This window comes from Rhizophagus irregularis, chromosome 4, assembly GCF_026210795.1.
Source record: "Rhizophagus irregularis chromosome 4, complete sequence".
NCBI classification, from domain to species: domain Eukaryota; kingdom Fungi; phylum Glomeromycota; class Glomeromycetes; order Glomerales; family Glomeraceae; genus Rhizophagus; species Rhizophagus irregularis.
Window position 1 is genome coordinate 2088183 of NC_089432.1, and position 110392 is coordinate 2198574.

Sequence of the window (110392 nt, forward strand, 5' to 3'; positions counted from 1 at the left end):
TAGTAATTGTAAAAGGATGAAAATTGGTCGAGTTATACTATGATTATTTAATGTCATTAGCATTGATAGATTCCGATTAAAATCTTAATGTCCATTAGTTCGTCATTAATCAATCACCATTCAACACATCCTGATAGGAGAATCCAGTGTATTATGTTTTATCCTTCTGCCACTAGATAGGTTATAGTTTGGGACGTTCCTTAAGAGTAATAATGATTTCTATCAAAAATTTGTGCTTTCCAAAAGAATTATAAGAATATTTCATTTAATGATAAATATGTTACAAGGTTTTTATATTTTACATTCTTATTTTCAATTTATATACAGAAATATGGCAAAACATAAATTTGTAATGTTCGATTTAAAATTTGAATAATATTCGTTGTTATTTTGGGTATATACCGGAATCAAGCGCTAATTTACTAGCATAACTAAATATTAATACTCGGGTCTTACTCAACGGTTTCGATTATCATTGATACTATATGTTAGTAGTAATGATAGTAACTTTTTTAAGAAGCGAGGTATTGAAATTTCATCATGAGAATAAAATATTAACAGCGCGAGACTTCTACGCGGAGTTTAAAGGCGCACAATATATATCACTTGCAAAAGTATACGGTTTTCCATCCAAGTTATCGGACGTTATATATAAAATTTGAATCATGTTTCGATAATTGTGCAAGTCCTAAATTCGCCAATCATTCGTTATTGATATACTGTCGTTCAAACTTCTCTTCCATTTATTTTCATATAACCATGAATATTTTGAAGCCCAAAGTGGATTCCATTTAAGGCTGTCTTTTTTAAACGTGAATATTTATTTTTTTTTTCGTCAAAGTAGTATCATTTAATTCTTCTTCTTTACTATCAATTTCGTTATCTTTAATATCACTAATTTGAATAATTTTTGTATTCTTAACATTTTGACTCCTTTTTTTTGTGGTCTTTTTTTCTTGAGGAGTAATAATCATTTAGGTATTTTGTGATGTCTCACAAAAAAAGAAAAATTAGACTATCATTTTATTATACCTTGTATAACGATAAATTTTCTGCACAGAATGTACTTTGTTCAACATTATCTGTTGTGTGCACATGTGCACATCCAATTTAGAAAATTGTGCACACGTGCACATTGTACACAATGGATTTATACACTATTGTTCTAGAACATGATTGACCAAAAAATCGATAAAGTATACATTTCAATTAAGAACTATGTTCAATTTAAATTTAGAAACAGAAACAGATTTAATAATTCCTTGGAAATAATAATAATTTTTTGTATTTACGTAAGAAATCTTGTGTTTAAAGATACTGTTAAATGACTAAAGTTACTAAATCTTTGTCTTTAAAACGAGGAAATAATAATTTACAGATAGTAGAAAAACACAAATTCCTAAACTTTTATTTAGTTAACACATCTAACGGGCGATTATCCAACTGATACCATCAAAATCTCACATCCATATATAAAAGAAAATCATTTTAAATAATACGTTACAAAAGATGTTCTTTCCAATTTACCAAATTTATCCAGGAATTTCAAATTTCGTGCGATCTTTTGTGCAATCTATCCTACATAACTGTGACGTAGAAATGTCTGGTGATACTATCCTATCTATAAATAGTTAAAAATATTTGTATATTCTTCTTTAAATTCTACCTTTATAAAACCATAAAATTAACTTCCGCAGTAAAAATTTTCCTGCACTTAACAATGTCTAATAACACTGAACTTATTAATAATTCAAATGAGTGTAATTGGATAGAAGAAGCAATCTCTAAAAAACTTATCAAATTTTATGAATTTGGCCAATTTTATAATATTGAAGAAATTGGTTCTGGAGGCTTCGGAAAAGTTTATCGTGCAGATTGGAAGGATTCTCATAAACGTTGTGCACTTAAATCTTTTTATAATTTAAATGATGCTACAATTAAAGCAATTGTTCGTGAGGTAATAATAATATCAAAAAAAAATGATTCAATTATTATAATATTTACATTTCTAGTATAATTTATTATTATTATTATTTAGATTCAACATCATCGTGAAGTTGATTTTTATGATAATGTTATCCGTTTTTATGGCGTCACAACTTTCAGTAGGGATATGATAAGTTTTCAATAATCATTGTTTAACATATAATCATTAATTAACTTGTGGATTTTTCTTTTTAAAAGGAAATCAAATCAAAGAATATTCGTTGGTAATAGAATATGCTGACGGTGGTACACTTCGAACTTATTTGAAAGAAAATTTTGAAAATCTTACTTGGAACGATAAATTTAGTCTTGCATTTCAACTGGTTTATGCAGTATCATGCTTACATGGTGAAGGAATCGTGCACCGTGATTTGGTAATTAATCAATTTATGATTTATTATAATTGTTTTTATTTAATGCTCATTTTATCTTAGTTTAATCTTTTTATACTTAATAATAGCACTCCAAAAATATATTAGTCCATCAGAATACTGTTAAGTTAGCCGATTTTGGACTTTCTAAAAGGATTGAGGAATCATCCAATCTTCAATCAAAAGTATTTGGAATGATTACTTATGTTGATCCAAAAATATTCAATAGAAGAAGAAATATTAACAATAACCAGCCAGAAGTATACTCGTTAAACGAGAAGAGTGATGTTTACAGTATTGGCATACTCTTATGGGAAATTTCTAGTGGACGACAACCTTTTTGTAATGAATTGAAAGATCTCGGTTTGGCCATGGAAATTTTACAAGGTCTTAGAGAGGACCCCATTCCTGATACACCTGAAGAATATATGAAAATTTATACTGGTAAATACTATTTAAACCTATGATTTAAAAATAATACCATTTCAATTAATATATATTTTTTATAGATTGTTGGAATATTGAACCTGATAACCGTCCAACTATCAACCAAGTGTTTGATAAATTAAAAGAAATTATAAAAAAAGAAAATATAATTATCAAAGACTTTCACTTATTTAATGATAATAAAATTAATGAAATTACACAATCATCTAATAATCAGCAGCCAATTTTGGATGGTGAGATTTCTGAAAATATTGATTCATTACATGGAGATTTGTCTCAAATTATTCAAAATTTCAATGTGATGAATACAGAAGAAATAGAAAAATCTTCGATGTCATCAAGTAACCAATTTGAGAACAATAACTTCGATGTAATAGTTAATGATATATTAATTATTATTTTTAATGATAATAATGAAGTAACAAAGCGAAAAGTCCTAAACTATCTTAATAACCGTAATATAACTTTGCAAGAAATTAATAATTTATTATTAAATAATCAAAATGACTCAAATTCTCTTGCCTTACTTGGAGATTTTAATTATTTTGGACTTGGAATTTGTATTAATAAGCAAAAAGCATTTAAATTATATCAAAAGGCAGCAGACTTAGGGAATTTATTTGGAATAATCAGTTTAGGATATTGTTATTCTAATGGAACTGATATTTATAAGAAAAAAGCATTTGAATTATTTCAAAAGACAGCAGATTTAGGAAATTCGTCTGGAATAAATAGATTAGGATTTTGTTATCAAAATGGAATTGGAACTGATATTGATAAGAAAAAAGCATTTGAATCATATCAAAAAGCAGCAGATTTAGGAAATTCGCCTGGAATTAATAGTTTAGGATATTGTTATCTAAATGGAATTGGAACTGATATTGATAAGAAAAAAGCATTTGAATTATTTCAAAAGGCAGCAGATTTAGGAAATTCGCCTGGAATAAATCATTTAGGATATTGTTATCAACATGGAATTGGTACTGACATTGATAGAAAAAAGGCATTTGAATTATTTCAAAAAGCAGCAGATTTAGGCAATTCATCTGGAATAAATCATTTAGGATATTGTTATAAACATGGAATTGGAACTGATATTGATAGAAAAAAGGCATTTGAATTATTTCAAAAAGCAGCAGATTTAGGAAATTCATCTGGAATAAATCATTTAGGATATTGTTATCAACATGGAATTGGTACTTACATTGATAAGAAAAAAGCATTTGAATTATTTCAAAAGGTAGCAAATTTAGAAAATTCATCTGGAATAAATAATTTAGGATATTGTTATCAATATGGAATTGGAACTGATATTGATAAGAAAAAAGCATTTGAATTATATCAAAAGGCAGCAGATTTGGAAAATGTAGATGGAATAAATAATATAGGATATTGTTATAAAAATGGAATTGGAACTGACGTTGATAAGAAAAAAGCCTTTGAATTATATCAAAAGACAGCAGATTTAGGAAGCAGTTTAGCTCAATATAATCTTGCTATGATGTATGAAAATGAAGGAACTGTTAAAATATAGATAAAGCAATTTATTGGTACAAAAAATCAGCTGAACAAGGAGATCAAGAAGCTCAAAATAGATTAGAAAGACTTAAAAATAGGAAATAAAGAACAATTCATTTAAAATATTTGTTGAACATTTAAATAAAATCACCGCTACTACAGTTATTTACTATTTTCCGTTTTTTATTTTAAATATTTAAAAGAATAGTTTTAAACCAAAAATTTTTTTGCCAGTACTTTATAATTCTTATTAATATTTCTTTAAGAAACAAAGTGCTATTTAAAATTAATTTCATTCATTCAAAAAATTAATATATATTTAATACAGTATCGAATTAATTGGCATAAATTTTATTTATGATTATTAAATTAAACTAATAAATCAGTCAAAGGACTATTTTAATATTGTTGTTAATTAAGTAATTAAAAATAATAGTAGTTAGTCACATTTTATATAAGTTTAGGTCATTTTCTACAGTGTGTATAATTGAGACTTAAATCGTAATATTAATTAACCATCAGCATTGATTTTTTAATTGTTCACTTGTGATACTAAATATAGATATTTTATTTTTCTGGAAAATATCGATATTACATAAGGTCTGATTTGAAAATAATTACTATTTACGAATGATATGAATAAATAATTAAATAAAAAGATTACTCAATATTTAATATATAAACAGAGATATAATCTTTAGAATATCTCGCGTAAAAGTGTCTTAATTAACAATATAAATACTCTTTCTTTTTTATTAAATACTTTATAAAAGTATTCTTAGTATTTGGATTAGAACAATTGTGTGATTCTATATAGAGCTTACTTGAAATTAATGGTATTATTTATAATATTAAATACTATATTTTATTTTTATATGGTTACAACACTTGATCAAAGTGAAGTTCCTTATAAAGTATAGGCAAAATTATTTTGACATGGATGGAATTGAAAATATTCATCATCATGCTAGCTTTATATTTTACAGAGATCATAGTTATGTAACTGATATTTTAGTATTGCCTGTATTTGTATAATTTAGAAACACTTAGTATAATTAAAACAACTTTTAATAACTTCTAAAATGTACTGTAATGTGAGATAGATATTTTTCCCAAAATTCAAAATAAATAAAACAAAAATTATTATTAATTACAAATAATCACATAATTTCACAATTTCAAATTTGGAAGCTTTGTATTTGATAAAAATATTATAACATTATTGTTTTCATTAGTATAAATAAAATTTGCATTTGAAATTGATGAAAAATTCATCTAAGGAACAATTTTGCCAAAATTGTTACAAATTTACAACGTAATAAAATCATTATTATCTTACTTCTTTCGTATGTTTATTACATTAATTTTAAACTCCAACAAGAATCATGAAATATATAAAAGGTCACGACATCCAAAAAATTTTACTATTAGCCGCATTTTGTCAGGACTGAAATGGTGATAATTTTGGTTAATGTTCAAAAAAGATGATAACTAAATTTTCACCCGGAATTACCTAAAAGAGGAAAGATTTTCATGATTTTTTTTTTTGGCTGGTTGGACGCAAACTTCAAACCATATATATTAAGGGTTAGAGGCCTGCAAACGGAACCCCTCTTCACTTTATTTAAAAATTATTTAATAATATAGCTCGTAAGTCGTAAGTTATAAGATATTTATTTAATATAATATTTACATAAAATAATTAAATTCCTTATTTAATAAAATTATTTACGATATAGCTTGTAAGTCATTTGTTTTTTCTATTTTTATATATTTTATATAATATTTATTTGTTAACTGGATTCTTGTATTTAAAAATACCTGAATTGTAAGTTATTACACAGTGAAATTCGATATAACGGAACCATCCGTTCCAGTAAAAATATCCGGTAAAAAATTTCGATATACCGGATTATATATAAATCACATGAAATTCCGTTATATCAAGTTTTTATTTGTGCAAGATGTGTTACGAATATTGAAAATTTAGATTATTTTCATTTAAAACATTATTTGAGAAATTTTATACACTGAAATTAACTAAAACTTAAAAAAATCATTTATTCAACCCTGTTTTTGCTTTTTCTTACTTCACTATTAGACATTTTCAATAAAAAAGTTCGCTTTTCAAATAAAACAACTTATTTAGGAAATTTTATTTATATTATATCCTTATGAAGTGATGAAAAGTTTCTGAATATATGGACTAGGAATGTTAAATATTTATAATTCAAAACTTAACAAAGTTCAAACGTCTTTTAAACTCAACCTGTCTCGGCCCGTATTCCAATTGCCACCCTACTTGGATTTGCGGTATTTGGCTGTAGTTTTTTAACCTAAACTATCAGGTGACCCGTGATCATGACGTTAATTATCTAGCGAGCGAATGTAAGCTCCTTGTCTTCTCTCCACGGTATAACTTCGGAAAATTAGCAAGTCATTACTCGGACCAATGCGGGCTACCGTTGGTTTTGATTCACCGTAATCTTATTACGTAATCGCCTGATTGCAAGCACGCGCTACCAAAGTACTTGCTTTCGGTGAATTTATTCATTACATTCATACTAGGTATAATTTGGTCTTACGAAGATTACGAAATAAATGCCTTGGAAATACAAAACTATTACAACCACAGACAATAACAATATATAATAAAATTTCTTGTATTTTTTTTTCTAAAAAAAAAAGATACGATTCGATATAGAAATAACATCTACTAATTTTTGATTTTATATATATAAAAATACTCTTTCTCAGTATTTAAATGAAGCAATGAACAATTATTATATAAAGCCAATTTGCAATGTATAGGTAGATCACTTCTAATTTTTTTCCGCAACATGTAGGAGATCCATTTAATCATTAAAAACAAATCAATATATTCACAAAAAGTTTTGTATATAAAAATAACCTCCCGATACCATGAAGAATCGCTTACGAAGAACAAATACTTTACGGCAACATGTCAGGAAAAGAGTTAATCACGTGTCCGATTTGGTGTCATCTATACAACATATACAAAATATTATTTTTTCATAAATTCTAAATTTTTACTGCTGTTTCGATTGAGGGACGATAAAAAAAAGTCTTGGCAAGCAACGAGGAATATACTATCGTCACTTTAATAGAATAAATAGTGCAAAACCTTCTTGAGACAGGTAACAAGAAATTAACTCAAAGTACGGTTACAGCATTTCACAACTATTTATTTCAGTAGCTCTATTTTACGGTACAAGCGAGAAGTAGTGGTAAATGTTATTCTTGAAAAAAATGAGTTAATTCATAAAATTCTATTTCAAAGAATAACTCCCTAACGTCAAGTATATGATATTAATGGCGTTTATACTATAGCTTTAGCCATTTACAATTTTGGTACAAAATATTATGGAAAATGCAGTCGTAAGTCGTAACGATCTTGCACTTTATTATTGGAACTAAGTGAGTTAAAAGAAATTTTTTGCTTTTGAATCCACATTCGATATTAAAAAATTTTAAATCCTTTAAAGCTTATATTGGCTTGATGGTGAACATTATCAACCGCCTTGGAGATTTGTTTTATATTGAACATCTATAAGAACATATCTGGATCAATTTTTCTTCAAGTTCTCTTGAAGAATTTGATTTATGAAAGATTCAGAATTATTCTAATGAAAAACAGATGTTCTATCCTGATCATACATAACTCAAAAATTTTTTGTACCAAAGAACTTGATACTGCAGGTATTGATTTAGACGTTTATCTAGATAATTTGTATGTTCATATTTGCTAACACCTCCATAGTTTTTATAAATGAAAAAGATCAATATGAAGGTGAAATGGAGGAGAATGTTAGTTGCTTCATTTATCGTTATTTTAATGATTATATGTTCAACGTAACTCTTTTTACTAAAAGAGAATCTATTATTAGATGGATGAACAGTAATGTAATAAATGATCTCTACAACAATTGATCTCACTTCCAGTCCAACTCAACAGCTTTAATACTATTGCGATAAAAATATAATATGATGCACTTTCAAACGATAATTCTAATTAAGAAGTTATCAGAAGGCCATATCAACTATGTAGTACTAAGCAATTTCGTTTAACTGCCGCTCAAGCGACTTGTTACAGGAATTAGCAGTAACGAGCAATGAAGGAATTTATTATGTTTGGAAAGTACAAATAATGCTCTATCAATATCAATATGACTTGTTGCAAAAGTCAATACTGAAGTAGGTTGTTTTTCTTCTGGTATGTGCGTTTGAACAACTAGGGAGCGCAACTTCAATATTTTGTTGTGGGTTATTACATTAAAGGATTACATTAAAGGAGAGTTACGATAGTTAATAAGTATGGATGAAAAGTGGTGGCTTGTTTATCTCATTTATACCATCTAACTGTAATACATTTTGTATGGTCATTATCGATTTGACATAGCACTAAATCAGATTGTATATATTATAAAATAATTATGAAGGTTGACATTACGGCACGGTGTAGTTTTTCAGTACTTAAAAGTATAAATCAATAGAATTTTTAATTATTTGTATAATTTATTATTTATCTTCAAAATATTATTTCAAGATTCTTGTAATTTTGTTAATTAGATCAAATGGTTTTTATTGAGTTATTTTGATTTTATATTATTCCATTAATTTCACTTGTTAGCTATGATCTAAGTGGTACTATTATAAATCTTCTCTTGGGCAATTAACTCTGTATGATGTTATATAATGAATGCGAATAGACTAAACTCAAACTTAAACTCATATAAATATCTCAGAATTTTTAAATACTTTGTATTGTATATCATCATTGACACCAATATGAATTAAAGTTGAGAGTTTTGGCTAATATAAAACATGTTAAAATGAATAATTAGACAATTTGATTTCATTTATATATTACTTATTCAAACTTTCAGAGATACTTACGATATTCATATTCACATTATTCGCCTGATCGTCATCATTCAATAGATTCAGCTCTTTGCAATTGGCGGCTATTTTTCATTTGTTAAATATAATCCATTTTATCAATAAATTATACTACCTCCAGAATAAAAAATAAGTAACCAAATGTTTTTTACCTTATCCAATAATTTTGTCCAGCGATATGTTTAAATAAATTAATAATCAAACAATCCACATACCAAATATTTATTCATTCATCCAGCAATAAAAATCATGTTAATAGAATATTACAATAATGACAAACAAAGAAATAAAAATCAAACCACATTCTAGGATATTTTTGAACTCTATATAAATTATCTAATTCGATAAAATTCACTCGTTCATTTCTTTGAAGTCCAAAATAACTCGGTCACAATTGATCTTTATATTTATCCAAGCCAAATCCAATTTTATAATATTAATTATCCATTGTTCTTCCATACATTTATCACTTGAAATCTTTTAATCCATTAATTCTTTCAACACATCACTATCTTCACACTTTCCACATTTATCCAAACAATCAACAATAATATTTTATATTTATCCAGTAATAAAACAACAAATTAGTGAAATACCTTATTAATAAAGAAAATGAATAAATAAAATAAATAATCAAACCATATCCTAGAATACCAAAATTTTTAATTTATCCATTGCTTATCCAGATCAATGTTATAACAATTCTAAAGATTCATTCATTCATCTCTTTAACAATTAAAAAAATATAAAAATCAAAATCAATATTATCCATCCATTATTTCCATATCTTTGTTTATCCAGTATTCGGTAAAAAATATGTTATAACGATATTCTATAGTTTTCGATCACGTTACTTTAATTATTTTCTTAACTGCTAGGCGGTAAATATTCATACACTTATATTAAAATTAACGGCAAATAAAATCAAACCATATCCACATAGAATATTATATCTCCAAATAAATCAACAATTAACATATTTCTATTTACTGAGCATATCGTGGTTGAAAATTATATAGTTATCATTTATCCAGATTTATAATAACTTTCATTTGTTATCCATTTATTACTAACTTCCACACAATTATTTTATCCGGCAATAAAATAAATATATCAGAAAAATATTTCACATCCAGATAATTAATCTTTACTTTATATAAAGCTCCAATTCAGCAATAACTAAATAGATCACATGAAATTCAATTGCTTTGCCATATCCATATTATTGCATTTCTCTTTTCAAACAATTGTATATTCGTCCAGTAATAAAAAAAACTCAAATTAGTAAAGTATTATTTTAATAAAAAAAAAATAAGTAAATAAAAAAAACAACCCATATTCTAGAATATTAAAATTTTTAATTTATCCAACAAAATTATTCAAATTATCTTTATAAACCAGCCAGTAATTAATATATCATATTTATAAATTTCATTGCCTTCCATTTTAGTATAATTCATCCATTGTTTCCAAATAATTTTCATTTTGTTCAACAATAAAAAAAATTAATGTGAGTAAAATATTATAAAATAACAGAAAAATATAAAATAAATACAAATCAAACCATATCCAAAGCATTTAAGATTTATATTTTCAAATCAATTTAATATCAATTAATTCCAAAATAATAATAATATTATATTTTCTTCCATTGTATTTGTATTATCATCTATTATTCTCCACTACCAATATCAGTATCATAATCTTAATATTTCCAGAACCATCTATTTTTCTCCACTATCAATAATTAATTTTTCAGTTTAACATCCAAATTGTTCAAAATTTTGATATTATTTATTTGTATATTTCCATTTCACATTTTTTATTCAGTATCCAGATAAAAAAAATATGTTAGTAAAATGTTATATAAATAATAAGAAAGATCACAATTTTAAAAATCAAACCATATCCGAGATTATTTCATCAAATAATTTGTCTAGTAACATTTTATGAATCAAAAAATCCATTATTTTCCACTACCAATAATTAATCTTTTCCAGTATCATATAATTAATCTTTTTCAGTATCAAATAATTAATCTTTCCAGTAACATATAATTAATTTTTTCCAGTAAAATATACTAATTAATCTTTTCCAGTATCATGTAATTGATTTTTTTTAGTTAATCCTTTCCAGTATAATATAATTAATCTTAATATTTCAAGTATTGTCTACTATTCTCCACTATTGATAATGAATTTTTCAGTTTAGCATCCAAATTGTTCAAATTTTAATATTATTTATTTATCTATTGTCTTTCACATTTTCTATTCAGTTTCCAGATAAAGAAAATATGTTAGTAAAATGTTATATAATAAGAAAGATCTCAAAATTTTAAAATCAAACCGTATCCGAGATTTTTTATCATATGATTTTGTTTAGTAACTCAAAAATCCATTAATCTTTTCCAATAAATCTTTTTCAGTATCAAATAATTAATCTTAATCTTTCCAGTATTTTCTTTTATTTTCCACTACCAATAATTGATCTTTTCCAATATCAATATAATTAATCTTTTCCAGTATAATATAATTAATTTTTTCATGTATCTTATAATTAATTTTTTCAATATCATATAATTAAACTTAATCTTTCCAGTACCATTTATTATTCTCCACTATCAATAATTAATTTTTCAGTTTAGCATCCAGCATCCAAATTGTTCAAAATTTTAATATTATTTATTTATCTATTGTCTTTTCACATTTTTTATTCAGTATCCAGATAAAGAAAATATGTTAGTAAAATGTGATATAAATAATAAGAAAGATCACAATTTTAAAAATCAAACCATATCCGAGATTATTTCATAAATAATTTTGTCTAGAAACATTAAGAATCAAAAAATCTATTATTCTCCACTACCAATAATTGATCTTTTCCAATATAATGTAATTAATCTTTTCCAATATTCATATAATTAATTTTTTTCAGTATAAATAATTAATTTTTTCCAGTGTCAAATAATTAATTTTAATATTTCCAGTATTATCTATTATTCTCTACTACCAATGATTAATCTTTTCCAATATCATATATTAACTTTTTCCAGTATCAAATATAAATTAATCTTTTCCAGTAACACATAATTAATTTTTTCCAGTATCATATAATTAATCTTTAAACTTTCCAGTATCATATAATTAATCTTAATCATCTATTATTCTCCATTATCAACAATTAATTTTTTCAGTTTAGCGTCCAAATTGTTCAAAATTTTAATATTATTTATTTATCTATTGTCTTTTCACATTTTTTATTCAGTATCCAGATAAAGAAAATATGTTAGTAAAATGTTATATATAAGAAAGATCGCAAAAATTTTAAAAATCAAACCATATCCGAGATTTTTTCATTAAATGATTTTGTCTAGTAACATTTTAAGAATCAAAAACCTATTATTCTCAACTATCAATAATTAATCTTTTCCAATATCATGTAATTAATCTTTTTCAGTATCAAATAATTAATCTTTTCCAGTGACAAATAATTAATCTTAATCTTTCCAGTATTATCTATTATTCTCCACTACCAATAATTAATCTTTTCCAATATCATATAATTAATCTTTTTCAGTATCAAATAATTCATCTTTTCCAGTAACATATAATTAATCTTTTCCATTATCATATAATTAATCTTTTTCAGTGACATGTAATTAATTTTTTTTAGTATCATGTAATTAATTTTTTTCAGTATCAAATAATTAATCCTTTCCAGTATCATATAATTATTCTTAATCTTTCCAGTACCATCTATTATTCTCCACTAACAATAATTAATTTTTCAGTTTAGCATCCAAATTGTTCAAAACTTTAATATTGTTTATTTATCTATTGTCTTTTCACATCAGTATCCAAATAAAGAAAATATGTTAGTAAAATGTCATAATAAGAAAGATCCCAATTTTAAAAATCAAACCATATCCGAAATCTTAAGCAATCCAAATAAATATGAACTCTAACTACATCCAATATAAATATATTCATTCTATGTTTATATTAGCTCTAGGAAAAAAAAGAAAAACATGTTAGTAAAATGTTGTACTAATAAAAAATCATGTAAATAAAGTCAAACCATATCCAAAGATTTATCTTATCTCAATTATTAACTCTAGAAAAAAAAAATAAATAAAAACATGTTAGTAAAATATCATACTATTAAAAAAATATACAACAAAGTCAAACCATATCCGAAGATTTATCTTATTTCATTCATCAACTCTAGAAAAAAGAATGAAAAATATATTAGTAAAATGTTGTACTAATAAAAAAAGTCATGATCCAAACCATATCCAAGGATTTATCTTATCTCAGTTATTAACCTTAAAAAATAAATAAATAAATAAATAAAAATATCAGTAAAATGTTGTATTATTGAAAAAAAAGTCATAATCCAAACATATTCAAGGATTTATCTTATTCAATTTATCAACTCTAGAAAAAAAAATGAAAAACATATTATTAAAATGTTGTACTATTAAAAAAAACATGTAATAAAGTCATCATATCCAAAGGTTTATCTCAATTATCAGCTCTAGAGAAAAGCATCTCATTTATCAGCTCTAGAAAAAAAAATGAATAAAAAACATGTTAGTAAAATGTTGTATTATTAAAAAAAGGTCATAATTCAAACCATATCCAAGGATTTATCTTTCATTTATCAACTCTAGAAAGAAAAAAATGAAAAAACATGTTAGTTAAATGGCGTACTATTAAAAAAAATGTGCAAATAAAGTCAAACCATATCCAAGGATTTATCTTAATCTTAATTATCAACTTTAGAAAAAAAAAAGAAAAACATGTTATTAAAATGTTATACTATTAAAAAAAATCATGCAATAAAGCCAAACCATATCCAAAGATTATATCTCAATTATCAGCTCTAGAGAAAAGCATCTCATTTATCAGATCTAGAAAAAAAAATGAAAAGCATGTTAAAATGGTATACTATTGAAAAAACATGCAATAAAGTCAAACCATATCCAAGGATTTATCTTATCTTATTTATCAACTCTAGGAAAAAAAAATGAAAACCATGTTAGTAAAATGGTGTACTGATAAAAAAAGTCATGATCCAAACCATGTCCAAGGATTTATAATTATCAACTCTAGGAAAAAAAAATGAAAAATATGTTAGTAAAATGTCATACTATTAAAAAAACATGCAATAAAGTCAATAAAGTCAAACCATATCCAAAGATTTATTTTATCTCAATTATCAATTCTAAAAAAAAAAAAAGAAAATAAACAAATAATAAAATCAAATGAACTTTTTGAAGTTTCTAAAGTCCAATCACTAAAAATAGAAAAAGTAGAAGAGAGAGAGAAGTTAATGGATTGATAATTTAATAAAATAAAACATTAATCTCTTATTCTATTATTCTTTCACACTCTTCCATGCATTTTCATTTGTCAGTAAATAAGAAACTTAAATTAGTAAGTGTCATAAATAAAAACCAAACTGATATTGGCATATATATTAACCTGATTAATCTTAGGAGATAAAAAATCGAATAGCAGATGACTATTTGAATGATACAGCAAGAAGGAGAGTTGAAGGTAAACCAAAAGTAAAGGTAGTTGTATAAAGATAAAACAACTGAGAGAAGAAAGGTTACATTTGCTGATTTTTGTGGATAGTTTCATGTGAGTAAATGGTTATATTTTGTACATACAGAATATTGAAAAATATGTATAATTATTATTATGTTTTTGGTGAAATAAGGAAATTTCGGAACTCTTTCCGCTTCCCTTTTTTTACTATAAATCCGCAGTAAAATTACATTTGGTTTTCCCGGAAGTTTTTATTCTTGTTTCCCATAATAAATACACTATAATTTCAGAATTATTGTTAGCAGTAGTTTTATAAGATGGTATGATGGTAAGTCGACAGTAAAAGATAGAAGAGAGAGAGATAGATGGCAATTATGGAGGGAGGTATCAAACCAAGAGATGAAAGAGGTAGAAGAGGACAAACCGAAATATCTTAAAGCTTTAACAGCGTCATATCCTAGGATTGCATTTTCGAAGTCCGGCCTTGGAAAATTCTGACTTATTACAAGCCAAAAAAGGACCTGGAGGAAACATTGTTGAAGGCGGCCGAAAAACGAGATGGCACAAAATGGGCATTTCGGACTTTCAGGGAAGTGAGGGACCAAGTGTGAGCGGAAGGAAAGGAGAGACAATAGACAACGGAAGTGACAAGCGCTGTTCGAGCGACAAAAAAGAAATCTTTCGTTCAGGTCAGTAGATTCGGATAAACTTCAAAGTCGCCATGGATGGAGCTTGGACAAGCTTAGCAAAGAGGTGATATATCCCTCGGTCAAGCCGGAAGAACTAGTAGAAATAGTAGATAACCTTAGGAGAGATAATCAGCCACGCGATCCAAAAAAAGAAGGACAAGGATAAAAAAGAACAGTGTATCGAATGCCTCGCCCTAAAGTATGTAGTAACTGAGAAAGACGTGGTTGATTTTATTAACGAGAATAGTGACATTTAGTACAAGGGTGAGATGGAAGTGGACGAAGATGACGACCGCCACTTTTGGAAACAGATTACGCATCATCTGGTGATCAATGAACTCGCGGCCAAAAATGTGATCCTGCGGTTCATACCATACAATTCTAATCGGGTTCCAAGTAAAGACGAAGTCAAGGATTTTGACACTAACAATGAAAAGATGAAGGCTCGTCTTGCGAAAGAAGATAAGACGAAAATAGTGGAAGTACTGTAGATGAACCGGTGGACAGGCCTAAGAAAATAAGAATCGATGGAGGGTGAGTTTTTTTAGGATAGTCTTCTAGAATGTGGGTTTTTTGCTGGATATCGTAGATAGTGAATTTTTTACAAAAAATGTTCGTGTGTGTGCCACGATGTTAAATCTAACCAGCAAAATGACCATTTCACTTTGGTGTTAATTCAATTATATGGTTCAACAGTGTAAAGGGGTAACTGTTAGTAAATTTAATAGCCGAACTAAAGGAGTGGGTCGGTAACTTCGTAGTTAGCGCTAGGAAGAATAACAAAGGCGTGGACTGGCATCAACAATAGAGTAAAAAAACAAGACTATACCATGTACGTTGAATAGCTAAACTAGTTTCTAACATATCACAGTTCTTCAGTTAAAAGACGAGGTTGGAGTAAAGATGGTTAAGGCAAGAGAGAAAAGAAGACCTAAAAAAGAGAAACCTGAAAAAAAAGAGGTGAGAGAAAAAAAGACTAAATTTTTAATCCATAATATCCTACGCGTCAGAATGATATACGTGTTATAATATAAACGACGCGACTAAGAGTGAGTCATAGTACTCACATTGCTTTAATTGATTTAATTGATTAATTAACTAATATATAACATACCACAAGCACATATTCAATTTCCTATTTAATAAATATTACTCATGATATTTTGGGCTGCCAATATAATAATATTATGTAATAAATAGTTAGGATATTGTTATTGATTATCAATCGTTTGAGCCAAAAAGAATCAATAAATCTCCATTTAGCCAATAACATATCGGCTGATTGGAAAAATCAATTAATATTTAAGCTCAGTTGATGGGTTCATTATATAACTTATTGATGAACTGATATGATCAAGTTTAAATATTTTTTACTATACCTGATATATAATTAAATACATATTAAATTTTAGATGTTTAAGAATATATATATTCCCAATAAAATTTATCCGTTATTTCTGTAAAAACTAAAAACTCCGTAAAAATTTGCATTTCACGGATCCATTTATGGAAAATGTAATAATTCGATAATTTCCGTAATATAAAGGTTACTAATTCCGTTACGGAAAAAAAGATGGATATAAAAAGCGGATCAACTTTTTTACGGAATTGTGTATACAGAAGTTGTAAAAATATTTCTAAATACATTGTGGGTTACCGAAATTTACAGTATATACATAATAAATACTCGGAATTTATCAAAATGGGTGTGATTTATACTTCCAACAACATTTCTAACATTACAGTTGATATTTTATGGGTGTTGTATATATTTATATTATCGTACGGCTAAATCGGCTAATGCAGATCGATAAACTACCGATATTCAATATTGTACGCAAATAAACTATTGATATCAATATTGTACGATAATGAAAATATCGGTAATTATAAAGAAAAATAGCAAAAGATAGATTTTTACAAATAATACATAAGTCAAGTCCCAAAATGACCTACATATTAAAAGTACTTGCTCGGCATCAATTCTTTTTTTTTGAATCTTTCCATAAACTTTATCCAAGAAATAATGATTTTAATTTTTCATGCCTACATTTAAAAATATACAAGAACACGTATTCTAAATTTTGCCAGATTCATATTCTTTAGATAATATTTAAAATAATGTTAATAATGTTACAATATTTTTATTCTTTATTTCTTTATAAAAATTTTATTTTATAAGTGATTATAACTACTTTATTATCTAATATTAGATATAAATTAAAATATATTATCCGAAATAATAAAAAAACTGTATTCAAAATGACGGAATTTTATTAAGCGTAATTATCATTTAAAAGACCCAAGAAAAAATAACCATTAAAACTAGATTAATAAAAAAAAATTTAAATCCATTACTTTGAATCTTTCAACTCATTAGCAAGATCTCTAATTTTTTTTCTCATATCAGAAGGAAGTAAAAGATTCTGTTCATTAACTTCTAAAATCTTCTCAAAATCTATTTGATCTGAATTTGATTGTAATTCAATAATTCTTTGATAAAATTGATCAATAATAGAAAGTACAAATACTCCGCAATCTGACAAAAATTTAAAAAATTTACATTAATTATCAAAATATTGTTATATAATAAAAAATAAATATGTAAGTTACCTGAACCTAAAATAAATTAAAAATATCCAATTAATTGAAATTATTTAAATTAATATTAAATATTTGAGTTAAATACATCAATTTTAACATACCATTTTTTTGTTGAGGTGTTTTTACAACGACAATATTATTTCCTAAAAATGGAATTTTTTTTTTAAAAAAAATATCATAATCTAATCATAATATAATTTTTCATTTCTTTAATACCTACTTTTGACTTCTAGAACACCGGAAATTTTATCTGCAAATTTATAAGCAATATAAGAATTCATATTATTAGCACTATCATAATATAAAAATTTATTATTCTGTTTTACGTAAATTAGCAAAGACCAATGACTTCCTCCAATAAAACTTTCTAAGGACTGTTTATTATTTACTGGAATGAATATTATATCAGCAGAAAATATTTGTTTTGGAAGTGCGCTAGCAAGATATTTCGCATCTTTATAAAAATAAATGAAATATATGTAAATAGAATAAAATAGGTAAATGATATTAGAACAAAAAAAAAGTGGATGAAAAAAACCTTCAATATTTGTTATGAGAAAACTCATCGATGCTCGCAAAAGATTTGGTTTAACCTTGGATTCTTCTTTTATAGAATAATTGTATTCAAGATATCTTTTAAAGGAAAAAAAAATGTTTTATTTTTAGAAATATTTATGAAAATCAAGTAATGATTTCTTACATACTCCAAATAAAAATCTACGCATCGGTCATTCAACCATCTATCATCGTATAAGAGTCCATAATCCTGTATTGGGTGAAAAAAAAAAATAATTTAAAGAACATACTTTCGATACAAAAATTTATAAGAAATATTATAATTATACCTCTGGAGCAAGCATAGCGTCTTTATAGTATAAAGTAGAGGTTAACATATTTGAGAAAGTTAAGTTCACATTTCACCAATAGTAGGCTCAAGTAATTAATTGCGTTAGAGTTTCACAATGTTTAACAAATTATTACTCTGCAAATATTTCGTCATTGCGCATTTTTTGTAATACATGTAACGTGATTTCTTTGTGTCATTGTAGAGTTGCACATGATTTATAGTATAATTTCTAACGTTAACTCCATTTTAACTTCGTTATTAACCCGTTTTGAGTTTTGATATGTAAGCAAAAACATTATTACGTATTTACGTTCACAAGTTCATTACATAATTTAATTAGTAAATCAAACAGCTTTAAAAGTTTAAGCCTTTAATATTATTTATAATGCTTGAGGTAACAAATTTGCCATAATAGTTAAATTTGGATTAATTATAATGGATTTGTTTCCGATATACGTTAAATATCTAACTTTTTTTCTTTAGAGTGCAGAAAATAAAATAACTTATCAATTGATGATTTGAATAATTCATTTATCTAAGTGGTAATAATATTTTGTCTTTGAGTGAAATATAATATTTCCTATTTGTGTCATTTTATTTCTACCCAACCTTAGAAAACATTATTATGACATTGAACATGATTTTAATAAAACAGCAAGAGATTAACAAAATACTTTAATATAAACGTTTCATGCTTTTTGCGTTCTACAGTATATCTGTCAATATCAGATAAAGTAGTAGTGTACATCCTTCATCCGCATAAAATATAGCTTTTTTATTCTTAGCGTTAAAACCAAATCAGCCATGTATCTTATTACTGTGTGCGCCTCATGAAATTTTGCATTATCGTCTGTAAATGGATAAACTAAAAAAAAAAATTACAATTTCATTATCAACATGAAAGATTGAAAAGTACTTATACCCTATCAAATTCAGATGACGAACAGCCACAATTATCATAAAATATTACGGTACAGGAATATTAGACATATAATATAACATTGACAAAAACATCCATCCCTTTAAGAACTTGGACTAGATTGACTTTTTGAGCGTAATCTACGCATAAGTTTCTGCACCTTTTTAACTTTTTCATTTTCAATATCGTCCTATTCTGTAAACACGATAATATGAGAAATTCTTGATATTTTTTTATAATAAATCTATTGCTTAAGCTTTAAGTTTTACCTAATTTAGCGTCAAGTTTATGCGTGACCTGTCCTTTTGTAGTATGTCGTAAAGTATCACAGCCAGTTTGCTGAATAATATGGATATCAAATTCAGGCTAGATAAGTCGAAATAAAATTTTACGTAGATAAAAAATTTCAGAATTACCTTGCGAAATAAGAGTTTACGGCTGGTTATATTATATTTATAAAATATAAATGTTTAATGCAAAATAATAGCATTATTATTTAAGATATAAAATTTGATATATGTTTGGCATATTACTTTAATTAGTTGTAACTTTCTCTTTTTTTTCTAACAAAGAATAAATATATTTTATTTATAATTTTCAAAAAATAAGTACACATAATTTTATTTACATCTATATTATATAAACCAAATTTTTTATTTCTCAAATTTTTTTAATTGATTTTGAGCAATTTTTAACCCTTGTTTAGCAGATTGTTCATACCAATAAATTGCATTATCAATATTTTTCATAATACCTTTTCCATTTTCATACATGAAAGCTAAATTATATTGAGCTGTACAACTTCCTAAATTTGCAGCCTTTTGATATAATTCAAATGCTTTATTCTTATCAATAATAGTACCAATTCCATATGAATAACAATATCCTAAATTATTTATTCCAGAAATATTTTCTAAATTTGCAGCTTTTTGATATAATTCAAATGCTTTCTGTTTATTAACATTAGTTCCAATTCCTGAATAATTAAATTCTCCAAGTAAAACAATAGATTTTGAATTATTTTGACTAATTAATAACCAATCATAAATTTCTTTTGATGTTATATTACGATCATTAAGATAATTAAAAATTTCTTTTTTTTCTTTTTTTTCGTCCGATTTATTAATAAGATCAACTAATTCATCAACTATGACGTTAAAATCATTCTTAATTTGATTACTTGATGATTTTAATTCATCGACTACCTGGTTGATAGTTGGACGATTAATTGGTTCACCATTCCAACAATCTAAAAAAAGGGGTAATAAATTTTTTAATTAATCAATTAAATTAATTTTACTTGTGAAACATAATTAATATTATATTTACCAGTATAAATTTTTATATAATTCTCGGGTGTATTAGGAATAGGTTTCTCTCTTAAACCTTGTAAAATTTCTACAGCCAAACCGATATCATATGGTTTTCCCTCAGCATAAAAAGGACGTTGACCACTAGATATTTCCCATAATAATACTCCAACGCTGTAAACATCACTCTTTTTATTTAAGGAATATACTTTATTATTGTTTCTTTGTCTGCTAAAACTTTTTGGATCGACGTAAGGAATTACTCCAAATAATTTTGATTGAAGGTTGGAAGATTCTTCAATCCTTTTCGATAATCCAAAATCGGCCAACTTTATAGAATTTTGGTGAACCAACACATTATTAGAGTGCTATTAATAAAAAAGAAAGTTTTATAAGTCTATATAAGTCATAACAATTTATAAAACCATGACATATAAAATAGAATACCAAATCACGGTGCATGATTCCTTCATCATGTAAGCATGATACAGCGGAAGCTAACTGTAATGCCATGTTAAATTTATCATTCCAAGTAAGAATTTCAAAATTTTCTTTTAGATATTTTCGAAGAGTACCACCGTCAGCATACTCCATTACTAACATGTATCTCTTTGAATTATCACTTTGAACCTCTTATTATATTAAAAAAAAAGAAAGTTAATAAAGATTGTTTTTAATAAATTCTATCAACATTTTATAAATATATTATTATACCTGTTGCAACTCCATAGAAACGAATAATATTGTCATGAAAATCAACTTCGCGTTGAAGTTTAAGCTAAATCAATAAAATTATAAATAAAAATATTAATTATTATATAAATGCATATATTGTATGTATTGAATAAAAATAACTACCTCATTAACAATTTCTTTAACTGTGGCATGATTGAAATTAAAAAAAGATTTTAATGCTAAATATTTATCAGAATTTTTCCAATTTGCACGATAAACTTTTCCAAAACTTCCATAACCAATTTCTTCAACATTATAAAAATATTCACATTCATAATTTTTAATATGTTTTTTATAAATGGCCTCTTCGATCCAATCATTCCATTCATTTGAATTTTTATTAAATCTAAATTCGGTGTTACTAAACATTGTTATAAAAATATAAGAAAAAAGGTTTTTTTTTTAAAAAAAATTAAATAAATTAAATGAGAAAGAAAAAAATTATGTATGAAATTATACGTTGATCCATTTTCATTTCATTATATAGGCTGATTTGTGTTACCTAATATATGTTTTGTCAGAAAAAAATTTTGTGTTACTCGATCGTTCGATCGTCATGATTGTTTATCACGAGATTTTCCAAGTGTGTTTTCTTTCGTAAAAAAAAAAATGATGAAAAAAAAAATGATAAATTATTCGACTTACATTTTTAATTATCCTTGTAATGTGTGAAACTGATAAGTATTTATACTTGTAATAGTAGTGATTTGAGATGTTTTATTAGGAAGTTGTACCGGTCAAAGGAAAAAATATTTGTAAAAGTTCATATGTTACACACACCAATTACAACAAGTCGGAAAATTACGGAAATTACTCACGATTTTATCGACATACGGTTACAACCTTACAACCTTACAACCATTACGGCGACCAACACTAATTGAAATTGTTTATTTCTCATATTATTTAACTCTTAATTATAGACACGAAAAATGATTAATCTATCATTATTACTTTAACCTGACTGAATTTGTTGTTATAATGAATTTATTGGTAAAATCGTACCATTATAATCACGTATAAACTAGAATTTTCCATTTCTCTAGTAATTTACTCATTCATTCCTTGCAATGTTAATAATGTACGATTATATTTTTTAATATTTATATGTATAAACGTCGGATTTACTACTCTCGCTAAAATATTTTTTTTTTTATTTTTAAGAATTCTTTTCGATTGTATGTCTGTAAACATTTAAATACTGTAATGTACGCTTTTAGCGACGAACAAAATGGTCATTGCATTATCTTTTGTATATTGCGTATACGATAAATATAAACTAATTATTCATAATGTATTATTTTCTATACCAAAAAATAATGTTTGTATGAAATACGAGTATTTAGCTATCATTTGGCGCAAGAGGACAAATTGCACGCGCGCATTTTCGAAACTTAAATACAGTATCTAAAATCATTTATTATGAAATAATAAAGAATTTAGTTTTTTTGAACGAATTTACTCATAATAGCAATACTTGAGCGACTTAAGCGGTATCATTGCACGCACAGTACATATTCTAGCTAAACGAAATATGGCCATATTAGATAAAGTAGAAGTAAAACCATGATAAACCATTGTTACTATTAAAATCTATGCTTACAACATGCTGTACGTATTTCGTAAAATTTTACTCTGGAGATTCAATATGACGTATAGTAAACGATCACTAAGATAACGTCAATGTTCAGTTCATTATCATTCTTATTGAAATTTATTAAATTACACTAAAATTAACTGATATAATTCATTTTAGCTATTATTCTGGGTAGCTTGGAGTCCCTGTTCGGCGGATTTTTTATACCAATAAATTGCTTCATCTATATTTCTGGTGATTCCTTTTCCAGTTTCATACATCAAGCAAGATTATATTGAGCTGCACTATTTCCTAAATCAGCTGCCATTTTATATAATTTCAATGCCTTTTTCTCGTCAATATCAGTTCCAATTCCCCTTTCATAACAATATCCTAAATTATACATTCCAGATGTATCTTCTAAATTTGCTGCTTTTTGATATAATTCAAATGCCTTTTGTTTATTAATTTCAGTTCCAAATCCATTTTTATAACAATTTCCCAAACTAATCATTCCGAATGTATCACCTAAGTCTACAAAACTTTGATATAATTCAAAAATCTTTTGATTAATGTTGGTACTGACTCCATCCTTATAACAATTTTTTAATATATTCATTCCAGTCACAATTTTCAAATCAGCAGACTTCTGATATAATTCAAATGCTTCCTTTTCATCAATACCGGTTCTAATTCCTAAATAACCAAATCTTTCAAGTACTATAAGAGAATTTGAGTTGTTGTGATTATATAATAATAAATTATTAATCTCTTGTAAAGTTATATAACGGTTATTAAGATAAGTTAATATTTCCCGTTTTTCTATTTTACAATCCTCATATTTATAAAAAAAATTAATTATATCATTTACTAATATATTGAAACTATCCTCAGATTGGTTACTTAATGCCATTGAAGAATCAATTTCTTTCATACTCATCATAACAAAATTTTGCATAATTTGAGATAATTCACCATGTAATGAACTATTATGAGAATTCTCAATAGGTTCAACAGCATTTGAAATAAATTGCTGCTTATCATCTGCTGTTAATTGGGAATTTTCATTAACATTATCTAGGTGAATGTCTTTTATAGTTGTATCATATTTTGCAATGATTGCTTTTAGTTCATCAGCTACTTGATTAATAGTTGGTCGTTCCTTTGGCTCACTACTCCAACAATCTACAAAACAAAAAAAAAAAATAAGAACGTTAATATTATTTAATTAATTAAGAAACATATTTATATTAATTACCAGTATAAAGTTTTACGTAATCTTTGGGTGTATCCGGAACAGGTGATTCTCTAAGACCTTCTAAAATTGATACAACCAAATCAATTTCATGTGGAACATCATTAAAAGGTGGCTGCCCACTAGATATTTCCCATAAGAGTACGCAAATACTGTAAACATCACTCTTCCTATCCAATGAATATATTTCTGTTTGTTTTTATCCCTAAATAGGGAACCTGCTTTTGACTGAGGGTTGGATGATTCGTCAATTATTTTTGACAGCCCAAAATCGGCTAATTTAACAGTATTTTGGTGGATTAGTACATTTTTGGAGTGCTATTGTAAATAAAATTAGTATTATAAATAAAGATACATTAATTATTTAAGTAGTCATAGTATATATAGTAGAACCTTACTAAATCACAATGCACAACTTCTTCATCATTTCAACAAAATTTCAAAAATTGGACAAGTGGAAATCATAACGTTGATGAATTTATTCAAAAAGCACAATTAAAAGCTGAAAATGCGCGACGTATTGTAGAGTGGATTGAATATGATAAATTTGAAGATGTTGAATATTTAGCAAAAGGGGATTTGGAACTACTTTTAAAGCAGTTTGGAAAGATGGTCCTTGGATAAGAAATAATTCTTAATTGGAAAGAGTAGGTGAAACAAAAGTTGCTTTAAAGTGTTTACATAACTCACAAGGTATTACGACAGAATTCTTAAAAGAAGTAAGTTATTTTCATTAAATTTAAATTAGCCTTTATAAATGTTAAACTAACTATAATTTTCTTTTAAGGTTGAATCAAATATTTTAGTATATTCTACTATGTGGATAGTTCGTTGTTTTGGTATTACCAAAGATCCAAAAACAAATAATTTTATGATGGTAATGGAATTAAAAGATGGTGGTTTAAGACAACATTTGAATAGCAACTTCATTTCACTGAATTGGATGCAAAAGTTGAGTAGTATATTACTATTGCAATTGGTCTTAGTAGTATTCATAAAGAAGGATTAATTCATCATGATTTTCATTGTGGAAATATATTAAGCGATTTTGATAGCAATGCTTTTATTACTGATTTGGGATTGAGTCAGCCGGCAAATGTCAAATCCTCTCAAAATAATAATAAAAAAATATATGGAGTATTACCTTATGTAGCTCCAGAAGTTTTAAGAGGGAAAGAATATACTCAACAAAGCGATATTTATGGATTTGGAATCATTGCATATAAAATTTGTACAGGACTCCCTCCTTATTATTATATAGCTCATGATGAATTCTTAGCAATGAAAATTTGTAAAGGGTTGAGGCCAAAGTCTAATTATAAGATTCCTCAATTAATTTTTGACATTATTAATCAATGTTGGGATGCAGACCCTTTAAAACGACCTAATGCGGGTGAATTAAATAATTTATTTTATAATTTATAGAATTCTATTAATACTAGTAGCGTAGATTCTGTAATTTATGGTCAAGTTAAAGAAGGAGATGATATTAATAAAAAGTTATCTTTTTCATCACCTTTAATATCTACCGGTACTATATCATATATGACACATCCTCAAGCAGTTTACACATCCCTATAAGAAATATGTATACGGAAAGGATACGTTTTGTATACATTTTATGTACGTTTCTATAGATTCCGTATACAAATTCCGTATATTTAATAAGCAATTCATTTTTGAACATTTTTTTAAAAAACTAATGTATACGAAATGTATACGGAAAAAATTAATTATACGGAATGTATACGGAATTTTTAAACTTAATATTTTTAGAAAATAATTTTACAAAAATCTCGTATCATAACACGAGATCACGTGATTGTTTATTGTTTTGTTATGATACGTTTTTTGTTTTTTATATAAACCCTTACTATGATGAGTTTGATCTTCCGATCTTCCTTTCTGTCTTTCCCTTCCTTCTCTTTTCTCTTGTCTTATTTTTGTTATTTTTTCTAAATTTTTCTTCTTTTTTCGTCACCCCCCTTTTAAAAAAAAATTTTTTTTTTCGTACCTCACTTTAAAAATTTTTTTTCATCACTCTCCTTTAAAAAAAAATTTTTTTTGATTTTATTCTTTTATTCCCACCCTTCTTTTTTTTTAAAAAAAAATTTCTTCTTTCTATTTCTATTTCCTCTTTATAAAAAATTTTTTATTTTTCTAACTTTGACGTCCTCCCTTTAAAAAAAATTTTTTTTTAACTTTCCTAACTTTGTTACTCTCTTTTTAAAAAGATATTTTTTTTTCTTTTTTTATTTATATTTATCCCTTTTTTTATTCATAGGCCAGCAGATTTTTTTTTGTGAGAAGATTCAGTTTCTTTTTTCTTTTTTGTAGATCAGTTTGGGAGTCCTTTCCTTTCTTTTTTGTAGGATTGTTCAGGATTTTTTTCTTTTTTTAGGTCAGTTCAAATTTCTTTTTTTTTTTTGTAAGTTGGGTTCAGATTCTTTTCTTTTTGTAGGTTGTTTCAGTTTTGTTGCTTCAGAGTCTTCTTTTTTTGTAGGTCAGTTTTGGATTTATTTTGTTGTTTTGGTTTCTTTTTAATCAGATGCTTCATAATTCTTTTCATTTATGTAGGTCAGACATTCTGGAGTTCTCTTTCTTTTTTTGTAGGAATGCTGACCTTTGGTGACTTGGACGATTGCAGATACTATATGAAGGGGGGTTTTTTTAGGTTGTTTGACTCCAAATGAACCTGAACTTATAGATAATTTTGGTTGCAATAGGTGGTTTTAATAAGGAGGGGATTTTCATAATGTATTTGTATTTTGTTTATTTTTTTTTTTATTTAATTTAATAAAGTAAAATTGGATTTAGGCCACACAAATTCAATTTTTCGGTTCACGTAACATTGAAATTTAAAATCGACCCGGGGACCCGGGGTTTATTGTTTATTAATAAAAAAAGTTTATATATAAATCGTGACATCTGATTGGTTGACTTTTAAAGGGGAGGGTAATTAAAGAATTTATTTTTGCTCCAGAAGTTCTCAGCCACGTGATAAACTTTCCCGCTAATAAAATTACGTCCCTATCACATGATAAACTTTTATATATAAACTTTTTTTTATTGAAATTTGAAAAAGTGACCCGGCCGGGTGAAGTGAACCGAAAAATCGAATTTGTGTGGCCTTATGTAAATATAATTTTAGTAAACTGTAATACAAATAGTAAATTCAGTGACCAAATTAAGGTTGCTTGCCGAAACCTAGGGGTTTAGGCAAGATGGCGTTTTGCCGAAAAGTGAAATTCTGCCGAAACTATATTAAAGTTATATTAAAAAACTGGCGAAACTTTGGAGAAAGGCGAAACTGCTGAAACTTATTATAAATGCTGAAACTGCCGAAACTCTGCCGAAACTATAATAAATCTATAGTAAAATTTTGATGAAACTAATCGTAGGATTTTGAAGAGGTTTAGACAAGCAACCTTAGACCAAATCGTATAAATTTCGTGATAAAATCAGTGATCAAATCATGTAAATTCCATATGAATTCCGTGCAAATTCCGTATCCAAACCATATTTTTAGTGATACGGAATTGTGCATTTTTCCGTATCCTATTATGATACGTTATTTCTAAGGAAAAAAATCATATAAAAACTTTATAAAAAATGTATCCAATTTTTTTATAGGGACAAGTAGACTTTTAGATTTTAAAAATCTTCCAGAACCAAAAAATGCTGATAATAACGATGATTTAATAGAATATTCAGGTAAATATATATAACATGATATAATAATTTAAATTTATTTTACAATGCTAACAACTAATATTTATAGATTCCTTGAATATAGATTTTACTAAACTTGATATTAATTATAAAGGTAATCACTTTTGCATGTGATTTTTGATCTATTGAATGTCAATTAAACTATTTTTTTATTATAGATGAAAGTAATTAAGCTCAAATTAACAGTTAAAATATAAAAGATATCATATTTATGCTTATGTAATTATTTATTTTATTTGCATTTGTATTTTACAATTGGAGATAGAAGAAATTATTTATGATTTAAATTTAACAAATCTATATAAATTTTTTAAATTTAATGGTCTTCTTCTGCACAAAAATCCATATTTGTAACCCAGCCCAGTCCGCAACCAGAATTACTTTTTGTTAAAAAAGAATCTTCACATTTATTTGTTAAAAAAAAATCATTATATTTATTGTTAAAAAAAACCTTTATATTTATTTATTTAAAATTTCGTATTTACTTATTAAAAAAATCTTTTGTACTGTATTTACTTGTTAATAAAATTTCGTAATAATATTACTATTTTCATTTGTTAAAAAAAATAATCTAAATTTATTTACTAAAAAACTATCTACAGAAAGGTATTTATATGATTTATTATCTACAAAATAAACATTGAAAAACAAATAAAATAAAGGTTAATTTCTTTATTTATCGCGATAGTATTTGCGGATAAGAAAATGATATCCGGATATCCGAGAAAAAATAATTATCCGGATACCGCAGTTTCTATCCTCCGAATAGAGAATATTCAAAAAAAAAAAATCAATTTAGATTTTCTACACACGACTAATATATGGATCCTATATTAGTGATGATTCTGATATAGAATTACATAATGTTTTCCTAAAGACCTACTTGACAATATTCCAGATGATAGTGATAGTGACTATAGTGGCGAAGATAATCTTTAAGAATTTAAATCAATATTAAATTTATTTTTGGAATTGAAAGTTGGTTTAACATTTCCTACCTGAAAGTCTGCACAATGGTCACTTCTACAAGGTTTTTTTATTCGATAAGGAAGATCAGAAAACTACTGTATTAAATAAACGTAGAAAGCAATCGCTATTGTGTCATTGTCAATAAACAAAGGAAACCATTGCATTACTTAATCATGTGGCTAGTATTTCTTTTTAGCCACTGCATCGAGAAATTAAGTTTATAAAGTTATTTGATAAAATAAAATTTGTTCTCTGTTTATTCATATAAAAATTTAAGAGAATAACACAAAGTTCAAAAAACTTAACTTTCAATATAAATTTTTCAAAAAAATAAAAAAAAAATCATTAACAGTACGTTAATACTGTTGATTCTATGTTTAAGAAATGCAAATAAGCAATAATTATTTATGAATTTAGTAAAAAAAAAATAATTATTACGAATAAATAAATTAATTCATATGACGACATGCGAAATTAAAATTAAGCTAAACTTTTACGCGATATAATATTTTCTCAAACCTAATGATGATTTATTCAAATATGATTTTAACCATCAAAATCTTAAAAACAAAAATTGTTAGTAAAATTAAAATGTTATATCAGATTAACACTATTTATGTTTTTATACTGTATAGTAACAGTTAAACATTTTTAACTAGTAATTTTTTCAAATCTAGTTATCATATTCAATCCATTCTAGAGGTTAAATTCTAATCAAGAGAGAATTTTAATTTTAGAAATTTGGAATTGTTTAATTTGAAATAATAAATGCAATTTTCTTGTTGCTAAATTTGGAGCGTATCAGCCGTATCACTCATTAAATATAACATGTGATTAACTTTTTTAGCTATTTTAAACTAAAATTAGGGATTTCACGGCTATCTATCAGGATTTTAAATATAAAAAAAAAGAGAGTTTTGCTAGGGGTAAATAACCTGGGTTAAATCACCCCCTAAAATTTATATTTATATCAATATTTTTTTTTAAAAAAAAAAATTTATTTGTGTTATTATTCATTTCACTTTGTAAAGATTTTATTTATTTGGATATTATAGAGTATAATTGACCAATTTTTTCTTATATTTTTGACATTTTTATTGTAATCATAATTTGCATTTTTTTTTGTAAAATTATATAATTATGTAAAATTCACTAATAGGTTAAATCACCCAGGTTAAATCACCTTGGGTTAAAATTAGTCTTATACAAAATAAATAATAAGTAAATTAAAATAAATTTCACGAACATTTTGTGGTTTAAAAAAAAAGTGATCAATATCGGCATCAATTGAAAAATTAAAAGTGCTAAAAGAACCCTAAAGATAAGATACAAGAATGAAAAACAAAAAATCATCGAGATGATAATAATCCAAAAAAAAACAAAAATCAATTATTTTTACATCAAAATTGAAATTCATTGATAATTTCACGTGATTACCAATGTGATTTGTATTACGTTCAAAACAGTTTAACTATAAAATATTTGTATAAATACATTTTCTAAGTAAACTGAATTTATAATTTATATTATTAAATACTTTAATATTTAAACTATATGAAATATGTTTGAATTTTAATTAAAAAATCTACATAGACATATTTTACACATTTACATAAAACCCATGTTGGATCCATGTAAATTTTATATAGAACTTTTTCATATAAATAAAAAAAATCTCCTTTCACTGCTTGCATAAAAAATAACAATTCTGAAGGTATGATAAAATTAAGATACTAAAAAATTTGCATAATTATAGTTAGAAGTATTTATTATAAATTCGAATTTCATGATTTTATTAGAAATTAACAAGTTAAAAATAAATCACATTTTGTATATTTTACCTAATTCCCCTTTAAACATGAACTCTTGTTTACGTTTACAGTATTTGTTATGGCGAATTTTTATCGGTTGATTTTTATTCTTCTTCGGGCTATATTTCATTGATCTGCATTATGGTTGTTTACGTTAATGATGGATAATAAAACATGCCTATAATCTTATTTGCCATTAAATTTTTTTTTTTTTCTCAAATTTAATTAATATATAAAAATTAGAATGACGTAATAGCACATAGGCCAATTTAAATTCAGGATTCATTTATTGTAATTTTGACATCTATTTTTAACAAAAATAGTAGATTTAATTTAGGGAATTGCTAAACGTCGCCTGGGATCATCGCCTGTCTTCGATCACGTGACAGATTCAATATTTTTGATTGGCCAGATTGGCCACATGATCGCGTTATGTTTATTTGTTTATCGGTTCTTTCGGTCTCAAGGTATTGTTCTTTTCTTTTATTTTTATTTCTAACCTACATTCTGCTTACACTTCGTTTCTTACTAACTCTATTTTATTATTTTTAGGTCCTTTAGTCCTTCCGGTTCTGCAATTAAGGTTCAGTTGATTTTCTCATTTTTTTATTTTTTTTTATTTCGTTTCTATCTTATATTTCGTTTCTTACTAACTTCATTTTTTTTACTTTATGGTTTTATTTTTACTTGGTTTCCTATCATTACCCAATCTCCTATCATGATCATTTTTTTATTTTTTTATATTACTTCTCATTATTCCATCGTTTCGTCTCCCATTATTTTCTATTATATCTTTTTCTCTCTGTTTACTTCCCATCATTTCTTTTTGTCTCTTATCACTCCTCTTCGTCTCCCATTACTTCTTCTCATCTCTCATCACTTCTTTTCGTCTCCCATCATGTACTATTTCTCCTTTTTGTTTCCTATCACTTCTCATTACTCTTTTCACTCCCTTTCATCTTCTATTACTTTCCATTACTCCATTGTTATTTAATTTTTTTATTAGCATCTTTCTCCTTGATCATTGTAATTTACTTATCTTTTTATTTATTGTTATTGTTTTTTATTTGTATCACTTCATTAAAAATAAATATGGTGATTTTTTTCTTTAAAATCGTAAATGTGTGACTTAAATGTTAATATTTGCAAATAAAATTTCATTAAATTAGATTATTTTGAATAAATATGTTTGCAAAAAAATTTTTTAAAAAATCTTCGCAAATAAAATTTTAAGTTTAACTGATCAAAAATTAGCTAAGTTAAAAAAATCAGCCATCAGCTGGCTGATCAATAAATTTACTTATATATTGTACATCATGTGACATATTTGGAAAAAACCCAGGCCGGGCGACAATCACCCATGCGACAATCGCCCAGGCAACGGTTAGTAATTCCCAATTCTTTTTTTAATACTACATATTTGTGTATTTGTAAGTATATTTGTGAGTATAACAGGATTCTTAATTTATAATAATCATTTATTATACTATGTATCATCAAATTTCTGAGAACATAAAAAAATTACTATTGAATGTAATTATTACAATTATAACAATTTTTGTACACCTATATAATAAATTTTATTAGTTTTATTTGTAAAAATATTCAATTATTACCCATTTGTCTACCAATTTCATTGAAGAACATGCAGATAAATGTTTCTAATAATCTTAAAAATTTTTCAAAAACTAAGTTTATTTATTTTTAAAATTAACATTTTTTTTATTTAGATTCTACTTAGTAAATAGAGCTTTTAATTAAGTTTATTTAAATAATAGGATATTAAAATACATCGTATGTCTACTGAATCAAGGTCATATCCCCTATGTTAAGAATTTTTAAAAATTTATTATTGTCATCTTGAATTTATTTTAAAAGATATAAATGTAAAATTTTAATAAAATAGTTGTCTTCCTACTATTTATAACTTTGTAATTTAAAAAGTAATATTTAATAATGTAGTTTTTATTTTTTGAATATTTCTAAATAGGCAATTTCTATTTGTACATGGTGTTTAAACACGGGTTTCCAAAAAAGTAAATTTTATATGCTGATCATTTAATGTTGGGCAGAATTAAATCTAACAAAAACGGAAAAAAAAAGAATTTGTTAAATAAATCAAAATTAACATTCAAAATCAACTTTGACGCTTTAAGTAAACTTGCAGACTAGATAAAAACACAGAGATTGCATATTCTTTAAAATTATATTAATTAAAAAATTTTTTTTACATTAACTTTTTATAAAGTCACGTGATACGTTTATGAACACCCCATGTAAATTAAAAAATTTTCTTCTAAATATACCAATAGTGAAAAAGTGTATATTTTTTTGACGAATTTTGCCTTATTACACAACTTTATCTCTAATTTTAATCAGTAAATTTGCATAATTTTGGCATCAAAAGTTTCTTTTCTTTAAAAGAACCATTTTTTTCTATATTATTTTATAATATTAACTTAATAAAATTATAAGATAAATAATGTATAAAGTTTAAAATATAGTTGACCAATCTGATTCAATAGAAAACTTTTTTTAGAATTTGGTATGATGCAGATCAGTGCATCGGAAAAAATATGACCCGAAAAAAAATTCATTTTTATTGTAACTTCTACTTTCGGTTAAATGTTCCCTTTTTAGTAACTCATTCATGGCATATTGAATAAAAATTTTTTTTTTTTTTTTTCAAAAAAAAATTTTTTCAATAAAATAAATTTCTAAAATAACCAAATGGGAACTAACCTTAGTGATTTAAATACTAAAAATTGGTGTAAACCATTTACTAAAGAATTATGGTGTAAAAAATGTTTAGAAAGATCAGCAGAAAATGGTGATAAAGTAGCAATGCATAATTTAGCCAATAGATATAGAGATGGAGAAGGAACAGAAAAGGATTTAGAAAAAGCCTTTTATTGGTATCAAAAAGCAGTAGAAAATGATCATGCTGGTGCAATGAATAATTTAGCTGTATACTATAAAAATGGAAAAGAAACAGAAAAGAATTTAGAAAAAGCCTTTTATTGGTATCAAAAAGCAGCAGAAAATGGTGATGAAAAAGCAATGTTTAATTTAGCTATATGTTTTGAAAATGGAGAAGGAACAGATAAGAATTTGGACAAAGCCTTTTATTGGTATCAAAAAGCAGTAGAAAATGGTCATACTAGTGCAATGAATAATTTAGCTGTACACTATAAAAATGGAGAAGGAACAGAAAAGAATTTGGAAAAAGCTTTTCATTGGTGTCAAAAATCAGCAGAAAATGGTCACACTGTTGCAATGTTTAATTTAGCCAATATTTATTATAATGGAAAAGGAACAGAAAAGAATTTAGAAAAGTCCTTTCATTGGTGTCAAAAAGCAGCAGAAAATGGTGTTAAAGAAGCAATGTATTATTTAGCTTTATTTTATGAAAATGGAGAAGGAACAGAAAAGAATTTAGAAAAAGCCTTTCATTGGTGTCAAGAATCAGCAGAAAATGGTCATACTATTGCAATGTTTAATTTAGCCAATGGCTATTATAATGGAAAAGAAACAGAAAAGAATATAGAAAAAGCCTTTTATTGGTATAAAAAATCAGCAAAAAATGGTGATGAAAATGCAATGAATAATTTAGCTATATGTTATATGAATGGAGAAGGAACAGAAAGGGTTTTAGAAAAAGCCTTTTATTGGTATCAAAAAGCAGCAGAAAATGGCAATGAAGTAGCAATGTTCAATTTAGCTATATGTTATGAAAATGGAAAAGGAACTGAAAAGAATTTAGAAAAAGCCTTTTATTGGTATCAAATAGCTGCAGAAAATGGTGATGAAATAGCAATGTTTAATTTAGCCAATAGTTATTATAATGGAAAAGAAACAGAAAAGAATTACAAAAAAGCCTTTTATTGGTATCAAAAAGCAGTAGAAAATGATCATGCTGGTGCAATGAATAATTTAGCTGTATACTATAAAAATGGAAAAGGAACAGAAAAGAATTTAGAAAAAGCCTTTTATTGGTATCAAAAAGCAGCAGAAAATGGTGATGAAAAAGCAATGTTTAATTTAGCTATATGTTTTGAAAATGGAGAAGGAACAGATAAGAATTTGGACAAAGCCTTTTATTGGTATCAAAAAGCAGTAGAAAATGGTCATACTGGTGCAATGAATAATTTAGCTGTACACTATAAAAATGGAGAAGGAACAGAAAAGAATTTGGAAAAAGCTTTTCATTGGTGTCAAAAATCAGCAGAAAATGGTCACACTGTTGCAATGTTAAATTTAGCCAATATTTATTATAATGGAAAAGGAACAGAAAAGAATTTAGAAAAGTCCTTTCATTGGTGTCAAAAAGCAGCAGAAAATGGTTGTACTTATGCAATGTTTAATTTAGCCAATAAATATTATAATGGAAAAGGAACAGAAAATAATTTAGAAGAAGCCTTTTATTGGTATCAAAAAGCAGCAGAAAATGGTGAAGAAATTGCACTGCTTAATCTAGCTGTATGTTATTATAATGGAGAAGGAACAGAAAAGAATTTAGAAGAAGCCTTTCATTGGTATCAAAAAGCAGCAGAAAATGGTGATGAAAAAGCAATGTTTAATTTAGCTATATGTTTTGAAAATGGAGAAGGAACAGATAAGAATTTAGAAAAATCCTTTTATTGGTATCAAAAAGCAGCAGAAAATGGTGAAGAAATTGCAATGCTTAATCTAGCCATATGTTATTATAATGGAGAAGGAACTGAAAAGAATTTAGGGAAAGCTATTCATTGGTATCAAAAAGCAGCAGAAAATGGTTATACTGTTGCAATGTTTAGTTTAGCCAATATTTATTATAATGGAGAAGGAACAGAAAAGAATTTAGAAAAAGCCTTTCATTGGTATCAAAAAGCAGCAGAAAATAGAGATAAAAAAGCAATGAATAGTTTAGCCATATGTTATGAAAATGGAGAAGGAACAGAAAAGAATTTAGAAAGAGCTTTTTGTTGGTATCAAAAATCAGCAGAAAATGGTGAAGAAAGTGCAATGTTTTATCTAGCTATATGTCACTATAATGGAAAAGGAACAGAAAAGAATTTAGAAAAAGCCTTTCATTGGTATCAAAAATCAGCAGTAAATGGTTATACAATTGCAATGTTTAATTTAGCTGATATTTATTATGATGGAAAAGGAACAGAAAAAAATTTAGAAAAATCCTTTTATTGGTATCAAAAAGCAGCAGAAAATGGTGAAGAAATTGCAATGTTTAATCTAGCCATATGTTATTATAATGGAGAAGGAACAGAAAAAAATTTAGAAAGAGCCATTCATTGGTATCAAAAAGCAGCAGAAAATGGTAATGAAAATGCAATGATTAATTTAGCTATATATTATGGAAATGGAGAAAAAACAGAAAATAATTTAGAAAAAGCCTTTTATTGGTATCAAAAAGCAGCAGAAAATGGTCATGCTGGTGCAATGAATAATTTAGCTGGATACTATAAAAATGGAAAAGGAACAAAAAAGAATTTAGAAAAAGCCTTGCATTGGTATCAAAAAGCAGCAGAAAATGGTGTTGAAACAGCAATGTTTAAATTAGTAAAACGTTATAATAATGGAGAAGGGACAAAAAAGAATTTAGAAAAAGCTTTTTATTGGTATCAAAAAGTAGTAGAAAATGGTAAAGTAAATTCTAAAAATGAAGTTAAATCATGTAATGAATGCAAGCAACCATATACTGATTATCAGTGGTGCCAACAATGTAATACTAGACAATTTCAACGAGATTTTTCAAAGTGGACCAGTAAAAATGAATTTATTGATAAATTTATTCAAGAAGCGCAACTAAATGCTAAAAATAGTTATGAAATTTTAGAATGGATACCCTATAATAAATTGTCAAGTATTGATTTTTATGATAAAGGAGGATTTGGTGAAATTCATAAAGCTATCTGGTTAGATGGACCTATTTATAGTTGGGACTTTGACAAACAACAATGGTATAGACACACAGAGTATGAGGTTATTCTCAAAACACTTAATAATTCATCAAATTTAAATAGTATATTTTTGGATGAGGTATAGTATTTATTTTAATAGCAAATTTTATTTTCTTTTGCAAAAAATTTAATAATTTTTTTATCATCTATATAGTGGAAATATCATTATAATTGTCAAAAAAAATCATTTTCAAAATTTATTCAATTCTTTGGAATTACTCAAGATCCAAATAATTTAAATTATATAATAGTAATGAGTTATGCAAAAAAAGGAAGTTTGAGAAAATGTTTGTCTGATATAACTAAATTTAAGTGGCAAGACAAGTTACAATTATTGAAAACAATTATATTGGGACTTAAAGTAATTCATGAATCAAATTTAACTCATGGTGATTTTCATGATGGTAATATTTTAATGTCAGATAATCACAATGAGTTATTTATTATTGATTTAGGACTATGTAAACCTATAAGTGATTCTGATAATAAGGTTAATGAAATTTATGGCGTTTTACCTTATATGGCTCCTGAAATATTAAGAAACAAACCCTATACTCCAGCAAGTGATATTTATAGTTTTTCAATGATAATGTGGGAATTTACATCAGGTGTTCCTCCATTTAATAATGAACCACATGATCTTGAACTTGTCTTGGATATTTGTAATCAAGAAAAACGTCCTGAAATTATAAAAAATACTCCAAAATGTTATATAAATTTAATGAAACAATGTTGGGATTCAAATCCCTCCAATAGACCAACCATAGAAATACTTGAAAAAATTGTATCTGATTGGATTAGATGTATTAATGAATATTATAAAATAAACAGGGATGGAAATTATAAATATCAAGTGTCTAATATTATTAATAATCAATTAAAAGATAATATGTTTGAATTTGTAGAAGCAAACAAAACTTTAGTACATGAACAAGTAAATACTTCTATTATGCAATCTCATCCACAAGCATATTATACAAGTCGCAAATTCACTAAATTTACTGAAATTTTAGCTCAAGAAAAGTCTGAGTGTCTTGAATGTATAGTTGCTGAAGATTAATGATCTCGTTATGTATTGAATTATTTATCAATTATTAAAGAGAAAACAATTATATCATGTAATTTACAATTTTTATTTACTTCCTGACCAGGTTCATAATTGTTTTCTCTTTATATTCCATATACTCATATTCTTTTTCTAAATATTCCGTCCACATAAATTATTTTTTCATCTGTATCTTCTGATTCAGTAGTTGAACTAATGGTAACATGAAGCTTTCAATTTAAAAAAATATTATTATCATTAAAAAATTAAATAATTTTAATTATACAACATATTATGTAATAAGATATAAATTTTTTACGTGATATTTTCTTTTATCAATACGCATCTATAAATTCCTTGGTTGTTCTTCAGATTTCTTTTTTGATAATTCCATAATAAATTTTGTATTTTTTTTTATTTTTTTATTATATTACAATAATGTAAAATAACCTTATTTACCTCAAATAATAAAAATGAGAAACAAAAAGTTTATTTATTAATTAGTACATCCTGTACAACCTGATCGCTAAATAATTTTTACGCCTTACGACCTTATATATCGCAATCAAAATATTTCTTGTCATTGCACAAAAACAGTAAAAAACGTATATTCTTTTTTTTGTCAATTTAATTTTTTTTTTAAAAAAAAAATCAATCAAGAAACTTGGGAATAAAGTCCTAGTAATTAATAATTTTTAATTATTATTTATTTCCTATTTTAGTTAAAATCTGGACAAGTGGTCAGCCACTAAAATGTACTAACCATTATTCATGTTTAGTTCGTGTCCATTTTTTTAATTACAAATGAATAAATATTATGATCAATAATCTAATAATTAAAACATACATTTATTATCTACGTTCTTAATATTTTTAGATAGAATTTGATCTCTTAAGTAATGAATGTCGTCAGGGAATGGCTGTATATATTTTATGATAATTAAACAAAATTTCTATATTATAATTAGTAAAAAAGAGGCCACTCGTTGTGAATTTATTTTTCACATTATTTAGGCCGGACAAAGTTAATTTTTAGATTCTCGTGACATAAAATTTTAAAATTGACACGGTTCACTCAGTTTTTTTTTTTTCTTTTTCATATGTAAATTTTTTTATATGTATTTTGTATTATATTTGTATTACACAAATATATCTTGTATTACACAAACAAAGATAAAATTGTTAAATCTATGTAAATCTATCTTCCGCCACTTTTTTTTAAATAAAATCTGATATGCCGATAATAATTGTACAGTACATGTTTTGCTTCGTTCTAAAACAGTATTTGAGTGGGAGGGGCTTCCAGTTGATGAGGATATGAATATAAAAGATTTTTTCAATGATGTAGAAGTTAATGAATTAAAGATAGAATTATGGGGAAAAATTGTATTGCATATTTTAGTCCTACAAAAACAGGTGAAATGGAAAAAATAGGACTGAAATGTAACTAATGCATGGAAACTGTTAAACAGTACGGAAAATATGTAATTACTTGATGACTCTAATAATGAGCCAGCTATGAATACAATCAATGCATTTGAATTAATGAAATCTGCTTCAATGCTTAACTATCTTCCAGAATTTAAATTGCCAGCAAGAAATTCTTTGGATCAACTATGCATAGATGGAGGTGGCTGGATAGGAAAAGATAATGCAAATAATATTGGAAAAAGATTTGTTTCTGATTTAACAAAATCTACGTATATGTTGATATTTGTTCTTATAAAACATTAGATGATAGATACAAAATTCCGGCTTTATTTACTAGGTTTTCTGATCGAGCCCATCCTGAAAGATACAAAAAATCTAATTCAGAAAAATTACAAAATTATTATAAAATTCCGATAAATTACAGTACATTGAATTACCATGGATGGAAACCCCAAATTTGCTTGGCTTAAAGAACCTATGCTGCTTTATGCAACAAATCTTCTGAATACTTAATTAATCAAAGAGCTATAACTGCAGAAAATCAAAATTCGTTAACTCATATAGTTAAAAGCAAGATATATAGGAAATATATGGAGGAAAACTGAAATTATTAAAGAGTTTCGCATTCTTATAAAAGCTTTAGAGAAATTGGAATATTGGAAACTTGTTGATATAAACCAATTCTGCCCAGAATCACGAAAATAAGATTTTATTTACGAAAATAAAATGTAACACGTTTATTGAATTTTATATAATAAAGTATATGCAATTTTATTATGTTAAGTCACGTGGTCAAAAATTTTACTATAAAAAAAAAATCCCTGAATTTTTGTAAAACTGACACGGCCGGGTCACGAGAATCTAAAAATTAATTTTGCCCGGCCTTATCACTATTTATGTTACCGTATCAATCTTTGGTGGTGAGGTGAAAGTTTATTTTCAATATGAAATTTCTGGAAGCTATGGCAAAGGACCTATTGATTGAGCTATAAAAGCCCTATAAAAAAATTGAATACATTTTTTATAGTTTTTATACGATTTTTTTTCCTTAGAAATAACGTATTATGAAAGGATACGGAAAAATGCGCAATTCCATATTACTAAAAATATGGTTTGGATACAGAATTTACACGGGATTCGTATTGAGTTTACATGAATTGATCATCATGAAATTGGTTACTGAATTATCATTTATATTACAGTTTATTATATTTGTATATATTTACATAAATTTAATTCTACTTTATTTAATAAAAAATTAAAATACTCAGTTCTTTCAGTCTTAAGGTATTTTTCTTTTTTTCTTTTATTTTTATTTCTAACTTATATTCTTACACTTTGTTTTTTATTCATTATTTTTAGGTTCTTTAGTCCTTCCAGTTTTGCAATTAAGGTTCATCAGTTATTTTTCACTTTACGTTTTTGTTTCTTACTCCTTTATTTATTTTTTTTTATTTCGTTTCTGTTTCATATTTTATTTTCACTAATTTTATTTCATTTTTTTAGACCTTTTAGTTCTTTTTTGGTTCTACAATTAGTTTTTATTTTTTATTTATTTTTTTTATATTTCATTTCTATCTTATATTTCATTTCTTACTAACTTCATTTTTTTTTACTTCATGGTTTTATTTTTTACTTGGTTTCCTATCATTATTTTTTGCTACCCAACCTCCTATCATGATCATTTTTTTATTCTTTGTCTCTCATCATTTTTCACCTATTACTTCTTATTCCATACTTTTCGTCTGCCATTATTTTCTATTACATCTTTTCATTTTCCATTATTTCTTTTTCTCTCCTGTTTACTTCCCATCATTTCTTTTTGTCTTTCATCGCTCCTTTTCGTCTCCCATCACTCCTCTTCATCTTCCCATCAATCCTTTTCGTCTCCCATCACTTCTCTTCATCTCCCATCATGTCCTATTTCTCCTTTTTATTTCCCACCATTACTCCCTTTCATCTCCTATTACTTTCCATTACTCTATTGTTATTTCATTTTTTTTTATTAGCATCTTTCTCCTTGATCATTGTAATTTACTTATCTTTTTATTTATTGTTATTGTTTCTTTTATTTGTATCATTTCATTAAAAATACACTGATGTTTTTCTCTAAAATCGTAAATATGTGACTTAAATTTTAATATTTACAAATAAAATTCCATTAGATAAGATTATTTATAATAAATATGTTTGCAAAAAAATTTTTTTTTAAAAAATATCTTTTGCGATAAAATTTTAAGTTTAGCCGATCAAAAATTAAAAAATCAGCTGTCAGTATATTACAATCTAACCAAAAAGAACATAATATTTTATAATAGATTAGTAATCAACTTTGGACATGATCAGCATTCACTAATTAATTATTTTTAACAATAATATAGAGAGCTAAAAGAAATAAAAAACCCATATTATTACGGAATAGATCAGGAGCAGACAAGGACCCAGAAATATATATAAAAGGGTCAGGTTTGAGTTTGCGTATTTTAAACTAAAAACATCATGAAATCTTTCCTTTTTGAGATAATTTTGATAATGCCAGTCAGAATTTTATTTCCTATTATAGTAACCGACTGACATTATCATAATTCCGGCCCTGAAAAAATGCGTACAGCTCATAGTAAAAAAATTTTTTCATCACCTGACCCCTATATATATATTTCTGGGTCCTAGCAGACAGACCGCACATTACACAATTCACAATTATTATTTATACAGGATAGATAATAAATATTAGTAATCAACGAACGATTAAATTTCGTTGACAATAGACGCGTTCATGCTATGAACTTACCGATCAAAATTCCTTTAGCCATAATAATATAGAGACGCTATGCTAACACGGAATAAATCATCTGCTGACGTACCACATTGCACTTCAGAATTATTTATACAGAGGGTAGTCTAAACATGACATTGAATTTTTTTAGTTATATAGATTTGACTTAATTCACGTAAAATTATATCAAAATAACGTATTTTTGGACAATGTTTTCATTAACTTGATTAATTTTCTTTTGATTCATTATCTGATAATTCTCCATATACCTTTAATAATGAAGTACTATATATGTTGATAAACCTCATATCGCTTATACATGTTAATAAAAATCATACCTGAGTATTTCTATAACGTGATGAAACAATTCTTAAATTACGCTAGAAAGTATAGTTATACTCTTGTAAACCAATAGACCGACGCACCCGATTCTTTACATAAATCTCACATAACTTGTAAGTCGGAAAAAAAAGAATTAAGTCTTTATTATCGAACAAATTTCAAATTGATGAATTTAGTATAAATATATAACGAGAAGAAAATTTGATCAAAATAATTGAAAAAAAAGAGAAAGGTATTTCTGACCTGTTACAATGGGTTACAGTACGATTTACAGGCAGTCATTCTTATTAACACGTTAACTGACACCATTTTGCTGACTTCTATTTTACAAACATGAAAAATTACCCAAACTTCATTTCACTGAAATGGCATTTTACGACATGAAAATTACCGACTTGTCATTTCACCGAAAATTGTTTAGATCAATTATCCAGCTGCACCTCGCTCCTTTGCTGCGTCTTAATTCTAAGTTTACTGCTTTCAAAAAAAAACTATAGTCTTATGTACTTACAAATTGCAATAATAAATTTATCAACTTCAAATTTTTAATAGTTCCAAATTTTGTAAAAAAATTTAGTAATCTGGTTTCACATGATATGTTGATCATGTTAACCATATCGGCAAGCAAAATGGTGAAATTGTAAATCGAATCGGCAAAGCAGTATAACAGGTTTCGGTAATGTCAATCATCCGGATCCGACTTATAAACCATGTGTTACGGTATACAAAAGTAATGTACGACCATATGGATTCTAAAATTGTGCTTATAAAAACTAGTTTATTCCGACACTCCGTGAAAACGTTTTTTTCCTTCCTATTAAAATTTCTAAGATGACTTTAGTTTATTTAACAGATGATTGTATTTATTACATTTTATACTATCTTCAAAATAATCATTCAACTTTATTTAACTGTTTATTGGTTAATCGATTTTGGTGCAAATCGACAATTCCTTTGCTTTATGCAAATCCTTTTGCAAATATATCCAAAAAAAGATACCTGATAATCTCAACCTTAATTTTTTGCTTTGATAAAACAGAAATTTCACAATTGAAGAATCAATTAGGATTAAGCCAGGTTAATAATATTATTATTGATGAAGGACACAAACCGTTATTCGAATATCTAAAATACTTGGAAGATTATAAATATAGTATAATAAATTCCGTTATTTATGGATGGTTTGCTAAATATCATTCAGGTTTATCAAGTTTTCAAAAATTATATAATGATATTATTCCGATATTTCATCAATCAATTTTACGTCAAAGTAGAAACATTAAACAATTAGATATTTTATCAAGTTTATTTTACAGAGAAGGTTTTAAAAACTTTAATATTCAAAATCTCATTTCAAATTTAACAGAATTAAATTCATTATCATTAAATTTTTGTTTAAAAGGTACCGCAGATAATGAACTTGAACAAAAATTTTTAAGAAATATAGCGAATACTTGTTTAAATTTGAGAATATTAAAAGTTACACTTCCTCAAACTCGAAGATCACGACTTCAACGTGTCAATTTCAATAATTTGATCGATACTACTACTTTAAAAAAGCTTTGTGCAATTATTAAAGAGCAAAACAAACTTGAAATATTTGAGATATGGAATTGTAATTCTTTATTAAATAATATTCTTTTGTCTTTAGAATTTCAAAAGCATTCTTTAGTTCATATTGAAATTATGAGTACTGATTTTAGTAATGTTGATTTTTTAAAAAGATTTAATAATTTACATAATTTAGAATGTTTAAAATTTGGATATTGTAAAGGTATATTATTAAATCAATGTGAGAGTTTAAATTTTGTTTCATTTAAGCTCAAGGAATTAGAATTTATACGCAATTATTGGAATATTGATGTCACGTTTTTAATGATCAAATATCTAGGCGCACCATTACAAAGATTGTTTGTTGAAAATCCTACTATTCTTCTCATTGATAATATATCAATATATTGTCCAAATCTTATTTCATTAAAAATAAGAATTAATAATGTCAATATTGATTTATCATTTTTATCATCTTTAAAAAAATTAAGAATCAGAATATTAAATATTATTATTAATAATAATATTAATGATTTTTTTATAAATTTAGCAAATAATATACCTATTAATATTAATAAAATTTCTATTAATGGCGTGAATATTAATGAGTTTTTACAATATAAGGAATTTTTAGAAAATTGTCATAATAGTTTTGAAATGATTAATTTAAATTATAGTATTGATTATGAAATTCTCAAGATTGTTTTAAATTATATTGAAAGAAGTAACAATAATTTAAAGATTATTGGTATTATGGGATTGGATAAAAAAATGAATGATGAGGAATTAAAATTATTAGATCAAATTAAAGCTAAAGGAGTTAAAATAGTTGAATATTATACTGATCCACTGTGTGTCAGGGAAAGAGTTATCGTATGTAATAATCAATTTCTTTATTAAATAAAAAAATTAATATGGTATCTTATCCCCATTATTTTCTCATATCTGTTTTTCATTAAAAAAACTAAATTATTGATCATTTTCTGTGGGATTGCTTCCCATTTCTTCAACCAAAACCTTGTTAATTCATCGACATTTTATGGCATCTGTTTCATAACGTTATTCTAAATGATTTGCCACATATTTTCAAAGATGGCTAATTGATTAAACAAATTTTATTTTCAGCAATGAATTCCTTAGCTACACGTGATGTGTGTTTGGATTATTATCCTACCGCAGTAGAGTTTGGAACTAACCAATTGATTAGCCGATTATTAAGATGGTCAACCAGTCAAGACATCTATTAACCGGTTGAAAATGATTGTTATAGCTGATTGTAAAAAGAATGGACCATTCTTCTTCTCAAATTTAAGAGTCTTTAAGGTTTTAGGGGTCTGACTTTTTATATACAGTGAATTTTGGGGTCTAAGATCCCAGTATGAAAAATTAAAATGGAAAATAGTAAGAGCCAACTGATGAGAGTTCAGAACCGATCAGAGTCACTTGACCCTAACCGAATATGTGACGCGTCTTCTGTACAGGCAATAAGCAGCGGTTTGCTTGTATTATGTATATATTCAGGAGCCCTTCCATGCCGTTACCTTTTGCCAGGATTTGGTAATTTTCGAATGGGCCTATTACCATCTGTATGCCACTGGCGGACCTTATTTCTAAAAAGGTCAAATGCAGTTTCATCAGTAAAGATTGTATAGTTCCAGTTATCGTTTATCATATCCACCGATCGGTGGAATTAAGGATTTGGTCACGTGACGTTTAATCAGCTGAGTGTGACGTTCCCAAATAAAAAAAGATCAAATATCATATCAAAAATAATAATTCATTCAAAATTTCTATTACAATATTTGCTTTTTCAACCTGAAAATAATAAATACATCCTAAAAAAATGAAGGAAAAATATTATAGTTAGTTTATTAAAAAAAAAAAGAAAGTTCATAATATTTAACAAAAAAAAAACTGAAAAATAATAAATTATTTAAAAATAAATACAAATAAATTTTAACTAAATATTTTATTAATTCAAAATTTAATCTGTTACAATTTAATAAATTACACTTAAAACTATTAATTATGATTTTTTAAATATTTCTATTGAGTAATGTATTTTTTTTCCCACAGAATGTTAAAAAAACTTTCAAATAATAAAAAAAATAGCTACTGCTTGTATATAAAGTAGAAAAACTACTCTATATGCTTTCAAAACTATTCAGCTTACCTAACTTAAAAAACTGATGGGAAACTGATGGGGAAACTAACAGAGAGTTTGAAAAATATTTTATCGCTATAAATAAATTATATTTATATCACACGACCTTGTAATACATTGTGATTTGATTTGTGAAACGTAATTTTATATTTTGAGTTGTAGTAACCCGTAAATTTTGTAAAATATCCTAATTTTGTTAATTCCGAAAATCAGCCTATATGTATGCAGTTACGCCCATATTTTTCGCCTTTCAATGTGCCTGTTAGTAAGCATTGGTGTTCCTAAAGGTACAGATGATTTGTAACTTTTTTCATATAGTTCCACACAGTACCATGTGAAATAATAATTTTTTTCAATGTAATTAGCAAATTGGCGAGTTGAGATGGCATTATTTCGCTTAATAGCTCAGGATATGTTTTGTGTAACTTTAGATTGATGACCATTTTCCCTCTTGTGCTCAATAGAACCCATTTCTACGAGCTTTTAAATGTTATAGTTGTTATATTGGACAGTACAGTACGAAGTGGTATTCTTGTTAATTTATGTATTCCCCCTGCAGTACGAGTGCTATTAAGCCAGTGGTAGATAATTGTTTGTCTTTGGGCTTCAAATTTAGCCTTAACCATTTTTTGAACATTGTGGAGAAAAAAATCACATTATAAACGAAAAATTTACTCATGAAATTTATTTATTTTTCATAAAATTAACTAGAAGAATGTAGTAATTACGGTTTATTTTCAATGAACTTTTGTTTTTATTTTTGCATAACTTTTTTTTCTTAACAGCTGTAAAATTATATGATAAGATTCTTGAGATGTATTTTTTTTATTTAAATTTTTATTTACAATTTTATTTACAATTTCTATTTTATATTACTTTACTTGTTGAATAAAATTGAATGACATTTCTTTTTTTAAGCACATAAAATTAGATCATAATGATTCATTTTTAAAAAATATTTCTATATTGATATATTCACTGGTCGAAGTGGGATGATTTGCATGAAGTTTATAGCCCATAAATAGCTTATAAATTTGGTGATCTCAATTACGATTAGGAAATCTCCATCAAATTTAATTTATAGATTGAAACGGTAAAATTTATTGTAAATTTTATGATTTTAAAATTAATTCGCTAATTTATAATGTATAAATTCTGAATAAATTTTAATTAAATTTAATATCAATGTATATTACATATATTATAGCTTGAAATTTACTTGAAATATGATATTTAATTTGTGACAAGCCATCTACTTAAATTTTGCTATACTTAAACAAAGTTTTATATCATTGCAAAATAACAAAAATAGCGGAGATAAATCATAAACTTCGTAGCCATGCTCAATTAAGGCAATGTATTACTGGACCTGCACTAAAGATGACTTTAGCAAGGCTTTCTTTATGAATTAAAAGAAATTTCATACACTTTGCCAGCTGGTGAGAAAGCTTATGACCTCTAATAATTTCAAGTCAATTATACTAAAAAACCCAGAATATAAATTTTTCTAGGATTTTTTTTATATTATATTGGTATAGTATAATGAATAGATATAAAAAATTTTTTGGAATTTTTTTAATAATAGATTGGTATAAATATATTTTGAGATTTTTTTTAACAATAGAGTCAATAGAATAATGGATAGATATAAAAGGTTTGCTGGAATTTTATAATACAATAAGTTGTTTTGCAAGAAATAATAACTAATGTTATAGGATTTGTCTGTTTATTATTTTGAAGAGTATAAAAGAAAAAATGCAAAGAAATTAAAAAAAAAAATAGTTTATTCGTGATTAAAAATAGTTAAAATAGTTTAACGGCTTTAACGCGTCCATCGCGTCCTACATAAAATTAATGTCACGTGTATCACGTGATATAATAAGATAACTGATAGGCGCAATTCAATGATGAATAATCTTTAAAAAAAAGTTTATGTTCTTGTCCTTCTTTCCCATAATTCCTTTCCCTCTTTCTCCAATTTCTTTTTCACAACAGTAACATCAACAAGCTATTAATATGAACAACTGACAAAAAATTAAAGGAATGAACAATGTTCCCAATGGCTTGAAGTTGAGGTTCAATTGAGAACGAACTGAACATTTCCACAAGTTAGTGCTCTCTTAGGTGATTTCTGATTTTTTTTTATTTTTATCGATTATTAGATTTGTTTTTTGTTTTATTAACTACTAAATTTTCTTTTTTTTCTTTTTATTTTTCATAAAAATTTTTCCAAGCCTATGATAGCTGGACTTTGGAAATTAGTTTATAAACCATTGATTAGGCTACTAAAGAAAACAAAAGTAAAAATTATACTTTACAAAAAACAAGAATCGGAAAACTAAAATAAACAGTAAATTATTAATTTTGTTTTAATAGTTTATCATTATTCATTAGTGTTAGGAATGAATTTTCTTTTTTATTTCCTTCTTTTTTTGGTAGGTAATGTTCTCTGGAGGAACTTTTGGATGGTAAGTAAATTTTTGGGAGAAGAGTTTTGCTATTATCTATGAGGAACGTATTAAATTTTCCTTTTTTTATTTTTTGTAGGTAATGGCTTTCTCTGTGGAAGACTTTTGGATGGTGAGTTATTTCTTTTGAGAGGAGTTTGTCATTTATCTATAAGTAACTTTGCAGAAACCCTATCAATATAAAAAATATGTTAGAGATATTTTTAAAATATATCAGACATATGATATTCATATTTATGTTATCTCTGTTTTAACTATATGTTGATAATATGTCGAACATACAGTATAATATAGAAATCTAATTTTTATATAGTAACAATATGTTATATATATGGTAAAAATATTATTTTGAATGTAGCTATTATATGATGTCGAATATGTATCAAAGATATGATAAAAACATTATTTCGAAATGCTAAAAATATCATCCCAAGTGAAATTAGTTATTGAAGATTCAAGTTGAATAATATAAAGGTGTATGTAAATATTTTTTTTAATAAGATTGTAGAAGTAGTCAATAAGTAGTATAATCTAAATTTTTACATTTAACTAAATTTAGGCCGGTATTATGAATCTGGCCAGAATTAACATAATTTTGGCCGGAATTATGTATTATTGATTTGCAAATTTATTCCGATTTGGCCAACTTTAATTATATACATCTATTGTATACTTAAAGAGGATATTGTACCACAAAGATTTTTTTACCAACCTTAGTGGAAAAAATTCGCCTTTTTTTGTGACATTTCCAGTGACTGGTGCGGTTAACAAATTCAATTCATTTAGCACAATTATTCATCTGAAAATATTTCTTTACACATAATATTAGGGATCATGTGAGATGTTTTTAAAGTACACAGTATTATTTTTGGAAATATTATGTATGCTATGAATTTTCTCTTTTAATTCATGATCTGTGTGACAATTGGAGAAATTTGGCAATTTTAATTAATATCGATCAGGGTTAATTATATATCGTTTTATATATGAAATAAAAAAACGAAAGAATGCAATTTTGCGCCCTACATCTAACGAAATCATATGATCTTTGTACCATTGGATAGTAGCCCGAGTTAGGAGCTTTTAAAAAGCACAAAACTTGTAAAGTAATTGAAATCTTTTAAAAGCAAATAACTTGACTTTTAGTAATTAGATTTGTGCGGTTTTGGGCTTGTTTAAAAGCTCTTGTCTTGGGCTATCTAATGATATAAAATTCATGTGATTTGGATGGGTAGATGGCTCAAAATTTCATTATAAAGTTTGTGTTACATATTTTAAATCCCCCGAAAATTATTAGTAATTTTTTCTGTTTCTTATATTGATTACGAATTAATAACTGAGGGTTGGAACCGGTTAATGTTAATTGATAATTTAATCGTTAAGGCGATTTGCATACTTTTGGCCCGCATTATATAACTCTGACCAGAATTATGATCCAAACAACTTCGATCACGTGCTCAAATCGAACCAATACCAATTTTTTAACGAAATTAATGAAATAGGATCTCTCCTATAACTAAATATGTGAATAGAGTTAGAAGGATACAATTTACAGTCAAAAAAAATTTTAGTATTAATCAGTTAAAATTTTTTTTGAATGGTTTCTAAATTGCTTTCAACATGTTAACCAGTTATTATCAACAACTTAGTAACAAAAGATCTACAATAGTGTCACCTGTTAAGGTTTTACTAATTTTAGCGTACTGTAGTTCCCTGGAATGCTAATCATCCGGACCCTGCCTATAAATCATGTATGTGCTACAGTATTACAAAAATAATGTACAACCATAAGACTTCTAAAATTGGGTTTATAATAACTAGCTTCTCCAATAACTCCGTGAAAACTTTTTTTCCTTCCTAAATTTCTAATATGACTTTGCCTTATTTAACAGATGATTGTATTTATTACATTTTACAACACCTTCAAAATGATTGTTCAACTTTATTTAAATGTTTATTGGTTAATCGATTTTGGTGCAGATCAACTATTCCTTTGCTTTATGCAAATCCTTTTGCAAATATAACTGAAAAAAAATATTCAATAACCTTGACCTTAATTTTTTGTTTTAATAAAGCAGAAATTTTACAATTGAAGAATCAACTGGGATTTAGCCAGATTAATAATATTAATATTGATAAAGAACACAACCCTTTATTCGAATATCCAAAATATTTGGAAAATTATGATAGTAATTTAATAATTATTGTTATTTATAGATGGTTTGCTAAATATTATTTTTGGATATTAGGTCATCAAAAAATATATCATGATATTATTCCGATATTTCATCAATCAATTTTACGTCAAAGTAGAAATATTAAACGATTAGATATTTTGTTATATTTATTATATAAAGAAAGTTTTAAAAATTTTAATTTTCAAAATTTCACTTCAAATTTAACAAAATTAAATTCATTATCATTAAATTTTTATTTAAAAGGTACTGTTAATAAAGAAATTGAACAAGAATTTTTAAGGAATATAGCAAATATCTGTACAAATTCTAGAAAATTAATAATTAAGCTTCCTCAGATTCGAAGACCGCCATTTCAACATCATGACACTTCCAATAATTTGATCAATACTACTACTACTTTAGAAAAGCTTTGTACAATTATTCAAGTGCAAAACAAACTTAAAATGTTTAAGATATGGAGATGTAATTCTTTATTAAATAACATTCTTTTGTCTTTAGAATTTCAAAAGCATTCTTTAGTTCGTGTTGAATTTACATTATGTGACTTTAGTAACGTTAGTTTAAAAAGATTTAATGATTTATATAATTTAAAATATTTAAAATTTATATTTTGTAAAGGTATATTATTATATCAATGTGAGGGATTAAATTTTTCTTCATTTAAACTCAAGGAACTATCATTTATACGCGATTATTGGAATGTTAATGTCACATCTTTAATGATCAAATATCTAGGTGTATCATTACAAAGTTTATTCGTTGAAAACCCGATAATTTCTCTTATTGAAAATATATCAACGTATTGTCCAAATCTTATTTTTTTAAAAATAAGAATTTATTTACATGTCGATTTATCAGTGATACAACTTTTTAAAAATTTAAGAACAAGATTATTAAGTATTACTATTTCTTATAATGTTGATAAATTTTTTATAAATTTAGCAAATAATATACCTATTAATATTAGAGAAATTTCTATTTATATTTATTCTCGTATTCCCAATAAGTTTTTAAAATTTAAGGAATTTTTAGAGAATTGTCATAATAGTTTTGAAATGATTAATTTAAATCAGATTATTGGATTAGAATTACTTAAAATTGTTTTAAATTATATTGAAAGAAGTAACAATAGTTTAAAAGTTCTTGGTATGAAATTGGATAAAAAATTGAATGATGAAGAATTAAAATTGTTGAATCGAATTAAAGCTAAAGAAGTTAAAATAGTGGAATTTAGTGAATCAAATTATTATAGGAGTTAAAATAGTTGATTATTATACTAGCTATGTAAATTTGCATGTTAAGGTTCTTGAGATAGTATATTTTATTATGTACAATTTTTTTATATTATTTTACTCATTAAATAAAGTCAAATTTTATATCATTTATTTTAAATAAATATAAAAAAACAAACGTTAACAATAATTTATTGCCATTTTTTTTCTAAGAGCATAAAATTAAATCATTATGATTTTTGATTTAACTAGTGTCGACTCAAAAAAAAAAAACTTGGTAACGCTTATAATATATATAATTATACCGAATATAGACATTGCTTAATTTATTTTAAAATACTACCAAAGAACTATTTATCTAATTACTAATGAATAAGAACATAAATTTTGTATGCTATAATTAAATTATTAACAGAAATAATAACCTATATTTTCATTTACAATTTATTATGGTATGCTACCCGGAAAGTAATGACATGGTGTACATCCTTCCATAATATCCATGTATATATAGTTCATTAGCATAACAAAATACCATTATGTTCCTCACTTGTATACATTTATAATCCGGTTGATTTTGAATTAATTCCAGATCACATTTCTTTAAAAATTCCATTGATTCTTACTTTTCACATTTATTCATGTTAAATTTCATCCGACTTTACTCCCTTCTTCTTTTTCATTAAAAAATTTCAATTAGAATCATTTTTAAACGTATTTCGCTAAATTTTACATTGACTTTCGTATTTTGTGTTAAATGTCATCAGTTTTTATTAGATTTCATTTAATATTATTCCTTTAAAAAATTTTATTGATTTCACTTTCACGCATATTTTTACTAAATTTAGTTTTCTTTAGTAATATTTCTTCGACTTGCTTAAGCTTTAAGATGTATTTTGTTTCGGCTATTTGTCTTGAAGGAAAGAACGTGTAGGGAATTGTTTAGCAGGAAATGTAATTTTTTATGAACATACAAAATACTATGAATATTTTTTTGATGAGTTTGAAGAAATTTTTGTTACGTGTCATATTACTATATGTCAGTGAAAAGGAAAACTTGGTTTTTATACTTACCGGGTTTCTGGAACCTCGGTAATTATTTGCCACAGACCATTGCGCACGCGCACTAAGAAAAATGATCTCGCGAAGACCAGTCAGTACCAAGATCTGGCGTACGCTGAACGGCCTACTATGAACGTTCTTCCCGTTTTCGAAAAGCTGGCTGATATATGCATGGAATAATAGATTAGCGACACAAATAAAGTAATAAGGGTGGGTCAGTTTTTGCAAAATCGAAAAATTTTTTATCTATTATTATATATTTAAAAATTAAAAAAATAAAAAAAAAATTAAAAGCCAGGTTGTCAGGTCATCCACAAAATTTTATGTTATGAAAACCAACAATTAAGTTTGTATGACCTTATGACGCGAATACTCTTCATTATTATTTACATTTTGAATATATTTGTTTGATGATTTTTTTAGGATTAAATAAAATGCGAAATTTAATATTTTTAAATAGGATTTTTATAGAATTGTAGTGGTAATATTGGATCGGGAATTGGAAGGTGCCCTAACTAGATTTGACAAGGCATTCTTAGTGGTACCTTCTAAAAAAAATTTTGTAACCCAGTAAATAGAACTAAATATAACATCATCATAACGAATAAATTGAGCGTTTATTTATCTATATAACTCAGAAAGAAGCTTTTATATTAACCCCTAATTCCCTCACATACTCGAGGTTTTTTCCGCTTCCGTGTCCATAACAACAATCATGTATTTTATTTTTTATTACATTTATTTTATCTTCCTCTAAATAAAACTGTTGACATCCATTAATTTTTATTTTATTTAATTTATTTATTTTGTTAGAATTTAGATAAAAAATTACATATATGAAATAGAGAAATACAATATATACGAATGTCCTTTATTTATATTATGTTATGGTGATCATGTCTATAACCAGAAACATAGAACCACCCGTACTACCTAATATAGAATTCTAATCAGTTAGTAATCGGTTTATAAACTAATATCTATTAGATTATTCTATCTACTAACCCGTCAAAGACGGAGCAGGCACCTACACAGCTACACTTACTTTAGTTACTAATACTATACTAAGGACTATAGTACATTTCTCTACTAAATTACTGTAGAAAACAAAGTCATACAATTCCGTTCGAAATGTACTATGCGATTCTAGACAACGAATTTTATCTATTGGCTAGTACGTATCAATATACCTTTTCCCAACGAGAAATTCTAGCCCTATTTTTTCCGGATTTATTCCTGTCACAGCCCTTTCCTAGTGTGCTAACTAAACTCCTAAGTCTAGCACGCGGTTTCTGCCGGCTCCCGAGAATGATTGCTTTTGTCAACATTTTTGTGCCACCTCAAATCACCTCATTTTTCGTTAATCTAATTGGTTCCTCAAAAATCCTCCGTTACCATTTTGGGATTCCAATCGCGTTGCTAATTTTCTGCCGCGCCTACCGGAAACAGGCGGCTACGAAAAATTCCTATGAAACCAAAAAATTCAGGGTGAAGAAAAAAATTTAAAAAAAAAGATAATAAAGGAAACCACATGTCCACATCCATTAATTTTTTAATGAGCGATGAATATTAAAAATTAAATTGTTAAACTAGGTATATATTTTTAGGCGAATAATAAATTGGCATTCGCCAATATATACGTTATTCAGGAATTCTTTTTTGCATCCTTTTTCTTCAAAAATTAAAAGTTCAATTATATACAATATGATGGGAGTCGCTACACAATAATTATAAATCATGAATAGTTTTCTTTATTTCAAAGAATAAAAACAATCGATTATTAAATGAATGAAAATTAAATGGAATATTAAAGTATATTTTAACGAAAATCTTCATGTGGAATGTGGCGAAGCACGGAATTTCTGATTTAATTATAATGATTGGCAAAATTTAAAAGTATCACCCGAAATGATCGACATGCTACTTTTATTGCACAATTACGTTTTAGTATTACCCCGTTTACCCGGTCGCTTATAAATAAGCTAAATAAGCGAACTTAAATTGCATAAAATCATAACTGCGTCTATAAAAAGTGAATAAGTTAATAATGTCTAACAACACTGAATCTAATGTACCTACAAAATTTGCTGAAAATACCAATGATGAGTGGGTTAATTGGATCGAAGAAGCCATTGCGAAAGATTACTTTAAATATTACGAATTCAATATTTTTAGTAATTTGCAAGAAATTAGTTTTGGAGGTTTTGGGAAAGTTTATCGTGCGAACTGGAGAGGCTCTCATAACTATTTAGCATTAAAATCTTTTTTTAGTTTCAATGACGCCACAATAAAAGAAATTGTTAAAGAGGTAATAATAATATAATATTTTTATGTTATATGTTATAATTTATATTCTAATTTAAAATTTTATTTAGCTTAAAATCCAGCGTGAAGTAGATTTTCATGAGAATATTATTCATTTCTGTGGTGTTACGATAGGTAAATAGAACATTCATTGTAAAATGCTTTCGGTAACATACTTTCTTATTATACGTAATTTTCTGTATAATCTAATTAAGCGTGTTTTTCCTATTTTGAAGAAAATCAAAATGATAATTCGAAAAAATATTGGTTAGTAATGGAATATGCAGACAGCGGTACTCTTCAAGAATATTTGAAGATATGTTTTGATAATCTTACTTGGGATAATAAATTTGATATGGCATTCCAGTTGGCCAATGCTATATTATGCTTACATGATAAAGGAATTATTCACCGTGATCTGGTAATTTATTTGTTTTCTTTTTACAATTTCATATTTTATATTCTGTTATATCCGTTGAATCATAATTAATAAATTTATGGTATTTATTAATATAAATTAGCATTCCAAAAACGTACTAGTTCATCAAAATATGATTAAATTAGCTGATTTTGGTCTATCAAAAAGAATTGAAGAATCATCCAATCTCCAATCTACAAATTTATATGGAAAAATTCCATACGTTGACCCAAAAAGTTTTAGTAATCAAGATTATAAATTAAATAAAAAAAGCGATATTTATAGTATTGGAATACTTTTATGGGAAATATCTAGTGGTAAACCTCCGTTTTATATTGAAGATAAATCATATGATATTTGTTTATCAATTGATATATCACAAGGTCTTAGAGAGACGCCTATTCCCGATACTCCTATAAATTATATAAATATTTATACTGGTAAATATAATTAATATATAATTTAATGATTTAATTTAATATTATTTAAATCGATTACTATGTCCATTTTTTTAGATTGTTGGAATAATGAACCAGATGATCGCCCAACTATCAATCAAGTTGTCTCTAAATTAAATGCAATTGCTCCAAAGAACAGTAAGAATACTATGAAGAATTTTTGGTCAAATGATTCTCATACAAATATTCAATTATCAAGCAATCAGCAACTTAATTTGAGTGTTTTTAAAGATTCTAATAATAATTTATCACATGGAGAATTATCTAAAATCATTCAAAAGTTCAACAAGATTAATATTGAAGAAATAAAACCTTCAATAACATCAGATTATGACTTTAAGATGATAGTTGATGAAATAGTTGAATTTCTTGATATGATAGGAGAAGAAAAAGATAAACGGAACATTTATGATTCTCTCAATAATTATAATATGACATCACGAGAAATTTATATTTGGCTTTTAAATAACCAACATTACTCAAATTCAGTTGTTTTACTTGGGGATTTTAATTACTTAGGAATTGAGATTAATGTTGATGTGAATAAAGCATTTGAATTATATCAGAAGTCAGCAGATTTAGAAAATGAATTTGGAATAAATAATTTAGGATATTGTTATCAAAATGGAATTGGAACTGATATTGATGAGAAAAAAGCATTTGAATTATATCAAGTTGCAGCAGATTTAGGGAATGCATCTGGAATAGACAATTTAGGATATTGTTACCAAAATGGGATTGGAACTAAGATTGATGAAAAAAAAGCATTTGAATTATATCAAAAAGCAGCAGATTTAGGAAATACACCCGGAATAGACAATTTAGGATATTGTTATCAAAATGGAATTGGAACTGACATTAGTGAAAAAAAAGCATTTGAATTATACCAAAAAGCAGCGGATTTAGGAAATGCATTTGGAATGGAGAATTTGGGATATTGTTATGAAAAAGGAATTGGAACTGGTATTAATAATAAAAAGGCATTTGAATTATATCAAAAAACAGCAGATTTAGGAAATGCATCTGGAATGAATAATTTAGGATATTGTTATCAAAATGGAATTGGAATTGATATTAATAGTAAAAAAGCATTTGAATTATATCAAAAGTCGGCAAATTTAGGAAATGCACTTGGAATATACAATTTTGGATGTTGTTATCAAAATGGAATTGGAACTGATATTAATAATAAAAAAGCATTTGAATTATATCAAAAAGCAGCAGATTTAGAAAATGCAGCTGCAATAAATACTTTAGGAAATTGTCATTTGGATGGATTTGAAACTGATATTAATGAGGAAAAGGCATTTGAATTATATCAATTGGCAGCAGATTTAGGAGATGCATTTGGAATAGAGAATTTAGGATATTGTTATCAAAATGGAATTTGGGTTGATATTAATGATGAAGAAGCATTTGAATTGTATCAAAAAGCAGCAGATTTAGGAAATGCATCTGGAATAAACAAATTAGGATATTGTTATCAATATGGAATTGGAACTAATACTAATGAGAAAAAAGCATTTGAATTATATCAAAAAGCAGCAGATTTAGGAGATACATCTGGAATAGACAATTTGGAATATTGTAATCAAAATGGAATTGGGACTGATATTGATGAGAAAAAAAGCATTTAAACTACATCAAAAAGCAGCAGATTTAGGAAATGCATTTGGAATAAATGATTTAAAATATTGTTATAAAATAGAAATTGCCTGGAACTGATGTCAATTATAAAAAAGGCATTTGAATTATATTAAAAATCAGTAGATTTAGAAATATTATAAATAATCTAATATATGTAGTGCTTTAATATATTATGAAATTTTAAAAACATTAATCAAGTAAGTTATTGGTATAAAAAATTTGCATTATAAGGAAACAATATGCTTAAAAGAAATTAAACAAAATAATATACATTATAAGGAAACAATATGCTTAAAAGAAATTAAACAAAATAATATAAAGTTGATTTAAAATGTAATTGTAATACTTTAATTTGAAATTAGAACTATCCATTTATATATCATAAATTAAAATATATTAATAATATAAATTATGGTATATTAAAATTCGCTTGTTTAAATTAAATAACAAAGTAATATTATATAATCGAAATTATGTAAATTACATTTGCATTATTTATCCTATATATATATTTTGTATCTGTTATTCATTTTGCTTATAAGAAAAAATAATAAAGTATTTTAGCTTTTTTTATCTATAGTTTTTATTTGTTATTGAAAAAAAAATTCATTTATTTATTATGTATATTATTTTTCTTATTATACTTTGTTTATATAAACATTTTTAGATTTTTTTTTCAAAGATGGGCTAGGTTTGGTTTATATAAGTTACTTATAATCTGCTAATATTAATAATAATTATAGTTGATAGAGTACGATCACTGGATGGGCATGTATTCATTTTTTTGCATTTTTTCTTAAAATTATATAGAATCAAACTGAACTAGACGGTTCCGTTTCAGTTCCACTTCAGTTCTTGGTTTTACCTAAATTACAAAAAAACTGAACTGACCCGACCTTTAAGTAAATCATTGAATAAAATTATTATAAATAGGCCTTTCCTTTTCAACAGTGATTTCTATCAAAATGAATTTAATCAGATATCAGAAATAAGAAATTACTAATTCCCTTACATTAATCAGTTTATTCTTATCGGATTAATTATTATGTAAAAATTAAATTGGATAGTGGAAACTCTTGTATTTTGAAATAAATAAATTATCAGAGCGAGAACCTCTCACTCTTTGAATATAATATGTAAATCTAAACCAAGCAATGTGTTAACAAAGTTATATATCAGAGAAATTTATTGGCAGCTTTCACTGTGACACAGGCTTCTTCAAATTCAGTATTTGAATCAGAGTTTAAATCTAAATCTAAATCTGATACTAAATCAAATACTGAATATAATACAATATAATAATAATGAATGGTCATTTAGGTTGCACAAATTTTTAAAAAAAGTGATTTTTTGGAAAAAAGAAATTGTTTATTACACTAAAACAATGTACATATATAAAATTTTATTTGTTAAGGTAACACAAATTATACATGCTGCCCAAATTATTTTGGGATGCCATAATTCATTCAGTTTATATATAATTTACTATGTAAAATGCCAAAATAATTTGGAATGCTATAATTGAATTTGGGATTTTACTTATAATTACGGCAGCCCAAAATAATTTGGGTGGCATGTATAACACAAAACTCTTGGTGGATTATCCTTAAATTCTTAATTATATTATAGTATTAATTAGCACATTTTTATTTAACAATGTTTATTTTTATTTTTTATTGTATGTAAAACTGTAAAAATATATGATATAAATATTTCCTATATAATACTAACTGTTAGATTTTTAAATTTTAACTACACATTCCAGCAACTCAGAATTTTGAACAAAACTTTCACTAACATTTTTAGACTTTTCTATTTCTTCAGTAACATTACGACTTATATAGTATGCTTGTGTATGATGAAACTGGATAATAGAAGTATTTGCTTGTTCTTGTCCTAAAGCTTTGTTTGCTTCTACAAATTCCAACATATCATTTTTTAATTGATTATCAATATTAAATACTTCATATTCATAATTTCCATCCCTGTTTATTTCATAATATTCATTAATACACATAATCCATGCAGATATAGTATATTCAAGCATTGCTATAGTTGGTCTATTTAATGGATCTAAATTCCAACATTTTTTCATTAAATCTATATAACATTTTGGAGTATTTTTTGCAATTTCAGGACGTTCACCTTTACAAATACTCAAGATTAGGTGGTGATCATGTGCTTCATTCTTAAATGGGGGAATACCTGATGTAAATTCCCACATTATCATCGAAAAGCTATAAATATCGCTTGCTGGAGTATAGGGTTTTTTTCTTAATATTTCAGGCGCCATGTAAGGTAAAACTCCATAAATTTCATTATTATTGTCAGAATCTTGAAAATCACTTATAGGTTTACATAATCCTAAATCAATAATAAATAACTCATTGTAATTATCCGACATTAAAATATTGCCATCATGAAAATCACCATGGGTTAAACTTGATTCGTGAATTACTTTAAGTCCTAATATAATTTTTTTCAATAATTGTAACTTGTCTTGCCACTTAAATTTAATTATATCAGATAAACATTGTCTCAAATTTCCTCTTTTTGCATAACTCATTACTATCATATAATTTAAATTAATTGGATCTTGAGTAAAACCAAAGAATTGAACAAATTTTGAAAATGATTTTTTCTGACAAATATAATGATATTTCCACTATATAAATAATAAGAAAATTGTTAAATTTTTGAAAAAGAAAATAAAATTTTTTATTAAACATAAATACTATACCTCATCTAGAAATTTATTATTCAAACTTGATGAATTATTAAGTATTTTAAGAATGACTTCATGACCAATCTGTCTATTCCATTGTTGTTTGTCATAATTCCAACTAAAAATGGGTCCATCTAACCAGATAGCTTTATGAATTTCACTAAATCCTCCTTTATCATGATAATTAATATTTGACAATTTATTATAAGGTATCCACTCTAAAATTTCATAACTATTTTTAGCATTTAGTTGCGCTTTTTGAATAAATTTATCAATAAATTCATTTTTACTAGTCCACTTTGAAAAATATTGTTGAAATCGTTTAGTATTACATTGCTGGCACCATTGATAATCAGAATATGATTGTTCACATTCATTACATAATTCAGCTTCATTTTTAGGATTTACTTTATTACTCTCTGCTGCTTTTTGATGCCAATAAAAGGCTTTTTCTAAATTTTTTTCTGTTCCTTCTCCATTTCTATAACTATTGACTAAATTAATCATTGCTGCTTTAATACCATTTTCTGCTGCTTTTTGATTCCAATAAAAGGCCTTTTCTAGATTCTTTTCTATTCCTTCTCCATTTTTATAACATATGGCTAAATTAAGCATAGCATCCTTAATACCATTTTCTGCTGTATTTTGATACCAATAAAAGGCTTTTTCTAAATTCTTTACTGTACCTTCTCCATTTTTATAACATAATGCTAAATTAAACATTGCTTCTTTATCACCATTTTCTGCTGCTTTTTGATTCCAATAAAAGGCTTTTTCTAAATTCTTTACTGTTCCTTCTCCATTTTTATAACATATAGCTAAATTAAACATTGCTCCTTTAACACCTTTTTCTGCTGCTTTTTGATACCAATGAAAAGCTTTTTTTGAATTCTTTTCTTTTCCTTCTCTATAATAATAGCCATTGGCTAAATTAAACATTGCTTCTTCATTCCCATTTTCTGCTGCTTTTTGATACCAATAAAAGGCTTTTTTAAAATTCTTTTCTGTTCCTTCTCCATTATAATAGCCATTGGCTAAATTAAACATTGCTTCTTTAATACCATTTTTTGCTGCTTTTTGATACCAATAAAAGGCTTGTTTTAAATTCTTTTCTATCACTTTTCCATTATAATAGCCATTGGCTAATTTAAACATTGCTTCTTCATCTCCATTTTCTGCTGCCTTTTGATACCAATAAAATGCTTTTTCTAAATTCTTTTCTATTCCTTCTCCATTATTATAACATATAGCTAAATTAAGCATTGCTCCTTTGACACCATTGTCTGCTGCTTTTTGATACCAATGAGAGGCTTTGTTTAAATTCTTTTCTATTCCTTTTCCATTTCTATAACATTTGGCTAATTTAAACATTGCATTAATATGATTTTTTTCTGCTGCTTTTTGATACCAATAAAAGGAATTTTTTTCTGTTTCTTCTTTATTTTCATAACACATAGCTAAATTAAACATTGCTTCTTTAACACCTTTTTCTGCTGCTTTTTGATACCAATAAAAAGATTTTTCTAAATTCTTTTCTGTTCCTTCTTCATTTTCATAACATATAGCTAAATTAAACATTGCTTCTTTAACACCTTTTTCTGCTGCTTTTTGATACCAATGAAAGGCTTTTTCTAAATTCATTTCTATTCCTTCTCCATTATAATAGCCATTGGCTAATTTAAACATTGCATTTATATGTTCTTTTTTCGCTGCTTTTTGAAACCAATAAAGGGCTTTTTCTAAGTTCTTTTCTATTTCTTCTCCATTATAATAGCCATTGGCTAATTTAAACATTGCATCAATAAGATCTTTTTCTGCTGCTTTTTGAAACCAATAAAAGGCTTTTTTTAAATTCTTTTCTGTACCTTTTCCATTATAATAGCCATTGGCTAATTTAAACATTGCTTCTTCATCCCCATCTTCTGCTGCTGCTTTTTGATCCCAATAAAAGGCTTTTTCTAAATTCTTTTCTGTTCCTTCTCCATTATTGTAACATATAACTAAAATAAGCATTGCTTCTTTAACATCATTTTCTGCTGCTTTTTGATACCAATGAAAGGCTTTTTCTAAATTCTTTTCTGTCCTTTCTCCATTATGATAGTTATTGGCTAATTTAAACATTGCTTCTTCATTTCCATTTTCTGCTGCTTTTTGATACCAATAAAAGGCTTTTTCTAAATTCTTTTCTGTTCCTTCTCCATTATTATAACACATGGCTAAATTAAATATTGCTTCTTTATCGCCATTTTCTGCTGCTTTTTGATACCAATAAAAGGTTTTTTCTAAATTTTTTTCTGTTCCTTCTCCATTATTATAACACACGGCTAAATTAAGCATTGCTTTTTTAACACCATTTTCTGCCGCTTTTTGATTCCAATAAAAGGCTTTTTCTAAATTCTTTTCTATCACTTTCCCATTATAATAACCATTAGCTAATTCAAACATTGCTTCTTCATTTCCATTTTCTGCTGCTTTTTGATACCAACAAAAGGCTTTTTCTAAATTCTTTTCTGTTCCCTCTCCATAATAATAGCTATTAGCTAAATTATACATTGCTTCTTTGATACCATTTTCTTCTGCTTTTTGATACCAATGAAAGGCTTTTTCTAAATTCTTTTCTGTTCCTTCTCCATTATTATAACACATGGCTAAATTAAACATTGCTTCTTTATCACTATTTTCTGCTGCTTTTTGATACCAATAAAAAGCTTTTTCTAAATTCTTTTCTGTTCCTTCTCCATTATAATAACTGCAGGCTAAATTAAACATTGCTTCTTCATTTCCATTTTCTGCTGCTTTTTGATATCAATAAAATGCTTTTTCTAAATTTTTTTCTGTTCCTTCTTCATTTCATAACATGTAGCTAAATTAAACATTGCTTCTTTGAAACCATTTTCTGCTGCTTTTTGAAACCAATAAAATGCTTTTTCTAAATTCTTTTCTATTTCTTTTCCATTATAATAGCCATTAGCTAATTTAAACATTGCTTTAATATAACCATTTTCTGCTGCTTTTTGATACCAATAAAAGGTTTTATCAAAATTCTTTTCTGTCCCTTTTCCATTTCTATAGCATATGGCTAAATTAAACATTGCTTCTTTATTACCATTTTCTGCTGCATTTTTAAACCAATAAAAGGCCTTTTTAAAATTCTTTTCTGTTCCTTCTCCATCATAATAATTAATGGCTAATTTAAGCATTGCTTTAATATGACCATTTTCTGCTGCTTTTTGATACCAATGAAAGGCTTTTTTTAAATTCTTTTCTGTTCCTTTTCCATTTCTATAGCATATAGCTAATTTAAACCTTGCTTCTTTATCACCTTTTTCTGCTGATTTTTGATACCAATAAAAGGTTTTTTCTAAATTTTTTTCTGTTCCTTCTCCATTTTTATAACATATAGCTAAATTAAACATTGCTCCTTTAATGCCTTTTTCTGCTGCTTTTTGATACCAATAAAAGGCTTTTTCTAAATTCTTTTCTGTTCCTTCTCCATTATAATAGCCATTAGCTAATTTAAACATTGCTTTAATATGATCTTTTTCTTCTGCTTTTTGATACCAATAAAAGGCTTTTTCTAAATTTTTTTCGATTCCTTCTCCATTATAATAGCCATTGGCTAATTTAAACATTGCATCAACATGATCTTTTTCTGCTGCTTTTTGATACCAATAGAAGGCTTTTTCTAAAGTTTTTTCTGTTCCTTTTCCATTTCTATAACAACTGGCTAATTTAAATATTGCATTGATATGATCTTTTTTTGCTGCTTTTTGATACCAATAAAAGGAATCCTTTTCTGTTTCTTCTTCATTTTCATAACACATAGCTAAATTAAACATTGCCTCTTTAACATTATTTTCTGCTGATTTTTGATACCAATGAATGGCTTTTTCTAAATTCTTTTCTGTTCCTTCTCCATTATAATAACAATTAGCTAATTTAAACATTGCTTTAATATGACCATTTTCTGCTGCTTTTTGAAACCAATGAAAGGCCTTTTTTAAATTTTTTTCTGTTCCTTCTCCATTATTATAACATATAGCTAAATTAAGCATTGCTTCTTTAAAACCATTTTCTGCTGCTTTTTGATACGAATGAAAGGCTTTTTTAAAATTCTTTTTTGTTCCTTCTCCATTATTATAACATATAGCTAAATTAAGTATTGCTTCTTTATCACCATTTTCTACTGATTTTTGATACCAATAAAAGGCTTTTTCTAGATTCTTTTCTGTTCCTTTTCCATTATAATAGCCATTGGCTAAATTAAACATTGCTTCAATATGATCCTTTTCTGCTGCTTTTTGATACCAGTGAAAGGCTTTTTCTAAATTCTTTTCTATTCCTTTGCCATTTTTATAACACATGGCCAAATTAAACATTGCTTCTTTATCACCATTTTATGCTAATTTTTCAATAGATTTATTAAATAATAAATGATTTTTGGTGTTTACTGTATTGGTATTTTCATTTGAGATATTTGATTTACTAATTTTGGTTCCCATTTTGGTTATTTTAGGAATTTATTTACTGAATAAATAATTTTTCAGACGAATTTTTTTTAGACAATTTATTTTTATTTAATATATCATGAATGAGTTATTAAAAAAAATAGTTCAACCAGAAGTAAACTTACAACAATTTTTTTGGAATAAAATAAAGTAAATAAATAAAAAAAATGTAGCCTTATTAATGTCATGTAAGTAGAGGTATATAATATTTGATGCAGGTAGTGGTTACAGTTACAAGATTGTCACAGTACACACTGGTCGGATTATACATTACATTTAATTGGTACATGCATATATGATGCAAATGTAATTACTGTTACAAGATCGTCACAGGTACAATTCAATTTGTAACTAACGGTAATTAGTATTGTACCTCAACTTATTTATTTTGTTGTCATTAAATTGTTTTTGTAGTAAAAGAAGTTTATTGATTTATGCTTTATTTAAAGTTATAAACTATAAATTATAGTATTAAGCTATGTGCTTCATTTTTTAACATTAAATTTAAGGTTTACATAAAAAATATAAATTTTTATAAATAAAATAGTTATTTAAATAAACATTTTTTTTTTTCAGCTCATGTTACTAAATGTAACTTCTGGCGCATGTTACCAAATGCAACTTGCGCAAGTTTCTGACATATGTTATAATTTTCTGGCGCATGTTAGACACTGTAATGCCGTAATATACCTAGTAAATTTATTAATCATAAGGCGCAGTATCATATTTAGAATTAGTGTATAAATTTTTAGTAGTTTAAAATTGTATTTTAATTTGTCCGAAATGACGTTAAACTAATAGATCATTTTAGAGAATTGTCAAATGATTATTAGAAGAGGTGATTAATTTGCAGATCATGACGAAAATCTATAATTAGGATAATTTACAAATAAGGGAATGGTTTTGAAGATCGAAAATGAGGAAAAATGAAAATTTCAAAAACATGAAAAGTAGCAAGTACTAATACTTGCTGAATTTCAGATTTTTGCCGCAAAACATAGTGGAAAAAGATGCGTACCCAGTGGCACCGAGCGATCACGTGACCAATTTTGTCGATCATTCCCAAAATGGTAAGCAGATTTAACGAAAAAATAAAAAAAATAAGAATAAAACACAATATAAATGCCATACATTTTTTAAACTTACATGGTATGTGTATTTTGAACGCTCTACAAATTTACCTAGAAGAGAAAAATACGTTTTAAATATAAATTTTTGACTTTTTATATGATAATTCGTAAATAATTAATTTTACAAAAATCTGTATTCAAAACCTACCTTTATTGCCCAAGTAAACTTGCAGAGCAAGCAAATTTAGATATAGTGTATGAATTTTAAAATTAGAAAATGTCTGTAGTAAGTTTTATTCAAAAAAAATAATAACAATAAATTTTTTCGTTAAATCTGCTTACCATTTTTGGGAATGACGTGATCGCTAAATTTTTGTCGGTGCCACTTGGGTAGTTCACCAAACATAGGTTAGAGAGGCGCAGCAGATTTCTTTAGGATAAATGTTTAACCGAACTCTTATAAATAGCAGCTAATTTTGATAAATATTTAGCCATTACTTAATATTGTTAAACTAAGCATATTATTGTATTTATTTATATTATTAATAAAGTATTATTTTGTTAAGTATAACGAGCTTAGGTCTTACAACATTCACTCAGAGCACCCGACGGGTGACCGGAAAAATTCGGGTCTGGTAGCAAATTTTACGGGTCATGACACGATCATGTGGCCAATCTGGCCAATCAAAAAGGGGATCCTTAACCTGTACCCCGGGTATACGATATTATTCTGTTCCCCTTTTTCTTAAATATGATTGGCTCAAATTGTAGCCACAAATTTCGTGTAACTTTATCTTAGAAAATATTTTATTTCGCGAAAAAAAATGAACGAAAAAAACAAGAGCGAAAAAAATTTAATTACACATATAACAAGAAGGAAAATTTTTTTATAATACTTAATATATTTTATTCAGCTTTTTCAGTTTAATAATTTTATTTTGTATTTTATTAAACTTTAATAAAAAAACACAAAATTTTCATAAAACTTGTATATACACAGTAAATTACTAAATTTTATTACAAAAAATGTTGGTCAACTCTATGAATACTAACTCAGACATAACGTAAATTAATATTTAAATACTTTTATATTCATTAAACAATTGTACTTATTCAAAATTAGTTATGTTTGGCCAAGATGTTTAAATTACGCGACAAAGTATCTGTATAAAATATAACAAAAAAAAATAAATATAACTTCATAAATATTCGCACTTAACTTGATAAAATTAAATACTTAATAGTTAATAGTCCCATATCTGCAGAACAACTTTATTTAACCCTTAAGTACGCGTTTACTTTGGATAAGCTGTTGTAATTATATTAATAAAGTTAAAAACAAGCGCGCACCGTAATTTTTACTATAGAAACTCTTATAAACCTCAAGTAATTTGATAAATTTAAATTAATCATCTGTCAAACGATTTCATAGAAATGAGAAAAAGTGAAAGAAAAAGAGAGAAGAGAGCGTGTATACAGTTTATTGTTGAAGCGTAAACGATGAACAAATAAAATCAGTGTGTGACGTAAGGGGGAACAGGATAAGTAACGTATACCCCTAGGAACAGGTTAAGATTCCTCTTTTCACGGATGAGAATCATTTGACCATTATATGGTTTACCTTCAAAGAAGTTTTATCACTAGATATCTCTCCCATAAATATTAAAAATATCACTCTTTTTATTTAATTCGTAACCTTGATTACTAAAACTTTTTGAGTCAACATAAGACATTACTCCAAATAATTTTGTTGAAGATTGGAAGTTAGATGATCCTTCAATTCTTTTTGATAAGTGATAACCCAAAATCAGCCAATTTGATCATATTATGATGAACCAATACATTTTTGGAATGCTATTTAATATTAATTATATTTTAATAAATTTATTAATTATGCAAACGATATAAGAATAATTCCTTCGTTAAAGTATGTAAGCATAATATAGCACGAGCCAGCTGTAACGCCAGAGTAAATTTATTATTCTAAGTAAGATTATCAAATTTTTCTTTCAAATACTCTCGAAGATTACCATTATCGGCATATTCCATTACTTTTTTTGAATTATCATTTCGATTTTTCTTCTAAAAAAAAAATTATTTATGGTTACACTCAAATTAAATTTAAAAAAAATATATATATATTGTAATATTGAACCTATTGCAATGCCAAAGAAACGAAACGAATAATATTCTCATAAAAATCCACTTCCCGTTGAATTTTAAGCTAAAAGCATTAAATAGAATTTTTTAAGTATATAAATTATAAAGTAAAAAATATATCATATAATATACCTCATTAACAATTTCTTTAGTTGTAGCATTGTCGTAATTAAAAAAAGTTTTTAATGCTAAATAAGTATGAGAATTTTCCAATTTGTATGGTAAACTTTTCCGAAACCTCCAGAGCCAATTTTTGTGAAATTACTAAAATAATAATTATAACCATAATATTTAAAATAATCTTTCGTAATAGCTTATCATTATCTGAATTTTCAGTAAATTTTACAGGTTTAGTGTTACTAACTAAACATTGTTGAGTTTTCTTAATTTATTGAAGAAGTTTATTCAAAAGTTTGAAGCGTTTTAATGACTGATACTATAAAGCGTAATTGTACATGGAAGTTAAAGTTAAGCATGGCGCAGGACATTTATAAAAAAAAAATTGATTAATATGAAGAGGAAAAAAATTATTCCGTGTCATAAATTAATAATTTCGATATTTGACGATGATTTCAGACAGAATGTGATGCTATAATAATAAATATACAGTACTTATTATTTGACAAATGCAAAATTAATACACTGGCCTACAATAAATGTTCGGATTTTTTTTTTATTTATAAAATTTACATGTAAAATTCATAATTTTGTGTACATATAAAAAATTTTTTTGTACTTATTAATTGACAAATAAATTTTATTATATTAAAATATAAAATATAAAGTAATTATATGAAAAATATTATCACGAAAAAATTAATATTTGGTATGGCCACCTTTGGCCTTAATTACTGCTTTAACCCGATTAGGCATACTCAAAATTAGGCGTTGACATGTTTCAATAGTGATTTTTCGCCACTCGTCTTGTATTACCTCAATTAACTCCTGTTTAGACCTGGGTACAGGCTTCCTTTTTCGAACCTGACTATCCAAATGGTTCCACAGGTTCTCAATCGGGTTAAGATCAGGGCTTTGCGCCACCCAATCTAAAATTGGAATGTTATGTGTTCTCATCCACCAAACGGTGTAAGTTGAAGTATGACATGATGCTCCGTCTTGCTGAAAAATAGAGTTGGGATAATTGTCAACCCATGGGATGAAATGGTTAGCCAGAATATTAACGTATTCATCAGAATCCATATTCCCTTCCACCACGATCAAAGGTCCAACCCCATGCCAACCGAAACACCCCAAAACATTACCGATCCCCCTCCAAACTTATCTGTAGATTGAATACAATCTTTATTGTACGTTTCTCTGGGACTTCTCCATACTCTTGCTCGACCATCTGATTGAAAAAGAGCGAACCTTGATTCGTCTGACCATACCATTTGTTTCCACTCTTCTGCCCAATTTTTTTTATCTTTACACCATTTCAAGCGGTCAGTTCGATGTTTTTCGGTTAAACGAGGCTTTTTTTTTGCAGTGTAACTTCCGAGACCTTCATCATGAAGGTATCTTCTGACTGTATTATAGTGGAAAGTTGTGTCAAGACTGGTATTAAACTTGTCTGTTACATCACCTAGAGGAGAAAACCGGTCAGTTCGTATGATACGTTTTAAAGCTCGGGTATCGCGTTTTTTGAGCGTTTTTGGTCTTCCAGGACGTTGCTTAGGTTCTGTAGAACCTGTTTCTTTATACTTTTTTACAATATCACATACGGTACTCTCTGGTATATTAAGTTAAACGGAAATGACTCTTTGCTTAGTACCAGTAATATAGGCGCCGATAATTCGTTCCCGGTTAGCTTTTGAAACTTGTTTTCCAGGCATTGAGAACTAGAAGAGGAGTGAAAAATAATATTTTTGTTATCTCCTTTATTTATATGTACGATAGGGAGAAATCGCCGATCGTAACACAGGGATGCAAATTCACGTGATGAAAATCCGAACATTTATTATAGGCCAGTGTATGAACCCTTATATTTACAGTTATTGCTTCCATTAACAGTTAAAACCATCTGCAATCACGTGACTATTAATTTTTTGCACAGGTAGGTTATGCTCGTAATTGTGTTTTTTGTTTCCTATATATGGAATGGTTCGCTTTGCACAAAAGGTATGCAACGGCCTGACACCAAGTCCTGTCTAACCAAAAGAAGAGTGCGAATGACCATGAAACGATAAAATTGAATAGATCCACATCCAATGATAAATATGCAATTTTATTTATTGTTAAACATTTAATAAAAGAAAATTGGAATGATCGACATTAACAAGGAGATTTTATTCCGGATGCGCCTCACCCCTCTTAAAATAAATATGTAAGACGTTATTATGCACATTTCTCTGTCTCCATTAAAAAAATTTATTGTTAATGATGGTGAATAGAATACTATTTATTTAATTCCTTACTTAATTTATATTATAACTTAACTTTCGTTTTCATTTCTTGTAGTATCAAAATCTTGCCGTATCATATGGTATTAATGCTGATGATATTCTTAAAAACCCTACTAAAACAATACTTGTAAAATGTATTAAACTAATAAACGATAAAGAAGGGAAAGAAATTTTAAAAATAAGCGGGAAAAAGAGAGATGAATTAAAGAACATGTTATGTGACTTCCTAGAACTTACGTCCTTTGTTGAAGTAGACCCGCGCCAGATTCTATATTCCCAATGCTGCATAAAACCAAACTTCACGCCTAAGAAAAGGGGCGAAGTGGGTAGAAGAGTCGAAGATACTATTACAAGTCTCGTGAATGGCAGAACGTCACCAAAAGAAATTAAACCTATTCGCGTGTGGACTTGTTCAAACGGCAAGAAACACTCCTTAGATAATCGACGACTCTATGCATTTAAAGAAGCCATTAAACTTGGGGCTGCAATAGATACAGTCACTGTTGAAGATGCGAATAAAAGAAAAAATCTGTTAAAAGAACTTAAGTGGAAAATGAAGCATTATCCTTCCAAAGATTGGTCGACAATTGAAATAAAGGAAAATTGTAACAAAAAGTAATTATCCCTTAAGTTTTAATTAATCACTACTAAGAAAGTCTGACGTTGGATAAAAAAAAAAAAAAAAAAAAATCTTTCAAATTAGTTAGGACGTACAAATTTCTCATTTTTTAAAAACAATAAATATTTATGGTAAAGAAATAAACTTATTTATAGTATCGATCGACAGTTACGCATCGATATGGATTCGTAAGCAGTTACCCAATTTGTCACATGATACCATATTATAAGCAATTTTTTAAGACATTTATTCTAGGTCCAGAGATATATACTGTATAATATGTAGGAATAAATTTACTAACCGTAGTTATATGATTTGGCGGTGTAGGGTTTCGACTCGCGTATAATACTATTCAAATTTAGATTGAGTAGAAAATCCCTGCATTCAAACGCCCATTCTGACCCTATATTTCCTATATTGATAAATTTTCGGAAATTTGATCTCTAGATAATTTTTTTTATTAGTCCGAAGTGTAAAGAAGGACTATATACTTAATACTTCTACACTTGATGATACCGTTGTTCGTCAATTCTATGTTTCTTGGCACCACTTCGGATTTAATACCGGGTTCAGTTTTGTCTCTTCAATTTTAGAAATTATGCATCATCTTATATATTTAAATAACAAAATATTGGTTCAGATAAAAGATGTAAATATCCATGTTTTTAATTTTAGGCTATAATTCTGGTCAATATATTGTTAGTTCCGTCTGAATTTTTGACTAAAAAAACTAACCAATTTAATTAGTTTGACGTGGTTTTGTATAACATTTTCGATTTACTCTTTTTTTGCGTCATACTATTTAAACCTTGAAGTTAATATTATTTAACACAAAATATGATGACGATGGTTCAATTAAATAAAATTGAGCATTTTTTTTTGCATTTTTTGATTAACATTATTTTTTGGCTTATTAGTTATTACAAAAGATTTCAATAATTTCAACAAACTAATAAGTATTAATTAACATCTACAATATAGTAATATTTTTGTAAATCCCAATTAATAAAATTTGTGCGCCCATGAGCCGGTAACATGTCAAAAAGTAAAATATTGGCGCATAAATGGCATAAGATCTTCAAAATTTTGCGAAACCTGAATTAAATAAATTTTCTGAAACATTAATTATAAACAAATATTGTAATGACGCATATTATTTAATTTCACAAATAAACCGTTAAAGATACCTCACTCAAAATAACGAGATAATCTTTATTTCATTTAACGTCGACAGATTATTTTTTCCGTTCCCATATGATTAATACCAATTATCTAGATACTTTAGAATAAGTAACAAGTAGAGTCTTTTTTTAATTGGTATTATTAGGTTTGAATTCGAACTCATCATTGAATAAAAATAAATAAATTGCTGTTTCAACTTTTTTTCTGGAATCTAGGTTTTAAAAAATGGGGACTGGTCTATCCAATTTATTTTTAGATATGCATAATGCAATGACATAATTATACAAAATATGTCTGCAACTTTTTCCTTCGTTATACAGTAATTAGATAATACTGTAGATGCGTTCTGTACATGATAATATTTTTATATGGATAATATTTGAATAATTAATTTAAAATAAGATTTTTAAATTATTATGGTCTTAATATGGTTGTCAAATATATTAATAAATTTAAATTTTAAAAAATGAGAAACTAGACAATAAATGACGTTCTAAAATAATTCAAATTTTGTTTATAATTTTTTTTTTTACAATCGAAAATAATATGGTGTTAAAAGCTTTCAAGTAATGCAGTAATTAGGTAACGTAACAAGAGATCATTTCTTTGGTAACAGGAGTAATATGTACAGTAGATCAACCATTGTTTTGGATAATTTACCACCATTGTTTGGGTCCTTGACCGTTAATTAAAATTTATTAAAATATTCTATTATTATTCTATTGAAAAGAAACCTGAAACTCAATCATGGCTGGACACTTTAATATCTTCATTGAGAAAAAAAGAAAAAAAAAATCTATAAATAATTTACGAATATTTTAACTGACATTCTATTATTAACTATTTATTATTACGAATTGCAGACGAAACAAACGAACGAACAAAAAAAAAAAATATGCACGAATTCATGTGCATTAAACACATTTATTCACCAATAATATTTTGCAAAAAAAAAAAAAAATTTTTTTTTCGAACCATAATCGGAAGTCTTCAATTGAAAAAAACAAATGTGCATTAATTACATTATGCATTGTTTTGCATGACAGGCTCAAATCATTAATTAAGAATATTTCAATACAATTGTATTTTTTAGGACGGTGAATTAATAACCTTTGACAAATATATAAGAAGCGACAATTTTGCTTCACTTCTTTAACAGAAAAAAAAAGATAATATTATCAATAAAAATAACAAATTAATTTTCTTCAATAAACTTTTTTTCTAAAAAACAAAAGCAAAAATGATTTCAAGAAAATTATTCTTTTTTGCTATGGTCACATTATTTTGTATGATCTTTATAGAATTATCTCAAACCGCTCCATTGATTAAACGTCAAGTGGGTAAAGTTGCTTTCGCTGATTTTGAAGGTAAAGTTACAGGCCGATTCACCTGGACTAATATACCTGAAGAGAAATGTCGAGTTATTGGACAATTTAATACTGGTCTTGATAGTCCGGATATTGGAGATTACAAACTTTGTATAGAAGATGTTGATGGTAAAGTCATACAGGATCTTACCGATGAGTTTAGAAGGGAGGTCACAATCAACCCACCTGGCAGTTCACCTTTTGAAGTAGATTTCCCTTCAATGACTGTTGAGGATGTTGTTGGAGACAACCTTGTGCTTAAATTTAAGGAATATAAAATTGGCGAAGCCAAAATTAAAAGTGTTTAAACTTAGATTATTATTTTATTTTATTTTATAATATTATAGTGCTTATTTGAAGTATGTAATTTATTCCTTAATTTATCACATTTTTTTTATAAACAACGTAATAATTAGATATTGTAATTTTTTCAATATTTCGTTAAATAATAAAGTAATCTCCATAAATATTCATATTTTGATCAATTAATTTTATATTTTCCCGATGCGGATAGTACTTTTTGAAATCTGTAATGTGTACTTGAATCAATTAACGCGTGCATCATTCATATAAAATCCGTCATACTAATTTAAATAATGAAATTAATGATAGAGTACTCCTCACTGCAGGACTGCTGATTGGTTCGCTGAATTTTATTTGTGGAGAACATTCCGGTGATAATCATATCATCGCTCTGCGTCTGTTGCGTTATCGTCTGTCTGAGAGGACTATCTTTGGAGACATCCTTTTTGTAAAATCCCTTGCATCATGTTTTTTCCCTAAAATCGGTCACATGCGTACTTCAGCTGCGACGTACTTTACCGGTTTAGTGTAGATACAGTAAATAACGCCATATTAAAATTCAATGAAAGATTTTTGATCGTCTATTAAAGTTCCTAGACAATCAATTATATATTTTTTAATTCTAATATGGAATTTTCCACAAAAAAAATTAATTTTTTATGTTTGTATGTTACATGAATACAGTCTGTATATGATTTTTTTTTTGCTGAAAGTATCGTACTACGAGATAATAGTGAAACATCTAAAAAAAATTTGAAACGATTTCAACTTTGTGAGTTCATAATATATAATTAGATCTGCGCTTAATAATTAGCTTTACGGTGGGCGGAATTACACAACCTGGCATTATCCAAAAAAGGAAGGAACCACATTTTGTGGTTTTCGAATCGCCAAGTTTAGGCAGTTTCGGAACGACCGAAATCAGAACTTAAAATTGGCGAAACGTTTCGGCAATTTTCAAAACAGTTCCGTCACTTCCGTCTGAAACATTAATTAATTTACCGTCTTAAAAGATATGATTTGATTCATGCAAAACAATGCAATAATGCATGATGTAATTAATGCATGTTTGTTTATTTGATTGAAGTCTTCCAATATGGTTCTAAAAATTTTTACTGTTTCAATTTTTTTTTTTGTACATATTGTATTTTTTTTTTTTGTGCATAAAATTTGTTTGATACATATGAATTTATGAATTCGTTCTTTGAAAATGCACACATTTTTTTTATCCCTTTGATTGTTACTGTAACCTCCTTAAATTTAATAATAGATTATGTAATTTAAAAATGTTAGTTATAATTGAAGTAGATTATTTATAGATTTTTGTTTTTTTCACATTGTAAAATATTGTTGCGATTAAATTAAATTTTTTTTTTTAACGAACTTAAAATTATCACGTGCATGATTTTTAATTGGTGGTTAAATTTTTATGCACTTTGTGATTTTTCTCGCCTAAGACATGAAATCAAGTTAAAGTATCAAAACATCATAAAATTTATGGACTTACTTGTGATGGAAATACAGTAAATGAGTAAATGGTATTTGATTACTAAATGGGCCGAATATGATAATTATGTGAATTATATACAAATGATAAAAGTTGATTCTATCTTAGAATAAAATTATGTATATCTCTTGATATTGCTCGCGGATTAAATTTTTTAAAAGCCGTTAAGGTAATTCTCTATAACCAACTTAATTAAACGAAACTTTTATTTAATTAACCTTTTTATTTTTCTTTTTAGATTGTTAATCGTGAGGTATTTACAATTAAACGCGTGGTCCTTTTTCTCAGAGATAGTTTTAAAAGCGAATCCTTCATATTTATTTTGATAGTTTTAGTGATGTGCCTGAAGGATATTATTAATTTTTGTTCGATTTTGAGAAGTTTCGTTCATAAAATTTTCCATTGTATAATATTCATTTTTAACTTTTACTTGAGAAAAACTGATTACTTAAGTTTTTGAGGCGGGGTTCAATCTCTTTTGTATAGTCACCAATGTCTTCTACGTAAACACTGTCAGCACTCAGCACTAATACACACCACCATTTCTTGTATATACTATCCCTATAAAAAATTTTTCAGAAAAATGATCAACGTGTCTGAGTTTCTTCGGAATAAAAACTGAAAAATGACCATTTATCGGAGTTTTTTCCATAATTTTTTCTATAGGGTATAATTATTAAATACAACATAATTAATTTCATACTTAAATAAATGTATAATAAAACTCAATTTTTTTAATCTTACTTTAAATAAATCATTTCGGTGTCTATTATTGAATCTTTACACGCAGTTATATGGATCCGCTTTTACAGTAATTGTCCAAGCTCATCAGCAATTTTAACATCAATAGAAAAAGGTATTAACACAATTGTCAAATTCTTTACATAATTCTTTAAAAGCTTCCTCAATACTTTTTCGTTTTAATTTTTATATCAAAGATTTCGTTTGAGAAATTTTAAATATAAATTTTTTTAACTTGTGTTATAATATCACATAAATCTTGTAAACATGATTTGTTTTATTAAAAAAGATTTTCGTTATTTTCTTTTTTTCTCAACATGAACTCGTTTTTTAATATCGGTTTCAAAAGTTCGTTATTATGTTCAGAAATTTCTACTAATTCGATGATTTCGTTAAAAATTTTCCAATATAATTAATTAAAGTAAGAAATTTTGCAAATGGAACAACCATTGAAACACTAACATTTAAATTTTCAGCGAAATCATCTTTTTTAATCATCATGTCCCACTTCTAGTAATTTAATCGAAAAAAAAGAAAAATAAATCCACGTACAATAATTACAATGTACATGTTACAAAAATATTTCTAATAATTTTGGATTTTATAATAGCAAGTAAATGAAGTAGATACGTCTTTTATTAGATCTTTTTTCGTTACACTTAAAGTATTACATCTGGATAACGGAAATGTATGAACTCATATTACACAAATTGATGACCTATCACTATCAGTTCCTTGCTATTATTAACATTCGCTAATTAACCTGTTAATTGCAATAAGTCTATGAGTAAGTCTATGTATGTAACTTTTTATACCGGTTTATACTTGGATGGAAAAAACCAGAAGTAACGCGTGATAGAGTAACAAAATAGACAGTACGTAACTTGAGAATATTAAGCGAATGCATAATGTAGCGTTAAAATTAAATAATCTATTAGTTAAATAAAAATGAAAGTATATAACAAATAAAAAAAATTTTCTTTAAATAACTTACTTATTTATTAAATTATTATAAGTTATGTGTTTTAGAAAATGTAATAGCAGGTTCATAATCACTATAAGCAGCTAATTTCATATAATATTTAGCTTTTTCTATATCTTTTGTACAACCAATACCATTATAATACATATTTCCAACGTTATACATTGCTACTTTATGACCATCTTCAGCAGCTTTTTCGAAATATTTAAGAGCTTCTGATACATTCTTTTCAACACCTTTACCATTATATAAACAATCTCCATATCTTACTTTTGCATCAGGTAATTCATCTGCTTCATCATCAGCTACCTCTTTAAATAATTCGGCAACAATTTTATCTTTATTTGGAGGACTCTTAACCAATCCTCCTGAAATATAAAATGCTTTGTAATATTTTGCTTTGATTTGATTACTACGGGTTGTTATACTTGTTTTATCCAAGTCTGCATAGGTTTCAAAACATTCATATGCAGTTTTTACATCTCCAGTAAGTTTACCATATTTATACATCTTATGTTGTTTTGCTGCATCAGCGAGTGTCATGTATTTTAATGATGACAAATTAATAGGAGGGGCATATGAATCTTGATCAATGTTGTATGTTCGTTTTGGAGTAGACTTTAGTGCGGAGGGTTTTTTGCTTAAGTTTGAACTACTAGAACCTGATGAATGATCTTTGACGCAATTTCTAAGAACTTCAAACATTTTTGTAATTTTTGGCCTAAAATCTGGGTCCTGATCAACGGCTAAAAAAAATATGTAAAAAAAAAGAAATTAATTAAGTATAATAAATTATATTTTAAATATTTTACATACCTTCAATTTCTAATTGTTTGAATTCCTCTGGCATTTGATTATTCTCAGAAAATGGTTCTCTATATAATTTATTACGTACTTTATCAGCTATTTCCTGAATATCATTAATATCTTGATACGGAGTTTTTTCTTCAGCAATTTCCCAAAGTAAAATTCCAAAACTATAAACCTCACATTTATAATCATATTTATTTGGAAGCTTTTCTAACAATTCAGGTGCACAATAACGAGCTCGTTCTAAATTTTTGCTTTTAGCAACTGAGAAACGATTTAATTTAAAATTTGCAAGTTTTGCTGTCTTATCAAATGTAATTAATATATTCTCAGCCCTAATATCACGATGAAGAATCTAAAAAGAAAAAAAAAAGAATTAAATAAAAAGTTTCGTTTAGTTAAAAGGTTGGTTATAAAAATTACCTCAACAGTTCTTAAAAAATTTAATCCACGGGCAATATCAAGAGACATACGTAATTTTAATCTAAGGTCGAATAGTTTTTTAAAATGTGTATAAAATTCACGTAAATTACCATATTCGGCCCATTCAGTTACCAAATACCACTTATTTTCATCACGAGTAAATCCATAATATTTTATGATATTTTGACAATCATGAAGTTCTTTAAGAATTGTAACTTGGTTTTGTATAATCTTTTCGTCCTTTTTCCCAAGGATAATCTTAAACGCGAATTCTTCATAATTTTTTATGTTATACCATTTAATCACACGTCCATTTTTACGTGGTTTATCCTGAATATAATCAGATAATTTTAGTGGATGTACCTGAAAGATACTATCAATTTTTGTTTGATAGTTCATAAAATTTTCCATTGTATTATTCATTGCATTAACCATCACAACTGTTGAAAAAAACTGATTACTTAAGTTTTTGTCAATCTCTTTTGTATCATCACCAATATCTTTTACGTCAGCACTAATACCAACCATCATTTCTTGTAAATACTATAATTATTAAATTATAACATAATTAATTTTATATTCACATAAATGTATAATAAAACTCAATTTCTTTTAATCTTACTTTAAATAAATCATCTTGATCCGCTTTTAATTGTTCAAACTCATCAGTAATTTTAATTTCAATAGAAAAAGATAATACGTTAACACAATCATCCAATTCTTTACATAATTCTTTAAAAGTTTTTTCAATACTTTTAGCTTTAATATATTTTATTAAAGATTTCATTTGAGAAATTTCTAATATAAATTTTTTAATTCGTGTTATAATATCAAATAAATCTTGTAAATGTATATAATTTATACTGTTAAAAAAATCTTTTCTATCCTCTCTTTCTCCTCTAAGATCTTGTATGGCTGATTCTACAATACGAACTCGTTTTTGTAATATTTTACAAGTTCGTTTGTTATATTCAGCAGCTTCTACTAATTCGATGATTTCGTTATAAGAATTAACAATATCATTAATTAAAGGAAGAAATTTTGCAAATGGAACACTATAATTTAAATTTTCAGCGAAATCATCTTTTTTATTCTTTTTTGATTCAACATCTCCCATTCCTACTTCATACAACTCTGTGCTTTTCCATCCAAAAGCATCTTCTAATTCGCCTAAAATGTCACCCAAATACGTTAATTCTGTTACATGCGATGCTGGGGTTCTAACATTCATACGAGAGAGGGCAGAAAACACTATATAAGCACGAGACTCATGCTGGATAAGATCATCAAAAGATGGTTTATCCAATGCGATCCATGTATGAATATCATTTGCATGAAGACGGTCCATGGCATACGTTGTCTGCATATACCAAATTTCCATGAGCCAATATAACTCTTTCATTCGGAAGTCTTCTACACCATCTAAATCATCATCAAGAGAAATCAGCTCATTCATCTCTGCAGAGGCTTTAAGATTACATATCTGCCAATCTAAATTTCTTATTAATTGTTCATAATTTTCTTTTGTCATAGATATCGTAGGGGCAATAACGAAGTGCAATGCTCCTTGAACATCAGAGGGAAATCGAAGCTTCATTTTATGAGTGTAAAATAAAGCCAATCCTTCAGGAAGAGATGTTCCTTGAGGAATGAAGTAGCAGTGAATATTTTCATTACTGAGACTTTTATTAGGGGTATTGTGAGGACGTCTCAAAGGCACAAAACAGGAGACTCCCTTTGCATTTTTATCATTTATATTATAGTATATTAGATATCCGGGACGTGTATTGTCAAGCTTATAATCTAACCTACAAATTTCTTGATGCATAGCATTGGGACGGTGAACATCCCAAGAAACTTGTGTATAAGTTGAACCTTTTTCCGGTTCTTCTATCGTAATCAGCTCCATTGAAAATCAAGCTCTTACGTGGCCTTATTTTATTATTATAAATTTTTGATTGCCACTGCGCCACAAAATTTCCAATTTCTTCCATGCTATTACTAATCATTAAGTCATGTGACATGTGGTTTTAGGTGTAATAAAAAAATTTCTTATTACGATATTTACATAACCCGGAAAAATACACATATGCATGATCGAAATACCTACTTAGTAACATCCAGGCATGAACCATTTGAGCTTAATGTTGGTCAGCATTAATTTGGTTTCATTTAGATTACCCTGTATAAGTTTAATTTGAATTGTATAAAATGTAAAATGGCTGTGTCAAATATATTACATAGAAATTAGAAAATTTGATCGCCGATGTTACTGCATTAAAAAATTTGCTTAAATAGATTTATGATCATTTTATTATACTTATATGGATATGATCAGAGTCAGGTTCACGATGTGAACTTGACTCTGATCATTATTATTTATACTTTCAAAACGTGATAATCCAAATTCCAAAGTAAAATTTTAAAATGAAAAAACAAATTTTGGAAAATGGATTATATAAACAGTAATGTAAACAAAGTCTATAGTTAGTGCTATTATTAACGTTAATAATTTAATAAATTTTAGCCTAAAGCATACCCAATAAGTCAAAAATCCCATAATAAAAATAAATCATAATTCAATGGAGACGAAATTACTGATTAAGCTATTTAATAAATCATAATATATAATAATAAAATTTAGAAAATAATTATTATCAGTTATGTCATATTAATTCGAAATTTTATTATAATATAATCTTCTCATATTAACAACTTTGTAGTACGAGACTACGAGTTAATAAAATTTCTATATTTAAAAACTAAAATTATATTTTTAATTATTAAGTAATACTAACAACAAAAAAAAAAATTGTGAACACATACGGGAATCTTTGAAATAATAAAAACATACCATCTTCAATTTCAATTCTTTGTCAAATTAATTCTAAAGATTTATAGATGTAGGATTTGTTAGTTTGAAAGCAACCTATATTAATAATATGATTGAACTAAACTTTTTCAATATAGATTAATTTCTTACTTTTATTATGAATAATCATTTAATTTATTATTTTATTATTTATCTAACTTTTATTAAATTATGATTGGTTCTAATTTAATTATTTATATAATGATGCTATTGCAATTAATTGACGGGAGAGTGCTATAAATTTCGCGAAAGTATAGTATATGAAATGTTTTATAAATATAAATATATGATAGTATATAAATTTTAAATTACAATATTCATGGATCAATCAGTGAATTAAAAGCATAATATTCAATTTATATTATATCATGTCTTGGGCAGAATAAACAAATTTATCATGAATGAAAAAACTGCGCCATAAAATTATTTATTTATGATAAGTAAATTTTTTTATAATAATATGATAATATTGAAACTTGTCTTTATTAATAACAAAGTAAAATAACAAATATAAAAGTAAAATAAAAAATTTTACAGAACAATAAAAAATAGTAGTAAACAAATATCAAAATATTACAGGTAAAATATGACAAGTTACAGTAAATTTTAAAATAAGTGAAACTATTAAAACAATTTTCCCAAATCAAATGAAATTTCTCCAAAGGGAAGACTAACACCTATTTCTTTACCAAGTTTAAAACCAATACCTGCAACCTTAGCCTCTACGCCATTGGAGCCAATTGATCCACCAGTGTCAGCACTGAGACCAATTTTTGATTTAAGGCCTCCTACTTCAAGATCTACCAAATCATAACGTGCTTCAACTTTAGCTTTGAGGCCATCAATAGCATTTGCTGCAGCTTTTGCTCCAAGTCCTGCACTTAAAAGTTTAAGATCTCCTACATCATCACAGTATCTGTATGCTGAAGTACCATATTTTGCTTCTGCGGATGCGCCAAACGAATCACTCTTTACTCCAGCTGAGGCTTCGGTGCAAAATAGATGATTGTTACCATCCTGATATGCTCGAATAGATTCTTTATACATCGCGATAATGAAGCTTGGATTATTTTAGTTTTTTTTTTAAGAGTGAAATATTTTTTTTTGAAACTTTTTAGTCTGAAAGGGATTCGGATTTGATATGCCTTTATATAAAAAAATTATCTCATATCGACATTTAGATTGAACCATTTACAACCCGATTTAGTATAATAAAACGTGTTATATTAAATTTTCAAAAATCATTTAAGAACCAATTTAGCATATCAGCTGAACAAACCGTTTAATGATACATTTTTCATCTTCTGATCCAATTTTTGATTACTCATCTGAATAATGTATACATTGTTGACATAGAATGTGTTCTATGCCGTTTTTTCTTAAAAAATTTATACAAATTAAACCTTCTATGAAAAAATCTAAAACCTTTCTTATATTATATACGTAACTATTCTATTAAAACTTTTCATTTATGAAATATTAACATTTAAGAACATTAATTGCATAGTGTGACGGTATATCTATTTGATGGATTTATTTGTAATTATGCAATAAACCACATAAATTTTCTAATTTATCAATCAATTCATTATTACTATAAAAACTTTAACGTTTTTGTTCGTTAATGAATTTTGAACGATAAACCAATCTTAGTATTCATCAAAAAAAATAATTCTTGTTTAGGTTTCAAAAATACAATGTTAAAATTGAACAATAAGATTGCTTCGTAAATTGTATTTGACAGTCTTAAATGATGATTGTCCGGAGCTGAGGCGGATGAATTATACTTTTTAGAAATAAAGTCATCTATTTTATTCATTTCTTAAATTTTTTAAATTGATTTCCAAAAAAAATGACACAAAATATGTATTTCAAATAAGAATCAAAATTTGAAATTTTTTGTAATTTTACGTGGGAATGATTTTTAGACCAGGTTGACCTAGATTTTAAAATAGGATAACAATCTTTTAGCTTGCAGTAATTGATCTAAATTTAACCAAATATGAAAATTAATGATTGAAAGATAGATCGTAATCATGGCGTGTGAATTCGTGATCTACAATTTTAATGGCCTATAATGATATCACCAAATTTATCTAATTTATTGCTATATCAGATATATATACACGCTAGGTAATCTACAAAATCCAATCAGAAAGCTCAAATTGATGGTACCGACTTTTTTGTTTTTGTGTTACATTGCAGTGCGACTCCAATAAAGAATTTAAATAGTTTTTTTTTTTACGTAGTTTATTATAATATACGTTCAGATATGTATATATATATTTTTTTTTAAAAGAAAGAGACGATTTTGAATAAAAGTATTTTACTGCTTTATTATAAAAAATATGTTAAAAAGTATAAGAATTTTTATGTGTAAATTAAATGTTTATACATCGATATAAATAGTAATAACTCGATGTGGCTTTGTAAGGGTCACAATAATTATTTTTTCTTATTTATTTTTAGAAACAAGAGATTAAGAGAGGATTTATTTGATTTGAACCAAAAAAAAAAAATAATGACACAAAAAAAAAAAGTGATGAGTTTATTATTTGTTGTCAATTATTTTTTTTTCAATTTAATATTTCAATATTTAATCATTTTAATTAAAGCAACGTCTCAGCATCGTACTGTAATTAGATTTTTTCATTTATGGCCCGATTTGGAATAACATCAGCAGAATGGATTGTATGTTTTGTCACCTGATTCAATTATATGTGGCTGACTTATCTGACTAATGTGAGAAAAAAATATCGTTAAAAACGTATTTATACTTTTTTTTTTCTTAAATTAGATAGCTAAAACATTTCATATATACATCTGATTGTCCTGTTAGAAATGTTCGTTTGTGAATTATGGACTATATACAACTTGATTTGGAATATGACGAGGCTTTATTTGGAATATCTTTATGAGAATAAATCAGTACTGTACAATTTGTTTACTTTCTAAGAAAATAAACATTGTTGAAGTTCACGTTCGATCACAATTTTAATTTTAATAAAAATTATACTTCTATCAATCAAATCTTTCAGATTTGCGGACCAATCTAAACGATTTATTTCGTCAAGTTAATCTGATAAAGAAAATAAACTTAGTATCCTATTACTGCCCTATTTACTTTAGGTTTTTCACTTAGTTGCTAATTATAGAATTAATCGATAAAGTTATTTTCCCCAGAAATCTTGTGCCATGTTGCTTGTCTTTATTTGTAAATGGTCAAATATTATTTGTAACACATTAATATCGTCAATTTTGGTAATTACCCCAGTCATGGGAAAATCCAAATCTATGGAGTTCGCAAATTTACCACAGCTGGGAAAATGAAAATTTTTTTTAACTATTTTAATTAGTTTAATTAAAAAAAGAAAAAAATGGATTTTTTTTACGTACAGTTCTGATAATAATATGCGAATTGCTGATCGAGTTGCGACAACTAAAGGAAATGATATTTAAATTTTTTAATACAAAATTCATTTTTTTCTTTAATTTTAAAAAAGTATTGTAACAATCAATTTTACAAAAATGTAAACTAAATGTTGCATAATAATTTATAGAAAATACTATATTAATATATCCTTATTAAGTTAACGCTAAGGTTAAAAAACTGCGACCAAAGGCCACAAAATTTGAGTAATAAACTTGCAACTTTTTTAATAAATATAGTACGTACCACTTGTTTAATCGCGTTTAATGATATACAAAATTTAAAAATATTTTACATACTTCAACGGATTAACGATAGTTTTTGATGATTTAAACTTGTGAAAAAATGGATTTTTAATTTATCTATCAAACTATGAGCGTTCTCAAGCACACATCAGAACTAAATAAATAACAAATTGATAAAAGTTTTAATCTAATTGCAGATCTTAAATTACGATAAATATTATTTTGTACTGTACATTCAAAATATCAGCATTGATGGAAACTTATATGAATTCTTCGGAGTCCTATCGATCCGTAATCAATATATATTTTTCCTTATCATGTAATTTAAATATTGAAAAAATTGAAATTATTATCTTGACTTCAATATTCGTCCTACTCCAATTCAGAAATTTCATAATGCAGATTTATCTCATATTTTCAGAGATAAGGACAAAATGAATTGATATACGCCCTACAAAATTTTCAAAATTTTTAGTCACTATCACCTAATACCATATAAGATTTACCACCCTGTTAACTATGCATAAGCAGGGAACCCCAGGACACCTATGTGGCCATCATAGGATCTATGGCAATCTCATATAGTATTTAATAACAACAACTAAGTAAGTGTCATGAGTCATGGCATAGAAATATGTATCGTTTCCACGGGCACCACGCCCTGCCCTCCCATATGGATCGGCTTGGGGATCACCTATGTGGCGTCATTGTAGCTACGACTTGTGCACAAAGCAGATGACTACTAGCCAGTAGCAAATGTATGGTACGTACTACGAGCACATAAACCTCTATGTCAATCATAACAATCCACCATCCGGAAGACTTTCTGCGATCCCTCATCCGGTGAACACGTACTCGTACTTCCATCCGGCAACTGTTATTTATACACCATTTAATGATATGACCCAGCCTCATTTAGTGTTAGCTTGTCCTCTATCACAAATAGATACCAAATTTGGCATTATTTTAAATGTACCGTTTCAGTTGATTTGCCTAAAAAATTGAAAGAATCAAATGTGTGATAGACAGCAGAAAACATGTAAAAAAGAATCACAAAGCATCTAAACTGAAAAGAGTAGTTGGAGTGCGTGGTTTTTCACTTACAAAACAAGTTTCCAATAGCTAGTGAAACTCATACCCATATGTTATCTAAAGGCAGTTCCGCAAGTAAATACAGTTCTTGATGTTGATATATATATTTTTTTCCGCCTTAATATTTATTTACGCATGAAAAAAAAGTATTTATATACGTGTGAGAAAAAAAGTATTTATTTATGTGTGAAAAAAAAGGTATTTATTTGCGCGTAAAAAGTACTAATTAGATATTTAATTGAAAAGAAAGTATTTATAAAAAAAGTATTTAGTTGTGTCTAAAGGAGGAGTGAAAGAGATGGGTGTATTAAAAAAAAAGAAAAAGACTGTATAAATATTATTTTTTGTTGTACAAGCTTTTTATATAAGTATAAATGATATCAACACGCAACAATATCAAATATGATTATATTGTAGCTTTTAATTACCTAATCATAACGTATTTACCTTCTTTTAGTATGTTTATTGTTGGATCAATGTTTGATTCGTCAGAGTTTTTTAGATATAAATTGCAAATTTATCTATACGAAGATTAAACCAAGGAAGATTATATTACGCAACATCCAGATTATTTTATATTAAAAAAATAGATTACTTTATCGATATAACGATAAATTTTTTGCGTAATATTTAGAAATCGGCATTCGACCTTGAACGAAAATCATTCCATAAACAAATCTCATGACGTCATTATATATGATGATGTGCAACTTTTCATTGGTTTTTTTATTTTGCCGTCAAACCTGTTATTATTCAATATGTTTGATATTTATTATATTTATTGATAATAATATCAAAATGCAAGATACAGAGTATACAAATGAATGGGTTAAGCTGTCAATAAAGAATATTTCAAATTTTATGAATACAAACAATTACAATTTAACAATATGGTACCGGAGGTTTTACAAAAATTTATCGTGCAAATTTGTAAAAAACAGAAAACAATTCGCATTAAAATCTTTGACAACATCAAATTATTCATGAGGTAATTTAACTTAATAATAATAATGTTTTTTCATCTATGATCTTTAGTATAATGGTGTAGTTAGCCGAAAAATTCAGAGTAAATTTTCGGCTAACAACACCCAGCCGAAAAAAATTCATGTTGATCTTAAATATTTTATTGGGTCAACATCTACTATTTTTGGCTGAATATTTTTGGCTAAATACACTTTTTTTTAAATAATAGTGTAGTTAGCCGAAATATCCAAATAGCGATCATTGCTCATGTAACCTCCTAATTCACTTTATTATGGTCAATAGCACCCTCTTCCAATATATAATACATTTGTAAAGTTTAAAATCAATCTAAACTTGTTTAATTGTCTAAATTAATGATTTTCGAATCCATAATTCTGGCCGAAATTTTCTTAATTCTGACCTAAAATTGGTTAAATTTGAAAATTCCAGGTAAAATGTAACATCGTATTTATACAAAATAATCTTCAAACTAAATATTGAATATATAACTTCTTGTCAGTCTCTAAGTGTTTATTAAAATATTTTTTCAAATGCTTTTTGTTTTTTGAGTTGGATCTTAGCTAAAAATTAGTATATTAAAAATAAAAAGAATGCAAAAAACTTGAAATTTGTCAAAGATAGTTGAACACTAGCAAAGGGGCTCAACTTATTCTTTTCTTTTCAACTAATGCTGTACCATCGTGGTATGAATAAGGACAAAAAAAGATTTAAAATAAAATAACCTCTCCCCAGTTTATTCTGTTGTGAAGCACGATTGTTTATAGTAAATTCAGGAAGTGGAACTACTCGTAAAGCTAATGGTGGCTTTCAACATCTTTATTGACCAAGTCTTCTAATTTTTCATATATTGTATTCGTAATAGATTTGTATGTTTCCCAAATCATACTGTACCATTTAATTTTGTTAGAAGGTAAATTGACTTCAAACGCTCTAAATTTAACTATTCCTTTCTTGATATTTTACTGGAATAATAATATTGTGTTTTTGTATTGAAAGGTAATTTTGATTTGCAAAACATTCTTTTACAAAACAATTTTCTGATATAATCATCTATAAATAAAAAAATTACATGTAAATCGAATCCTTTCCAAATCTTAAAAGAATTAAAATAACGAACCATAATTGTATTTAAATAATAGAGGAAGCGTCTTAGAAACAGTACTCATCCAACCTGCATAATCTGTTGCATGTCTAGAATAATATTCCAAAAGGTAACAACAATAATAGTACCTTTAATTTCACGACCTAAATTGTAAAAATAAAAAATAATTAATTAATCCACTTAATGATATATAACCGATAATGCTTAAAAATTATTAATTAATCAATACTTGCCTATACAATGATAGATTGCTAATTCCAAAACATTCTCTATTTCATGCTCTTTGGTGTTGTGAATTTTAGCCTCCTTCTTTTTCCAAAATGTTTTCTTGGTATATGTAACTTATTGGCTTTATTAACATCATCATCATTTCCAAATAATATAAATTTTATCAAATGATCACAATTACCAAGAACCAAATTTTCATAACATTGCGTTATTTGATAAATCTCCATATTATACAATTAATATATGCAACCATTTCCTCACACTTCGTTAAAAAAAAGTAGGAAAATATGTTAATCCAGTTTTTTGTTAAGAAATATATCGAATTCGTAAAATAAATAGTAAGCACTTACGAAATGTTCTTTAGTGTAATTTACAAGAAATTTCTTACGTTTATTGATAAATTCCAATGCTTTACACATATGTCTAACTGCACTAGCTTTATCAAAAATATCTTGCTGTCGAATAATTTTTTCCATTTCAATTACAGTATCACTTCGCTACCTTTTTTCTTTTCCGTTCTCTCCTTTTCCATTCTAATAATTTCAATATCATCTTTTTCTATTTTGAGTTATCTAGTTCATCTTTACTCCTGTCCTTTGAAACTTTTTCATACCAATAAACTTTCAAACAAAAATCGTTTAATTTAAAATCATTTAATTTACTACTATATTTAAATTCTTCAATCCGTATTCTTGTCTTTTCTCTTTCTTGATTTACAGGAATACCATTTATCCATATATATTCAAGAAATGGTTTTCCTTCGTTAGGAAGACTATCTTTGTTTTTATTACCATCTTGGATTTGATGCCAAATTTGAACAGTGGACCTACCAACAATAAGTTGTAAAGTTTCTACTTCTGTCCCTTTTTGGTTATGATAAAGGCAATAAGAATTTCTTTCGTAATCACTTGACACCCATGGTTCTTTGTCGGTAACTATTGGTCCGAAATTAACTTTTTTCTCGTAATGTACAATGTGACTAATATCTGGTTGTCTATTTGATTTTTTACCATATTTTTTAAGTAATTCATTTTCTAGACTTATAGCCTTATTTAATTTTTCCTTTTTCTCTTCTTCCTCTTTTTTTTTAACCTCTTTAAGGACCGATGAAACTTTTTCATCATTATCAATTTGGAAAATATTTCCCGAAGTTCTGGCTAGACGAGTAGCAAGAGTAGCAAGATTATCAAGATTATCTTTCTCAAGATCTTTCTTTAATTCCATCGTTGTTTCAATATCTCTAAAATTATTATACATGTCCCAGATTATGATTTTCAGTTTTTTCTCTTTTTAGATACTACCCACTACAACTAGTTTCTTATCTTCTTCAATGAATTCTAATAAGTGAATTTTTTCAATGCTATCAAATTTCTTTGATGTGGCTTCCAAACCATTTTCCATAAAGTATAACCTTAAGAAATAAACATATTAAATTTTAGTTATTTAATACTTTTATACGAGATTTAATGTGCAATATACATGAATTACTTACTTGACAGATTGAAGCTCTCGTGTAAAGCAGAATAGTTGCTTGTTCTTACTGATCGAGAAATTATTTCTATTATACTTTCTTATAAGTTTATCCTGACTATTTTTGACCCTTATTGTAATAGTATCTAATTTCATTTTTCCTAGGTTATAAACTAGAAAAATTAAAAAAAAAAATAAATTTTATTGTGTATAATGTAATAACAGATTTGTAAAATTTTAAAATTTAATTATTACCTTCAAGTAATTGTACGTTTTCTTTGTAATTTTCAACCAGAAAATATTTAGTATAAATACAAGATGAAATTAGGTTTATGCAATCAGATATTTCTGAAGAATCTAATGCCTCTAATTCACGATCGATACATTGCGGATAACCAAATTTTTTATATAAACTAAAATTATCTTTACATTTAAAACTATATATACCACTGAAATTCAATATTACGAATCTTAAAGTAAAACATTCTTCTATTTTCTGAACTAGGAACTTCATTATTGCTTTTGGACACATGTATAAATTTACATATTCCTGAAATACCATAAATATGATGGAAATCAGTCTTACTTGTAGTAATAAAACATAATGGTTTCCTTTTTTAATTTCTAGTCCAACGCGGTAGATGGTGGTCCTAGTTTCTTTTTTTCCCTTTCTTTCTTCTATTTTACTCTTCAGTCCTTCTTATATTATTTATATTATTCATTTATAAATTTTGATTAGGTTGACTGCGGGCAAATTTAGCATGACCCTGTAAGGTATTGTTATTATTTTATTGTTATTGAACAATCACAAAAATCACAATTTATTTTTTTTTTATTTTTGAAATTCCGAAATTCCAAAGAATATGAAAACCCGTTTATTACAGATACTTAGATCATGATTTTTAAAATTATATCATTTTTTTATTTTAAATGAATGTATTTTATTTCGTATTATGTAAAAATAACAATAAACAATATCTGCTCGTAAGTATTGTGATCAAGACAGGTAATCATGTGATTTACACGTATCTGAGCTTCTGAGCTTATTAATCAGATTGTTTTTCGCGTTTCAGGAAAATCTGAAAGTACATGAGTCATTCCAAATAAGTTATGAGTCATTCCGATTTGATTTGAATCTTTTGGTAATTCAGATAACAAAAAAAAATATATAAAAGACCCTACTTCCTCTTTATTATTTCTTTAGTCTTTTCTTTTTAGACTTCACTTTTTTTTCGGTCTTTCTTTTTAGGACTTCTCCCTCTTTTTGTCTTTTATTTTTGGTCTTTTCTTTCTTTTGGTCTTCACTTTTTTTAAGACACTATCTTTTTTTTCTCTGTCTTTTTTAGACTTCACTTTTTTTTCGGTCTTTCTTTTTAAGACTTCTCCCTCTTTTTTTTGGTCTTTCATTTTTGGTTTTTTCTTTCTTTCGGTCTTGTCTTTTCTTTTTAAACTTCACTTTTTTTTCGGTCTTTCTTTTTAGGACTTCTCCCTCTTTTTGTCTTTCATTTTTGGTCTTTTTTCACTTTTTTTAAGACACCATCTTTATTTTTTCTAAGTCTTTTTTTTTGTCTTTTTAGGACTTCACTTTTTTTCGGTCTTTCTTTTTAGGACCTCTCCCTCTTTTTTTTTGGTCTTTCATTTTCGGTTTTTTCTTTCTTTCGGTCTTGTCTTTTCTTTTTAGACTTCACTTTTTTTTCGGTCTTTCTTTTTAGGACTTCTCCCTCTTTTTGTCTTTCATTTTTGGTCTTTTTTCACTTTTTTTAAGCACCATCTTTATTTTTTCTAAGTCTTTTTTTTTGTCTTTTTAGGACTTCACTTTTTTTCGGTCTTTCTTTTTAGGACCTCTCCCTCTTTTTTTTTGGTCTTTCATTTTCGGTTTTTTCTTTCTTTCGGTCTTGTCTTTTCTTTTTAGACCTCACTTTTTTTTCGGTCTTTCTTTTTAGGACTTCTCCCTCTTTTTGTCTTTCATTTTTGGTCTTTTCTTTCTTTCGGTCTTCACTTTTTTTAAGACACCATCTTTTTTTTTTTCTAAGTCTTTTTTTTGTCTTCACTTTTTTTTCGGTCTTTCTTTTTAGGACTTCTCCCTCTTTTTTTTGGTCTTCATTTTCGGTTTTTTCTTTCTTTCGGTCTTCCCTTTTTTTTAAGAAACCGTCTTCTTTTTTTCTAGGTCTTTTTTTTTGGTGAAAATTAAGGGCTTGAGGTGCATTTGCGAAATCAATACTTGGGTTTCAAATTTCAATATTAAAGGTATGTTAAACCATTTCCCTTGTTTCTGGTGAAGGTGAACAAGTGGATGCAATGATCAAGGAAGTTACGGCAACCTTGTGAGTCTGGCAGGTCTATCTATGATAACTCTGTTAACTGACGGACCTGGCTGAGAGATACGGATCAGATCTTCTCAGTGTTGAGGTCTACTATTCCGCAATCAGGAATAGTTATGTGCCTTCCTCAACTTCTTTCATGCAATGATTTGTTCTCATTGAGGACTTTTGGATTCAGAGAACTGGAAGCGCTTCGTGGCCACAGTTTTACTGTGAACGTCCTTCTCTGTTTTCAGAATTTCTGGATGATAACAAATCTTTGTGTGTCCAGGAGAGATGTCAGTGAAAGGACACAATAACCTAAAGCTGTGTTTTTGTAAGTTCTTTCAAACAGATACTTGTAGCTATACCTTTTATTGTGCAATTTTCAGGAACGGACGGTGAAAATATCGACACTAATATATAGGAAGAAGATCCGAACTACTTCGTTATGTTACTTGATACTTTAGAGGGATACTGCCTCACGTCACCTACCAGATAGCAGGATGAAATTTTTGAGTACTTAGCAAAAGCTAACCATCCCTTTTAATTTATAGATGCTATATGTAAATCACGATGGGTCATATTAAGCCTCATTAAAGACCTACGCGTTTGACGCAAAATTTCACTAGAACATATTTCTGCTGTTATTCTACTATTATATTCATTATGATCTCTATGATCTCTTTACTCCACATTACGAATCTATATGAAAAGAAATTAAGTAATTATTATCATTATATATACGTAATACAACTAATATACCGTAAGTCAATATATAATATGTAACTTACCATTATTTTATCTTGAAAATTTCTTCTTAATTCTAATTATTCATGAAAAGTCTAGATTCTTTTTTAAAATTTCTTTTATATTATTAAATGACGATTATAATATTGACGAATAGATGGATGTTTAAGTTGACAAAATTTTTTTCTACAATCAACCCATACCAACACATTCCATCGGGACTTTGCATATGATGTTCAGGCTTATTATTTTTATAACATTTTCTTTTGATATTTTTTGAAAATTTTGAAAATTTTTCTAGTAAATTATCATTAACCACCGCAATATCTGTAACTTTCGGAACCTTATTAACCACAATTTTCGTTTTATTTTTTTTTCTTTTCTTTTTTCTTGTTAATTTTATCAACTTTTTTATTTTCTTATTTAGAAATTTTGTTTATCAAATCATTTAATTGACTGCTTGCATCATTAATTCTATTTTTAAATGGAGGAATTTCTTTTTTATTGTTACATAAATTTTAATTTGTGCTGGAATTTTATTTGTATCAACGTGGATGTGTGTACCAGTTCTTTCTGCAATGGGTTTTATATTACGACCAATTAATTTACCAATTAAATATTTTGAGGAATTGGAATAGTTAAAGTTCTTGTATATTTGGAGTTTTGCATTTTTATTTTTTTTTAATGAAGAGAGTGAGTGAGAGAAAGAATGCTTTTTAAATTTTTTTATTAGGAAATTAATTTCCATATTCGTAAACAAAAAAAAATGCGTGTAACACCTCATGACCTCGAAAGCCTTTCGGCACAATATATTAACCATGTGGTAAGTACGCAAAAATTACCTTTTTGACCCTCCTCGTGCTACTTTTTTGACCCGATCAAAATATGCAAGTTTATGTGTGACAAAATTATATTTTTTTTGACCCGAAATGTGATAATTAGTTATGTGATAAATTAGCATTTAGCAATGACATAATATTATATAAGTAATATAACGTGACTTTCTTTTTGAACACCAACGCGTTATAATCTCGTTCGTTCACTTTATTTGTAATTTGTATACTATATCCAACGCGTTATAATAACGTTCATTCACTTTATTTACTTGTAATTTGTATACTGTATACAGTATTTCCTACTTTTAATTTTTATATTATAATGAATAGTAATAGCTTCGAAAATTTTATTCAGTATAATACTGCTGAAAATTCTGTTAGTGTTCCATTTGGTCGTGTTGCAGAATATTATCTTAAGAACCACCCTTTGCTTAAAAATATTCGTTTAAAAAGTCAGAGCCGAAAAAAAACCCCTGAATTAATTAAAGAAGAGCTTATTTTAGTTGAACGTGTTGAGGGAGCTGTTGACTTTATTGAATGGAGAACAAAAACTGGTCAAACAAAGTCAACAAATCGAATTGATGACATAATCAAATTAACAGAAAAAGGCGAAGAATTAGTTAGACAAATTGAAGCAGGTGTAAAAAAAGATAAATTATGTTGGCAATGGGTGATGTATTGTGCGGGAGATGGTAATTCTTGTCAACGTGAATGTGGTGAAATTGGCAAGTGTATGGAAGGTTGCCAAAATGAAATGTTACCAAATAATCTAAAAAATGGTAACGATATGCATCTTTGTAAACTGCGAATTGTTTCAGAAGTATATTTGTCTCAAATCAATAATTCAAATCCCCTTAAAATAAAAGTATTAAATTCTCATTTGTCATCTAATATTCTTATGACTCATACACCACAAATTGATCGGTTGAGTTTAACTCGGCAAGTACGTGATAATATCATAATTAATCGTAGAGCAGATCACAAAACAACTAAAAATATTAAAGCTAAAATGTTAGCTCCGTACAATGGTGCAAATGAAGAAGTTTTACGAGAAGCATTACATAATCAAAAAGAAATATGTGATGATAAAAAATTGTATAGATTTTTAATACGTGATGATAGACGGACTAAAGAAAGTACAGGTCCATGGACAATCTTGCATTATTTAATTAATGAAATCCTTAAACCAAAAGGATATATTCTTTATTATCAACAACCTGATTTATCTGCAGAAACAAGTTCTGAGCATTTTTATCAATTAACATTATCAGACCAATTATGGTTAAAAAATGCTCAAAGGTATGGAAGACACTGTATTGGAGTTGATAGTAAGTACGATTTAAACAATGATCGTGCACCAGTACTTGCAATTGTAGCTGAAAATAGTGCAGGGTTTGGCACTCCATTGGCATTTGGTAAGAATTAAATCATCTAATTTACCTTTAAGTTTAGAATATAAAGTATATTTTTTATTTAGGTTTATCTAATAAGGAAAATAATTGGACGACCAGTATTGCATTAATGTCATTAAAAAATAATGTACCATGCAATAATCCAGACTGCGAACATAAATGGTATTATGAGGATTTACCAAATGGAAAGGGTTTTAAAAGAATTACAGAATGTGCAAAAAATCATAGTTGGATTCCATTGGTAATGATGGATAAACATCGACCTACTAAAATAGCCACTGAAAAGGTATTGGATCGTACGATCTTATGCTGGTTTCATGTTATGCAAACATTTGGCGAAAATTTAAATAATTGGAATATATCATGGCCATTACGGTAAATATACTATACTGATTGTTGTTTAGCATATAAATTAAAGAAAATAAAAGAAAAGCATGTAATTTTTAGATTTACATTTCTTATAGATACCCAATTGCATTAGCATTTAAAATAATTGGAAGAAGTAGGTCAGTAGATTTAGCTAAAGAACTAGGGTTACTATATGTAAACTTTATCAATTCACTAGATCTTAAACAGGATTTGAAAAATAAATTAATTAAAGATTTGAATAATAACTGGATTTGTGATGAATGGATTTTAAGTTTTATTGATGCGGGAAGGATTCTTGAAAGTACAACGCATATAATGACCACAAATAATTATACAGAAAGGTTAAATCGTACAATTGAATCTCAATACAGTGGCACTAAAACAGTAGTTAATTTTGTTGAAAGATTATATGGTATTCGGCTATTTCGGGAAAATTTAACAAATGAATGTGGTCAGTCAAACTTTGAAGCTGGACTTGCAACAGTATTTGATATGCAAACAATTGAACAGGTATGTATAATATTATTTTATGTTATAATATTTGTTTATATTTATTATTAATTTATTTTGGATAGGAAACGCAAGCCGCACATCTAGCATCAGACAAATTGCGTAGATTAAATCATGGGAAACTATTATTCCTGTTAGGTTATGTTGAATTTGCTGGTGTTGATAATTATTTTTACTTAAAAAAAGGAAATTATCCTTTTACAATAGAAACATCGTATAATGATGAATTAATTAACTTGGATCGTAATGGTTTGAATTTATTAATGCCATTACATAATAAATTAATGGAACAGCATTTAAGCAAGGTTCCAAATCATCATGATCATTCCGAATATTACTTAATTAACATAAAGACTGGAGAATGTACGTGTTTTGATTATATCTGGAACGGACCTTTTAGAGATACTTGCAAGCATTGTCATGCTGCATTAATTTATCAAGAAGCAATCAAGTCTTCCGATATGTTACTTTTTAAACAAGAGATTAAAAAGGAATTAGTACAATATTTTAAAAATAAGCAGAGAGTATTGCCCGTGGAATCAAAAAATATTTCAATATACAATGAAGACATCGAAACTGCTTACTTGGAAATTGTTAATTTATATAACACAAATGGTAATTGATAATCTTATTTGCTTATTTATTATACATACAATAATCTGATTAATGTTATTTTAGGTTTGGCAATATTCAAATCATATTCCCGACCAAATGAAAATAATAATGATCCATTTCGGCCTGTAGAACTAAATAATTATAAAAGTAACAATGGGGCTCCTCCAAAATCATCGGCAAAACCAAGAAAACCAAGTAGAATCCTTAAAGATACTGATCGGAATACACCATTTTCTGAACAAACAAGAAGCACAAAAAGAATTAGGAAAAATATTCGTAATGCTAAGGTATTATAAATTAATGTAATTATTAATCATAATGCTGTTCTTTTCTAACAAAATTTTATTTAGGAAAACATTAAAGGCATAGAAAATCCATATGAACCTTTAATTACATCACCCTTTCAAAATGCTCAACCAACAATTATGCAATCTTATTCGCAAAATAATTATATCCACTCTTTATTACCCATTTCACAATCAATACAAACTCCTATAGATTCTTCTTATGTATATCCTACAAATTTACCAATTTCGTTTCCTAGCACTACACCATACTATTCAAATTCTTCAGTGCAATTAAATAATTGCCCACCAACCCAAAATTCATATTCTTTTACGCCATACCTTGCAAATGTTAACTCCTATTCTGAATCTACACATAATAATATGACGTCCAGTACACCTATGCCAAATTTTTCAAGTTCTGATAGTAGACAACAAGAAAATAGACTATATTATTATGTTTAAATAGAGAAATCTTCAATAAATTTATTGTAATAAAGTTTTTTTCGTAGTGTATTTAAAAAAAAAAATTTTTTTTGGTAGCGCCTGTTAGCCTGTAACACGTTTCATCGCTAATTTATCACATAACTAATTATCACATTTCGGGTCAAAAAAAATATAATTTTGTCACACATAAACTTGCATATTTTGATCGGGTCAAAAAAGTAGCACGAGGAGGGTCAAAAAGGTAATTTTTGCGGTAAGTACTGAAGTATATCATGAGTTCAATCTTACGTCATGAGATCGTCAACAATTACTAGACATTTATTACTTATTGTTATTAAAATAAACGGATATATATAATTAATAATAAAATTAAATAAATGAATAAATGACTAAAAAATATATATATATTGTATATTTATATAAATGATAATTTGTATTTAATCGCAATATCTGTTTCGTGGCTAAATATTAATTGACAAAAAAATATTTTAATTATCAAATAAAAAAAAATATTAACAAATTTATATATTGTTAAAATATTTTACTTGTCGTGAATTTGTTGCATAAGAGGTTTCTTGATTAAAATTATTTCTTCTTTCCTTCGAATCAAGATCTCTCTGATTTCTTGGTGGTGTTTTTGGTGGTACGTGTTGATGATTATCGTCATCCGAAAATCTAACTTTCTTTTCTTCTTTTTTTGTAAGATCTTCTACTAATTGCATCATTTGATAAATTGCTTCCTTGATCCTCTTGTCAGATGAATCATTTTCTACTTTAACTTAAATTTTAATTATTACTAGCTCTTCATTTTCTTTTTTGTCCACGTGAATGTTTGTACCAGTTCTCGTAGCAATGGGTTTTAAATTACATCCTTTATGACCAATTAATTTACCAACATCAACAGGGTTGGTAATTTCAATAGCGGTATAAACCTTAAAGGAGCTTTGGTTTTCCATCTTTGAAAAGAATATGTGAAATGATTTATTGTTTATTATTATTATTATTATTTTTAGGAAAAAATATTTTTTTGGTTTGAACAATATGAACGCCAAGGGGGATTATTTATAATTTTGAAGCTAACGCCAAAATTTCCTTTTTAACGAATAAAAGGAGTTTACAAACAAAAGCAAATTTTTTATTAAATATAAATTTTATTAACAAAAACCATAAAAAATAGGGATGATCGGACACTGTTTTCCAGATCATCGGATGAATTTTTTGTCTTTGTTACCAAAACTCATGCATATCATACACGTGATAATCTCCTCATTTCGTTATTGGATTTTATGTTTGATATATTCGAATCAGTTTTTTCAGCAATGGGTTTTAGGTTACGTCCTTCACGACAAATTAATTTTTGGAGGAATAAATGAATTATTTTTAATATACTCATTTCAAAAGAAAAAAATTATAATAATTTATACAATTTATTATTATAATTTTTTTTTCTAGTTCTGAAATTTTAATATTTTAATAACAAAAAAAAAAACATTTTTAAATAATTTTACGCAAATATAAAATTTTCATTATTAAAAATGATATTTAAATGAAATTAATTTAACCTAACCTTAACCCTAACCCTAACCCTAACGAACAAATAAAATTGATTTAAATTAAAGGGATGACTTTTACAATATTATTTCAGTATATTAGTATCATTATATTTACAGAAATTTGTTTAGGACAATTCATAAAATGATACTATAAAAGACTTATTATTACTCGCTATGAAACCGATATGATGAAAGCAGTATATAATTCGGTGATGAACGATAGATTTAAAAATCTTTAAAATAAGTATAAATTCTATTCTACGTAGTTTTTAGTAATGTCTCAAACATAAATTACTTTTTAAAAACAAATTTCAATTTGTTGGTAACCTTTATTTTACGGGTATGCGCATATTTTATTTTGCGGAAGTAACAATTTGCAAAAAGACAAATAAGTTTAGCTAATAGTCTTTAAGAAGATCGTGCTAAGTAGTACATAATATTTGTATAATATTAAAATTACAATTTTCTAATATTTATTTCGATTTTACATTGACAGTATATTTCAATAATGTGTATGCAAAAAGTTGATATAACTCAAATCTATAAATATTAAAATATACAGCTCAAACTTGCAAATCTTTTATTTGAGGCCGTTCCAACTTGATTGTTTTTTTAACGTACCCACCTTTTTATTTTTTAAAAAATCTGAATTTTGATAAATATATAATGACACATATGTTTAAATGCCAATCTAAATTTAAGTTACGATTTTTTGAAATTTCCCGAATTTTCCAAAGTTTTATTCATTTAATTTGTTTAATTAAAACTCCCTCCCCCCTCAAACTATTCAGAAAATCTAGACGTTAAACAAACAATCTGCGTTCTGCTAATTTACTAGAAAGTTAATTACATGACTTAATTTAAAAAAAGGTTGGACATTCCAAAAACACTAAACGAACATGTCTCATTCCAAATTTGAGTAACATCTATTTGAACGCAGATGTATGTATTCTATTTTAATAGATACAGTGTTTTACATAAGATTACGTGTCATGACAGAATAAAATTGCTTTTTATTTAGAAAACTGAAATCATGACATATTAAGAAAGAACATTCACGTAATATTTTAAACAAGACGAAAGAATATTTTCTTTGTTTTAAATTCCATTAATTAATATTCACAAAATTTAATTATAAAGTTATTACCATGTATCAACCCTGTAAAAAAATTTTTCAGGAAATGATCACATGTCTAAGTTTCTCCGGAATAAAAACCATTTTTTTCATTTTATTAAACGAATAATTAACAGGGGTCAGTTACTTATGACTAGGGCTATATTAAAAGTAATTGTCCGGAGCGAATGCGAAGGACTATATATGTCTACGCACTATGAAAAATGGTCGATCACGTGTCCCGGAATTCCAAGGCGTTATGCTCCCTATAAAAAATTTCTCAGAAAATGATCATTTTTTTTTTATTTTATTTTTAAAATATAGACTCGACTGGGGTCGAACGCTAAATAAGAATAAACATGATTTAAAAAAACAATAAATTCTAAGCTAATGATAAACCCAACCTCTCGGGAGAAGCCCGAAGGGGTCGTCTTGCCTCTTATTCAATAGAACAATCAGGCATAACCGGGAGTCTAGAAAGTCGATCACAAAAAAAAAAGATTTATATGATCCGTATTTTTCTTTCAACTACAAGAGTCGCCACCTGTAAATACTGTCATAGGTGGAATGGTTAACACTATTTTAAATTGTAAAAAGGAAATTATTGTAATGCATCTGAGATGCTAAATACGGTCAAAATAAAATGTAAATAAGATTCAATACATTAATTTGAAGACCTAAATTACTAGGGAATCGAAATAATAAACTACTAGTAAAAAATAAAAAAAAATTTTAATCGAAAGGTCAAAGCTCCAAATATAAGGAGACATCCTAATTTAAAGGAAAAGTGAACATCGAACCAAGTTGGTGTCCGTGTAATTATCTTGTAATAGAGCACACAACTAGAAACCATAAGGTTTCTGGAACCCATCCGTTGTATATACGGGGGGGTAAGGAGTCGAGTTGAATAGGTCAAGCGTCACCATTGGTATAACGGCAGGTGGAGATATAATATTCTCTGTTGAATCCAAATCGTTTGAATCAGCGGTTATATAACCATCAGATGATGATGAAGCCTCGTTAAAACTTTGAGGTGAAGGGAAAAGGGTTGGTTTGGTTGAAGTGGAAAGAGTATCCAACTCTGAAAAATCAAATACTGTAATCGGTATTTGTTTGGGTGTTGAAATTGGCTCCTTAGAGCCTTGGGGTGATAGGGTAAGTTCCGGTTTGGGTGAACTGGTTGAATTTTCCAATATGGAAGAATCATCAACTATAAGTGGTATGTTTCGGGATGATGGAACCGACGATGTTACCATTTCCGCAGGAGAATCTGTCAGCTGTGGAGGAACAGAAGTTTTCCAACTCATGTTGGACAAGTGGGTTTGTGCCGAGTCATAACTCGCGGCTGAAGATATATCAACTTCAGAAAAACACGGTGGTTGTATAGAATGTGTGAGTTGTGTTTGGCGAATATGATTTGACATTTGCCGTCGCTGATCGAATTTCTTCATGAAATCAAAATGCTCGTCGTATTTCTTGAGCATTGGAAGGGTATGTGTATCCCGAGGGTCTAAGGTGGTATTATAAAATGTCGAGGGGGGTGGTAAGTATCTCTGTTTATGTATGACCTGGGGTGAGAAGGGATTAACCTTCCGGGGCGAAGTACCATCCAATTGGACTTTTTTAGTACTATGAATAGGTATAGGGAATGAATAGTTTTCTCGGCGAGGGTTACACTCATTATATTTCAAGTGTCGGATGGGTGTGTTGATATGTTGAGGGTAAAAAAAAAGGAATTTATGTCGATTAGCAACAGCTAAACGATCATTAATCTCATAACCATCCGCCGGGTGTAATTTGTTTATTTTCCCATAGTGTGGGTGTAAGAAAATGATCACATGTCTTAGTTTCTGCTAATCAGTAGAAAAATTGCGATCACGTGAGTTTCTCTGTCCAGGAACTCCAAGGCGTTATGCTGCTAATTAGTAGAAATCGCTACCATTCTTGATATATGTTAATATCTTTATTTATTATGATACTTCGCTCCGGACTTACAACGGTTCCCGTTTCCTAGTATTATAATATCAGAAAAACATTTATTGATTCATTTTAAAAGTAATATTACAATTATTAAAAGTATTTCCTTGTAATAATAAATCAGTATTCAGAATAAAAGAAAAAGAAAATGTAACTTCATTAATTTTGGCTGAAGTTATAAATTTGCCAGAATTACTGTAAAATAAGAACGTCCGAATAATATTTTAATTTAGCAATTTTAACATCAATAGAAAAGACAATACATTAATATAACTATCAAATTCTTTACATAATTCTTTAAAAGTTTTCTCAATACTTTTTCACTTTAGTATATTTTATTCTTTTGAGAAATTTCCAATATAAATTTTTTAATTCGTGTTATAATATCGAATAATTTTATAAACGTATATAATTTGTTTTAATAAAAAAAAAATTCTTCGCTATCTTTCTTTTTTCTCTAAAATCTCGTGCTGATTATTATGCAGCACGAATTCTTTTTTTTTTTTAAATATTTCACAAGTTCGTTTATTGTGTTCAGCAGCTTCTACTAATTCGATGGTTTCGTTAAAAAAATTTCCAATATCATTAATTAAAAAAAGAAAATTTGAATCAGAATGAATCCAATCATGGAAAGAACCAAAGCAAAAACTATATCTCCAGAGAAATCATCCTTTTTATTCTTTCTTGATCTTCCTAATTCATACAACTCTGTGCTTTTCCATCCAAAAGCATCTTCTAATTCACCCAAAATGTCACCCAAATACTTCGATTCTGTTATTTGCGATGCTGGAGTATTAACGTTCATTTGAGCGAGGGCAGAAAACACTATGTAAGCACGAGACTCATACTGAATAAGATCTTCAAAAGATGGTTTATTCAATGCGATCCATGTATGAATGTCATTTGCATGAAAACGGTCCATGGCATACGATGTCTGTGCATGCCAAATTTCCATAAGCCAATATAGCTTTTTCATTCGGAAATCTTCTACACCATATAAATCGTTACCAAAAGAAATCAGCTCATTCATCCTCTCCGCGGAGGCTCTAAGAGTACATGACTTCCAATCTAAATTTCTTATTAATTGTTCGTAATTTTCATTTGTCATAGGTATCGTAGGCGCAATAACGAAGTGCAATGCTCCTTGAAAATCAGGGGGAAATCGAAGCTTCATTTTATGAGTGTAAAAAAGAGCCAATCCCTCAGGAAGAGACGTTCCTCGAGGAAGGAAGTAACAGGGAGTATTTTCTTCACTGATACCTTCATTCGGCGCAAAACAGGAAACTCCCTTTGCATGCCTATCACCGACATTATAGTATCTTAGATATCCGGGACGTGTCTTGTCAAGCCTGTAATCTGCCCAATAAAGTTCTTGAAGTATAGCATTGGGACGGTGAACTTCCCAAGGAACTTGTGTAAAAGTCGAGCCTATTTCCGGTTCTTCTATCGTAAACATTTCTTCTGTTGTATACAGTTCTTCTATCGTATACAGTTCTTTTTCTGTATACAGTTCTTCTTCTGTATACAGTTCTTCTTCCGTATACAGTTCTTCTTCTTTATACAGTTCTTCTTCTGCATACAGTTCTTCTTCCGTAAACAGTTCTTCTTCTGTATATAGTTCTTCCATTGAAAAACAAGGTCTCACGTAATTCGTAATTCATATTTATTATATTTATTGTAAATTCTTGATTGGCACTGCGCCACAAAATTTCTAATTTCTTCCATGCTATTACTAATGATTGACGTTATCGGGGCCAACGTAACCATCAAAAAATCATCAAAAAAATCTCAATAAGTACTGAACTTGGGAATTATCATTCAATCTTTTCATCTGATGTACAGTATCTTCATATTCAATTTCCATTTCTTTCAAATTGTACAATTGTCAATCCGTTAATTAATCGGATAAACGGATATTGGGTTTATCCAAAAATCTGCATTACCAAACTAAGTTTAAATTAGATGACTATCCCACAGTATAATCCGGTAAATCATCGATCGACCCAAGTTAATAAAATCGGATAATCGGATAATTGGACAATTATGGTCTGTGGTTGGTTATCTAATATGATGATGATTTAAATTAGTTTGATAACGCAGATATTTGGATAATCCAATATCCGTTTATCCGATTGAAAAATCAAGTTGTTGTAAATATTCTTGTACCTTATTTGCTTCTGGTAAATTGTTAATAATATATTTCAATCCTTCAAAATTAGATTTTTCTATATCTTCTGTAGAATCCATATCATTTATATTATTCACATCCTCACTTGTAAAAAAATGTCAGTTTTAAACCAACAAATCCGAATATCATGATGTAGCAATATAATTAACACTTTAATATTTTTAAAACTTATTCTTAAAAAAACATTACTTGGAAAATCTCATAAATTTTAGGCGTTAAATGTAAATTAAAAATCAAATTTAACTTTTCACAATATATTCGCCTATCTTTAAATGTTATAATATCTTACCAAATATGTCATAGTGTATTTATTAAAACTTAATACTTGTAAAATAAAGTTTTGGAAATTTTGAACAATATTTTAAACGATTTTACAATTTTTTTGCGCTAATAAATCACGTTATAAATGAAGTTAATTGCCAAATCAAATTCTCGCATATACTTGGACTTAAAGCTATGAATAATCCCTGCATCCATATGCTGAAGATGAGCCGTTGTATTAGGAGGAGAAGAAATAAGCTTAATATTAGTAAGTTTAATATCAGGCTTTTCTCTGTTAATTTTTTTTGTTTGTTCTCTACGTCTTTTTTTTGCTTTGAAGCTGAATGAGATGATTCAGGTACCACTTCTTCACTAATATTATCATCATCTACCTCTTCTTCAGAATCATCAGCTTTCATCAAGTATTTTTGGATTAAAATGAGCGTTATCAATAATCGATCCATTGTGTGAAACCAGGTTGAAGCCACTCACGTTATCCAGTCGGTACAGTAAGTTGTAGGAAGTGCTGGTTTGTTTAACATTTTAAGACAACGTGGATTAGGTGATTTCCAATCACTAAAGGGGAACTTAACGAAATGTTTTAATGTTTTTAATGTTTTTTTTAGAGGAGGTTATCAATTTTTTTTTTAAAAGAATTAATGAAACTTTTTAATATAAATAAAGTTTTTTTTTGGTTTTTTGACGAAAAAAAAATATTATTTTATTTTTATTTTTATTTTTTTTTTTAAAAAAAAAGATTGTCGATATTTTTTTTTAAAAAAAGGATGACGATATTTTTGTTTAAAAAAAAGTGACAAAATATTCTAAAAAAAAATAAAAAGTTGATGAAAATATTTTTAAGAAAAAAAACGATTTTTTATAAAAAAAAGGTGACGAAGCAAATTATTATTTTTTTTTAAAAAAATGGAAATAACTTAATTTTTCTCGTCCGGATATTCGGATACTTTACCCGTACTAAAAGTTTGATTTGGTACCATCAAGAAAAATAAGTCTGTTTCATCCGTTTATAAATATCTTCTCTATCAAAACTTGATAAAAGCCTCTACAATCACGAACATTCTCCAGGTAAAATGTACAGTAGCTAGCGGGCACTATTTTATATATACCCTCTTGCAACATTATATCACATAAAGGAATGTCAGCAGTTACAGCCTGTCTGAAATGTTTGAGTATTGGTAAGGACTTGTAAGCCATTTACTTCGGATTTATGATGCGAATAACCGATTAATATTGTAGACAGGGTATCAGCCTACTTTATATTTGGATTAGCTCGTATATATCCACATATTTCTTTTTTTTTGCACCAAAGCTAATTGACATTTAATAAAGAAATTGAAAAAAGATAGGTATCTTATAGGAAACTCAAATACATTTATTTATTAACAGTTAAGTTACTACATGAATTTCGTTGTTTTAACTAACTTAGATGTAATTCGTGATTTTTACTATTCATATAAATTGATATAGTTCAAACTTATCAAATCCAAAAATTTTTGATTATAATTTATCACGCATGATTTTACCGACTATCGTATCATCGTTCTTATTATTCAGAAAAAACCAGTTACATATTTTATTTCGAGTCCTGGTTAATTTAGTTTCGGACTCGAATTTAACTTGATCTCAGTAATATTTACTAATAAATAATATCGATATACGTGTATGTTGAGAAAATATTCTACATTAAGAACCTTTTTTGTGATTATTATATATAATACTTTTTTTATTTTGAAAGTGATTTTGTTCTTAATAAAATTAGTTCTTTTAGGTTTATTATTCCAAACAAGCCAAAAAAAAAAAAAAACTGAACGAATTCAGTATAATTAGATCTGCGCTTGTTTATACTATGGCAAGCCGTACTAAGTCAAAAGGTTGATAACTTTTTATCATGTTTTATGATGATTTTTCATCATGTTTCATGATAACTTTTCATCATGTTTCATGATGACTTTTCATCATGTTTTATGATAACTTTTTATCATGTTGACATGATGACTTTTCATCATGTTGATCATATTTTTCATGATGTTTTTCACCATGTGACATGAAATTTTTTCATCATGTGTTGAATAATCTTCATCATGTTTCCTAATATGAAATTTTAACTAACCAAAAATGTCTTGCCAAACTACTGGTTTTTTGATGTTCAGATTTAGAAAATAAGAATTTTTTTTTTACAAACTTAGAAATTTACCGATTTTCTGGTATTTTGCCATTACACAAATATATATCACATAAAAAATTTTATCACATCACATTAACAGTATATGAACAAAAGAAAAATAATTCAATAAAAACAATACATATACATAAATGTAGGTTGTAAAATTTTTCGTATGGGAAGAGTTCGTATGGGATATCTTTGATAGAAAATATTTTTTTGAGATTTTTTGAGTTCGTATGGGAAGAGTTCGTATGGGACTTTTTAATAAAGATTTTCTTTATGTAGGGTTCGTATGGGATATTTTTAATAAAAATTTTTTTTTTTGAGATTTTCTAAGATTCATATAGGATATTTTTAATAAATAAAGATTTTTTTTTTAAGAATTCTATGGGATGATAGATAAGTTTTTTTTGAAAGATTCTAGGATATTTCTAATAAAAAAATTTTTTTGAGATTTTCTAAGATTCACATAAAATATTTTTGATAATTTTTTTTTTTGAGAGTTTTTTTTGATAATTCATCAAATAACACCGTGAGAACGTTTTTAATGTATAATTCAATAAAAAAAATGTTGCGAACCAATTTTTTATTGAATTATATATTAAAAAACGTTTTTGCTATGCTTTAAATTAATTATTGAAAAAAACATTGCGAATCTTTTTTTTTATTGAATTAAAACATTATTACAATGCTTTTAACAATTATTGAAAAAAACAGTGAACTTTTTTTTATTGAATTATATATTAAAAAACGTTCTCGCAACATTATTTGATGAATTATCAAATTAAAACAATTTCAAAAAAAAATCTTTATCAAAAATATCCTATATGAATCTTAGAAAATCTCAAAAAAAAAAATTTTTATTTAAAATATCCCATATGAACCCTAGAATCTCTCAAAAAAATGCTTTTCTATCAAAGACATCCTCCCATATGAACTCTAAGAAAATCTCAAAAAAAAAAATCTTTATCAAAAATATCCTATATGAATCTTAGAAAATCTCAAAAAAAAAATTTTTTATTTAAAATATCCTATACGAACTCAAAAAAAAAACTCTTCTATCAAAGATATCCTCTCATATGAACTCTAAGAAAATCTCAAAAAAAAAAAAAAAAATTTTATTAAAAATATCCCATACGAACCTCACATAAAGAAAATCTTTATTAAAAAGTCCCATACGAATTCTTCCCATACGAACTCAAAAAATCTCAAAAAAAATATTTTCTATCAAAGATATCCCATACGAACTCTTCCCATACGAAAAATTTTACAACCTATATTTATGTATATGTATTGTTTTTATTGAATTATTGTTAACGTGATGTGATAAAATTTTTTATGTGATATATATTTGTGTAATGGCAAAATACCAGAAAATCGGTAAATTTCTAAGTTTGTAAAAAAAAAATTTCTTATTTTCTAAATCTGAACATCAAAAAACCAGTAGTTTGGCAAGACATTTTTGGTTAGTTAAAATTTCATATTAGGAAACATGATGAAGATTATTCAACACATGATGAAAAAATTTCATGTCACATGGTGAAAAACATCATAAAATATGATGAAAAATATGATCAACATGATGAAAAGTCGTCATGTCAACATGATGAAAAGTTATCATAAAACATGATGAAAAGTCATCATGAAACATGATGAAAAGTTATCATGAAACATGATGAAAAATCATCATAAAAACATGATGAAAAGTTATCAACCTTTTGACCAGTACGGCTTGCCATATTATACCCGCTCGCATGATCCAAAAAAGGAAGGACTAACTAATTTCTATGGCGTACCGTACAATTCAAAAGCATGTTGTAAAAACAACAAGTCACTTGTTGTAAAACAACATGCCACTTGTTATAAAACAACATGACACTTGTTATAAAACAACAAGTCACTTGTTGTTTTTCATGTCGATCAACACAACAAGTGACTTGTTATAAAACAAACATGTCTCTTGTTGTTTTTCATGTCGATCATACAATGATTTCCATTTATAGAAATCAAATCCTTTTGGATTCCATTTATAGCGTCTAACAGATTATCTGGGGGTTAAAACATATCACGACTTTGATAATATCACCTTTTCAAACACGAAAAAAAATAACAAAAAAATATTATATATTAAATTTAATAAAAAAAAATATTTAGTAATATGCAAAAAAATCATTGAGAATTTTTTCTTTATAGAAAATTCATTAGAGAATTTTTTAATAGGGAAGGTTTTTTTGATAAATTTGGTATAAAATTTTTTAACGGGGAGATTTTTTTTTTTGATAAAGTATTTCATTAAAGAATTATTTTTTAATAGGAGGGAGCTTTTTTTTGATAAAGAATTTCTTTTGAGAATTTTTTTTAATACTAGGTGAAAATAATTTTTGGTGGAGAGAATAGGAAAGATTTTTTTTTGATAGATTATTTCGTTAGAAATTTTTTAACGGGTGAGATTTTTTTTTTGATATAAAATTTCGGTAAAGAATTTTTTTCATAAAGAAAATAATTATTGTTTATTATACTAATAGGAGGGAAGCTTTTTTTGATATGGTAATTCTTTTGAGAATTTTTTTAATAAGAATCTTTTTTAATAGGGAAAATGTTTTTTGATGAAGGATTTCTATTAGAAATTTTTCTTTAATAGGGGATATTTTTTTTTTTTTTTTTTTTGATAAGAATTTCATTAGAAAATTTTTCTTTAATAGAGGAGTTTCTTTTGGCAATTTTGTTGGTTGAAAGGTTTTTTTATAAGTGAGTCTTTTTTTGATGGAGAATTTCGTTTAAAAAGTCCTTTAATTCGTAATCCATGTACCAATCGGACCACCCCTTAAATCTGCATTTCCAATATAGGAATATCCACCAATTTTTAATCGAATAAATTGAAATTTTTAATGAAAAAACTTTGACATTTGCTTTATTTTATTAAAGTATCAAAAATAACTCTTAAAAAAGTCAAACTTTCACCAATAAACTTTAAATTTCTTCAAATCGTAATTTGTGTAACCATCGACACAAAACCGAAAATTTTTTTCACTTAATAATTTGAAAATAAATGCTTTAAATATGTTTAGAACT

The 110392-nt window shown here is 26.8% G+C and overlaps 25 protein-coding genes across 25 annotated transcripts; 12 read left to right on the plus strand and 13 right to left on the minus strand.

The window, feature by feature from the left end:
- Positions 1-1720: 1720 nt before the first annotated feature.
- Positions 1721-4338, plus strand: OCT59_023810 (uncharacterized protein; the record flags this gene model as incomplete). The annotated part of the gene is made up of 5 exons (XM_025326311.1): positions 1721-1957; positions 2039-2105; positions 2185-2360; positions 2447-2801; positions 2867-4338. The coding sequence occupies 5 exons, from the start codon at positions 1721-1723 to the stop codon at positions 4336-4338; spliced, it is 2307 nt and encodes a 768-aa protein (XP_025176712.1).
- Positions 4339-15171: 10833 nt separating this feature from the next.
- OCT59_023811 (uncharacterized protein) lies at positions 15172-15494 on the plus strand (the record flags this gene model as incomplete). The annotated part of the gene is made up of 2 exons (XM_066134975.1): positions 15172-15205; positions 15259-15494. 2 exons carry the CDS (start codon positions 15172-15174, stop codon positions 15492-15494), a joined length of 270 nt encoding a protein of 89 aa, XP_065991050.1.
- Positions 15495-15755: 261 nt separating this feature from the next.
- OCT59_023812 (uncharacterized protein) lies at positions 15756-15977 on the plus strand (the record flags this gene model as incomplete). The annotated part of the gene is made up of 1 exon (XM_066134976.1): positions 15756-15977. The coding sequence occupies one exon, from the start codon at positions 15756-15758 to the stop codon at positions 15975-15977; it is 222 nt and encodes a 73-aa protein (XP_065991051.1).
- Positions 15978-17840: 1863 nt separating this feature from the next.
- OCT59_023813 (uncharacterized protein) lies at positions 17841-18983 on the minus strand (the record flags this gene model as incomplete). Its single annotated transcript, XM_066134977.1, has 7 exons — positions 17841-18025; positions 18100-18105; positions 18192-18233; positions 18311-18544; positions 18629-18723; positions 18795-18856; positions 18936-18983. The coding sequence occupies 7 exons, from the start codon at positions 18981-18983 to the stop codon at positions 17841-17843; spliced, it is 672 nt and encodes a 223-aa protein (XP_065991052.1).
- A 1436-nt stretch (positions 18984-20419) lies between these two features.
- Positions 20420-22270, minus strand: OCT59_023814 (uncharacterized protein; the record flags this gene model as incomplete). The annotated part of the gene is made up of 5 exons (XM_025326310.2): positions 20420-21105; positions 21186-21534; positions 21614-21798; positions 21881-21944; positions 22025-22270. 5 exons carry the CDS (start codon positions 22268-22270, stop codon positions 20510-20512), a joined length of 1440 nt encoding a protein of 479 aa, XP_025176710.1. The 3' UTR covers positions 20420-20509.
- A 1487-nt stretch (positions 22271-23757) lies between these two features.
- OCT59_023815 (uncharacterized protein) lies at positions 23758-25159 on the minus strand (the record flags this gene model as incomplete). The annotated part of the gene is made up of 3 exons (XM_066134979.1): positions 23758-24662; positions 24736-24902; positions 25149-25159. 3 exons carry the CDS (start codon positions 25157-25159, stop codon positions 23758-23760), a joined length of 1083 nt encoding a protein of 360 aa, XP_065991053.1.
- An 8815-nt stretch (positions 25160-33974) lies between these two features.
- Positions 33975-37372, plus strand: OCT59_023816 (uncharacterized protein; the record flags this gene model as incomplete). Its single annotated transcript, XM_066134980.1, has 2 exons — positions 33975-36963; positions 37356-37372. 2 exons carry the CDS (start codon positions 33975-33977, stop codon positions 37370-37372), a joined length of 3006 nt encoding a protein of 1001 aa, XP_065991054.1.
- Positions 37373-37922: 550 nt separating this feature from the next.
- On the plus strand, positions 37923-38261 carry OCT59_023817 (uncharacterized protein; the record flags this gene model as incomplete). Its single annotated transcript, XM_066134981.1, has 1 exon — positions 37923-38261. One exon carries the CDS (start codon positions 37923-37925, stop codon positions 38259-38261), a length of 339 nt encoding a protein of 112 aa, XP_065991055.1.
- A 1503-nt stretch (positions 38262-39764) lies between these two features.
- OCT59_023818 (uncharacterized protein) lies at positions 39765-39980 on the plus strand (the record flags this gene model as incomplete). The annotated part of the gene is made up of 1 exon (XM_066134982.1): positions 39765-39980. The coding sequence occupies one exon, from the start codon at positions 39765-39767 to the stop codon at positions 39978-39980; it is 216 nt and encodes a 71-aa protein (XP_065991056.1).
- Positions 39981-43596: 3616 nt separating this feature from the next.
- On the plus strand, positions 43597-45270 carry OCT59_023819 (uncharacterized protein). Its single transcript, XM_025310942.2, has one exon. It carries the CDS (start codon positions 43627-43629, stop codon positions 45244-45246), a length of 1620 nt encoding a protein of 539 aa, XP_025176707.1. The 5' UTR covers positions 43597-43626; the 3' UTR covers positions 45247-45270.
- Positions 45271-50848: 5578 nt separating this feature from the next.
- OCT59_023820 (uncharacterized protein) lies at positions 50849-52435 on the plus strand (the record flags this gene model as incomplete). Its single annotated transcript, XM_025332129.1, has 1 exon — positions 50849-52435. The coding sequence occupies one exon, from the start codon at positions 50849-50851 to the stop codon at positions 52433-52435; it is 1587 nt and encodes a 528-aa protein (XP_025176706.1).
- A 3082-nt stretch (positions 52436-55517) lies between these two features.
- On the plus strand, positions 55518-58836 carry OCT59_023821 (uncharacterized protein; the record flags this gene model as incomplete). The annotated part of the gene is made up of 5 exons (XM_066134983.1): positions 55518-55778; positions 55846-55909; positions 55990-56195; positions 56296-56632; positions 56708-58836. The coding sequence occupies 5 exons, from the start codon at positions 55518-55520 to the stop codon at positions 58285-58287; spliced, it is 2448 nt and encodes an 815-aa protein (XP_065991057.1). The 3' UTR covers positions 58288-58836.
- A 1202-nt stretch (positions 58837-60038) lies between these two features.
- OCT59_023822 (uncharacterized protein) lies at positions 60039-60344 on the minus strand (the record flags this gene model as incomplete). The annotated part of the gene is made up of 1 exon (XM_066134984.1): positions 60039-60344. The coding sequence occupies one exon, from the start codon at positions 60342-60344 to the stop codon at positions 60039-60041; it is 306 nt and encodes a 101-aa protein (XP_065991058.1).
- Positions 60345-61311: 967 nt separating this feature from the next.
- OCT59_023823 (uncharacterized protein) lies at positions 61312-63791 on the minus strand (the record flags this gene model as incomplete). Its single annotated transcript, XM_066134985.1, has 2 exons — positions 61312-61319; positions 61403-63791. 2 exons carry the CDS (start codon positions 63789-63791, stop codon positions 61312-61314), a joined length of 2397 nt encoding a protein of 798 aa, XP_065991059.1.
- A 53-nt stretch (positions 63792-63844) lies between these two features.
- On the minus strand, positions 63845-65401 carry OCT59_023824 (uncharacterized protein; the record flags this gene model as incomplete). The annotated part of the gene is made up of 1 exon (XM_066134987.1): positions 63845-65401. The coding sequence occupies one exon, from the start codon at positions 65399-65401 to the stop codon at positions 63845-63847; it is 1557 nt and encodes a 518-aa protein (XP_065991060.1).
- Positions 65402-71110: 5709 nt separating this feature from the next.
- Positions 71111-71973, plus strand: OCT59_023825 (uncharacterized protein). Its single transcript, XM_025318191.2, has 2 exons — positions 71111-71142; positions 71218-71973. Exons 1-2 carry the CDS (start codon positions 71137-71139, stop codon positions 71779-71781), a joined length of 570 nt encoding a protein of 189 aa, XP_025176702.1. The 5' UTR covers positions 71111-71136; the 3' UTR covers positions 71782-71973.
- A 2230-nt stretch (positions 71974-74203) lies between these two features.
- On the plus strand, positions 74204-74638 carry OCT59_023826 (uncharacterized protein; the record flags this gene model as incomplete). Its single annotated transcript, XM_025310898.2, has 1 exon — positions 74204-74638. One exon carries the CDS (start codon positions 74204-74206, stop codon positions 74636-74638), a length of 435 nt encoding a protein of 144 aa, XP_025176701.1.
- A 3252-nt stretch (positions 74639-77890) lies between these two features.
- OCT59_023827 (uncharacterized protein) lies at positions 77891-81005 on the minus strand (the record flags this gene model as incomplete). The annotated part of the gene is made up of 4 exons (XM_066134988.1): positions 77891-78609; positions 78680-79028; positions 79097-79639; positions 79719-81005. 4 exons carry the CDS (start codon positions 81003-81005, stop codon positions 77891-77893), a joined length of 2898 nt encoding a protein of 965 aa, XP_065991061.1.
- A 1389-nt stretch (positions 81006-82394) lies between these two features.
- On the minus strand, positions 82395-83089 carry OCT59_023828 (uncharacterized protein). The gene has a single exon (XM_066134989.1). The coding sequence runs from the start codon at positions 83013-83015 to the stop codon at positions 82593-82595; it is 423 nt and encodes a 140-aa protein (XP_065991062.1). The 5' UTR covers positions 83016-83089; the 3' UTR covers positions 82395-82592.
- A 6518-nt stretch (positions 83090-89607) lies between these two features.
- Positions 89608-90273, minus strand: OCT59_023829 (uncharacterized protein; the record flags this gene model as incomplete). Its single annotated transcript, XM_066134990.1, has 1 exon — positions 89608-90273. One exon carries the CDS (start codon positions 90271-90273, stop codon positions 89608-89610), a length of 666 nt encoding a protein of 221 aa, XP_065991063.1.
- A 66-nt stretch (positions 90274-90339) lies between these two features.
- Positions 90340-91033, minus strand: OCT59_023830 (uncharacterized protein; the record flags this gene model as incomplete). The annotated part of the gene is made up of 3 exons (XM_025332128.2): positions 90340-90460; positions 90542-90692; positions 90775-91033. 3 exons carry the CDS (start codon positions 91031-91033, stop codon positions 90340-90342), a joined length of 531 nt encoding a protein of 176 aa, XP_025176697.2.
- A 3694-nt stretch (positions 91034-94727) lies between these two features.
- On the plus strand, positions 94728-98060 carry OCT59_023831 (uncharacterized protein; the record flags this gene model as incomplete). The annotated part of the gene is made up of 6 exons (XM_066134991.1): positions 94728-95820; positions 95883-96192; positions 96282-96696; positions 96762-97311; positions 97375-97598; positions 97662-98060. The coding sequence occupies 6 exons, from the start codon at positions 94728-94730 to the stop codon at positions 98058-98060; spliced, it is 2991 nt and encodes a 996-aa protein (XP_065991064.1).
- A 419-nt stretch (positions 98061-98479) lies between these two features.
- OCT59_023832 (uncharacterized protein) lies at positions 98480-98998 on the minus strand (the record flags this gene model as incomplete). Its single annotated transcript, XM_066134992.1, has 3 exons — positions 98480-98503; positions 98588-98820; positions 98881-98998. The coding sequence occupies 3 exons, from the start codon at positions 98996-98998 to the stop codon at positions 98480-98482; spliced, it is 375 nt and encodes a 124-aa protein (XP_065991065.1).
- A 2553-nt stretch (positions 98999-101551) lies between these two features.
- On the minus strand, positions 101552-102193 carry OCT59_023833 (uncharacterized protein; the record flags this gene model as incomplete). Its single annotated transcript, XM_025326307.2, has 1 exon — positions 101552-102193. The coding sequence occupies one exon, from the start codon at positions 102191-102193 to the stop codon at positions 101552-101554; it is 642 nt and encodes a 213-aa protein (XP_025176694.2).
- A 781-nt stretch (positions 102194-102974) lies between these two features.
- OCT59_023834 (uncharacterized protein) lies at positions 102975-104328 on the minus strand. Its single transcript, XM_066134994.1, has one exon. It carries the CDS (start codon positions 104311-104313, stop codon positions 103276-103278), a length of 1038 nt encoding a protein of 345 aa, XP_065991066.1. The 5' UTR covers positions 104314-104328; the 3' UTR covers positions 102975-103275.
- Positions 104329-110392: the final 6064 nt, after the last annotated feature.

What these genes read in the sequence shown, in the direction of transcription:
- OCT59_023819 (XM_025310942.2), top strand. Translation starts at nt 43,627, where the DNA reads ATGACTTTAGTTTATTTAACAGATGATTGTATTTATTACATTTTATAC.
- OCT59_023828 (XM_066134989.1), bottom strand. Translation starts at nt 83,015, where the DNA reads ATGTATAAAGAATCTATTCGAGCATATCAGGATGGTAACAATCATCTA.
- OCT59_023834 (XM_066134994.1), bottom strand. Translation starts at nt 104,313, where the DNA reads ATGGAAGAACTATATACAGAAGAAGAACTGTTTACGGAAGAAGAACTG.